This window comes from Papio anubis, chromosome 19 (assembly GCF_008728515.1).
Source record: "Papio anubis isolate 15944 chromosome 19, Panubis1.0, whole genome shotgun sequence".
Taxonomy (NCBI): Eukaryota; Metazoa; Chordata; class Mammalia; order Primates; family Cercopithecidae; genus Papio; species Papio anubis.
The window spans coordinates 54427982-54549877 of record NC_044994.1 but is presented as its reverse complement, the minus strand read 5'-3'; the positions used below and the strand labels follow the sequence as shown (position 1 = coordinate 54549877).

Genomic DNA, 121896 nt, shown 5'->3' with positions numbered 1-121896 from the left:
TTTTGGAAATTTGTATTTCTCAGACAATGTCCAGATTCTGGAATGTATTAGCATAGGGTTAAACATGGTACAAGAATTGCATTATACAAGCTTATACTAATCTGTTTAGACAAATTCCCTTCCTATGAATTGTTGCACACTCTACCATTTCTAAATCTGTATTATTACTATTATTTGTCTTCATTTAATTCTTCAGACATGATTTATTTTGCTTATTTTTTCTTAAGTATAAAGTTCTTGAATTTGTTGACCAATTCCTAATCTTATTATTTTGAGATTTCTACCTCTATTATTTTCTTTTTTCGCTTTATTTTAGGTATATGTGATGTTTTTATAGCTTCTAGATTTCAATAATTAGTTTTTCTTTTTTCAGCCTTTCTTGAATAACAGTGAAAGCTTTTAAAACTTTGAATTTGTTTCTGGGTACAATTTTGAGCAAATTCCTTAAGTTTTAATATACACAGTTCTAATTCCTGTTTCTTCTAAATAGTATGCATTTTTATAGTAGCACAGTAGTATGTATATTAAACATACATATACAAATACACATGTGTTTGTGTGTCTATATTATAAATCTCCAATAGACACTTATAAGCATAGGTATATTGTTAAAATTTTAGCTTCAGGGGGTGCATGTGTGGGTTTATTATATGCATGTATGGCATGATGCTGAGGTTTTGGTTTCAATTGAACCCATCACCCAAATAGTGAACATGGTACCCAATAGATAGTTTTTTCCTCCCCTGGTAAATATATATTCTTATTTATTTATTTATTTACTTAATTATTTCGAGATGGAGTTTCACTCTTGTTGCCCAGGCTGGAGTACAATGGCATGATCTTGGCTCAATGCAATCTCCACCTCCTGGTTCAAGCAATTATCCTGCCTCAGCCTCCTGAGTAGCCAGGATTACAGACACCCACCACCACACCTGGCTAACTTTTCGCATTTTTAGTAGAGACGGGTTTTTGCCATGTTGGCCAGGCTCGTGTCGAATTCCTGACCTCAGGTGATCCACCTGCCTTGGCCTCCCAAAGTGCTGGGATTACAGGCATGAGCCACCATGCCTGACCATAAATGTAAATTCTTAAATGAATACAGACAGGTATTAAATTAAATATATTGGTCAAATATTCCTGGGCTTCTTTTGTAACTTTACAGTATCTCCCTCCTTCTCAGTATGTAAACATATTTGACCTTAGAAATTCTTCTCTCAATGCTGGTACTTCTTTGAGGAAGTGCTGCCTCTCCCCTTACATGCACTGTATTTAGAAGTGTTGGCCACACTTTCACATACCAGGACTTCATTACTTGCTCCCCTGAAGCAAAAGGTTTGCATCCTTAAATTTCAAACCTTTTAGCATTCATTGAGAATCTACTCAAGGTAGGCAGTAAAGGTGTGATGAGATCTGTGATCTGAAAGAGCTTGCACTGGGTTTGAATTCCAAGGCTCACATCAAGGTCCTCTGACTTTGCTTGGTAGGAGACAGCCTTATTCCGAAGCTAGTTAGGAAGAATGGAGAACAAAGGCAGAACAGTGGCTTCTCTGAGCAGTGGCTTCATTACGCTTTCCTCTTCTTACCCTTTTCTAGCCCAGAGAGGTTAAGAGTGGTGAGAGGAAAGGGCAGGCTGACAGGTTTGAGCAACTCTGGCTTTGAGGTCACAAGCATGGACAGCAGGACCAGTCTGCATGAATCTGGAAGGTGAATGCCATGACCAAGCTGCCAAGAACTTTTGTCTCTTTAGCAAGGGGTCAGTGGGACCCAGAGGAGGATATCCAGAGGTTTGGCTGATAATTTGTAGCTGTCAGGTCTTCCACTCAGAGTGGGGGCCCTATTTCCTCTCCTTCTACTTATAGGAATGCGATACCCTTTTTAATGTACTCTGGGACCCCCACCTTAACAGATGATTCTTATCTAATGTTACAGATCATGTTTTTCTGGGCACCGTCTCATCCCTTGTGTGACCCCCAAATTTTTAAGCCACTGCACTACTCTGCTATATATAACCCAAAGTGCCTTCTAATTTAAAATCAGCAAACACAATTTATATATACAATATTTATTTATCTTGCCCTCCTGAAGCAGAGATTGATTATTATAGAATATTGTGGCTAGAAAAAGTGGCATCCCCTATTGGGGAAAACCCCACCTCCAATATTCAACATGGGTTCTTTACTATTTCCCTAAGCATCAGCTGGTCTGAGAAATAAAGGGAAAGAGTACAAAAGAGAGAAATTTTAAAGCTGGGTGTCCGGGGGAGACATCATATGTCAGCAAGTTTCTGATGCTCCTTGAGCCGTAAAACCAGCAAGTTTTTATTAGCAATTTTCAAAAGGGGAGGGAGTGTACGAATAGGGTATGGGTCACAGAGATCACATACTTCACAAGGTAATAAAATATCACAAAGCAAATAGAGGCAGGGTGAGATCACAGGACCACAGGACGGGGCAAAATTAAAATTGCTAATGAAGTTTCAGGCACGTATTGTCATTGATAACGTCTTATCAGGAGACAGGGTTTGAGAGCAGACAACTGGTCTGACCAAAATTTATTAGGCGGGAATTTCCTCATCCTAATAAGCCTGGTAGCGCTACAGGAGACTGGGGCTTATTTCATCCCTTTGTCTTCAACTGTAAAAGAGAGCCGCCCCTAAAGCGGCCATTTTAGAGGCCTCCCCTCAGGAATGCATTCTCTTTCTCAGGGATGTTCCTTGCTGAGAAAGAATTCAGCGATATTTCTCCTATTTGCTTTTGAAAGAAGAGAAATATGGCTCTGTTCTGCCCAGCTCACAGGTAGTCAGGGTTTAAGGTTATCTCCCTTGTTCCCTGAACATTGCTGTTATCCTGTTCTTTTTTCAAGGTTCCCAGATTTCATATTGTTCAAGCACACATGCTCCACAAACAATCTGTGCAGTTAACGCAATCATCACAGGGTCCTGAGGCGACATACATCCTCTTCAGTTTATGAAGATGACGGGATTAAGAGATTAAAGTAAAGACAGGCATAGGAAATCACAAGGGTATTGACTGGGGAAGTGATAAGTGTCCATGAAATCTTCACAATTTATGTTCAGAGATTGCAGTAAAGGAAGGCATAAGAAATTATAAACATATTAATTTGGGGAACTAATAAACGTCCATGAAATCTTCACAATTGATGTTCTTCTGCCATGGCTTCAGCCGGTCCCTCCGTTCGGGGTCCCTGACTTCCTGCAACAATCCCCTCTGACCCCGACTCAGACACCCGACCTTTTCAGTGTTTGGGGTTCAAGGCTCCTTTGCCATTCAGGTTCCTCTGCTCTTCCCTCTCACTGTCCAGCCAGGCAGCCCTGCAGGAGCCATGCAGGACTTCTCGTGGGCTCTAGATCACATGACTTTATGTATTTGCATCTTCTTTTCTTTCTGACATGCCTTTGAAGCCTGCTTTTACCTACATCTGACAAACTTCTGCTTGGTCTGCAAGACCCAGTTCCCTACAACCTCCTCTAGGAAGTCAAGCCTCTGTTGAATAACACTGACAGTCATTGATCTCAAAGTAGCTTTTAGCAAATAAAAACAACTAAATGCAGAGGTGCTGTGACTTCAGAGAATCCCAGAGTTGGTGAGGTCATCAGGACAGGCTTCTTCTCCATCTCTACTTCCCTCCATGTGGATGTCAGTCTCTCCAGGTCATGGTAAGGATGCTTGCTGGCAGCTCCACCAGGCTTGCATGTCCCTATCTCAGAAGAAGAGAGGAACTCTTCCATGAGTTCCAGCAGAAGTCTCTGAGGAATGATTTGCATTGGCCTAGCTTGTGTCATGTACCCATCCTTGAACCAGTGTCTATGGCAGAGAGACACTGTGTCCAGGGTGTAATTGGAAGGGCTCCTTCAAATGATATAAAAAGAGGCACTGGATTACCAGAAGACAGGGGAAAGGGTGCTGAGTATGCAGAAACAACAAAGGTGAAACATTCTACACAAAACCTTTCCTGACTCTCTTATATTTAGCTACTTCTATCTCTGTTCTCCCATTGTACTTTCTTATTTCCCTCTTAGAGCACTTACTGCATTGTACAGCAATATCTACTTACTCGTTTCACTTTGCTATTTGTAGAATTAAGTGAAGGTTCTCTCTGTTATTTTTATCTATCACAATGCAATGCACATGACAGGTGCTCCATAAAGGCTTACCAAATAAGCCTTGTTTTGAATTAAAAGACAAGAGTTTGAATGTGGGGAAGATTATGGCAAGTGAATGTGGTGGTTTTAAATACAGATGCTCCTCAACTTAAAGGGGGTTATGCCCCAATAAATCAACTTTATGTCAAAAATATCGTAAGTCAAAAATGCATTTAATACCCCATAAACTCATTGTGGGGTCAAAAAAATCATAAATAGAACAATAATAAATTGGAGATCATTTATATGTCCACAAATTCTTTAACACCCTTCCCTTCCAAAGCTGGAGCCAATTCCCTTTTTCTTGAATGTCGGCTGCACTTAGTGATACACTTATAACAAATAGAATAAAGAGGAAATATTGATGTGCAACTTTGGCAACTTTGGAGACTGTAAAAGACAAATGGCCTCCTGCTCTCTCTCTCTCTCTCTCTCTCTCTCTCTCTCTCTCTCTCTCTCTCTTTCTCTCTCTCTCTGTCTCTCTCTCTCTCTTTCTCTCGCTCTCTCTCTGTCTTTCTCTCTCTCTCTGTGTGTGTGTCTCTCTCTCTCTCTCTCTCATATCAGATGCTCAGGGGAAAGCCAGCTGCCGTGCTGTGAGGATACTCAGGCAACCCTGTGGAGGGGCTCATGTGGCAAAGAGCTGGAACCTTCTGCTCAGGCCAGTGAGAAGCAGTGGCATCCCGTCAGCAGCCATGTGAGTGAACCATCTTGAGAGCAGGTCACTCAGTCTCAATCAAGACTTCAGAAGAGGGCGGCCTCAACTGACACCTAAGCAACCTCATGAAAGGCCCTGAGCCAGAACCACCTAGCTAAGCCACTCCGTGCTTCCTAACCCCCAGGAACTGTGAGAGATGATAAATGTTTGACTCTTTTAAGTTGGTAAATTTGGGGTTAATTTGTTATACAGCAATAGACAACTGTTACAGTGCATAAAAGCTTCACAGAGAAGTGCAATGAGGGTTAGAAGGGAGAGGTGATATCCACACACGAGGATAGACAGCAGAAAACTCTCCAAAGGAGAGGGAGGCGTTGGAGATGGGTCTTTCAGAGGACTGACCCCACTTGTGCATATGGAGAAGAGAAGTAACATTTCAGGAAAAAGAACAAGGAGATGGAAAAGTGAAGATCATGCTCAGGGCCTAGGGACAGTCTCAGTGATTTACCTCAATGGTACAAGTAAGAAACCAGTGGGAGATGATCAGGAAAGGTGGTGGTACTCAAAAGTAAAGCACCCTGTGTGCATCCTCTTTCTCACTCAAACCCCTAAGGACAACCGTCTCTACTGTTTGGTCCTTGAACCTCTTCTCTTTCATTACTGAGTTGCTTGTTGATCTCCCCCACATCTGAGATGTTAGTCAATTTCTACTGAATTGTTTAAGATGCAACCCAGTGATTCAGTCTCACACCGCCAATGGTTTGCTTGTCTTCTGCACCTGCATATGCTACCAGCAACTCAAATACTTTGTCTCTTAAATCCATCTTCCCTTCCAGCCATCCTGCCTTCAATCTCAAGAACGGCCCTGCTGTGGTTGACATCTCCCAGGTTGTTACCCCATGGGCTATGAATCTGGGTATAGATGTGGAAATCCAAGAGGCAAACAATCTCATGGAATGTTTCCAAGGACAGAATTTAGCACCACTGGATAGAAGTCTGTGGGACATTTCAGGGGAAGCATTGTCCATATCACTACCTTTAGAGTTTGCCACCTCCAGCCCCAACTGAAGAACACACATTTGTCATCCACATACCTACGCTGTTTACCAACTATGGGATGGATGCCTGTTTTTGATCACATTGAAAGCAGCAACTTTCCTTTTATTCTAATCCCGAATGCAGCTGCTCCCAGGCATATGTGTATCCATCCTGGTCTGGTTAAACATGAGGTTAAAGAGGTAGTTAGTCCCTGAGGCTAAAAACCTCATTGCCTTGGCATCTCTCTGCAGTTCAATGTCAAGTCTCATCAATTCTGCCTTCCCATGGTCTCTGGCTTTCAGGCCCTGCCTTACAGCCAGGCTGTGCCACAACCCACAGGTTCTCCACCTGGCTGCAGTTGAGAGTCCCGGAATGTTTTGAAAAACTCCCTTGCCTGGATTTCACCCAAGACCAATTAAATCAGAATATCTGGGGGTGGCGTCTAGACATCTCATTGTTTGAAAGTTCATCCAGCAACTGGAATGTGCGGTCAGGGTGGAGGAGAAAGACTTGCCCATGCAGACCTGACCTGGCTGCGCTCGTTAATTACTCCCACCTGGGAAATCATTCGCACTTTCCGAGAATCAATTTGCAATTCTATAAAATGCAATAATACTTTCCAAGCAGGATTACCGAAGGAGCAAATGAAACAGCAGTGTGAAAAGATGTGAAAATGTAAAGAAGTAGGTACTACTATTGTGATGATCACACTGTTACTGCTACTCGGTCTAATTCTAGTCTAATCACCTCCATGGGAACTGGGGAAATGGCTTTCTAGCCGCGTGCTTTTCCTCCGGTAGCTGCTCTCCGACTCACCCTTTATACCAGGGCCAGGTCAGCTTTTCTAAATCATCCTTTTGCCCAAAAACAATCCTGCTTTTTCATTTCTACCAAACTAAGTCCACCACTCTACACCTCCTTAAGTTGAAACCCAAATAATTTTTCTAACTTTATTTTCTATTTCCTAAATACGGCCCATGTATGTCCAACCGTCACCACCCAGCTAGCCCGTCAGCCAACCAGGGTTTCAGTTCCTATTATATGACAGCATTGTGCTAGAACTGTGGGAAAATGCAAAGATGAACCAGAGGCACATGAACCAAGAAACTGACCATCAGAAGCTCATAGAAATGATCAATTTTAGATCAATACAATCCCTGAAGCCATTTTAATCTTCCCATCTCTCTGCCTCTGTATTTTCTAACACAAAGGTGTGCCCAATGCTCACTGACTCTTGAATAATTCTTGAAAAAGCTTTGAAAGATGAATAGACACAATGTTCAATTACCAAATGGAAAAATAACTTGTGTCTGTTCCCCAGATCACAATAGTTGGTAGACCTGGCTTCATGGGCATGTGACCTGTACAATCACACAAGGTCCCATACTCAGAAGGGTTCAACATGTGGTTTACTGCTCTGCTGTCATCATCTTGAAATTCTTAATAACTTTTGGGCAGACACCTTACATTTCCATTTTGTATTGGGGCCTACACAATGATAGTGAGTGATAATGTTTGATTATTCATCGATTTTCTTTTTTATTGTTTTAAAAAGGATTTAAGGCAGTATTAAAAATGGCTAAAATGAAGGAAGATAAAATTTAAAAGTAGTTCTTTAATGAGGCAAAGGAAAAACAAGATTAGGAAGTTAAGATGGAGTGGGGACTGAGTTCACTCCCTTGGAAAGCATGTCAGGATGGCCAATTCACCTGCTGGAAATTGCCCATGGCAATCCCAGCAGCCATGCTGAGAGGGAAGGAATGACCAGTTATAAGATGTGCCTTAAACATGATCAGTGGCTAACGAAGAAGCACAAATATCCTTGACAGGAGACCAGTGGGAAATTTCTCTCATTGGTCTTCATAATTGGGATACGCTAAAATACTCTTTAGGGACAACGTGACTGGCAACTTCCAAACCGTGAACCCAGCAACAAGTGGCACAAGGTCAGTTCTTTTGATGTTCCTCACACTGGAGGCAACACATAATTTAGTAAAATTGCTTAGCATAGCTTTGCCCATGGCAGGGGCTCAGCCCATATGTGCCCACTGAGTGAATGAAGGAATAAATGTGATGGGGTACACGAAGCAAAGTAGGTGTCTGTCTCTGGTGGTCTGACTTAATTCAGGGATAGATTTTAGAGTATTTGAAGAATGGATGGGGTCCATATTCTTTAGAGAATCCTCCAAAGAGAAATTCTGCTTCTCTTTTGTGTTTCAAAGGATACTGTGCACCCTGCAGAATGGGAGAAATGTTTGCAAATCACATATCTGATAAGGAATAGTAATCCAGAATGTATAAAGAATGTCTAAAACTCAACATCAACAAAAACAAACAATTCAAAAATGGGCAAAGGACTTGAGGAGACGTTTCTCCAAAAAAGATACAAATGGCCAGTCAACACATGAAAAAATGCTCAACGTCACGAATCATTAGAGAAATGCAAATCCAAACCACCGTGAAACACCATCCATTAGGATGGCCATTATTAAAAAATGAAATGAACAAGTGTTGTTAGGGTTGAGGAGAAATTAGGACCCTTGTGCACTGTTGGTGGGAAGTAAAACGGCATTTCTGCCATGGAAAACAATAGGAAGTTTGCTCGTAAATTTAAAAGTAAAACTACCATATGATCTGGTAATTCCACATATGGGTATACTTGGAAGAATTGAAAGCAGGGACTCAACCAGGTATTTGTACACCGATGTTCATAGCAGCATTATGCGCAGTAGCCGAAAGGTGGAAACAAGCCAGATGTCCATTGACAGATGAACAGGTAAACAAAATGCGATATACACATACCATGGACTATAAGCCTTAAAATGAAGGGAATTCTGATATGTGCTATGGCATGAATGAATCTTGAAAGCATTAGAGGAAAAAAATGAACCACATATAAAAGAAAAATATTGCTATGAGTCCACTTCTATGAGGTATCTAGAGAAGTCAAATTCATAGAGACAGAAGGGGAAATGGTGGTTGCCAGGGGTTGGAGGAGGCAAACAGGGAGTTACTGTTTAATGAATACAGAGTTTCAGTTTGGGATGATGAAAAAGTTCTGGAGGCTGGGCATGGTGGCTCACGCCTGTAATCCCAGTACTTTGGGAGGCCGAGGCAGGTGAATCACCTGAGGCCAGGAGTTCGAGATCAGCCTGGCCAACATGGCAAAACCCTGTCTCTACTAAAAATACAAAAATTAGCCAGGCATGGTGGCCCATGCCTGTAACCCCAGCTACTCAGGAGAATGAGACAGGGAAAATTGCTTGAACCCCGGAAGTGGAGGTTGCAGTGAGCCAAGATCGCACCATTGCACTCCAGCCTGGGCAACAAGAGTGAAACTCCGTCTCAAAAAGAAAAAGGAAAAAAAAAAAAAAAAAGTTCTGGAAACGAATAGTGGGGATGGATGCACGACAATGTAGATATACTTAATGCCACTGAACTGACACTTAAAGATGGTTAAAATGGCAAATTGTATATATTTTTTGACTAGCTTTAAAAAACACACAAAGTGTTGTTTCTCTCTGTTGGACCTTTGAAATTCTGTATAGCAGTGAATCTGAGGTTATTTATTTCTAATACTATGATACCTAAAAACTGCTCTTACTGTGGAAAATCAAAGCATATTGGTAGAAAAATCATATTGAGATGATTTCAGCAGCAAATAGCAGAAGGCAACACAAAATGGCTTGAATAATAAGGAATTTATTATCTCACAAAATGAAAAATGGGGGTGGCGGGGAGCACCTGTAAGATTGGTGAACTCAGGCAGAGTGGTATCATTCCGGTATCTATACAGGAAGAGGCTGTTCCCTCTTCTCCCTATATAATGTTCTTTGAGGAAACTCCACTCTTTGCTACGAGGTGGTTGCCGACATCCTACCATCATATGCGGATTCGGTAACTTCCAGCAGCAGACGAGAAGCTGCCGCTTTGCGCATCTCTTTTCGATAGTGAGGAGTGCTTTCTCTAGAAGCCTTCTGGTCGACTTCCTCTCATTTTTCATTGTTCAATACTGGTCACATCCCATCCTTAAACCAATCATAGCACAGGAAATGGTACCACCAGAGGTTACTGCATAACTAGTCAGGATCGTCTGAGGCACTCGGGTTGGGGAGGACACTGGAACAGAAAAAGGAATATGCCACAGGGGGGAAGGGCAAAATAGACAACCAACAGGACACAGCCAAGCCTTGAAGTTCACTGGAAGTATAATCCTGGGTGACTTGCATTAATATCTCTGAGCCTCAATTTCCACAACTGTGAACTGAGGCTAACAATACTCCCTGCCCCCAATTAGGTGGCTGGGAGGATTGAGAGAATGTTTGCAAAGCACCTAATATAGTGATTTCTACACATTACTGTACTGAATATCATCTCATTGCGGACATACACAATAATGCTTCATAATAACAGCTATCATTACGATTTTTCTTCTCCCAAAAGGGAGAACACACGATTTCTTGGTTATCTTCTTATGGAGGTAAACACTCAGAAAATAAATGGCATCTAGAGAAAGAACCGCTGCAGGTTGTGGAATCCAATTCTGTGTCAACCAGAGTCCTAGGACATATTCGCTTGCAGGGCTACCATGATAAAATGCCACAGACTGGGTAGTTTAAACAGCAGAAACTTATTGTCTCACAGTTCTGGAGGCCAGAAGCTTGGAATCAAGATGTCAAAAGGATTGGTTTCTTCTGAGGGCTGTGAGGGAAGGATCTGTTCCAGGCCTGTCTCCTTGGCTTACAGACTGCTGCCTGCTCTGTCTTCACATTGTCTCCCCTCTGTATTTGTCTATGCCCATAATTTCCTCTATTTATTTATTTACTTAGAGAGAGAGTCTCACTCTGTCACCCAGGCTGGAGTGCAGTGGCACGACCTCGGCTCACTGCAACCTCTGCCTCCCAGGTTCAAGTGAATCTCCTGCCTCAGCCTCCCAAGTAGCTGGGATTACAGGCACCTGCCACCATGCCCAGCCAATTTCCTCTACTTATATGAACATCAGTCCTACAGGATTAGAGCCCATCCTACTGACCTGATCGTAATTCGATGATCTCTGTAAAGACTCTAATCTCCAAACATGGTCACATTCTGAGGTACCGGTGGTTAGAACTTCAACATTTGAATTTTGGGGAACATAATTCAACCTGTCACATAAGGTGAAGATTGGCATTGGGAAGTCCATATTCCTTAAAACCAAGAGTGAGAACTCCCATGTCATGTCGTAACACTTTACCCTACCCACACCCATCCCCTTCTCTAATCTCTGTTTTAAATGAATTTGGAAAATAATCCTAACTCTCACACTGACAGAGCTGGATCAACTGGGTTGTGATAGATTTGTGAAGAGATAATTTAGGGATAATTTCCCTAGAGGGGCTATAGGAAACATGACTCTGAAAGAGAGAATAGAAAGTCCCAACTGGTCATTTAAAATAATTTTTTTCTTTTCTTTTTTCTTTTTTTTAGACAAAGTCTCACTCTGTCGCCCAGCCTAGGCTAGAGTGCCATGGGTCACTGCGACCTCCACCTCCCAGGCTCAAGTGATTCTCCCACCTTAGGTTCCCAAGTAGCTGGGATTACATGGAGCCTGGAGGAACTGAGTTGTAACAGATTTGTGAAGAGACAATTTAGGGATAATTCCCCTAGAGGGGCATAGGAAACATGACTCTGGAAGAGAAGATAGGAAGTCCTGATTGGTAATTTTTAATGAACTTCTTTTTTTTTTTTTGAGATGGAGTCTTACTCTGTTCCCTAGGCTAGAGTGTAATGACGTGATCTCGGCTCACTGCAACCTCTACCTCCTGGGCTCAAGTGCTCTTCCACCTCAACCTCCCAAGTAGCTGGGATTACAGGTGCTCATCGCCACACCCAGCTAATTTGCATATTTTAATATGTTGGCCAGGCTGATCTTGAACTCCTGACCTTAAGTGATCCACCTACCTCTGCCTCCTAAAATGCTGGGATTACAGGCATGAGCCACTGTGCCTGGCCCATTTTAAATGAACATTTATTAAACACTGAATGCGTGCAGGGCATGAACACTTTATTCTGCATGATGCTGTGGGGCGTGGGTGTGCATGGGTGGATGAGATGGGTAAATAACAGCTTAGGATTTACTGACCATTACAAATGTGTGAACAGCTAACTATGATATAAGGCAGAATGCAAGCGCAAAATAAAACAGCAAACAATGTGTTATAAGAGTGCAAAGAAGGTAAAAATGAATGTGGTTGGGGAAATTTGAGTGAGCCTTGAAGGGGAGAAGGTCAAGGTGAGAGGCAGAGATGTAAATGCCCTCAGAAACTTTGAAATTACCATATCTTTTGGGATTGACAAGTACAAATGTAGGTTGCACTGCTGCATAAGGAAAGGTACAGAGGAGCTGTGAGAGTGAGGATAAGGAGGAGCAGATCCACTTGAAATCATGGGGGAGATATGGGGTCCTAAAGTACTGTGAGCTGCAGTGTCAGGCACCCTGACCTAAAATAGGAATGGCTTGGAAGAGACTGAGATGTATTTTAAGGCAAATCAAGTGCAATTGCCTGGATTCTTTGGTCCATGGGAGGAATCAGTGCAGCAACTAGGGGAAAGTGCTTTGGGTTCAGCAGGCCTGAGTCAAGTCCATGTTCACCATTTACTGGTTACATCATATTGGGAAAGATGCTTAAATTCTCTAGGCATTTGTTTTCTCATCTGTAAAGTGAGGATAATCAAATTACTTCTAGTGATCTTGCAAGGACATGTATGGAAATACACAATCTGGTACATAGGCTCAATAAATGTTTGCCAATAAAAAAGAAGTTATAGTCATCTATTAATTTTGGACATGGTTGATATGCTGAAGTTCCCTTGTCCTGTAGCAGAATAATTTGTGTCCTTTAAAACCATCAAATCTGCTGTGAACATTTAAGGAGCTGTGAAGCGATAGAAGGAAAAGGTTTGAGAAATAAACAGGGGGTCTTTACTCCATGCCCTCTCCCAGCACACTTCACCCACTGGCAAGGCAGGGAAGGAACAGCAGAGGAGAAACACTGAAGTCAGAGTTAGAGGAGGTGGGTTTGTGTAGACGTCTTAAGTGGCATTTCCCTGTGCTGACCTCCTCAAGGTCTGACCTGGGTGATGTGCAGAGGCTGCCACTTCTCCTCTTGACCACTAGAGGGTGAACTGACTTGATCCCCTAGATACAGGTGCGATATAAACAGATGCTTGGATTCCTTGAGTTTGAATGATGACGGCAGGCAGTGGCTGAAAGCAGAGGCAGTGGGGAGGAAGAACTGCCTGAAGCTAGGTCTGGGCTTGGGGCAGGTACAGGGGTGACAGGTCCACTTGGATGAGGTGCAGGTGGATTACAGAAGAATAGATCCTGGAGAAACTGGAGCCAAATTCTGTGGACCACCAGAGGGCAAGACATTGGATTCAGACTTGGGGGTCTCAAAAAACAGTGGTGGGACCTCCTGGTTCCTTTGTTCCTTTTCTCCTTTCTCAAAGTGGCACCATTCCATGATCTGGCAGCTGGAGCAGCAGGTTTAGTTTCCAAATGAGGGGAGTGGCCAAGTGGATGCCAGGAATCTGACAGCCAATGGAAAGGAAAGGAGGACAGTTGGAACCACATGGGTGACAGAAGGTCAGCTGGAGGGAAGGTGAATAGGACAGATGGCGGAGGTGGCAGACAGTGGGGTGAGAGGGGAGCTCCACATTCCAACCCTTCCCTGGCTGATCACATGTGGTCACTCCAATCCATTAGGGAGGGTGAACACTGTCTTGTGTTGATTGTACAAGGAATGGAGCTCAGTGTATGATGATTCTCCTCTATCGTACTTATAGCAAAAACAGCAGCAATTTGCTAGTGGATGTGAGGATCTTACTCAACCCCGAACTGCACAAACATGATAAGAACACAGCAGATACCTGCTGTTTAGGAGGGTGTCCAGAGGACTTTGGCATCATAGTCTGAGCTGATATTTAGCCAGGACACACACCATAAAGGCCATACTGATTGTGTATGGCCATTGCCCAAAATGATAGGTGGAGGTCTATGCCTGCAGATTGTTAAACATGTTGCATGGTGACTGACCATCACCCTTGGCAATGGTCACATCATTCTAGCCAACTGTTTTGGAATGTGTGTTGTGCATATCGAAGATGAGGTTACAAAAAGATACAGAGGCGGGGTGTGGGGACTCACGTCTGTAATCCTAGCACTTTGGGAGGCCAAGGTGGTTGGATCACTTGAGGTCAGGAGTTCGAGACCAGCCTGGTCAACTGGTGAAACCATGTCTCTGTTAAAAATACAAAAATTAGCTGGGCATCGTGGCACATGCCTGTAATCCCAGCTACTTGGGAAACTGAGGCAGGAGAATTGCTTGAACCCAGAAGGCCAAGATTGCACCACTGCACTCCAGCCTGGACGACAGAGGGAGACTCCATCTCAAAAACCAAAATATATATATATATATATATATATATATAGAGAGAGAGAGAGAGAGAGAGAGATGGCTTTGTTTAATCCACCACCACTTTTAGAAAAGCAATCTGGGTTATTTCCTACTCAAATCTTTTGAGGTTTCCAAAATACTTCAGTATTTTGTTCTAGATGAAGTTTCATTGTCCTAAGTAGCACTGGGTTCTAAATAGGAAAAAGATTAGATAATATGTCAAATTAATACCTTTTACATTCAGAACACCTTACCAGAATAAGAAGTCTGTGGGATTGGTTTATATAGGGCCCCAAAATAAAAACAGTTTTGAAATGTGCACTATATTGAGCAATCATTACTAGTAAACTTTCTGAGGCTAAATAAACTTTAAGATTTGTTTTTTGGGTTTTTTTTTTTTTTTTTTTTGAGATGGAGTCTCGCTCTGTTGCCCAGGCTGGAGTTCAGTGGTGTGATCTCGGCTCACTGCAGCCTCAGCCTCCAGGGTTCCAGCCATTTTCCTGCCTCAGCCTGCCTGGCAGCTGGGATTACAGGCTCATGCCACCATGCCTGGCTAATTTTTGTATTTTTAGTAGAGATGGGGTTTTACCATGTTGGCCAGGCTGGTCTCGAACTCCTGGCCTTAGGTGATCCACCTGCCTCAGCCTCCCAATGTGATAGGATTACAGGTGTGAGGACCATGCCCAGACTAACTTTAAGACTTCTTAGACTTTTTAAGACTATATATACTTTAAGGTGGCTAATATCACATAAGGGAAAAGTAAATTTGCAGATCAATTTGGTTTAAACATCTATTAGGAAGGATGATAATGTGTTCGGTTAAAGACGACTCTAGCTTATCACTGACACCTTGTGAAAGTTGTCTAAACATGGGATCCCACTTCAATGCTTTTAAACAATTTTTTGAGGTATAATTTACACACCATAAAATCCACTCGTGTTAAGTGTAGAATTCAATGATTTTTAGTAGATTTACTGGGTTGTGCAACTACCACCCTAATTCAGTTTCAAGGTGCAATTTTAACATGTAAAATTCAAACATGTTGAGTAGAAAAGTCACTCTCAATATTGGGCTGGATTAGGATCTGCAGGGATATCAAGCACTGAACAGGGTTTGCTTGTTTCCTCATCCCAGTTCCTCTCTCTCTCTCTGCCTTCTTGCCCCACTGTCTGCCTTCTTCTTAGTGTGTTAGGTGCTGAGGATCCAAGTTGAAAGATGATTTCTGCCCTCCCAGATCAGGAAGACAGTAATGAAAAGTGACTGAAGAGATCATCACATTCTTTTGTGAAAGTGTCATCCCCGACAGAAGGGCTGCCCTGGATATTATGGGATCACATTAATCTCAGCTCCATGCCAGGTTCTCAGAGATTTAAGGGCTCAGCTCAATAAACATTTATTGGGCACCTGTGCTCCATGCTGCAGGTACAAAGATGAAGAGCTCATCCCTGCCCCAATGTAAGCAACTCTCATACAACCTCAGGTGACTCAGCATCAATCAGTGTTATAGATCTGACTGACCCTGTAACCCAGTTCCAGCATCTCGACCTTTGCCCGTGGGGAAGTGCAGGCACCCCCCACTTGTTCCCTCTGATGATGGGAACAGGCTTTCCCTATTTACTGGCATGACACTTTCCTTTTCTTCCTGCAGTTCTTAGCTCAGAAAACTCGTCTTCAGAAAGGCCCTCCCTGGCCACCGATCTAAAATTTCCCCCAACACACAGACTTCATAATGCCCCACCCCTGCTTTGTTTTCTCCCTTACCTTTTTCACTCTCCAACCTACAAATTATCTATTTATTATGGGACTAAATTCCAACTTTTTTATGTTACCCAAATTCCTATCTAAGGGGTCTGGGGGAGTCATGCCCTACAAATCATAAATTCTCATCAGATGGGTTTTATTTAACCCTATATATCATGATTTACTTTCCACCCTGACTCTGGCATAATATTATAAGGCAAAGAAGAAAATCAAAATAGTTTACCCCAAAACACGTTTCTTTGCCATATTTTGAAATGGCCCTGCAAAGCTGTTCTTTGTGGAGGAAAATTTGCATCTGTAAAGAATCCCTGTTAACATAGCAAGATACTTTTCTTCCAGACCCTCCCAATCCTAAAGAGATTAACTAAGATCTGAATAGGAAACATTTGTCACTTACTGTCTCTATGGGCAGCCGCTATAAGACTTCAAAAGAACTGTGGTCTCCACAATCTTGATCTTAACCTGAACATTCCCTTTCTATCTATCTCAGGTCTTTAGACAAACTCAGCCAATTGTCAACCAGAAAATGTTTAAATTCACCTATAGCCTGGAAGCCCCTGCTTTGAGTTGTTCCTCCTTTCTGGACCAATATTTCTTAAATGTATTTGATTGATGTCTCATGCCTCCCTAAAATGTATAAAACCAAGCTGCACCCCAACCACCTTGGACACATGTTCTCAGGACCTCCTGAGGGCTGTGTCATGGGCCATAGTCATTCATATCTGGCTCAGAATAAATCCCTTCAAATATTTTACAGAGTTCGACTCTTTTCGTCCACAGTTGTATTGTCTGATTCCTCCATTAGAATATAAGTTCTGTTAGGGCAGGAATTTGGGGGTGTTTTCTCTATCCTAACCCTAGGACTAGGTTCCCAGTACATAGTCCATACTCAGTGAATATTTGTTGTATGAATTCATGAATATTTGGATCTTTATCTCGGTACCCAGTGCTGGGGTCCCATCTTGATGGCCCATCCTTCAAGACCTGGGATGCAGCTTTGATTCCCTCTCCCTCTCCCACACATGGGCAGTGCCCAGTCTGCAGGCCGATGCCAGATTCTCCGACCATGCTGCCTGCTTGCTCACAGCTCTAAACACTGCCTGGTCCTAACGGCCTTGATCCTGGAATTTCTCACTGAAGACTCTGCTTGGACATGTTGTTGCCTGTTCCTCCTCTGACTCAAACTGTTCTTGCCCGCCCCAGTGTTGGCCTACAACCAGCCTTAAGAACTGGCCTATCCCAGTCTGCCCCAGTTAATTAACCTTCTCTGTGTGACAGCTTTACAAGACTGGACAGAAGGCAGAACACCCATGATGCTCTGTGAATTAAAATCCCAGCCAGTGGCAGCGAAAGACTAAGGATGGAGGTGGTTTTTCCACATCATGGTGAATGCTTGACTCCCCCAAATAATTGTTTCAAAAGCAGCTGAATAAAAGAGCTGAAAAATTTTGGAACAATTACTGATCCCTGAAATTAGCTTCTGAAGAGTAGTCTTTAAAGTCACTCTTGTATAATCATAACATTTCTAGGCTGAACTTTCCTAGTAAAATCTTAGGATGTTATAACTTACCTTCCTCATTCCAACTCCTTGCCAACGTCAGAGTTTTCAAGACCCTCATTAACTTCTCCTTAAAGTGAATTTCTGGAGCTGGGCATGGTGGCTCATGCCTGCAATTCCAGCACTTTGGGAGGATGAGGCAGGAAGGTAGCTTGAGGCCAGGATCAAGACCAAACCAGAGCAACAAAGAGAGACCCCTATCTCCACAAAAATAAAAAAAATACAAAAATTAGCTGGGTGTGGTGGTACTCCTGTAGTCTCCCAGTTACTTGGGAGGCTGAGGCAGGAGGAAGCTTAAGCCTAGGAGATCGAGGTTGTGGTGAACCAGGATTTTGGTCACCACACTCCAGCCTGGGCAACACAGTGAGACCCTGTCTCAAAAAAAAAAAAAAAAAAAAAAGAATTCTCCTTCCTGCCCTGAAGTTGAGGCTTAAAATAAAGACTCTTGAAGTCTTCTATTTTAAGATTACCTTAGGCTTCTAAAACGTGGATACAGCTTTCACTCTTTTCAGGTGTACGATAGAGGTTTTAGCTTGGGCAAACAAAGGGATAAGGATCAGTCAGAAGACCATAGAAGGCAACGTTTTAATTGGGATCCCAGGGACAACTGATACCCATGCAGCTTTATCTGTTTCTAGATGACCAGTTTTATGTATGTGCTTAAGGACAGCACTTTTGGAAACCCCATCAACAGATCGTAATTGTGGGACATGACAAGGGTGCTTTGAGTACATTGAGAGTTTTATGGTAGGTTACCTAGATTCTCCATTGGTTTATAGGGCTTCCTCTGAAAAAACAAAAAGCAAACAAACAAAAAAACCCGGGCGCGGTGGCTCATCCCTGTAATCCCAGCACTTTGGGAGGCCGAGGCGGGCAGACCACCTGAGGTCAGGAGTTCCAGACCAGCCTGGCCAACATGGCGAAACTCCATCTCTACCAAAAATACAAAAATTAGCCGGGCGAGGTGGTGCGGGCCTGTAATCCCAGCTACTCGGGAAGCTGAAGCAGGAGAATCGCTTGAACCCGGGAGTCGGAGGTTTCAGTGAACTGAGATCCCGCCACTGCACTCCAGCCTGGGTGACAGAACGAGAGAACGTCTCAAAAAAAGAAAAAAAATAAAAATAAAAATAAAAAAAAAAAAAAAAAGAAATCTTGGCAGAAGCTTTTCAGTAAGCTACTTGGGGAAGTGAAACTGGGAGCTCTTTCCTTGCGGATGCTACCGTAAGACAAAGACGGCTCCACTCCAGCAGTGGGGAAAGGCGGTAAGTACCGCCCGAATCCGTGCGGATCACACACAGCTGAGCCCTGCTGCTGGGGACCGGGAACGTCCGCAGGCTGAACTTCATCTGAGCTCTAGAAGCGAGTTTTAGGTTTTCATTCTGCAGGGAAATCCTTTAAAAAGGCACCAAAGGGCATGGAACCATCTTCTACTAAGGACCTTTCTCCTCCATTCTCCTACTTCGCAGTTAACTCAAGAGGCGGGAGATCTTCTCCGGGGAACAAGACATTCTAAGCACCTTCCTAGGTCGAAGTTAGGTTTTAAGGTGTGGAATAGGGTGGGCCCCGAGGTTCCGTGGGGTTCGCGCTTCCATATAACCCCTAGGACTTGCATCTCCTTACTCCCCTGCTTCTTGTCCCCCATTTGAGGGATTCAAATAGTGGGGTGTCCGTTCGGGCCTCTTTGGAAAGCGGGGCCCCACCCTGGCTGGACTACGTGAACTTTTAGGGGCAACCAAAAAGTATCTTCGGTGACGAGGATGCAGGGCAGCTTCTGGAAACCTGATGATCTCAGCTCCTCCCTCTCGCTGTTCGGGTCCTAGGCACAGGCTGGGCACCCCCCAACCCGCCCACCGCGGCCCTGGGCCCCCACCCCGACCCCGCCCCTCCTCCCAGCCGCCCCGGCCTGCTCTCACACCTGCCGCCAGCTCGGGTCCTGCTTTTGCACCGTAGAGAGACGGCGTCGAGATCCTGGCCTAGGGTGGGCACCAGGTGCAAAGCCGAGGGAGCGCGCAAGAGAGGGCCGGCAGCCCCTCACCCCGGGGGAGGTGGGCGATTCGGGACTGAAGTACAGACGTCCCTGGCCCGCCGGGCTGGGGGCGGGGAGGAGGGGGTGGAGCCGCCGGGGAGGGCGGTGCCGCGGGGAGCGGAGCCCAGCCTCTCCCCCCACCCGCTTTGGTGCCGGAGTCTCAGTGACAAAAAGCTCCCGCTTGGTGCCCAGCGCCTGGCGGCGGTGTCCGACCGCGAACGCAGAGGGCGGCCACGCAGGTGGGGGTGTAGCCCGAAGGGCCGGGCCGGGAGCTGGGGCTGCAGGCTCCGCCGCTGCGCTGTCAGCGCCTGCCCCGTGGCTCTCGGCTGGAGGAGCGGCGGCCGCCTGCCCGGGGCGCGCGTCTGGCTGAGCGGGGCTGGCGCGTCGGGACCACCTGGCGATGCTGTCGCCGCCGCCGCCGCCTCTGTAGCGAGCGCCCAAGCCCGCCGCGGAGAAAGGTCGGTGAGTTTCGGTTTGTTTCTTTGCCCGCTCCGGGTCGGGGGCGGACAGAGGGGCGCGCGGGGATGTCTGCGCCCCTACGGCGGCCGCGCCGGAGCCGGGAAAGCGGGAAAGGGCAGCTGCCGCCTGCTGTAACTGGGGGGATCTTCTGGACGGCTGATGGGGTGGCGGGGCCGCAGGGGTCCCGGGGAGAGGAGCGCGGGGTCTGGCGGGGCGCGCGGGAGGTGGTCCCGGGAGTTGCGTGTCTCCCGAGCGCTGGCGGAGTTGAGCGGGCGGCCGCGGCGGAGAGCGGCGCTGTCGGCGGCTCAGCGGAGTCCTCGGATGCCCCCTGGAGCTCCGGTCCGAGGGAGCTCGCCTCGTGCCCGCGCCGCGCGCGCCCCTGGGTGTGCACGTGCGCGCGCGCTCGTCCCAGCTTCGCACCCGGCCCGCGCACACCCCGGCTCGTTGCCTCTCGGTCCCCTTGTCTCGCGCCTTCTCCACCCCTAGAAGTTGCCCCGGGGCCCCTCCCGGAAGGAGAGGACGCTGTGACGGGCAGATGTTGGGGGTCTTTTGTGCAGACACATTCGCCGGGGGCGCTTGCTCCTGGAAGGACAGCGGCAGGACAAAGCCAGCTGGACTCGTGGGGCGCTGCTCGGAAGCGGCGGTCTCCAATCCCGCCTGGGGTGGGGGCATGGCTTGGGGAGCGCTGCACGGGTCTGGAGAGAGTAGAGAAATCGCCAAAACAGAGTGACGGTGACTTGATGAGGTAGCGGACAGGGGCAAACGAAAGAAAGATGCTCCGGATTGCCGCGCTGTGTGTCTGTCTGCGCGAATAACTAGGCGCCCCGCATTCCCACATGACCGGGTTACCTAGTAGATTTTGCTAGTGTGTCTTTGCCCTAAGATGTTATTCTCCACCCGCTCCGATTTCTTTTTCCTAGGGCTTACTGTTGCTAGTAGACGCTCTGCCACCAGAGGGGAACTCGTGGGCGGGGGATACTGCGGAGGAGAGGGGAGGTGGTTATTTATCCTATAGAGACAATTAGGAGCCGTGACGCCCCCTTCTCGGCCGCCAGCCCTCCACACATCAACCGCCTTGCTCCACCTCCCCAGTGTACCCGCTCCAGCCCCGCCGGCCCGGCCCGGGAGGGCGCTTGGATTTCCTTCTCTAAGGCGCGTATCTAACCCTTCCTGCATGTATTTCACTGCAGGCTGAAGAAAGCTCAGTCTCAATTGTGTTTCCTGCCTGTCAGCCTCTTGCCTCCTAAACGCGTACCATTTCCACTTGATGTCATCATGCAGAAGGGGGTGAAAGAGACTCGGTGACAGATTCAGGTAACCCCCCACGATCTGGGTAGCCGCCTGGGTGTCTCTGGGTCATTTGGGCCGACAGTGCTGGCACAGGGCTGTTTGGGTGGTTTCTGCATCAGCATCGTTCCTATCTGTGAGAAGGTGTGGGGGCTGCTAAAACTCCAGGTTCAGAGAAAGAAATTGCAAATGACTTTATACCTTCCCTTTGAAGAAGCCATTGGAGGGAGGTGCAGGGTGAATTTGGGATTGTAGAAATCCCACCTGGTTTCCTTTGATGGGAATTTTGATATAATTAATACACAGGCGGTTGTATCTGAATGTGAGGTTTCCATAGATGCCTGCTTTCTTATCTGTAGTAATATATTTAGGCTTCAGTCTAGAGGTGGGGTATCCTTTGTTGAAAAGGTGTCATTGGAAGGCTGATTGTACTTTTGCCCAGTGCTCTAATTGAGCACTGGTCAAATGAGGTGACCTTCTTATGAAATACTTTCTCCTGTTCCTTCATTGTAATAGTGTTTGTAATATTAAGAGAGACACCCCAGCAGTGAGTACTGGGAGGTGGAAGGAAGGGCCGTTGGGGGCAGCAGAAAGAGAACAGAGAAAACAGCTTGAGTGAAGTTTCCATTTAGATAGCCATGAACCTCTCATCTGTATTTTATCTTTAGGTTATTGGGGCTTTTCCAAAAACTCTGGCCTGTTCTTTTCTTTCCAAGGATAGTTCTGTTTTGATGTCAGCCTAACCGGATCTGGGGTTATCTTGGTAAGAGTGCAATGAAAAAACATAACCTTCAGACTTAGCAGGACACTCTGGCATTAGCATTTTCTCCTAGAGGGCAGAGTCCTGCGCATCCTACACTAGTAGCAGGGAATAAGGATGGTTATGGAAATGGGCTTTCGATTTTTCTTGTAGGAAGACAGATTGCTGAGGGCCAAAGGCTCCTGGTATACTCTCTTTTACACTGCAGTAGCACCTTGGTATCTGTGACAGATTCTCTCTTCACCATTTTCCTCCAAATCCCTTGCAAAATGAAGTTAGAAACTTGAAAGATTTATTATTCACCTCTAATGTAGTTTTGTTTTGGAAGGTGACTTTAAAACCATAGGTGACACTAGCATTTATCCTTCTACTACAAGCATTCAGGAGTCACTAGTAAAAGTAGTTGGGTTATCTAGTCCCAGGTGAAACAAAGGCCAGTGCTTTGCAAAGATCAGATGAGTAATATGGTGCTAAGCTAGAGGTATTTTTGACAAGTAATTTTTATGTCAGCAATAGTACAGGGTGTGTACTGTGTTGCTGCAAGAAGAAAACACATGTGATGGCATAATAAGGAATGTAATAATGCAATAGAAACAAGGGTGTGGTTTTCTTTTTTAATAGAATAAACACTTCACACACAAAATTCCATACGGCAAAACAGTAGCCTGCGCATGTAAATGCACGTCCAAGAACAAAGATAGCCACAGTGCAGTGTTAGGTTTCATTGTGGTTTTAAATTGTGTACAGTGATAAATCATAATAAAGTGTCCATTGATGCTTATTTTTTTTTTTTTATAAGAAGGAGGCTCCCCACCCTCAGATGTGTTTAGCTTTAGGCTGGAGGATCCCTAGACACTATTAGACTGATCTTTGCCTCCAATGCCTGCTTCCTTTCTACAATGCTCATTTATTCATTTAGCAGATGTTTATTGGCACCTGATAGATAATGCTCTGTGATAGGTAATGGACTCAAGGGGTTGGGATTTGGGTGTAGGGGGAGACACAAAATTCAACTCCCTATAGGAAGACCTGATTCTAATGAACTTCAATGGAACCTCAAGAATGGTAGGATTGGACTTCTGGGGAGATAAAATATGGTCATCCACCCTTGACTTCAATGCCTTTTTCACTGAGGAGCTCACTGCTTCATAAATGGCTGTTCCTGTTGTCAGAAGGTGGCCTTTTCATTGTAGTCTTTTTAGCTGAATTCCACACAGTTCAATCCTTACATTGTTGAGGGTCATTCTGGTTTCATTTCTGATTTCCTTAGAGCTGTTTGAACCCACCTATACTGTCAGCAACCTCTGCTTTTCAAGGTAGTGTTCCGTTCCTGATGAAGCTGAATTTTGAAACAAATGCTGTTTTCCCGTAGTCTCTGATTTAGAAAACAGATTGATGGGATGCTTTTGCAGATTTTTCTCTTTTTTAAACAGTGACGTACCAGCAAGATAGGTGGGGTTATGCTGCAGTAACAAATACCTCCAAGTCTCCATGGTTAAATAGTTTCTTTCCTTCCCGTGCTGCATCCAGTGTGGTTGGCAGGCGGACCCTGCTCATCGTGGTCACTCAAGGAGTCAGACTGATGGAGTCTTGGTCTTGATGTGAGCTTGCAAGATCATTGCAGCATTGGGAAGAAAATGCTGCAGGGTCTTGCTCTAGCAATTATGTGATCTCACCCAGAGGTGAGTTCCATCACTTTGGCCAGAACTCGGCATATGACCCTATTTAATCCCAATTCAATATTTCTTGTGCTGAAAAAGGGAGAAGTGGATATGGGTGAGTAGCACTAGTGACTTCCACAGTGATCTGGTCTAGGTGAGGTTAGAAAGTGTGTCCTACGGGACCTAGCTCAGTGCTTGGTAGGTATTGGATGTCACAAGAGTATTGACTGAATCAACAACCTGTAATTTACAACCTGTATATTTACTATTCCAACCTGTAATTTACTAATATATGGTCCGACCCCAACCTGTAATGTACTACTAATATGTTGATATATTATTTACTAACATGGTTGTACACCGGTCATCAAATAAAATAATTATAATCCTCTCTTTGCCTATTTCAAGTGCATGTTTACTCTGAAGTGAAAGGCCATTAGGTATTTTCAAGGCTGATTCACAAGGAGGTTGTGAGCTTAGCATTATGTAATAGAGAGGCGTTACTTACACACTTTCTCTGCCTCACCATCTGCCTCTTGTTTAAGGCTTCCTGAGTTTGTTTGGAACAGCCCAGGGTAGAAAGAGAGTGGCAATGGGCCTAGGACCACCCAGGAGGTGGCCTCCTGCCGCAGAGACCACAGGGCAACAGATAAGATCTAAAGGGGGCAGGAATGTGTTTAGGGTAAGCTTGGGTCACCCTTTTGTTACTTTGATGTTTACAAAAAGAAATTTGGACAAGAGGCTTTTTCTGGTCACAGGACTAGCAGAACACCCAGAGAGTTCAGGGACATTTGTGCTTCCATCAGCAACTGTATTGACTAGGAGGGTGGTGAGTTTTAAAGCCTTCCTTACCTCACTCTCCCTAAAAAGAGTTGTATGCTATGGAATAGGCATTGCAAGGTGCTCTGGATTCAGCAGTTGGTGGCTTGCAGAGATTTTGCTTGGGGAAGAGCTTTTCACTTATACATCTTTGTTCACATTGTGATAACTGCATGCACGGATGAGCATTTTTAAGATTTGATAAATACCTTAAGCATAAGCATAGAATTTAACAAAATGATATTGCTTTTGGTTCAGTACTCACCTTGGCAAAGTCATTTTTATAAAGATAGCTCTCCAAGTAAGAAAGTGGTATGGTAAACTATGTTAGTCTCCAAGTCACAGTGACTGAGGGACTGAGGGGATATCAGTATCAACCTAGGGAGGTTGAGACCACCCGGCTTCATTCAAGTGATAAGATGTAGCACCCAAAGGGTTTCTGAACTGGGAGATGAGCAGCTGGGAGACCAGCAGGAAAAACCAGATATAGACCATCCAAAAACCCATTCAGGGTACCTGGGGTTGGGCTGAGGGCCAGGCACAGACTGAGGGAGAAGGAAAATGAAGTCCTAGGAATAGTCTTGAACTATATTTGGGAAGCCCCAAAAGGCATTTCTATATTTTCTCTGGCCTCTGCATCCCTACCACTTTAATTTCATACCCAAGTCAGCTGGTCAGGTAGAGGACACTTGTGGCGTGAAAGTGGTTTCTGGCACTGCCCATTGTGACGTCATGGAAACCGGAAAGGAAGAAGGCGTTGGTTTTCCTGCTCCTTTCCCCATGGCTTCGAGAGTTCCACTGTGTGATCCTGCAGTCTGACTCCATGATTGAAATCACAACTGGGATAAAGTTGGTAGAGATGCTTCTTAATTTACAGTGGGGCTACATCCTCATAAGTTAAAATAAGTTAAAAATATTGTAAATGGAAAATGCATTTAATACACCTAACCTACTGACATCACAGCTCAGCCTAGCCTACCTTAACCATGCCCAGAACATGCACATTAGCCTACAATGGGGGCAAAATCATGTAACAAAAAGCCTATTTTGTGTTAAAGCATCAAATATCTCATGTAGTTTATTGAAAGTGAAAAACAGATTGGTTGTATAGGCACTCAAAGTACGGTTTCTACTGAAAGTGTATTGTTTTCACACCATTGTAAAGTCAAAAAATCAAAAGTCATAGGTGAAACAGTCGTAAGTAGAGAACCATCTGTGTTTGTTAAATGCTTAAGGATTTTCTATTTCTAATTGACTCACTGTCATTGTAGGATTTAAAGAGGGAGGCCTCAAATAGTGTATCTGTGACCTGCATCTCCTTTGGGTGGTTCTTGACATCCATGATTTCTTGGCCTAGATCATGTTTGGCTGCTGAGGCCTGGACTATGTTCTTTGTCGAGTTGTGAGGGGGCGGCTTGTGATCTCCTGGGAGTGGAGAGGATGCCTTTCTTATCCCTTGATGTATTAATGCCTGCATAAATAAAACTCGTTGCAAACATCCTGCATGATGAAACTTCCTCAAACATCACATAGACTTCCTGGGTACCTGCCTTCCATGCAAAGGAGGGGTTGAGCAGATGAAGATGTGCTGCTGGTGGGAGCAAAGTTATGAGGAAGTGGAATCTCCAAATGCTGTGTTCTGTGCTTGCATTTTCTCTTTCTACAACCTCCTTTCTCCTGCCACTGTCACATTCCCACCTACCAAGGAAGTGTAACCTTCCCAGCTCAGTTCTGATGTAGACATCCAGATAATCACACTTAGTGCACTCCTCACTGAGGTTTGACAAGAATTGATGAGATTTTGGTGAAAGCTTTGACAGGTACTATGGAAATAGGGAATACTCTTCTTCTTCTTCTTCTTTTTTTTTTTTTTTTTTTTTTTTTTTTGAGATGGAGTCTTGCTCTGTCACCCAGGCTAGAGTGCAGTGGGGCATGATCTCAGTTCACTGTAACCTCTGCCTCTGGGTTCAAACAATTCTCCTGCCTCAGCCTCCCAAGTAGCTGGGATTACTGGGATTATTGTTTTCTATTTTTAGTAGAGACAGGGTTTCACCATGTTGGCCAGGCTGGTCTTGAACTCCTGACCTTGTGATCCACCCGCCTTGGCCTCCCAAAATGCTGGGATTACAGGTGTGAGCCACTGCGCCTAGCCAGGAGCATTCTTCTTAATATTGCTGTTCTGCTCCTTAGTAGATTTACTGTTCCCCTTAGTGACAGTTCCCACTGCCGCATCTTAGTCAAGAACCTTGTTTCTCTCTGGGCTATGACAGTGGTCTTGCTCACTTTCTGGCTTTCCCACCCTCACTCCAGTTTGGAAAATGCTGCCACTCTTAGACCACTAGGCTGATTAATCCTTCATCCCCTCACTTAATAACTTTTCGTTGCTCTTGTGGGAGGAAGCTCATATTGTTCAGTCTTGCTTTTCAAGTTTCTGCAGGTTGACCCCAAACTTCCTTTCCAACCTTGACTTTTGCTCTGCCTGACTTTAAAACTGAACATTAGCTGGGATGGTTAATCCACTGTTGCCCAGAATGTTTTTCATCGCCTCTTTCTTATTCTAGCACATTCTGTGGCCTAAAATGTCCTCTTCCTTCCTCTGCCTCTATCCTATCGTTAAAGCCTCAGTTCAGCTCTGAACTCTTCTGAAAAATTTAACTTGATCACGTTAGCCTTTAGCAATTCTTTATAATCCAAAGTTCCCTGGCAAAATTGCCTCCATGTCTCATTTCATTCAACATTCATTCATTCATTCTACAAAGGGCACTTGTCATGGATTGTCTTATATTATCACCTAAGATTGAAGTGTCTTTTTCTTTCTGTTTAATTGCAAAGAATAGAAATTCACTCAAGCTAGTTTGCATAAAGGGAGGTAAATTGAAAAGATGTCCCCGGATGTCTTGTCATCAAGCCACATTTCCTAAGAGTTCCGGTGAATGGGACCCTTCTAGTTATCGCTCACCCTGGACCTGCTTATCTGCAGGAGAGGGTTGGGGCACAGTTCCTTCCAAGAAGACCTGTGGCTGGCTGATGTAGCAATTGTGACCTGCAGTTAGCCTACAATGGGGGCAAAATCATGTAACAAAAAGCCTATTTTGTATTAAAGCATCAAATATCTCTTGTAGTTTATTAACACTGTGTTGAAGGTGAAAAACAGATCGGTGGTATAGGCACTCAAGGAGATCTCAGTTCTCTTGCAAGCTCCTTAAAGATGACTGGATGAGGCGTTACACTATTGTGTATTTAACAATGTTTGTACACAGGAAGGGCTCAATAAACAAATCATTGGTAACTCTTTGACAACACAGAAAATGATTTTGACGTACAGTGATTTAAAGGAATTTTAGACCCTTTAGCTTGAAGTCTCAAAGGAAGTTAAGAGAGAAACTTATTTTTAAGAGCTTCCCCTACTTGCATTCATAATGATTAAATGTTGAATCAAATTAGAATGACCAGGCTGCAGTGAGTATACCAGTGCTTGGGAGGTGAATGAGGGTCTTCAGTCTAACAAAATTAGTTGTTATTCCAAGTCTGTTTTTCAACTTCCATTTGCCTCCTACTTTGCCCACAAAAAAAAAAAAAAAAGAAAAAGAAAAAGAAAAAACCTCTCATTGGTGACATATAACAGCAGCTTCAGGACTTTACAGCCCACCAGGCCACCCCACAATCTAAAGGAGCAGGCATTGATGTCTGGATTTGCAATGACTGGGTGTAATTGCCCACGACTGACCACCCCATCTCCCTTTATAATTAAGGCTTCAATGCCTTTGTGATATACATCTGTTTTTCCTCTCTTCTTTTGATTGTGGAATACTCATTGACATGATAGAAACTCTTCTTTGATACTCAAAATGCTTGATCATTATGAGAGTGTTGTTATGAAAGAGGGAAATAAGTTCAGCTGCTTGAAGAAAATGACCAAAAATACATTAATATTAAAAATAATACTCTCAGCTGGGCGTGGTGGCTCATGCCTGTAATCCCAGCACTTTGGGAGGCCGAGGCAGGTGGATCACTTGAGGTCAGGAGTTTGAGACCAGCCTGGCCAACATGGTGAAACCCCATCTCTACTGAAAATACAAAAATTATCCAGGCATGGTGGTGTGCACCTGTAATCCCAGCTACTTGGGAGGCTGAGCCAGGATAATTGCTTAAACCTGGGAGGCAGAAGTTGCAGTGAGTTGAGATCATGCCACTGCACTCCAGCGTGGGGGACAGAGCGAGACTTCATCTCCAAAAAACAAAACAAAACAAAACGAACAAACAAACAAAAAACACTCTCAGTTTGAAGGGTAGTGAATGGGGTTGAGATAAATGTCTCAGGAACCAAGTATTTGTTGTGATATTCTTTTGTACTTGTGTTGCTCTGGGGTAGGTTTGCAAATTGCTTCCTCAAAGATTAATAATATGAGATTAGAAGTGGTTGGTGAGCACGTGGACAAATTTGTGTACTTTGGAGAATTTACTACTTTGTTGCATGAGACATAGGATTACTGCTGTTTTAAGTGAGTAATAGTTAATTCAACCATGCAGTTAAAGAGGCATCCTTAACTGGGATAAATACTTCTCCATCCGCTCCCACTCCTTCTTACTGGTACTTCAGAAACTGAAGGTACAGATCCATCTATTCACCTGTGGTGGTGTGTAAAGTGTCATTTGAAACCCCGAGCATCAGGGATTTAAACCACTTATTGGGCAAACAATTGCATTCATTAAATGTATTTGAATGGCTGGGCGTGGTGGCTCACACCTGTAATCTCCGCACTTTGGGAGGCAAAGGCGGGCGGATCACCTGAAGTCAGGAGTTCAAGACTAACCTGGCCAACATGGTGAAAACCTATCTCTATTAAAAAATACAAATTAGCCAGGCATGGTGGCGGGCACCTGTAATCCTAACTACTCTGGAGGCTGAGGCAGGGAGAATTGCTTGAACCTGGGAGGTGGAGGTTGCAGTGAGCTGAGATCGTAGCAATGCACTCTAGCCGGGGCGACAGAATGAGACTCTGTATCAAAAAAAAAGAAAAAAAATAATGTTGAATGCCTATGTTTTTCCATGCATAATTCTAACAAAAATCCCTGCCTTCTAGCGTCCTGTATGTATTTAATTCATAATTAAGTTGGTTTTCTGCTTTTTTTTTGTAATGGCAAAGCTAAAAGGGTAGAGAATAAAAGAAATGTATCTGATATTCTCTCAATTCTTGATACCTTAGCATATGTGCCTGCCTTACATGGCTCTAATTCAGGTAAGTAATTATGAACTGGAATTTTAAAAAGTAAGATGGGTTTGGGTTTAAATTTCACGTCTGCCGTGTGACCTGAGTGCACAAGGTCTGACTGAGCTTTGTTCTTCAGCTGCAAAATGGGGGAGAAGCAACCTCATTAAGTTCGTGTGAGAAAAGGAGAGACTTACATATAAATGCTTAATGTGTTGTCCTCCACAATGTAAAACTAAATAAATGGCAGCTGTTGCTAACGTCATTACACCCAGCATCTACCATCCACCAATCATTGGGCTCCCTTCTGGCAATATCGGGATGAATAGGCATGGTCTCACCTGAAGAAGCTCTTAAGCTAGCCAAGGAGGTAAGGACATCCAAATAACTACAGCCTCCAGCGTTTACATGGGAGTTTCTTTTGCATGTCATTATTATCAGAGTCTTTCGGTTGGAAAGTCTTTGTAAAGCTTTAAGTGGCTCTGAGTTTAAAATGATAGGCCTTCTCAGGAGGAAGCGGGAAAAAGCTGGAAGCAACTGGAGGAGAGGAGTCTGAGAAAGGGTTCTGAGCTAGCCCATAGGCAACCTGGGCCTTCCTTAAGGGAGACGAGTCGCCTTTCTCCTGTGGCTTCACTCTTCCCAAGTGAAATGAAGGACATCTTCTTTCCCAGGGTCTGCTTTCTTGGAAACAGAGTGACTCCCAGATTTGCCCATGACTAAGAGCATACCTGGGTCATGGAACTTTCCATTTTAAAACAGTCCCAGAAAAATTGGGACGAGCTGGTCACCCTCCAGTCTTGTTCTGTGATGGTTGTTTGGCATCCTGAAGCAGGCTTTGTAGAGATCTAACATGGTTAGTAGAGATACAGCCATCCTACAAGAGAGGAGCAAATGGGGCAGAAAAAGATGGGAAAAAAACATCATGGCTTTGGCAACCCCTTTATTAGGAATCTGCTTTTTGGAATGGGATATTTATTATGATTATTAAAAAGAAGAGAACTGTTTAATAAAGGCAAGGAAACTAGGCTATACAATATAAAGTGAATGAGACCTTTTAGAAATTCCTCTTAAAAAGGGGTAGCTGCTTGGGGCCCGGTACACACTAGACACTCAGTAAAGACTTATTGAAATGGTGGCATCAATTTTTTCTTCAGAAATATTTTTGAAAGCTGCATAGAGAAGTGCAAGGGGCCTCTGAGACCTGCATTCCAGGACAGGTTGAGTGGCTGAACGCTGTGGGCTTTGAACCACTCTGTGCCTCACTCTTCTGGGCCCTTCCATCACTCATTTGAAAATGCATGCGTCTAGATATGCTCTGGGCTTCCTGTGCTGATATCTGAGTGTGTTTATGTATGAGCTGATGCTCTTCATGACTGTGTTTTTTTCTTTCTGGTGGAACCGCATGATGCTAGCAGACGAGTTGCTTTGTCTTTTGTTTGAAGCTAGGGTGCCTCTGGAACGTTCCTGTGTTGTAAACATGATGGCAGTGTGGGCTGGGTGGAGTGGGGCATTGTGTACTCAGCACCCTGTGTTTTCTTTCCAAAGATTCCAGAGGGTTTTTGTGATGAGTCTGTAATACTAAGTGGTGGTTGGGAAGGGAACCAGGCCTGGTTCCACCCTATGGCAGAGATCTTAGAGATCTCAGGAGCTGGACTCCAATTTGCCAGCATTTCCTCTCTCTCTCTCTCTGAGTCTCCATTACTAACATGTGGGATTGATGGAGACTGTTAAGGCCCTTAGCCAAGCCACCGATTCTTCTAGTATTTCGCTGATACCGCAGATGATAACGCTTTGTGCTCTCTTTCTCCTTGGAACCTTAGCAAATTGCCAGCAACAGTGATTAGTTTGTTGGTTGCCAGTTCTGTAAACCTCATGCACAGAGCACCTGAAGGCAATTGCCAGACACTTGCGTGTCTCTTTCCCATGTAATCATGATGCACACCAAGATACTGTATTCACTGTGTTCCTGGCACGCCAGATTTCTTCATAGTCTATTACTTCACCGAATAAAAAGGCAAATGACTTGTTTTTGGAAGGGGAATCTTATAGGCAAACAGAATGCATTTAATAAATTGCCTTTATTTTTGCACACAAAGTGCTAAATATTAGTACAAAGAGTTCATTTCTCTGCAGATTAAGTACAGGCTAATCTATGTTTTGGATTTTGGATTTTTTTTTGATTTTGTAATATTTGCATTACACTTAACATTCAAACATTATATTTACTGGTTGAGCATTCCACGTCTGAAAATCCAAAATCCAAAGTGCTCCAATGAGAATTTCCTTTGAATGTCATGTTTGCACTCAAAAATTTCTGATTTGGGAACATTTCGGATTTCGGATATATGAATTTGAATGCCCAACTGTAGTTTACTTTTCTTTTTTCCAACAGGGACGTCAGATCTATTAAAAATTAATTGTGCATACACCCTATGTCTTATAACAAAATAATAAATTATTTAAGAATTGCATCTCAAGGCAGTCCGCGCTGCCCTATAAGAAGTCTGTTAATTAACAAGGAAAAATGTCTTCACCGGGAAGGAAATAAGAATATGTCAGATTTCACCCCAAATTTATTCCATCTTATTTGTAGAACTTGTGCGTGGAGATGCTAAACCCTCTCTTTGTGCTCCTTAAAATAACATTCTCTTGGGGTCAAATCTAGTTTGCAATGAAGATTGAAAAATGGATGCCATCTAGACAATTTAGAATTCCTCATAAATTAGGAGGACAGTGACAATCAATTTTGGATTCTCAACCTGATTCAGCCTTCTTATAGTTGCCTCGGCATTCATTTGATTTCATGTCTTTGACTGTTGCAAAGGACAACAGTATTAGCTTCTGTTACTGCTTTTAGGAAAGGTGAATGTGATTTTACTGAGACAAAAACCCTAGAAATAGGTTGTTTGCCTGCAATCTGCAATTCTCCTCTCCCCGTCAGGGGAAGCAGTTCTGAACAGGCTCTTTGTCCTCTGGGTTCTGGAGTCTGTTTCCCTCATTTTTATTTCTCCCTCAAGATTCTGACTTGTAAAGAAACAAATTTCTTCCTTTTATGAGGCTTTTTAGTACCAGGTGACTGGTGTCGTTCGATATAATCTGTAGTACTTAACAGCTAAGTACACTTTGTTTTCCCCAAGCTGATTACAGTGAAAATAAAATGAGAGGGAGAAGGCTGGGCGTGGTGGATCACGCCTAATCTCAGCACTTTGGGAGGCCGAGGTGTGTGGATCACCTGAGGTCAGATGTTTGAGACCAGCCTGACCAATCTGATGAAACCCCATCTCTACGAAAAATACAAAAATTAGTTGGGCATGGTGGCGTGTACCTGTAATCCCAGCTACTTGGGAGGCTGAGACAGGAGAATCGCTTGATGCACTCCAGCCTGGGCAACGAGAGCGAAACTGTCTCAAAAAAGAAAAAAGAAAAGAAAAGAAAACTAGAGAGAGAAAGACAACAGTTTGAGGGAGGAGGAGTGAGTAAAGAGAAGAATAAGGGTAAAGAACTGTGTAGGTGTACAGTATTTTTAAAATTCAGTTTTAGTCAAAATGAAGAACAACTGTTGTTTACATAATGGTGTTGGCTTCATAATTAAAAACATTTTTCCCGATGTTTTAGAAAATGACATGGAAATTTATCAGATACTTTTCCTTCCCTAACTATTTTGGATTCCACAATGTATTTCATGACAACCAAAAGACAATTTGGGAGAGTGGGGGAGATAACTGTAGTACAAATATAGCAGTAGATAGTGTTTATTAGACGCTAGCATGCTTTCCGTTTAAAGTGCTTTAATCACATTACCTGGGAGGCAGTGGAACTTGGAAAAGTCAGGTCACTTGTCCAAGGTTACGTGGTGAGTTTGTACTGGAGCTGGAACTGGGATGTGTGACCCTGAGCAGTCTGGCTTGAGTCCTTCCTCTTCACTGCCTGTGAGCCACACTCACAACTGGGATTAGGGTTCGAAAGCATTTTGAAAACTGGTTCAGTGTAACGTAATTTAGGAAGAGATCCGACTTCTTTGCCGATCTGTCTTTGGGAACAAAGATGGACAATTTCGGCCACCCATCTGTTGAATGTGTTTGATGTTAACTTAGAGAACGGGTTGTTTGAAAACATGGATGTCAAGTTTTGTAGGGAAATTTGCAGCGAGATTTCTGGCTATTACCTGAGCTTTGTCCTGTGCTAATTCAGGTTTCTGTGAAGTCAGGTGGTGTGAATTGTTTCTAGAAGGGCCACTTAACTGAACACCAGTGTATATAGTTATGTGAGAGATTCTGTCAGATGCTAGGAGCTAAGGACTTTTGGGAATACACTACTAAAAAGTGTGAACAACAATTTTTTTTTTTTTTTTCTGAGACAGAGTTTCACTCTTGTTGCCCAGGCTGGAGTGCAATGGCATGATCTCGGCTTACTGCAACCTCTGCCTCCTGGGTTCAAGCGATTCTCCAGCCTCAGCCTCCTGAGTAGCTGAGGTTACAGGCGTGAGCCACCACACCTGGCTAATTTTGTGTTTTTTTAGTAGAGACAAGTTTCTCCGTGTTGGTCAGGCTGGTCTCGAACTCCTGACCTCAGGTGATTCTCCCGCTTCGGCCTCCTAAAGTGCTGGGATTACAGGCGTGAGCCACCGTGCCTGGCCTCAAAAAACTGTTTTTACAATCCTCCCTCCCTGGTTACTGTTTCCCCCTGACCCCATACCAGAAAGTGGAATAAATCATACCCTTTTTTATTCCCATTCCTTTGTGTAGTTCCCTTTCCCTGGAACACCCTTTCTCCCTATGTTCCTCTCCGCCCTCCTGCAAAACACAGCATAGTGATGGAAAGCTGTAAGTACCACATATACAGCGATATCTATGGGGCACTGAATCCAGGAACCCCCTTAGAAACCAAGATTCATGCATGCTCAAGTACCTGATATAAAATGTCATAGTTTTTGCATATAACCTATGCACTTCCTCCTGTACACTTTAAATCATCACTAGATTTCCTCTAAAGCCTAATATAATGTAAATGCTATGCAAATATAATGTAAACATGATGTAAATATAAATGTAAGTTGTTTTACCATATTGTTGAGCAAGTAATGACAAAATGAAGAAGTCTGTGCACATTCAGTGCGGAGGTAACCATTTGGTATTATTTTTCCTGAATACTTTTGATCCATGGTTGGTTGAATCCACAGATGTGCGAACCAGATATGGAGGGCAGACTGTACTTTCTTCAATACTTCATTCCCATTTCACTTGTCCTATCGATCCTCCTCCAGCTCCCTCAGGCGGACTTACTTTTCTTTCCATTTGTTCTTTCTAATCCCACTTACCCTGTCCGTGATAATTCTGCATATGGTTGCCTCTGCAGCTCTATTGTAAGTTCTTTAGCTGTAGGAACTGCTATCATTTGAATGTACATGTCCCTCCAAAATTCATGTTGGAACTTAAACCCCAAGATGATGGTATTAAGAGCTGGGCCTTTAGGAGTTGATTAGGCCATGAAGGCTCTGCCCTTTTGAATGGGATTAATGCCCAAAGAGGCTTCAGAGAATGCCACGCCCTTCCATTTCTTCTGCCACATGAGGACACAACAATAGAGTGTCGTCTTAGAAACAGAGGCCTCTCACTAGACACTGAATCCACAGGTGCCATGATCTTGGATTTCTCAGCTTCCAGAACTGTGAGAAATAAATATTTATTATTTACAAATCACCCAATCACAAGTATTTTGTTATAGCAGCACAAACAGACTAAGACAGAAATCTTGTCTTGTTCAGGAGTTTGGATGAATGAATGGAGGCTCGAACAAGCAAAGGAACAGACAAATGATTAACACGTGAGTTTGTTGGGATTGCTTAGGGTGTGTGTTAGTGGACGATGATGTTAGACCTGAGGATGGACCTGTGACTGTGGCAGAGGCTGGCTAGATGCTCACCAGAATCTCAGCATTTTGACCTCTGGGGCTGGATAATTCTTTATTGTGGGAAGACCGTCCTGTGCAGTGTGGGATGTTTAGTAGCATCCCTGGATTCTACTCACTAGGTGTCAGTTGTCCCAGTTCAATCAAAGATGTCTCCAGACATTGCCAGATGTCCCCTAGGGGACAAAATTGCCCCTAGTTGACAATCACTGTACTATACCACTTTCTATACCTAGGTGGGGCCATGTGACTGGTTCTCACCAATGGGATGTGTATGGAAATGAGAGACAGTTCAGAGTGGGAAACCTTTTCTACCCTCATTTCTTTCTAATCTGCTGGTCAGTTTCCAGGGTCCAGGGGAGAAGTCTGAAGTCCTAGGATATGACAGAAGGAACCTGGGTTCCTCAGAGACCTTGTGGAGCAGATCCTCCGTTGCCAAGTGTCATTGGAATACACTGTGAAGAAGAGACTAAACCATTACTGCATTTGGCCACTCAGATTTGGGGGTGTTCATTTCGGCAGTCTACTGTCTGACCTTCCCTGACATTTGGGATGAAGGGACCTTGCTGAAGCAGCCATGCCAGTGAATAAAAATAAAGATTCCAAACTAAAAAGTGGGACAGATTTTGTTTTTTCCTTGTGCAGCATCAGCCTTATTGCTATAATGATTATAATTTCTATATTTTATCAGAAAATGAGATGATGATAAAATTCGTTATTCCTACCACTCTAATAATGTTGATGTGTGATTAACAAGCAGCTTTGAGCTGTAAATACTTTTAGTAGAAAGTAATAAAACCTCAAGTGTACTGGCAGTTTTCATTTCACTGTGTATGTATATGTATCTGCAACACAAGTTCAAGTTGAGATATTTGCGGCAATTTATGTATAATGCATTTTAACTTTTTTTTTGGGAACAGTGACAGATGTGGTTACCCTGCAGTCACAGCTGTTTCCCACACCATTAATAAATACATCACTGTATGATATGACAGTCTTTGGAATGGACTCTTATATGCTTAGTCCAGCTGAATGCCATGGATTAGTGTCCTGTAAAATGCTGAACCCAAGAACTTGCTTATCAGACTAAATTCAGTGCACCATTCTAAATTTATTCTGCCGCAATCAATTGTATTTGTCATTGTGTCTACGCAGAACCCCTGACCAAAATACGTAAGTCAAATGGTTTCATTTGGTGCCCATCTGGATGACAACAGCCGAGTTGTTTGTGGGAGACAATGGCTATTTGTGGATGAGTCTTTCGGTGGCTGGAAGCTCTGTGTTTGGTTCAGTGGTCTGTGTGCCTGCTCTATTTGCACAGGATTCAATCCTTTGTACAAAGAGCAACCCCAACTGAGTTTCACCATACCTGTCAGTCAAAATCCCTGTCTCTAGGAAATATAGCAGATCTGGCTTGAGGATACAATGGTCAGGTCCCTTTTTCTAGTAAATATCCTGCTAGGCGTCTTAACTTCCAGATGTCTGAGTCTAGTGTTTTGTTCCGCCATATAAAGCGTTTGCACAATAATTAGCATAAGACTGACACTTATGCCATGAATCATGTGCTAGGCTCTAAGGGTTTTGCTACAGTACGTGCATACTCCTCACAGCAATCCTAAGGGGGAGAGTAGACAGTACTATTAATATCTCTATCATATGGGTGAGGAAATTGAAGCACAGAGAGCTTAAATGACTTGCCTGAGGTCACAAAGCAAGTAAAAGCCAGAGCTGGGATTAGAACCCATGCAGGATGTCTCCAGCATTGATGCTGTAAGCCACTGCAGTGTGCTGCCTCAGCCTTGTCTTTTCTGTTAAGGAGATGTGCTTTCTCTGAGATCTCTTGTATTTGCATGACTTCAGCTAACATCTGTATATGATGCTTAAAAAGAGTTGTTCATATTATTGCTTAATTTTTGTGTGGGCTGAGTGTACTTTCTCAACTTCATTGTCAGCTGATGCCCTTGTATCTTTCCTAACTCTTGGCATACTGCTTCCATGTCAGAAAGTAGTTCATTAGCATGTTGATTTGGTTATTTTTATACCAAGATGCTCCTTTAGGAGGTTACCCAGCAGGAGTAAGAACATGTGTACAAAGGTATGCAAATGTCAGGTGGTATGGGAATGAAATGGTAGTGGAATTCGGAGGATTCAGAATGCTTTCACAAAAGATGTAGTATTTGACAATGCCTGTGAAGGGTAGATAGTAATTGTCTGGACACATGGCAGTGAGGAATGGCATTGGTGACAGCATGGGGATAGGTGACTCCTGTCTTCCAGACAGTGAGTCATGCTTTATGACTGGGGCTGGGAGTATGGGAGTATGAGAGTAGGAATAGTATGAAAAAGGATTGGAAAGGTTGGTGGGAGGGGGACTTAGGGATTTATTTGCCAGGAAGCCATTGATGGTTTGGGGACTGGAGGAGGATGTGGTCATAAAGCTGTGTTTTTAGAAGCTTAATCAGGCAGTCATCAATATGGATTGGAGCAGGAAGGGACAAAGGTGGGGAGACCATGGAGGTGGGTGGGGGAGGTCCAGAGATGTAGTGAAGACCTGAACCCCTGGAGAGGGTGGCAAGAATGGGAGTGTGAGTGAATGCAAGAGACGTTTCAGAGACAGAACTAATAGTTGTTTGGAGATTAACTGAATGAGTGGTGAGACATACACAGGTTTTCAAATCTGAGGTATTGGGTGAATAATGGTAACAAATATAAAATTGCAGGGAAAAAAACAGATTTGGGAAAAATTAAGAGTTTGCTTTAGAAACAGCATTGAGCGGACAGGTCAGAGCTGTACCTTTGTGGGTAATCCACGCCCAAATGGTCATTATGAATGAGGCTTAAACACCTTGCCATCAGGGAGAGAAGCCCTCTAAACAGCTGACCATGTAAAGGCATAGGTCTGAAGGATTGAAGGAACGAAGAAGAAAAATGTGTTTTCTGGAACAGAGGACACTTGCATGCACTGACAATTAAATTATATGTCTTATTTAAAGTTAAGATGTAGCTTAACTTATATTTATTATTCCCAAATTGGTTATGATTTCAACTGGATTTAAAATACTGAAAATATTTTACAGACTGTGCTTAAGGACTGTTCCATATAGGACCCTGTCTGGAATATTGGGAATCTGGTTGGCAGATCTCTTCTCATACAAATTGGTTAACTCATTAGTCTCCAAATGTTACCCAAGTTGTTGCCTCATTTAGAATGCCTGCCTTCCCTTTCTTCCTCTATCCTTCTATTCAAACCCTAACTCTTCCTTCAATACCCTGTTCAGATCCCATCTCTGAATCCCTGATTCCGACTGGAAATGGCCTTTGCTGCCTCCAACATCTTGCAGACCATGGCATGTCACTGGGGATGGCCAGGTGCTGGCCAGTGATGCAGGTGGGTCTTTGAGGGCTGGACTTATCTTAGTCATCTTTGCATCTCAAGAATCTTACTTATTTTTTTCACCAGGTCAGCATAAAGAGTGTTTAAGGTCTGTACCCAATAAAGCTAAACTTCATCTAAGTTGTAAAAAAGCCCAGCTGAAATAAAATATACTGTGGAAGTGACTTTTTATCCTGAAAACACAAGAGCTAAGAACCAGACTGGGATTAGATACCCCACTATGCTTAGCCCTAAACCCAAGTAGTTAAATTAACAAAACTATTCACCAGAGAACTACAAGCAACAGCTTACACCTACTTGGCGGTGCTTTATATCCTTCTAGAGGCGCCTGTTCTATAATCGATAAACCCCGATATACCTCACCATCTCTTGCCACTCAGCCTATATACCACCAGCTTCAGCAAACCCTAAAAAGGCCTTAAAGTAACCATGAGAACTGTTATGTCTCTCACTAGTTCTGCCTTCTTAAGGACTGTGGTGATCTAATGCTTTTTAAAATAGTCCCACACTTTTTTGAATATGATTTCTTCGGTGGTCCTGGTTGGTTGATTGAGGACTCTTTCATCAAGAAACGTTCTTTCCACTCTGTGCATGCTAACTACACTTTGGTAGCTAAATCCTGTGTCTGTAATCAGAAATACAATATGTTGGCTATCACCAATGTCTAGGTTTATATTTGTCTGCTCTTCGAAAGACACTGACTACCTTGATGGATTCTTCTCTTTGGTCTGTTCATGCACTGTTAAACTGCCGCAGCAAGGAAGTAATATTAGGGGAAATTATTATGTCATTTTGCCTTTGGTTTTACCTAAGATGTCAGAGTAGCTTTTCAGGAACTGAAGTACACTCAAGCCCAAACAAGTAAAACAGTAGTAAAGTATAAAATTAGTTTTTATATTTCTAAAATTAAATTAATTAGACAAAGTACACTTATTATGGTATGAAGAATGATCATGAATAAGCAGAATGAAACTATGCTTATTAAGATAGATTAGGAAAATACTTTAGAGGATGCAAGGGGTTTACTGTTCCTTTTATGAGATTTGTTTACTAATAAAATTTCATCTCCATCAGCCTCAACAAACTCGCAGTAATTAGTTCCGATTAGCTGAGATCTGTTACCCTGGGCTTGGACCGTTCCATTTTCTCGGAAAACAAGTCCACTTCCCTTGGGTCGTGGGGAAAGAAGTTTTATTTCCTCAGAAAATATGTCAGGTAAACGGATGTTCATAACAGACTTTTCAATAATTAGAGTTTACTATGTCAGCAGCAGAAGAAACAAATGGTGGTGGTAACCCCACTGCTGTAAGATGTGAGGCCTGCCCGTGTTTAAGAATGGAGACTGAGGCTGGGCGTGGTGGCTCACACCTGTAATCCCAGCACTTTGGGCGGCCGAGTGGGTGGATCACCTGAGGTCAGAAGTTCAAGACCAGCCTGACCAATGTGGTGAAACCCTGTCTCTACTAGAAATACAAAAATTAGCCAGGCGTGGTGACATGCCTGTAATCCCAGCTACTTGGGAGGCTGAGGCAGGAGAATCGCTTGAACCCAGGAGGCGGAGGTTGCGGTGAGTCGAGACGCCATTGCACCCCAGCCTGGGCAACAAGAGCGAAACTCCATCTCAAAAAACAAGCAAGAAAAAGAAAGGAGACTGCAAAATTTTAAGTACAATTTTAAATATTAAATATTTCTGATATTTGTACTTGTGTAAGTTAAAAAATTACTAATATACTTGGCAATAACTAAGTTTTAAGCATTTTGTGAAACTTTGCAGAAGTTACCCAATTTCATTCTCATAATAATTTAGGAGTAGGTTCTGTCTTTGCCCTGTATTTTTTGATGGGCAGACAGAAAGCACAGTGAACTTCAGTAGCTTGCTCAAGATTGTGTTAGCAAGTGGCAGAACCAGAACAGAACCCCAAATCTGGTAAGTAGAAGCATTGATATGTTGTAGTCCATTAAAATATGTTAATCTTTCAAAACTTTGCTGTAAGTTATTGAAAAGTACCAACAAAAGGAAGCTATTATCAGAAACAAAATAAACTAATAATAAACATCTTTAGAGTAATTATTTGCTCACTACAAAAATGAGCATGGTATTAAAAATGAAATGTTACAAATTTTAAGAGTTTTAATTTCAGTCATGGTGTGCTATAGTAATAATAGAGTTGTAATATCTTATTGTGGCTATTTTGTTTCTATACCAGAAATTCATCAGGAAATTATAGCACAACAAATAGCTGTGAAAATCATGATAGTAGTAATTATATCAATGACATAGTTGTGGAAGAAGAGAATAATGAGGTTATTTTGAGGGAAGTCCACTACAGTAGAATAGCAAATGCTTTTCAAATGTAGGGCAAGCCAGAAGGGAAAGAGACCTAACTTTGGGTTTATAATGTATCATGAAAATGGGGGATTGGGAGCAGGGGGTGGTTTCAGGAATACTTTGGTGATTAAAAATTGGACTGCGAGGAGTTAATTTGGAATTTTTAACCAGACATTTTCAAGGTTGTTAGCAATAGTTTTGGCTCTGATAGTAAAATTTTTAAACAAGCATTGTTAGTCTCTAGCTTGTTGCTCTATGAAGTTTGTTAGTCTCTAGCTTGTTGCTCTATGAAGTGTTGGAGATGGGGCCTGGTGAAAGGTGATTGGATCATGGGGGTGGAACCTTCATGATGGTTTAGCATTATCCTTTTGGTGCTGTTCTCCTGATAGAGTTCTCACGAGACCTGGTTGTTTAAAAGTTATAGCACCTCCCCCGCCCTTGGTCCTGCCATGTAAGATGCCTATTCCCACTTTGCCTTCCACCGTGTTTGTAAGTTTCCTGAGGCCTACCCAGAGCCGAGCAGATGCCAGCATCATGCTTCCTGGACAGCCTGCGGAACCGTGAGCCAATTAAGCCTCTTTTCTTTATAAATTACCCAGTCTGAAGTATTTCTTTATAGCAATGTGAGAACTGACCCATATGCTGCCTTTAATATAGGATCCTTTCTTGGAGGCTCCCTCACAAGAGGTTTTAGTTGTTGCCATGAAGATATGTAGCTGTCAGAGGCTTACTACCTCCCAAGTAAATTGCTCTTATTTTATAGTTGGAAAACCTGAGACTAAAAGAGGTAATTCGATAGACCAAGGGCTCTGCAGCTCCGAGGTGGACCATGAATTGTCCCTGCCAGAACAAGCCAGGCTGTTCATGCTCCGAAGCCCAGTCTTACCTTCTGAAGGTTTGGCATCGGGATACAATCCCACAACCTGCAGAGTAGCCTGGTTTTACCGTTAGAGATTCATTTCTCAATGATGTGGTGAAAACAGCATGAATTTTGTTCATTTGGTCAGCTGAGGGCAATAACCCTTCTGTTTATTTTCAGCCCTGTGATCCTAAGTAAATTACTCAGCCTTGCTGAGCCTCTGTGTTCTGGTTTAAGGTGAGACCAGCAGTACCTATCTCTAGAGGTCATGGAGATGATGAATCCTGGTTATTGATGTGGTGGAGCACTTGCAAGGTATCTGGTGCTGTTTTCAGTATTGTATATGTGTTACCTAATTCTCAGAACAGTAGTCTAAGGTGGGAATCCAGAGGCAGGCCCAGAGGAATGAAATGATGTGTCTGAGTCCAGAAGCTGATAGGTGGACAATTCAGTGTGAATCAATTCCCTTCTGTTTTTTTTTTTTTTGAGGGTGGGATGGGGGGCGGTTCACTGTCTGTGAGTCCTATCCTAAACTGACAGTGTCCTTGTGGAGGTAACACGCACACACTTCCGAGAGGTTGTAGTAGCCAATGATTTCAATCGAAGCCTAAGGTAATAGCCTCTAACAGAAAATACAAATGCTTCTAGTAAATTCTAATAGCCTCTCTGGGAAGCAGGTGCAGGGCCTTGGGATGCCATTATCAGGATGGGGTTGGGGATGTCTGATCGAGGGAATGTGGAAAAGACTAAAGTGGCCCATTATCTAGACAGCTGGGCTGAACCGATTTGGGGCTGGAATCATGGGTGTGATGTGTGCGATGGGTTAGGAGTCAGGTGGGCATCGGAGGTCGAGAAGGAGGTAGGGGGACAGAGAGAAACAGGGATGCTCAGTTTCCCCTGGACTCTTTTGCCTGAACTGGACCTGGCTCCTTGTGTGGGTTTAGCTTCCTTTCTTGTTGGGCCCAAAGAAGGGAGGTCCATAAACCATAGTAGGAAAATAGGACCTTGATCGTTTTTCTTTCTTGGTTAACCTTGAAAGAACTCCCCTTCTTCCTGCATCCTAAAAAAGGAGAGGAAGAATGCCCTGATGGAAAACCTACAGGGGGCAGCTTTCAGAGTTCATGCTTGGCCAAGAGGGAAACGGCATAGCAGGCTTTGGAACCACAGAGTCGGCAGGGATTTGAAGTCTTCTCTGGAGGGACAGCAAGCTAGCGGGTAATGTGACAGGCATGGTCTCCCCTTTCTTCCTGGGGTGGAAGAAAACCAGAGCAGGGGAGAGTCCAGAAGTAAGAAAATACCATGTGGGAGATGAGGACAGGAAATGCATCAGACATGAAGATTTCCAAGCCTGTGCGTATTTACAGTAATCAATCCCACCCTCATAGGCTGGGATCAGGAGAGCCTGTTTCTCTTTGGAGTGCGGAGGCCACGTCACAGCTGCAATGGGATTTGACCACCAAAAGCTCCCTGCTGTGTTTTCCACACCCCCACCCCAACACAGCTTCTTTGTAATCCTAAAAGCAGGGTATTCATGATACCTGATGTGGGTGCAGGAACGTAATATTTCCAAGTTTTCAAATTATTTCTTTCCAAGAGAGTGTGAGGTGTAGAAGAAATGGAAATACTTTTTTTATGGTATAACAAGTTATATGGTGACTTGCCTGTCTTTTCCTTCATGGATAGAAATCAGAGTCAACAAGCCCAAGGTAAAAGCCTCTATCAAGAAATACAAATGCTTCTAGCAAATCCTAGTGACACTGTTTCTCTCATGGTTTCCTGTTCAAGGTACATTTGCTTATAAACTTTGATTTTCCTTTACATCATTGTTGTGCCAAGTTCATGGACGCATGAAAGCTGAGGAAGTTGGTGGGTAAGTGGCTTGTCTGAGTTTATGAAGATAAGCTTCCAGGTGTGTGGATATGTGTGCATGTGTGTGTGTGAATGTGTGTGTGTCCACTCAATTATATGAGTTTTCCTTTTCATTCATTTACTGGACATTCATTTATTTTGAAGTTCCTTCTAAAACCTGTACTTATTCTAATGATCTGTGGTGTCTTCCCGGCACCCTGCAGGATCAGCTAAGTTCTTGATGCCAAACTTTGCTGCATCCTTTATTGAAGGTGTGAGTGTAAAGTAAACCCAAACAAATGGAAATAACACAAAAGTTTGTGTTCCTTTGTCAAGTGGGTCTCTGGGTGTTCACCTTTAGTGCCGTCTGTGGTGAGGTGACAGGGCATTCCACATTTAGTTCTTTTTCAGTAACAGAATCTCTTTTCAGGTGCAGGAGACAATACCTCCAGGGCCCACATTTATTTGGAAGTAGGGGTTGTTTTTATGTATCCTAAAAGATGAATCTTGGAGACCAGTTTTTTTGAACACTTGAGTTGCTTGGAAATATGACTGGAAGAAGGCCTCTGACAACTTTTGACCCCACCGGTGATTTTGTGGAGTTAGCAGTTGAAATTTGAGGATAGACATTCCCTATTTCTTTGGATTTTACTAATTAGGGTTTTGTGGTCAGTGAAATGATTAAGACTGGGCTTTCCTTATAGCTCATCCTACTTAAAGAGACACGGTGAACTTAGGAAATTTTATATAACAAATGAGATTACCTCTGAGATGTTAGAATGTTCTCAGAATCTTTTCTGATAACCTCAAATGCTTATGAAAAATGTGTGTTCTTACAAATGGTGAATGCTTTTTAGTTACTCTAACCATGAAACTGGGAACCCTAAGCACCTCAAGTATGGGCAATTTATTGTCCATTCGGTTTTAAGTCATCTATGAAGATGTGTGGATGCCGCTGGTCTTTTCGCACTGTTGCTTTGTAATGCCTGCTCCTGACTTGACTACACGCTCCACTGCTCTGTCTTTCCGCCACATAACTACAAGGCACACTACTGATTTATGCTTTTCATTCATTTCCTGGACATTCATTTACTTTGAAGTTCCTTCTAAAACCTGTACTGTTTTTTTTTTGAGACGGAGTCTTGCTTTTGTTGCCCAGGCTGGAGTGCAATGACGCGATCTCGACTCACTGCAACCTCCGCCTCCCGGGTTCATGCGATTCTCCTGCCTCAGCCTCCTGAGTAGCTGGGATTACAGGCGCCTGCCACAACGCCCGGCTATTTTTTTTTATTTTTAGTAGAGATGGGGTTTCACCACGTTGGCCAGGTTGGTCTCAAACTTTTGGGTAATCTACCCGTCTTGGCCTCCCAAAGTGCTGGGATTACGTGCGTGAGCCACTGCACCCGGCCTAAAGCCTGTACTTATTCTAATGACCTTGGTGGCTTCCCAGTGCCCTGCAGGATCAGCTGAGGGGTGGCTGGGCTGCGTTTATCTCTGTCCTGTGGTCTCTGAACTGATACTGAGCAGTGTAGCGGCTCTTGAGACTTGGAATAAGCTGGGAGGAAAAGAGAAATATTGGGACAAATTTTTAACATGCTTTTAAACATCCCTGAAACATAACACAGATATGTGCTGTAGGTTTACAGCAACCCCTAAAGGCCAACCTCTACAGTGGGCAGCATGTTCTGAATGCCTGTGCTGGCTGCGAGGAAAATGGGGAGAGGAGCCAGGAAAAGCCCAGCTGCCCACATTACCGTGAATCTCCTCGGACAGCTTTGTAAGTGAGGAGCTGGGGTATCTGAATTGCCCCTAGGAGGCTCGTTAAGTTCTAAGAAGGTGAGCAAAATTGATTTAATATATTTTTTGTGTTAGCTAGCATATTCATTTAAGGTTAAATTTACATAATAGTAAAGTTGTATTTTTATGTGTGTTTTGTGTATTTTTATAGTACAGTGGGGGTTCCTTATAGAATTAGTGTGCTCTGGACGTTCGTGGCCATTTTATAGGATTTAGGAGCAGTATTTTACATTTTAAATGATTACTGTGAATCCAGTTGTTATTTTTATTTTTCCTGCTGCATTGCTGGTAATATCTAGGTTTATCTGATGCTGAGTTTATAGTCAGAAATGGATCCCAGGATGGTGAGGCCAGCGATGTGGAGAGTTCAGCCTGGTTTACATATGGTTCACCCTGGGTTGGGGGTTGCCATACAGTTTCATCAATAGTGGGTGCTCTCCCTCCTTAAAATTAAAAAAATAAAAAGCAGAACAACCAAACTCCTTTCAAATATCTCTTTGACCCTGCTCCCCCTCCTCCCAGGAAACAGCTATGAAAACCAGGCCGAGCTAACAATTCAGTTTGTCATCTTTTTTTTTTTTTTTTTTTTGAGAGGGCGTCTCGCTCTGTCACTCAGGCTGGAGTGCAATGGCGCAATCTGCGCTCACTGCAACCTCTGCCTCCCGGGTTCAAGTGATTCTCCTGCCTCAGCCTCCTGAGTAGCTGGGACTGCAGGAGGATGCCACCATACCAACTACTTTTTTGTATTTTTAGTAGAGATTGGGTCTCGCCATGTTGGCCAGGTTAGTCTTGAACTCCTGATCTCAAGTAATCCACCCACCTCCCAAAGTGTTGGGATTACAGGTGTGAGTCACAGCGCCCAGTCCCCAATCTCTTTATATTTGTCATGCATGGGTAACTCTGAGTTCCCACCTCTTGCTCTGCCACAGGCTTTCTTCCTACTTCAGCTGGTGAGATTCTAGGTGTTCTCCCCTCTGTTGATTGCAATGTTTGATGTTTGGTGAGAAAAAATATTCCTGATGTGCAGTGTTAATAAGGCCACATAAGCCCCTTCCCATCCCTCCACCCCTGCTTATAAGGGATCTGACAGTCATTTTGGGACAAGCCCCTAAGTCTGTTTTTTTGTGTTGTTTTGCTTTTTAAAGTTTCACTGATGATTTGCCTTAATGCATTCCTTGGTGCCAAAGGTATGGGCCGTCTTGTCACATGCTGCTCAGTGGTGGGGACAGCGGGCAACTAGGGGAAAGCCAGAGCCGCTGCTTTGAGGTCATACCCCCAGTGTCACCGCCAATGTTGGGAGGAAGTAGTGAACGGTTGATGAAGGGATGAACGTGGCACTGTAGGAGCACATAGCAGGGAGAGGAGACACGGAGGAGCACAGGGAACACCATGTGCAAGTAACTGATGGAGATAGAGGGCAGATGGAGGGCAGGGGTCAGATGAGGCTGGTAACATAGCCAAGTCACCAAAGGATGCGGAGACCCTGCTGGGGTGTGTGGCCTCCCTCTTGGTACTAAGGAGCCATGGGATGGCATGATCAGGTGGCTCAAAGCACAGAAATGCAGGCCGAGAGTATGGGTGTGAATCTTGGCCTCGCAGATCCTCACTCTATAGCTTGGGGGACTATTTGAACATCTTTGCTGCCAGCTCCTGGTCTATAATAAGAAGACAATGAAGGTGACTTCCTCAAGTTGTCCTGAGGATAAAGGAATCCCCATGTATAAGGCACCTGGTGGAGAGTAGCCGTCCATGGGGCTGCCTGGGCCCAACTTGCTCTCTAGAAGCAGTAGGTTGGATGGTTGGCATTGGGGAGAGATGGGAGGCAGGGAGAACCTAGTTTGCAGGGCTTTGTGATGATCTGGGCAGTGGTTACCAGAGGGGGTGGGGCCCTGTGCCACCACCAGATTCCCTTGGAGGTGGGAGTATGTGGCCAGGAATATTCCTGCCTGTTCCTCCACTCAGCCATAAGAGTGAACCCAGGCAGTGCGAGGAACAGACCTGAGAGAAATTTTAGGAGGCAGAATAACCAGGGCTTGGTAACATTTAGGAAGCCTTATATCATCTGTTGGACAACAGGGTAACTCTAGTGCCTGATTGTTCTAACAGGGAGATATGTAATCGACACTCAGCTGACTAGCCTTCCTTGCAGACTAAAAGAAAATAGGCATTTTAAAAAACGGTTTTAAGCAGATTTTTTTTGTAGGTTTCTTTGGGGATTGGGACAGCTTTCATGGGAATATTGGCCTTCAACTTAAAGTGAGTTTCCTTGGAAGTCCATTAGGCTCCATGTCTAAACTCTAATGTTCAGAAAATTCTTTTCTGAGGTACAAAGTATTAGTCTATTGTGAAACTCTTTGTGGCAACAGAGACTCTAAGAACTAAATTCCATAACGGAATGGAAGCTGCTAGCAGGGGATTATCTAGTACTCCGGTTTAGGCAATTTGCAAAAACAATTCAGCAAAGTCTATAAAGGCAATGGGGGACAAATAGTATTGCTTTTTTTTTGTGCTGCCAACCAGGTTTGTCATGTGGATTAGTAATTTAGATAGGAACAGCCATGAATCACTGCTTAGAGTTTTGCATTTAATTTTATCCTGGAAGCAATTTCCTCTCAAATTCTTGAGCTGTAGTTATTAATGAATTAAACATTATGAAACCCAGAGAACTATTAATTCATTTCGAAATAAGTAGACATTTAAATCTGAAGAAGAAATCTTACATTTTTTCAGTAGTGTTTAATATTTTCAAGCTGACAAAATGTGGCATGGCATTTTGTAGATGTGGTTTCCCCAGAATGATTATTGGTAGGTATCAGAGTATATGTGCCAGACAATTTGGCTGCAGGTTCTATGGGTGTGATATTGTGATATAATAAGAAACATATATATTTGGTTTTCATCCTCCATTTCCTGGTACTGAGCTCCTAAACCCTTGTAATTTCCTGCGTGATAGAGGTTATAGGAATATCTTTTGTTTTTCATCATAAACTCCTTTTTTTTTTTTTTGAGATGGAGTTTTGCTCTTGTTGCCCAAGCTGGAGTGCAGTGGTGCAAGCTTGGCTCACTGCAACCTCCGCCTCCTGGGTTCAAGTGATTCTCCTGTCTCAGCCTCCTGAGTAGCTGGGATTACAGGCACGCACCACCACGCTCGGCTACTTTTTTTGTATTTTTAGTAGAAACAGGGTTTCACCACATTAGCTGGGCTGGTCTCAGACCTCAGGTGATCCACTCAATTTGGCAAGCATGAGCCACCGTGCCCAACCATAAACTCCTTTCATCCGTACCTTAGCTTATGCTAATATGGTGACTCTTGGTGGGCTCTTAGCTGGCCTCAGAGTGCCAGCTGGTTGCCAGAGGAACCAACCCTGTGATTAGAGGGTTATGACTTTCAGCCTCATCCCAGACCTCCTGGTAGGGAAGAAGGGCTGAAGATGGAGTTAATCCAGAGCGGCCAATAATTTAATCGACCATGTCTACACGATGGAGCCTCCATCAAACCCCTAAGTGATAGGGTTCTGGTAGGTGAACACTTGGAGGAGCTGGGGGAGGGTGACGCCTTCTACAAGGTCATGGAAACTCTGTGCACCCAACCTGGCCCTGTGTATTTCTTCCATTTGGCTGATCTGAGTTATATCCATTATCATAAACTGTTCCTGAGTTCTGCCAGCCATTCTCACAGAGTTCTGCTAGCCATTCTCACAAGTTATTAAACCGGAGAGGGGGTAGTGAGAAACCCCACTGATAGCCAGTCAGTCAGAAGCACAGGAGGCCTGAGACTTATGCTTGGTGTCTGAAATGGCGGCAGACGTGTGGGGCTGAGCCCCTGACCTGTGGGGTCTGTGCTGACTCCGGGTAGTTAGGGTCACAATGGAATTGAATTACGGGACACCCGATTGGTGTTGGAGAGTTGGAGACTTGGTTGTTGAGGTGGAAGACACCCATGTGTTTGATGTCAGAGATGTTCTATGGGTAGAAACAGATTGTGGCTGTAAGGGGCAGGAAAGATGAAGTCAGGTTCTCTTGATAACCAATGACTGGGTGTTTTTCAGAAAGAGAAAGATTAAAATATATGGAAAAGGCAGCTGATTAGAGTGGGAGCTCCCCACCTAAGTTCCTTATCAGCAGTGCTGCTCAGCTCAACCCTTTCAGTCCTATTCTTACCTTGGACACCTGCCACTCCGCCCTGGCTCTGCCCTCCTTACTCTTGTCAGGTGTTGCTTTGGGGAAAAGATTTGTCCAGTCATCAGATGTCCTTGGACATCAGTGTGTAATGCACCCACCACTCAAGCACTCTTCGAAGGCCAGCATCAGGAAAACATTCTTTGTACAGCATGCTAGTTGAGGACAGGCCATACGGTTAGACAGGATTGCTTGAAGATTTGGAAGCACAAAATGAGACAGGATGCAAAAGCTGAAGACTTGGCTTTTCCAGCCTGGAAAATGTGCTTATTTTTTTTCCCCAAAGATATTAAATACTTCATGTAAAAAGTCAGTAGGAGAATCTACAGACTGTGTCTGCAGTGATGTTACCTGAACAACTGAAAAAAGTCAGGGGACTACTTTTTTTTTGTTTGAGATGGAGTCTCAGTCTGTCACTAGGATGGAGTGTGGTGGCACCATCTCTGCTCACTGCAACCTCCGCCTCCCAGGTTCAAGTGATTCTCCTGAGTCAGCCTCCTGAGTAGCTGGAACTACAGGTGCCCACCACCACACCCGGCTAATTTTTTGTATTTTTAGTAGCGACAGGATTTCACTGTGTTAGCCAGGAGAGTCTTGATCTCCTGACTTACTGATCTGCCTGCCTTGGCCTCCCAAATGCTGAGATTACAGGTGTGAGCCACCGCACCTGGCCAAGGGACTACTTTTCAGGAGCAGATGTTTTACGGGCAACACATTTGGTTTGTTTTGGACATGGATGGCCTCCAGAACCTTTGGTTAACCTGTCTCCAAAATTTTTTAAAGATAGTATTTTGGGCTGTGTGTAGGGAAAACTCTGTGTTTTTTTCTTTGTTCTCACACGACAACAATCATCAGCACACAAATAGAGATACCAGCTGAGTATCCTCTAATTCAGTTCCAACACTGTCTACCCAGAGATAGTGTCAAATCCCACTGGTTAAGGGCTCAGTCCCCAAGACCGCCCCTACCCGCACACCAGTGATAAGTCTGGGCCTCTCTGGAATTTCTGACCCACAAGCTTCAAGTTGGGGTCCCCAGAACCCCTGCTTTGGCTTTGATGAATTTGCTGGAGCAGCTCACAGAACTTGGTGAAACCCTTACTTATGTTTACTGGTTTATTCTAAAAGATACTACAAAGGATACCAGTGAAGAGAACGTGGGATGAGGGATGCGGGGCAGGGTGTGGAGCTTCTATGCCCTCCCTGGGTGCACCCTCCAGGAACCTCAGCGTGTTCAGCTGTTTGGAGACTCCTTGAACCCTGTCCACTGGTTTTTTAAGGAAGTTTCATGATATCAGCATTCCTTCCCGCAGGGCACAGGGTGGGACCGCTCATTGGAGGGTCTTAAGACCCTCCATCAGAAATACAGTAGTGTTCTGCCCTGGGACAGGTGAAAGGGAGGCAGAAGAAGATCAGAGGCCCGCCCCTGAGACCCAACATACCCAGCATTATAACAAAAGACCGTAACAAGGGCTATGGAAGTCATGAGCTGGGAACCACAGAGGAAAGCCAGTACATATCATAACACCACAGACGGTTTCTTACCCTTTCCTGCCACCTTTTGAAAAGACTCTTGCTCTTACTTCACCTCTTGCTCTTGCTTTGTCAGCTGAAGTTCTTCTCAGGACGGTCATCTCCTCTCTGGGCAGTCCCTGATCCCATCTGAGCCTTAGTTTCCTCGTGTGTGAAATGGGAATGAGAATTTTTGCCTCCTTCTCTGCCACGCACATTGTCGTGAAGATTAAATGAGATGATAGACATGAAAGTACTGCGTCTAGTGCCTTTCTGGAAGCATATGAAGCAGAGAGGAAATGGGGGTCAGGATGGAGGAGGCAGGGCTTTGTATTAACATGTAAATAGGGAGAAAGAAGCCTCAACTCCTACCTTTTCCCACTCATGGTCCTTTCCCAGCTTAGGACCTGAATTAGAGAGAAGGTCCAGCTTCTTCTGGGAAGGAAGGTTCTTCTGAGGGCCTCAGGGAGTTGTCTCCGTTTTTCCAATTTAACCAGGTCACTGCTGTGAAAGGTGTTCCTTAGTCGTGTAGTTTGGATGTCTGAGTCCTCCAAATCTCATGTTGAAAATTAATGCCCAGTGTTAGAGGTGGGGGCCTAACAGGAGGTGTTTAGGTCACAGGAGCAGATCCCTCGTGAACAGATGAATGCTCTGTGGGTTGGGGAGTGGGTTCTCACTCTGTTAGTTTCCATGAGGGCTGGTTGTTACAAAGAGCCTGCCTCCTCACCCTTGCTTCCTCTCCGGCCATGCGATCTCTGCACATGCCAGCTTCCCTTCGCCCGCTGCTGTAAGTGGAAGCAGCCTGAGGCCCTCTTGAACCTTCTGGCCAATGGAACTGTGAGCTACATAAACCTGTTTTCTTTATAAATTACCCAGCCTCATGTATTCCTATCTAGCAACACTAAAAGGACTAAGACACTGAGCATAACATGTACAGTCATGCCTCACTTGATGACAGGGATATATTTTCAGAAACGCGTCTTTGGGTGATTTTGTTGTGTGAACATTATGGAGTGAGTACACTTACACAGGCCTAGGTGGTGTAGCCTAGTACACATGTAGGCTATACAGTACAGCCATTGCTCCAAGACCGCAAACCTGTGCGGCATATTATTATACCGAATACTGCAAGCAGTTGTAACACACACAGTATTTGTTTATGCAAGCATGGAAGAGATACAATAAAAATATGGTATAAAAGATAAAAAAGGTACATCTGTGTAGGACACTTAGCATGAATGGAGCTTGCAGGACTGGAAGTTGCTCTGAGTGAGTCAGGATGTGAGTGGTGAGTGGATGTGAAGGCCTAGGACATTACTGTGCACTCCTGTAGACTTTACAAACAGTACACTTAGACTACACTCAATTTATAAAAAATAGTTTTCTTCCATAATAATCTTAGCTTACTGTAACTTTGTAACTTTATAAACATCTAAATTTTGTTTAGCTTTTTGACTCTTTGATCATAACACTTAGTTTAAATCACAAATATTATACAACTGTACCAAAATGTTTTTCTTTATATCCTTCTTCTATAAGCTTTTTTTATTTGTAAAATTAGTTTTTTTCTTTTACTTTTTAGACATTTTTTGTTAAAAACTAAAATACAAATGCACACATTAGCCTAGGGTTACACAGGGTCAGGATTGTCAATATTACTGCCTTCCACCTCCATATCTTGTCCCACTGGAAGGTCTTCAGGGCAATACCATACATGGAGCTGTTATTTCCTAAGACAGCAGTGCCTTCTTCTGGATACCTTCTGAACCACTTGCCTGGGGCATTTTACAGTTAACTTAAAAAAAAAATAGGAGTACACTCTAAAATAATGATAAAAGTATAGTACAATAAATGCAGAAACCAGTAGCATAGTTGTTAATTATCATTATCAAGTATTATGTACTGTACATGATTGTGTGTGCTAGACTTTTATGCAACCGGCAGCACGGTAAGTTTCTTTACACCAGCCTCACCCTCAACATGTGAGTAATGCATTGCAATGCAACGATGCTCTGATGGCTGTATCACCAGGCAACAGAAAATTTCCAGCTCCATTATAATCTTACGGGACCAGCATCTTCGATGTGGTCTGTTATTGACCAAAACGTTATGTGGTACATGACTGCACTTTCTTTTTGCTATTTGGTGCTGCTTCTAAATTGGGAAGGTTTTATGATTCCTCAGTTGCTTGCTTCCCCCTTATATGAGTTTTCTAGGGCTGCCTTAACAAAGTAGGTGGCTTCAGACAACAGAAACTCTGTCACAGTTTTGGAGGCTGGAAGTCCACAGGCATGGTGTCAGCAGGCCCATGCACTTCTGGCACCCATGGGGAGAACCCTTCCTCCCTTCCCCAGCTTCTCATGCTATTGGCAGTCCTTGGCATTCCTGGCTTTTGGCTCCTGTCATCACATGGCTGTCTCTCCTTGTGAGTCTTTTCTGTATTGAAGGACACTAGTCATGTTGGATTAAGGGCTAACCCTACTCCAGTATGACCTCATCTTAACTAATGACATCTGCAGTGACCCAATTTCCAAATAAGACTACATTCTGAGATATTGGGGGTCAGGATTTCTTTTCTTTCTTTTTTTCTTTGAGACAGAGTCTCTGTTGTTTAGGCTGGAGTGCAGTAGTGTAATCTTGGCTCACTGCAACCTCCACCTCCTGGATTCACGCCATTCTTTTGCCTCAGCCTCCTGAGTAGCTGGGATTACAGGCGCCTGCCACCACACCTGGCTAATTTTTATATTTTTAGTAGAGATGGGATTTCACCATGTTGGCCAGTCTGGTGCTAATTCCTGACCTCAAGTGATCTGCCCGCCTCGGCCTCCCAAACTGCTAGGGTTGCAGGCATGAGCCACCGTGCCCGGCTTAGGTGTCAGGATTTCAACATCTCTTTTTGGGAGACACAACTCAGCCCATTCCCCTGCCCCACACAGGGGGGCGATGCTCCTTTGCTCCGCAGCCTCCAGGCCCTTCTTTGAAGGCAGCATCTCCTGCTCTGCATGGGAATGAAGCTCCCTGACTCTCCAGAACCCTTAGCCTTGCAATTATGTCTCTGACGCATGTGTTGGGAGCCCCGGGAACACTGTGTGAAAGAGACGTGACGTTTCTGAAGCACGTCAGGTTTGAATTTGCACTGCAACAGAGCATGCTCTCTCATGCTCTGTTGCCTATTTCACTGCAGTCAACTAAGCCTGAAACTGAGGACCTTTGATGGTACCGGTGGGAAGGACAAAAGTCCTTCCAGTTTTATTTGAAACAATTGGTTTGGTTGGAAGTACCGAGGTGGGAATTTGAGCAAGTGCATACTCGTCCCAGTCTGTGGGGTGGAACAAGTGCACAGTGGCATCTGAATGGTGGTGATGACTTGTAGGCAGCCACCAGCCCTCATCTGTAATAGGGGGTCATGGCTGAGGGACATCAGACGGACCCATGTGGGTTAGAAAGGGCTTCCTTCACCCTCCTGTAATTAGATATTGACATCACCCAGTGCATGAGAAACATGGAGTTTCCCCAAATATGATTTATACAATAAGAACAAAGCCAGGGGACCCCAAATTTAGTTTTTGTTTTGTCACAGGCTTGCTGACCGAACTTAAGCACATTTCCTATTAAAACGGGATCTCCATTTTTGTGAAAATAGTGAAATTTGCTGCATCATGATGTCTGCAAGGCAATTAATAGGTTGCTGAATGCAAACTTCTGGCAGACCTCAAGTAAACAGCCAGGGGTGATGATGAGGATGGCCACTCTCCAGCTTCGTCTCCACGGAATACAGAAGTTTTAGGCTGGGACACAGGATTTCAGTAAGAGCAAGGCTAGACTTAGGAATGGGTACTGTGGACTGGCTTGGTGGGAGCCCTGAGTGGAAGTTGAAAACTGGGGGAAGTGGAGGGGCTGCAGTAGAGTTGGGGGCCCGGGGCATCTTTCAGGGTGTTGGGTTGGGATGTGAAATCTAGGGAGAAGGTATTGGGGAAATATTTCTAGAGGTGTCTGGATCTCAGGGGCAGATTCCTCATCTAGGGTTTATGGTTGCAGGGGAGATAGGTCCAGAGAGCTTGGGGGAGGGAAGGGCTGAGAGGAATCTAACAAGTGGCTGGATCTCAGGGCAGATTCCTTATCCTAGGGTATACAGTTGCAGGGGAGATAGGTCCAGAGGGCTTGGGGGAGGGAGGGGCTGGCAGGAATCTAACAAGTGTCAGGTTCAAAGAGCTTAGGAATCAAGAAAGCACTCAATGTCACAGAGCTCTGGGCAGGAGGTCACAGCCAAGCCCACAGTCAGCGGGACCTGGGTGGAGTCCCAGAGAGTTATACCAAACTACCTAAATGTCTTTACTAAGTTTAGGGCTGGTCCTGGAAATTGGGGTAGAGGGTTTGCGTGTGACTGCAGAGGAAGATTTCAGAAAGACAGACAATTGTCTTTTTCAGCCTCTGCTGGGGTGGCTCTGCTTCATTTATTTAGTAGATTATAGCAGAGGAGACCCAAACATAAAGCTAAACCCATCCCCACTACCTCAGATTGACTAGAGTTGTTTTTTGCTCCTGCTGTTATTGTTTTAGTTGTCTGATTATTTATATAATCACAAGGCAAATGTGTTATTTTGGAAAATGCTCTTGAATGTAGATGTTTATACACTTCCATGACAAATTTAAATGACTATTGATGAACAGGACTGAGGCTGAAAGGTGTTTTGTGATAGGCTATTATCTGAAACTAGAATGAACAAGCCCGTAGTTTTTTTTTTTTTAATTATTATTTATTTATTTATTTTTATTTATTACTGGCGAGTCCCCGGAGGATATGGAACTTGTGGGGTCATTTGCTACTTTTGTGCCCCTGTATTGTCAGAACACGGCCATGAGATGGAAGCTGTGGTCATTTAAAGGAAGTAACGGTAGGTTTGAAGAAAAATTATAGCAATAACGACAGACTGTGGGGGAACATTCTCTTGCCTATTGCTGTTTGAAGAGAAAAAGCCATTTTTATGGCTTTTGAAAATTTGCTTCATTCTGCCAGGATTCAAACTAGACTATTCTGAGGCCCTAAAGGTTCTAAAGCAATTCTCAGGCAAAATAGTTGGCAGCTTTTAGTATAAAAATTATTTCAGTTTCACCATGAAAATAAAATCATGTGGACACAGTGTGTGGTTCCCGGAGCAGACATTGAAGATCTAGGCTTTTGACATGAATTGACTTTGGACAAATCATTTAATTGCCTTAAGTCTCAGTTTTCTCATCTGCAAGATAGAAAAGTATCTGCACTTTCTCCCTGTTACAGTGTTGGGGGTAATGGAGACAGAGCTTGAACCCTGACGTGTAATGCAAGTCAGGGTAGGAATTATCAGCACAAAGTAAAAAGTGAGATTCCTCTCTTTTATGCCTGTTCCCCTGCCTGTATTTTAATTATATTCACTCTAGAGTTTTGATTGAATAATGCTGGTTTCTCCTTGTTTTACTACTTAATTAATTTAAAATGTTGCCCTGGGTAATAGCTCTGTATCTAAATGAGGGCTGTTAGAAGAGGAGGCATTGTGTGTACAGATGCTTGTAAATAATGCTTAGATGACACTATTGTGATAATTATAGCTTTTTGAAGATGAGCTTTATAGCTAGTCCTCAATTTTCCCGTCGCTTCTTTCCTGGGCTCTTCCACTTCAGGGAGCACATTTGTTACGTGGAGCTAGCTGTTCGGGGAACTGAATCCCAAGAGATGTCAGCAGCTCTGTGAATCCACTTTTCATTTTCCGTGCCTAACTTTGCAAATCCTCAGAAGTACAGAAGATTGCTCAACCACCCCTCCCCAAACTCCTCACCGCTAGTAAGGATGTGGAATGAGTACGCACAGCAGAAAGAAGGGGCATCACATCTCCTAACCACTCCAGTTTTCAACTCCCAGGAATAGCCATCCCTGGATCCAAGAGACCCGGAAGTGATGCTGGGTCCTTGGTGGCTAGAAATGTCCTAGCGATGACCCTTTATGTGGGATTTGCATCTCACGACTGTCTTCCCACCCCTTTCTGTGCCTGTGCTCAGGGGGCCCTGAGTGCTAGAGCTGGCATGAAAGAAATGGTGCTGTGGCAGATGAGTCTCCAACAGGCATCTTCGAAATTAACTCTTGGGACCCCCAGCCTTGTAGTGTTCCCAAGGGAGGAACCCATTGTGTATTTCCTGGTGTCGTTTTCCAGCTTATGTGTGTTCTCCAGCATTTAGTTTTCAAGAGTCTTCGACATTGGCTTCATTGTCATTGCTTTACTCACCAACTCAATTAGAATCTCATTTCAGATAGAAATCAGCCAGTGAATTTTGTTAATGGATCTTTTGGAAGCTTTTAGAGTCAGAACTGGAAAAGACCTTGGAAGGTCATCTCATCCAGCCCTCTCCCCTTGCAGATGAGAACCTTGACACTCAAAGAAATCATGTGACTAGGCTAGTGAGTTAGTGTCAGAGTGGGGACTAGAACCCAGGGTTCTTTAAGTACCTCGTTGTAGGGCAACATGGCGTGGTCATATTAAAGTATGTGGAGTAGTGAATACTTAGCAGGTGTACTCTCTTTCAGTTTACTCAGTTTATTTTTGATGCTATTGTCACGGGATCCTTGGGGAGTCACTTCGCCAGCCGGAAACCTCTGTGGCCAACGGCACCTTCTGCCTGAGTATTGCTCGTGCCTGCTGGGCTCGTTCTGCCCACTTGGCCTGGCAAGCTGCGCTCAGTTCATGCTACCGGCCCAGATCCCACACCTGCCAAGGATGAGCCAGGCATGGAGTGATGAGACTGTATGGTGAGCGAGTGTGGGGTGCAGCCACTGTGCGCAGCCAGGCACACCCGGGGCTGCGGTGGGGCAGGCAGCTCCAGGCGCTGGCACAGGTGCTGGCTCCATGCGAGGCTGCAGCTGCATCATATGTACTGCATGTGGCTTCCACTGCAGGCACTCACATCTGGACGAGAACGCAGTGGCACCCAGAAGGTTGGAGATGCCAGGAACCGCAAAGCCCCAAAGAGGGTGTCACAGCCCTGGCTCGGGGAGCCCCTAAGTCTGGGCTGTGAAGTGCTCCAGACAGGCCACTTCTCCCATCACTATGATATCATCAAAATAATGAATTACATGAACCAGAACTTCCTAATTTTATTCAACTTTTAAGGTTGACTCCTGGTAAACCAGAATTCTCTTACAATGACATCCTTATTGAAAGGCTTTACAAAATGCATTTGTTTTAGTTTTCTGAATTAGTGACCACAGTTGACTCTTTCCTAGATATTGGGGAATCTTGCTGTCCTTCAAATCATTCCTCCCGCTGGTTATAATTGTGTAAGATGATAGCTTCAGAACATGGCTTTGGCGTGAACACAAGCCAGCAGCTCCCTCTCCCCACCACCATTAGCTTATTTAAAATATCTTATTTAGGTTGTTTGAATTCTTCCACATGACCTTTAAAAGCCCTATTGCTGGTATTTTATAGTATTTGAGACAGTCTATGAGTTATCTGTAGTTCAGGAAAGTCATGTAACTTGCTGCTATTATACCAGTTGCATTTTGATGTGACATTGATTTTTTTCCACCCGCTATTTTCACATCAGGTTGAACACAGACATAGGCGAAATATAAGCCTGGCAGCGAGCTTTGCTTGGCTTGTTTACTTCTCTCGTTGGTAAAGTGGCCATGATTCAGCACTGGGTTCTTTTCTCCCTGATGTGCTAGTGGAAGGAGAGAGAGAGGAAATTCCAGGTTACCAATAGCAGTATGACCATCATAGTAGACAACTGCAAATTGTAGTCACTACCTTCTGATTACCCCAGCTAAAATAATACCTCATTCAAAAAACGACTAAATGAGGCTCCAGATACCACCTTCCAGCCCTCTTTAATTCCCTCAGTTGAGAAAGAAGAAGAGGGGAAGAAACTATGGAAAATCATTGAGAGGATGGTTTCCTGTGTAATTTTGAATAGATTGTGTTGAACATGGAAAACACTGGTGTTACCTATTGTGCATTTCCTTCAAGGCTGTTGCTGTGTGTATGTCTTAGCAAGTTCAGATTATTTTGCACTCTCAAAACTGAAAGTTTGCTTTTTACCCCCATATACTTTCTTGCATGACCAGTCTCTTAGATTATTGTGACATTGTAGTCTGTATAATGAATTCCTGCCTTGGTGGGCTTTCTGGTTCCTTTGAACCTTAGGGAAAGGCTTGGTTAGTTTTCATTTGGTATGCATTGGCTGAGAAGCAGAGATAACTGAGGGAAAGTAAAAACACTTCTTGTTAACTGTATAGTGGAAGCTTGGAAAAGCAAAAAATATTGCAAACATCACCTTATCACGGGGAGTCAATAAGCAGTGGCAGAAAGAAAGTGGGGCTTGGAGTTGTAAGATTAGGTATCAGCTTGGACCATTTCCCTGTGTGGACCTGGGCAAGTCATGCAACCCTCAGCCTGAGTTTTCTCAGTTGAAAAATGGGCAGGTGCGCAGGGAGGATGGGCACAACAGGGGTGGCGATATTTGCCTTACTCTGTGGTGAATAACGGACCCCAGAGAAGTCCTTGTCCTCATCCTTGGAACCTCATCTTGGAACTTGTGAATATGTTACCTTACATGGCAAAAGGGACTTCAAGGAAGTGATTAGGTTAAGGATCTTGAAACGGTGAGTTTATCTTGAAATATCTGGTTGAGCCCAATCTAATCACAGGGATTTTTATGAAAAAGAGGTAGAAGAGTCAGAGTTAGTAGTAGGAGATACAGTGACAGAACAAGAGTAATGCAGGGAAAGGGCTTGTGAGCTGGGGAATGCAGGCAGCCACTGGCAGCTAAAAAAGGCAAGGAATTGGCTGGGTGCAGTGGCTCAGCTTGTAATCCCAGCACTTTAGGAGGCTAAGGCGGGTGGATCTTCTGAGGTCAGGAGTTCAAGACCAGCCTGGCCAACATAGTGAAACCCTGTCTCTACTAAAAATGTAAAATATTAGCTGAGTGTGGTGGCATGTGCCTGTAGTCCCAGCTACTCGGGAGGCTGAGGAAGGAGAATTGCTTGACCCTGGGAGGCAGAGGTTGTGATGAGCTGTGATTGTGCCATTACACTCCAGCCTGGGCAACAAGAGCAAAACTCTGTCTCCAAAAAAAAAAAAAAGACAAGGAACCAGATTCTTCCTTTAGAGCCCCCAAGAAAGAACCAGCTCTGCCAACACCTTCACTTTAGCAAGGAGACCAATTCAGACATCTGGGCTCCAGACCTGTAAGATAATCAATTCATGTTGCTTTAAGCTGCTAAGTTTGTGGTAATTTGTTACAGTGGCAATAGGAAACTAATAAACTAGCCTATGCCAGTTCTTGTAGTGGTTATATGTGACATTGTATCTTATATATTTATACATTTCAAAGTGCTACATAGATGTTACCACTTTTTAAATGGATCTTTTTATATTCATCTAGATTTCCAGGTTGTGATTAGAATGAGTCAGGAAGACCAGGAGAACAATAAAAAGGGCTTCTTAATTAGGCAGTGAACAGATTGTCTCTGAAAATGTTAAACCCATGTTATTGAATGCTTCTTCATTGTGAAATTATTCATGGCCATTAGTACCTGTGAGGCACTTTTTAGGGGAGCAGGCAGGTGTGTGCCTCACTTTCTGTAGCTGTGGGTCTCAACCTTGTAAACTCAGTGGAGTCATCGGGAGAGCTTTTAAAAGTCCTGATGTCCAGGCAGCACCCCCAAGACAATTGAATCAGAACCTCAGGAAGTCAAACCACAACAATGGAATTTTTTAAATCTCTCTAGGTGATGGAAGTGTGCAGCTAAGTTTGGGACTCACTGCAGAGGTATTGTGTTTGCTGAATAAGATTATAAATCAGTTTCTCTTTGAAGACTGACAATCTAGATGTTCTTTTGAGTTTTGGGGAAAGTGGGTGGTCTGTTGAGGACTCTGTCTTATCTCTTTCAATGATGTATACAGTGAGCGATGATGTAATTGTGGCAGGAAATACAAAAGTATTTGTTACCTAACACTCTTGAGTGTTCAGCACACAGGTTGGTATGTCCTGGTGGCAAACACATTTTCAATCAGCCAACATTTTTCTCCTCTTGTTGCCCAGAGGTTTTTTAAAAAGCAGTAGTGAGGGGAAAAAAAGGAAGATGTCTAGGCCTTTTCCTCAAATGGGTGAGTCCCTTGAGACTTGAGGAATATTGTTTTTACTTCTGTCTTATGTCCTTATGTTTCCAGTCTGGAGGAGAAATAATCATATTGGAATGTTTTCCTTTGGAACCACTGTTTCTAGAAGCCACGGTTTTTGAAAATTACCATTGCTGCTGCCCTCGTCATATTCCTGGGTGTTTTGAGAGCAGATGTGCCCCCTGGCTGGCTCTGGGCTGCCTGTCACTGAGAGCGCCCTGGCCTTTGACAGTAGGTGATGTCATTTGCCTTATATATGTCACAGGGAGGATATTATAGATAAAATTGTTTTAATAAGCCACAAGGTGCTCTGCAGATGTCGTTGTTATATTTTCAATGAGACTTCTAGGTTGAGGTTGGAAAGATGATAGAAAGCCTGTAGAATAAGTTTATTATATTCATGTACTGCTGTATAAGAACAGATGGGGGTTGTTATTTTCTAGTATCCTATGGTATTGACCAAGTAGAGGCTCTAGTGCCACGTAACTTCTTACTGGTTATTTAAGCAATTGAGTTTAATTTTCTCAACTATAAATGGAAACATTAATGCTTGGCTTTTTTAAGGTTGCCCTGGGTGAACTTGGGTGTCCAGACAGTCTGGATTATGTTGTCTCAGTTTAACCCTTGGCTCTGAAACTTACTGTCTGGGGGATTCTCAGGTAGTTACTTCACTTATGTGTACCTCCATTTCCTCATCTGTAGAAAATGGGTAAATAAGATCCCCTTCCACAGGGCTGTTGTAAGGATGAGATAAGGCACGGGGAAAACTGGGCACCGTTCCTGAGCGTCTCACTGTAGCCTCACCCCTGAAGCTGGGGCAGCCCAGGCACTTGGGTAAGCGTTTTCTCCTCTTTTCCTTCTCCTCTCTTCAATAAGCATTTATTGGACACCTACTACTGGTAGAAATATAGTATAGATGCAGTGTTTATGCAAAGTGGACACCCTTGTGAAGGACTTCAGCGATTTAAAGTTTGATTTAAAAAATGAAAATAAAAAAATAAAGTTTGATTTAAAATATTGACACAAAGTAGTGAAGGGAGGGAGGGATGGGGTGAGTACAGCCTGTCTCTTTCTAATGGGTCAGAAAGATAAGACCTCAGAAGGTTTATTTGCTCCGACCAGTGTCAGATCATAAGATTTTTTGGTTTTGTTTTGCTTTTAATCATTGTGTATATCAGCAGATGGTCTCGAGGACCAAGCAGAGAGAGGTTGCTGGCTGATGCACCGGGTGGTAGGTACCCTGGGGAGTGGCCGTGATTCTCTGATTTGATTGGCTACACAGTCAATCATGTATCAAAGCAAACATGGTAATTGGGCATTTCCATGTGCCCAGAGCTTCACTAGCCATTCAGGGGTGCAAGTTGTCTGCTGGATGGAGCTTCCTGAGTACCTGCACACCTCAGAGCCTAAGGGTGAGGTGCTCAGGGGGAGGATGCAAGGTAGGAGGTGAGTAAGCTCTCATCAGTTCCATGAGCTCAAAGAAGTGGTTTGGATAAACCATAAAGCTGTCTATATTTTAACCTCTCTGTTTTTAGAGTAACATTCACATACAGGTTTACTTTGTTGTCCTGAATTTTTATCTTTTTCATAGCAAACGGTCCAAACTGAAATCCTCCTTTTTCCAAGATTCCCTTAGTAAATATTTGTTGTGCTCTAATCAAGTATATGGAGGTTGAGTCTGCCTCTCAGTAACTTGAAATTTATTAGTGATTAGAACTGTTAACCAAGTTTGATGGTGATCATAATTGCACTGTTATTTTTAACTCTGCTTTTCAAGAGTGGAAAAGAATTATTTCAAGGGTATAGAATAATTCTAGCAAATGCTCAAAGAAATTTTGTTCTGTCACCAATTTCACTTAAAAACCACATATGAAAAATGAGAGGATTGTAATAATGATAATGATAGCATTCTGCATTCAAGGAGTTATTCTGTGCCAGGCGATACGTCAAGGGCTTTGCACACATTTCTCATTTTATCAGCCAGAAGCGGTATGACGTCGTGCTTTCTTAGTGTTCACATTTTACTGACAAGGGGCATTGAGGAATAACAAGGTTAGATAACGTGCCCACGTTCAAAGAGCTTCTCAGTGGAAGGCCTTCCATTTGATTCCATACTTATGTGTGCTTTCAACACTACTGTATTATTGCCTTGGGTAGAATCCACAGTTAGGTGGTTGAGAGAGAAGAAGCTCTAAAAGAGAGAGGAAGAAAATATTGGCTAATTCACCCCAATATGTCCCTGCCAGGTTTGGATGAAGAGAAACCATATTTAGACATCTTAGAGATAGTAAGCACTGAAAGAGAGAATTGCCTCAGGTCACACAGTACTTGATAGAACTTAACCCAGAAGCCAGGTGCTCCTCAAACTCATTTGATGATGTCAGGGCATGGTGGCTCAAACCTGTAGTCCCAGCAGTTTGGGAGGCTAAGGCAGAGGATTGTTTGAGGCTAAGAGTTCAAGACCAGCCTGGGCAACATAGTGAGAACCCTTCTCTTAAAAAAACCCAAGCCAAACCAAAACAACAACCACAACAACACTCATTCAATGAGGATTCAGTCCATACAATTGCGTGCTTTCAAACTAATTGATAGAGGAGAGATCCATTTTGTTTTGGATAATCTAAAACCATAGTTTTAAGAACTTTCCATTTGAGTTAAATTTTGAAATTTCTTTCTGCATATTTTGGAACACTGCACAGGGTTTGGCATCAGCTCAGTGGCACTTTGGGTGGGTTACTTCAACCCCCTTCATATGGCTATTGGGAGGAAGAGGCGCTAATGACACCTAAAGCTTTGTAGGCATTTGTTGTAATTGCTCAGGGATTGGCCACTTGTGATACTTTTGACATAATTTTAGAAAAGGGAGCCAAGTTCTCAAAAGTAATTATGGGTCCAGGGAAATTCCTCAGGGTTAACTTCAAGGTAGCAAAAATGTAGATTTTCTAAAAAGGAAAATTTCTGGCCATGCCACATAGTGATTGGGTCTTGGTTTTTATGTGTTGTGTACTGGAGACCATTTGCCCCAGACAAAGGATTTAGTACTCAGATTATGAGCTGGTAAAGCCCCGTAGGGCAGTACTCCCCCGATTCTCCACCCATCTCCCCTCAGTGGAGTGAGAGAGAGGAGGCAGGAAGTCATAGCACGGGTTGACACAGACTTGGCTCCCAAATCCCGGGGGATTCACAGTTGACAATGACGGGAAGGTAAGGAATGCTCGAAGGCCCTCTCCAGGCTCCCCTTCCCTGTCTTCCCTGGGCTGGTGCAGAGTCCAGGATCTCCATGGGCTATTGGTTTGTGCTGGAGATTCTGCATCCCTGTGGATCATTCTGCAGTCTTTTGAGACCTCTGTGGGCTGTGTCCTCGCTCTCCTGTCCCCTGGCTTCAGGTTGGGTTAGGCCACTGGCAGGAGACTGAAAGACAAGATGGAGAATTCTGAGTACTTTCCTCCTCCCTGCCTGAACCTCTTAACCCATCTGTACATCAGCTCCTGCCGGGCACGCCTCTTCCATGGCTCCAAACTTTCACTGCTTCTGGTGACAGCTGCTGTCTTGCCCCCTCCTCTCTGAGGTCAGTAGGGGCTTTCCACAGGTGCTGGTCTCTGGGGGCCTTGTAGGACCATTAACCCTGCATAGACCTACACACAGTTCCTTCCAAAGCCTCTCCACAAATACTACTTAGGAAGGTAACTGTGTTAGGCTTAGCCCACATACAGTCTGGGGGGCTGTGTGTAGAAAGCATACGGATGTTGCTTGCTATTCTCTTACTGACTTGTGGTTTTATCTGGGGGAAGGTGATGGTAGCAGGGTGGCGTTGATTTTTTTTTTCTTTGACTATATTTGACATATAAACTTAGAGCTTCTCTTTTAGGCTATGAAATCATTAAAAAATGTGGCATAATTACTAATGGTTAGAAAAATTGTGGAAGCACTGATATCTTGCAAAAATATTGAGAAAGCTAGAAAACTTTAGCTGTTGTGGTGGGTCAGAGAGAGAGGGAGAGGGAGAGACAGGGCAGAGTTAGTTGGAGCCTGCTCTTCATGCTACCTCATAGGGTTTTAGTTAGCTGATGTGAGAAGAGCCCAGAGGCACTTTTAAAATCAGGTGTCTACTGTGCGCCAGGCACAGTTCTAGATGCTGGGAACACAGCCCCGAATGAAACACACAGGGGGCTTATGTTCTGGGGAGATAGCGGGCGACACCAAGTAAAATCAGATGGGTAGATTACATAAGGTGTTAGAAGATGATCTGTATCTGGAGAAAAATAATCACAGAAAGGGAAGCGTGAGTGTTGTGAGAGTTTGCAATGTGTGAAAAGGCAGTCAAGGAAGACCTTCTGAAGAAAGTGGTATTTGAGCTCAGACTTGAAGGAGGTGAAAAGGAAAAATACATCAGCATCTGAGAGAAGAGATTCCAAGCAGAGGGAAGAATAGGTAGGAAGGCCAGGCCATTGACTGAAGGGGAGGACTGTGGCTAGAGCAGGTTTGGGAAGTGGATGGGAGGGAGACTGGGAATTCCATTTTGGAAATACTAGCTTTGAGACGCCTGTGAGAAACCCAAGGAGTGATCTCAAACGCATGACTATTGTTGATGATTAGTAGTTTTAAGTTTCAAATTGTATCACTGTTGATGGCTTGCTTTCTCTGAGGTGTGTTTTAAGAAACATAAATGTTTACACCATGGTTTCGGTAGTGATTTTGAGAGTAAGCCTAGGGGCAGAATATGCAATGCCTGTATCCTCCCTTGATAGGAAAACCACCTCTGCATAGTTAACAGATTTGAGGACACTTGCGGGAATTTTTTCCGAGCTGAGAGATTTTTGCCACTGTTTGACCAGCTCTGACTGTAACAATACCAAACCCTTTTTTAGAGCAGAGCTGTGTTTTATGGCATTATGCAATGAAAGTTTCAAGTCGCCCACAAAAGCAGACCCCATGCAAATAGAAATAGCACATTTCTCAAAGCCCCAATTTGCTTGTGTGTTAAAGCTTTGCTGCCCTTTTAGATGTATTTTTGCTTTTAAATGTTACTCTGGTACTTCTTTTTTTGTATGTTTTTCTCTCCACTTCTCTCTTTTTATTTATTTCTGAAAGTTCTGTTTTCTTGGTGGCAATGTTGCAGTTGCTCCGAATAGTGAGGTGAGGCTAAGTATGGGGGAGGAGTACCAGTGTTTGCTGAACAGCTACTATGTGCACTTCTGGGCTGGATACCTTGCTACTTACCCCCATTTAATCCTCATAACAGTATTTTGATGGAGGTGTGATTGTCCCTGAGTTACAGATGAAGAAGCAGATACTCAGTAAAGTTAACTTGCAGAAGGCTGCATTACTAATTGGTGACAAGAGTTGAGACTCAAATCCAGACTAGTGGATTTCCAAGCTCCAGAGTCTCCACAGCTCAGGCAAAGCTTTCTCTGCAGGCAGTTTAGTGCTTCTAGATATCAGTGCATTGCATTGTTTGGCTTTCGTACTAATGAAGGTGAGGAGAGCAGTATTAATATTTCTATGTCTGGTGCTTCTTTCATAAATGTTTCTATGAGTTTCCCAGACTGTACAGAACACCTGTCCGGTGCCAGGTGTTTGCTCAGTGTTGAGTTGGTGGCAGCAAGGACTTCTGGAGCTTCCACCCTAGCAAACATTTAGGAAGGAATCACTCAGGAGAAAAGTGTTGCGGGGAAAGGAAGGAGTAGGTGCTCAACGAGTGTGCATCTGTGAGTTGGGGACCACTTTTCCCCTTACCTCAACCTGTAAGACAATGAATTGTCCAGATCAGGGAGGTAGAGAAGAAACTCTTGGCAGCAGAAGCAACATGAACAGAGGCGCAAGGTAGCAATGAGATGAGATTGAATGAGATGAGATTGAATGAGATGAGATTGCACAGGCACAGTGGGTAGAGGGAGGTGAGAAGGGGGCTTACTATTTGGTAGTAAGTGACTGTGTGACTGTTGTACCTTTGACTTTTTATTACGTGACACCATGGAAACTCCCCAAAGGTAGTTTTTTGGGATTGTTTTTTATTAAAAAAGAAAAAATTGAGGAAAAGGCAAGAACAAGAGAGAGTGATTGGGTTGAGAATTATGAAGTGTACATCTTTGTCCTTTGAGGCTGCTATGAGAAAATACCATAGACTGGGTGGCTTATAACAACAGAAATTTCTTGCTCACAGTTCTGGAGGCTGGGAAGTCCAAGATCAAGGCAGATTTGGTGTCTTGTGAGAGCCCATTTTTTGGTTCATAAAGGGCATCTTCTGTGTCCTCACATGGTGGAACGAGATAAGTGAGCTCCGTTGGACTTATTTTATAAGGGCACTAACCCCATTCAGGAGGGCTGAGTCCTCATGACCTAGTCACCCCCCCACCCCCCACCCCAGACACACAAAGTCCCACCTCTTAATACCTTCACATTGGTGATTAGGTTTCAACATATGCATTTTGGAGAGACACAAACATTGAGACTGTAGCAGTGTGCATTGACTAAATTTTTGAACAGGCCTATGGTCAGGTTCATCAAACAAAAGTGATTCCTGAGAGGAGGGTTGCAATGAGGAGTACTATTATTCGGACTGCCTCTGCTATGGGAGGTCAGTTCCTTGAAGAATGAAGATGGCGAGTGCATTATAGGGCAGTAATCTATAGCCTTGTTTTGGTGAAAAATTGACTTCACATAAACCCTTCAATGTCTTAAAGTACAAATGTATCTACCATTTTAAAATGAAACATTATAAAAACTTTCCAAACCTGCTTTAGGGGAAGCAGCCGTTTTGACTATAAACTTCAAACTTCACCTAAATAGAAGAGAGATTGATGTTTTCCTAGCACAGAAGCTCCCAGGTGGCTGAGTAAGTTTGAGCGGCGGCAGCCTGAGTGGTCTGCTCGGCGTGCCCAGCTGGCTGGGGCTGGTGTGTGGGCTTGGCAAGAGGTCTGGCACTCTGAGCAGACTTCATTGTTTAATGAGGTTTTATTTGAGATCCCTAGCATTGCTCTTCTTACATAGCACAGCCAAAACTGTCACCTCTACAAGGGAATAAGAAAATCATCTTGGGTGGGTGCAGTGGCTCACGCCCATTATCCCATTGCTTTGGAAGGCTGACGGGGGAGGATAGCTTGAGCCCAGGAGTTTAAGGCTGCAATGAGCTATGATCAGGCCACTGCACTCCAGCCTGGGCAACAGAGTGAGATCCTGTCTGTAAAAGCAAACAAAAAACCCACCACCCATCAACAAAATAAAATCATCTTAACTCAGCCTTTGCACTTGTATAACAATCCTCCAGTGGCACCAACGTTTTCAGCCCTCATGTCCACTTATGGCCCTCAGGAGGAACGGAAGGAATAAAATGAATGAAATAGGCTCTTTGTTAGTTGCCCTTCATAAATTGTTAATCACTGGGGCTAGTAGGTGAATAAATGCCTTTTTTTTTTTTTTTTTTTTTTTTAACAAGTGCCGTAAAATGTGAATATCATAAAATCGAGTCATTTCAGAGCCATTTTTAAGTATACAATTCAGTGGTGGTAAAATGCATTTTGCACCTTCCCTTGATAAATCAAGTTTCATCACATCTTACTGCCCTCATTAGACATACAGGTTTTAAGCACGTATGACCTACCGACCCATGCTGTGGTTACGCTTATTCTGTCGTAAACCCCAGTCATTGGGTAGACACAAGATGAACAATTTGTTGGCCTGTTTGTGCTAGTGATTTCAAAAAGGAAGCTTAGCTTTTAGATAAAAAATGCTACTGTAAATATTCTGCAGTCCTGAACATGTTTCTTACACACCAACAATAATGTACTCAACAATGCATCCATGTTGAAACTGCACCAGAATTTCCTGCTGTTTTAAGGCTGAATAATATTCAATTGTATGGACATACCATGTTTTCTTTTGCCATTCATCTGTCTATGGGCATTTGGGTATTTTCCCATGTTTTAACTGTTGTAAATAATGTTGCTACAAACATGGGTGTAGAAATACTCATCGAGACCCTGCTTTCAATTTTTGGGGTAAATACTCAGAGGTGGAATTGCTGGATGATAGGTTGATTTTATTTTTAATTTTTGAGGAACTGCCATACTGTTTTAAAACAACAGTTATTGCTATAGATTTTTAAACAATAGCCAACAATCCTGAAGAATGTTAATATCTAATTTAGTGATGCTTAAGTTGAGAAACCAGTGAAACTGACTAGAAACACACCACTGACCGTAGTCATTTCTAGTGAGAGATGGCTTTTCTGTAGGGTGTGCAGGAGCTGAAAAGAAAATCGTTTTCTCAGTCATTCAGCAACAGTTGTTCAGGTGCTCTTGGCACATACCTGGCATTCTAAAATCCTTCCCACAAAGCAGGTTATCAGATACCTGGCTAGCTCTGAACTTTAAAATGCAAGACACTTGGAAGGAAAACACATTTAAACCACTTCCATTCTGTAGAGTCAGGTTGCTGTGAATGGAGAGGTTACCAGAACGAGTCATGAAACAGGATGATATGGTTTGGCTCTGTGCCCCCACCCAAATCTTGTCTTGTAGCTCCCATAATTTCTCCATGTTGTGGGAGGGACCTGATAGGAGATGATGGAATTATGGGGCTGTGTCTTTCCCGTGCTGTTCTTGTGATAGTGAATGGGTCTCCTGAGATCTGATGGTTTTAAAAATGGGAGTTTCTCTGTACCAGCATTCCCTTTGCCTGCTGCTATCCACATAAGATGTGACTTGCTCCTTCTTGCCTTCCACCATGATTGTGAGGCCTCCCCAGCCATGTGGAACTGTAAGTCCAATAAACCTCTTTCTTTTGTAAATTGCCCAGTCTCAGGTATGTCTTTATCAGCAGCACGAAAATAGACTAATACATGGGAAGAACAGAAACTCACTCATGAAGGTGCTCAATAGTCCAGCATTTGACTTTTTGCCATGAAGGAAGAGAGAGGCCAGAGAAGAGTCTCTTGTGGGTCCTAATTTTTGTGAAAACAAGTCTCCAGGGAAACAAAGCCCTTGTGACTACCGGCTTGGGTGTGACAGCTGCCAGCCTTGTTCCAGCAATGACAGCAGCCTCCAGAAGAGAAATGGGCCACTGGGGAACGCGAAAGAATGTGTTTTGCTTTTATGTCTGGTATGTGGTCAGCTGTCAATTAATAGAACTGTGCTGTGAGTTAGAAAACTAGGCCACAAAGGGGCTTTCAGGAAATGTTTATAATGTGGAATTATTCTGACACTCACTGTGATGGCTAGAAAATGGAACAATGGCTTGTTCATGACAAATTGTTCAGTAGGAAAAAATGTCATAAGCAGAATTTCTGGTTAAGAAAATAACAAAGTGAATATGATAAACTTGTGGTAAAAATACATGTGATCCCTTAATAAAACTCAGAGCTGGATTTAGTTTTGTGATTTGCTGTTAGATTCCTTGTGCTAGCTTTAAAGTGATACCTTTTAGTATAGCCCAGGGGTCAAATGCAACCCACCTCATGTTTTTGTAAATAAAGTTTTATTGGAACACAGTCATGTCCATTTGTTACATATTGTTAATGTCTGCTTTCTGTTAACAGTGGTAGAGTTGAGAAGTTGTAACAGATGCTGTGTGGCACACAAAGCCTAAAATATTACCATCTGTCCCTGTACAAAGAGTGTATTGACCCATGTTCTACAACTTTGCCACTGAAAGCAGGATTAGTGATTCACTGGCATGTTGAAGTTTGAGACCAGTTCTTCACTTGTGGTTTCATGGAGAGGCTTAAGTGATTGCACTCCATGAAATTATACACACAATTCTGTTTTTGTACAAATGTGTATTTTTCTGCATCTCTACCCACTCAGAGGTAGAGGGGTCTGTAAGCCTTATCACTTTCTCAGAGTGACTTCTAACCCCCAAAAGTTAAGAATCCCTAGATTAGAAAGGGTGACCTTGACTCAGTACAGGTTCATGTCTGAAATGATGGTTGGAAAGATCTTACTCTTCTACACCAAAAATAGATCCAGCTCAAGTTCATTTATTCGTTAGTCTTAAATAGTATAAATTTGCAGCACAGCACAGAGGTGGGCTATGTCATTTTGTAGCTATTATTAATGGAGAAGGGACTATTTCATGAATATTGGCTCCTTGTGCCTTAATAACCAGTGTCATGTTATGTTGCAAGTCTGCAGATATTTATTACATGCCTCTCCCACCTTGATAAAGTGAAAACTCTCTCATGTCCAGAATTTTAGGACTTTGTAGTGACTTTTAATGGGAAACTAGAAATCACAGCTAGTTAGCTTGACAGTCTTATTAAACTTCCATCATGTATGGAACCCTGCAGGAATTTCTAAAAAGCAGAAGATGAAATCTGAAAGGGACCGAGCCTGACTTCTGATCAGCTTCCCTGTGAACTGCTGCTTCATGTGCCCCATGGGTCTTTCTCACCCCATGCCAGCCTCCTGCAGTAGGTAGTAGGAACCAGATAATTTATGTGTGGTTTTGTGTTACCCAGATGGACAGGTGCTTCTGGAGATGGAAGCTGGGAAGAGCAGTTAAGGGAGGAATAACAGTGGTGCTTTTAGAAAGCTGTGGTTTCACAGGTAGGGAAGGAAAAAGACTCCGAAATGCAAAACTAGCCGAAGAGAACAGACCTTGTCACTTCCATGAACCTAGAAAGGTACATGCTACACTGTCTCTCCATTAGAGATTAATGTAGGGAAGGATGGACTATTGCTATTAAAAATATACATCCTTTTTGGATTTTTCAGTGGGAGAATTCTCTAGAACAAATAGGTCCCTGGGTGCTAGGCCCCCTTCTAGGAGCTGGGTTCTGGGAGCTGGAATGGAATTGTGCAAGGTTCAGGACTAGTTCTCAGGCTCCCTGGGACCCAGGGACTCCAAAAAATCCATCTGTGAAGCCACAGGCTAGAAGCATATGCACAGAGTATGGCAAGGATGATGCAGTCAGATAGAACTAGGAGTTTCCAGACTAAAATGTGAAGAGAAGAAGGACCACTTAGAGACAGAATACCCACCCCACCCCCATCCTCTGCCCTGTACCCACAGCCCCTTGGGGTTCTGGGTTATGAAGAAGAGACAGACCAGGATCCTAGGAGATTTTACAGATGTTGAGGCTTGCCTGCTTTGTGGGAGCAAGACTTTGGACACTGTGGTCCATTCAGGCTGTTATAGCAAAATACCATAGACTGGGTGGCTTATAAACAACAAAACCTTATTTCTCACAATTCTGGAGGCTGGGAAATCCAAGATCAAGATACTGGCACATTCAGTGTCTGGTAAGAACCCATTTCCTGGTCACACACAATATTTTCTTGCTGTGTTCTTACATGAGGGAAAGAGCAAATAAGCTCCCCTGGGCATTTAGGTTACATTTATTTCCTAGCCGTGCCCATGGGCATGCATGGGAGCAGTGATACCCAGTGGCAGTGAGCACACCTGTTACCCAGGCCTTGGTTTCTAAGTGACATTTTTCACTAAAAGGAGCCAGGGCTCCCTGGAGAAATGGCTGAATCTGGGCCTGGGGATGGGGAAATACAAATTGAGCCTGAAATATTTTTTCATGTCACAAAGTAAGACAGTGCTCAGAGAATGATGGGGACATATCAAAAGCGCACAGGAGCCAGCTTGGAGGTGGTTGCCCTGGCCAAGCACCTTGGCCTGAAACCTGAAACCTGGGACAGTTTCAGCATCAGAATAAAGATAGTGTAATAGATCATAAATCACTGAATAATATGAAATCTATGAGTCCATATCACTATAAATATATAGGAAATAAGTGAGAATGTTCTAACTTCACTAGAATGCCAACTAATAAATGTGGAAGAAAAGATGGGATTTAAAAAATCATTTGGCAATTATTACAGTTGTAATTAATTTAGGCGAGACATTTTTAAGAGTGATAGATCAGTGGGCAAAAGTTTGATAAAGAATAGGATATTTACATAGTCAGGGTATTGCTCCACAAAATACTTCTTAAATGTAAAAAGAGGAGGAGAATCCAAGGAGGGACAGGTGAGCAAAGTTACTACAACACCACTACCTGCTAGGATGGAGTGGGAACATTATGGCATTGCTTCTGTAATAGCTCCTCCTCTCCAAAATAAAAACAAAAACCAAGGTAAACCTGAATCCATTCATGAGAAAACATCACACAAACCCAAACTGAGGGATATTCTATGAAATATTAATAACTTCTGGAAATCTTTACAACTGTCAACGTTATGAAAGTCAAAGAAAGACTAGGAACTGTTGCAGATTGAGTAAGACTAAAGGATTATGACAAGTAAATGCAACCTGTGATCTTAGGCTCTATCCCTTTGCATTCTTGGAGGAACACTGGGTGAAATGTGGATGAGATCGGTGGTAGTGTACCAAAGTAGATTTCCTGATTTTAATGACCGTACTGCAGTTATGTAGAAAGTACTTGGAGCATATGGGCATAACGGGACCTCAGGCCTGCAGCTTACTGTCAAATCATTCAAGGAGGGAAAGTTATTAGTACTTTTTTTTTTTTATTTTGCCACAAAGTGGGATCTGATGGGTGAACATTATGTTTATTGAAGTTGTAGAAGATGACGGCCAAGTTCAGCTTGGATTGGAGAAGTGTAAGGAAGGTGAGAGTGAATGAGCAGTTTCTAATATTATCAGCAGAGAAGCAGGTTCTCACAGGGACAAGGAGGATGAGAGGGCAGGTGGGATGTGCTGTAGCCAATTTAGGGTCAAGAAGCATCAGCTGACAAAAGGAGGGAGTCAAGGAGTCAAGTCATGAGAAAAGGCTGGATGAAGACTGATAGATCTGAACGTGGAGGTGAACAGCGGAGGGAGGTGCATCAATCTTTGTTGGCCCTCTAGTGCCATCCTGATAAACCGCAGCTCTTCCTTCTCTTCCCGGCCGTGAATGTTAGTGCTGTCTGGGGACTGTCTGTGGCTATCTATAGATGTTTTGGGACCAAGTTGGGGGGTTGCCAGGGACTTCAGAGGAATGATGACTGTTCGTTCTAGAAAAGGAGGTTGGTTTAAGCTCACACTGAGGTCCATTTCATTGAATCTTGGTTCTTTGAGATTCATTTCTGCTAATGTTAATGAAAATTTGGCTGGCTGGAAGTGCAGATCCAAAATGGGAGGATGTAAGTACGACTCCTCTGTCTCTGGTTACAGGGCTGATCTCTGGAGTCTTTTATGATTGCTACTTTGGTCCCTTGAACATGCCAAAGCAAATGAAGAGCCAAAAGAGGAGTCTGAAATTGAATTAGGATTGTTTGTGTTTCATATTAATTCAATTCACCAAAGGATATGAATGCCTAGTATGTGCTTTGGATGCGGCAGTTTACAAAGATAATGAACATGTGTTTCTTGCTCTACAGGAAACAAAGTCTGATGGGGGTGAGAATGGTGAATGAACAAGTAATTATCATGCAGCACAGGAATTGTTTAATAGGGACTGATAAAGGCTGAGGGTTTGGGAGGGAAGGAACCTCTACTTTTGTATGTGGGGGCGGGAAGCCTTCAAGTCAGAGGAACCATGTGTGTGTTTCTTCAAAGACTGGCACAGAGGCAAGACATCAGAGGTTGAAGAGCGTGTGGAGCCTTGGTGAAGACAGGAGGGCAGGAGATGAGGCCTAGGTTTTGTTGGATCCAGATCCCCAGGACCTTGTGGGCCATCCTTGCAAAGTCTGAAGGGAAGAGTGCATTTGGGTGCTGTGAGCCAGGAACTCTGCTAGACACTTTGTCTGCGCAAAATAGAAATTATATCAAGAACAGCACCAAGTTAGGAAGCGTTATTTTTGTGGATCCTCACACAAGTTGTTTAAAGGGCTATTGGCAGCTTTTCTAGAAGCACAAGAGGCTTGCTATCCCTGTTTTGAGGCTTTCTCCTATCAAGAATCTTAGAAATAAAAGGAACAGGTGGAATGGAGATCTGTGCGAGGGATTTTGTTATATGGGGATGCAGATAAGTCCATAGTAATTAAAAAATACTTTGAAAAATGTAAAATATGCAGAAATGTGGAGAGATTGATACAAAGTCAGCAGTCTTAACATTTCATCTCATTTGCAGACATCATGACCCTTTTCCCTGGAATACTTCCAGTAAATATCTCCTGATAATAAGGACATTCTCTGACATAATTGCACCATTATGACACCTAAGAAATTCACATTAATTAAATAATGTCATCTAATATGCAGTTCATATTTTAAAATGCCTTGTATCACTGTGGGCATTTTCCCCACTCAATCCTGGATCTCATTGTGGTTCATGAATAAAATTTGGTTTCCTCATCTTCTTAGTGAAATCTAGAACAATCTCTTTGCTTTTTGTTTTCCTTTCCATGACATTGACAGTTTTGAGGACCCAGGACTAGTCCTACATGTCTCATCATCCCTGTCATGACTGGATGCAAGACGAACATTTAGGCCTGATACCTCATAAGGGATGTTACCTTCTTCCCATTGCATCACCTTGGGAAGCATGATGTCAGCTCTTCCATTATTGAGGGTGCTAAAGTTGATCTTCGGTTAAGGTGATATCTGTAAAGATAACTCTCTTTATCATTTAATAAGCAATCTGTGAGCTGATACTTTGAGACATGTAAATATCCTGTCTTTCAAAAGCTTTAATCTAATGATTTTAGCATCTATTGATGATTTATGCCTAAATTGGTGATTACATTGGAGATGGTAAAATGGTGGCTTTCAAAAAGTTTAGTCAATCGTAATCCCCCCTCTATCCCTGCCTTTCTTTCCCCTTCTTTTTCTGTATGTTTCCCTCTTTGAGTGTTACTATGGAGTCAAGGATTTTTTTTTAATTCAGTGTCTTATAAAACATCACCATCTGTCTTAGCTAGCTTGGGCTGCCCTAACAAAACAACATTGACTGGGTGGGTTAAACAAGCATTTATTTCTCATAGTTCTGCAAGCTGGAAAGTCTAAGATCAAGGTGCTGACCATGGTTAGGTTCGGGTGGGAATCTTCTTTCTGGTTTGCAGACAGCCGCTTTCTTGCTGTATCCTCACTTGGCAGGAGAGAGAGAGGGTGCTGATCTTTTCTTCTTCTTTTAAGGGCACTAATCCCATCTTGGGGCCTTACCCTCATGACCTCATCTAAACCTAATTACCTCCCGAAGGCCCTACCTCCAAATGTCATCATATTGGGGGTTAGGGTTTCAACATATGAATTTTGTGGGGACACAGACATTCCGTCTATAGCACCCTTTTTTTTTTTTAAATATTCAGATGTTTCCAAATTTGGCCACTCCACTGTGAGCTGGCTCCTGGGGCCTTTTGACATGTACCCATGTCCCCACTTGATAGCACAAAAGGACATTCCAGGCTCACTTTGTATTTTCCCTCCCCTAGACCTGGAATCAACCATTTCTCCAAGGATGTCAGCTTCTTTTTAGTGAGAAATGCTATTTAGACACCAAGATCTAGGAACTAAGTGTGCTCATTGTTACTGGACTGTCACTGTTTCTAGGCCTTTCAGTTGACAAGGCTTAGAAATTTACGTATTATTTTAAATCATGGGCATAATCTGATGGTTCCAATTTAAATTCAGTACAACTATGTTCCTTCTCACCTTCTCCCATTCTAAAATTTTTGTCTCTCCTTCCACAGTGAGAAAGTCTTGGCCTTGTTTTCTGACAATATCAATCTAGTTGCTTATTTGTTTTAGCATATGGTCTATACAAAATAGTTTCAGAATTACTACTATACTAGTATCAATACCAATACCAACAACTAACCAACTAGGTAAAGTTCATGACTGCTTTACAGTTATTATTGTTACAGAATGTACCCCACTAAAGGCATATGGAGTGCTTGTATTCAAAAGAGATTTGAATGTGGTTCTATTGTTGAGTTGAATCCAGTTTACTTGTTTCTGTTTGTATTTAATTTTAGGGTTTGATTTTGTTCATCCTTTTTAATTTATTATGTTTGATATGTAATATATTTACATGGATCAAAAGTCAAAAATTCAAAAACGGCATATTGAAAGAGGTCTCCCATGCCTTTACTGTCTGTTCCCACCTCCCTCCTTATTCATGACCCTTTCCTTTAATTGATTTGTCCTTTCTGTGTTTATTTTTGTAAAAATAAACAAATATATATTCTTACTCTTTCACCTTGAAATAAGGTGAACTCTTTCACGTAACAATATAACCTGGCTCCTATTCCAAAGCCATTCATAAACATCTTTCTTATTCTTGTTTTACAAACACATACTACTCCATCAGGTGGAGAGATACAGTTTAGTCAGATTCCTATGGATAGGAATTTAGAATTTTTTCCTATTGCAAATAATGATGAAATGAATTACCTTGTAAATATGGTGTTTTGTACTATGGAGCTGTATTTTCAGAGTGAATACTTACAAATGCAATTGCGGGGTCAAAAGTTAAATCATATGTAGCTTTATTGGATAATGCCACATTCCCCTGCTACCATTTTGTCTTCCCATTTAGCAATGTTTGAGAGTGTCTATTTTGGGGCAAATTGTTAGAGCCCTTTTTAGTTAGAGTGAGGAATTATCAGTGACTCTCAACCCTCAATTGGCATCAGAATCACCCAGGGAACCTTGCCTTTTTGCAGATCTTTGCAGTGGGACCTTACCCCCAGACACTGATTTATCAGGTTTTCTGTGGACATTATGAAGCATAGATTCAGATTATTTTGTAGATGTACTAGTTTAACATCTGAGTTTAGTTACCTACCTAGTAACTTTCTTTTAACTAACCATTCTGCGAGGAGATATAATAAAAGCATACTCAATCATGTATGAATCTTACTATACTCATGATTTCTGAATTGCCTGCAAATACTGGTAGCCAGATATGCCTAATTTTTTTTAAATGCCTAATTTCAGTTAGTTTTCACCCCTTCTACAAGCATTTATTGAGCACTTACTGAGTGCCAGTCATTGCCTAGGTACTGCAGAAAGAATACAAGCCAGACCAGATCCCTGTCCTTGGGGTCTTCTTTGTAGCCAAGGGAGATGAAGGTAAATAAAAGTCAACAGAGTCCATCAGTTGGCTAGATGCTGGGTGTGTTCCTGCCCTTTAAGGAACTCACTTTTCAGTGTGGGAGACACAAGGACACAGAATATGATCATTCTAGAAAGGGGTCCTAGGAGAACATAGAAGTGGTGTCTAAGCCAGCTGGTGGGGAATGGGAAGGCTTCTTGGAGGAGGTGATAGACATTTGAGCTGAAAGCAATGTGCCTCTCTCATCTGTAAGCCATTCTTTCTCTTGGCTTGGGATGCTGTCCTCCTCTTTTTTGGTTCCAGGCCAAAAGGACAGCATCCCAAGCTAAGAGAAAGAATGGCTTAGAGATGAGAAACGCACGTTGCTTTTTGAGATGTGCAAGTGACTCAGAGTTGCTGGAGTGTGGGATTCAAGCCAGGACATAACAAAAATAAGATTGGACAACTAACCAGGGGTCACATCTTTTGCTCCAGTGTCTGGTGCATAGTAGGTGCTTAATAAAGCACTGGATGGTTGATTGAGTGAATGAAGACTTGCTGATTTATGGAAAAGAGCAGTTTTGCATTAGATTTTTGCTAACCACACATAATTAAAGGAGTTGGTGTTCTTAGCGTATCTAATATTTTATTGTGTGGATAAAACTTTTTTTTTTTCTAAAAAGCCCAAGTGGCAACCAGATTATGAAAGTAGCTATAATTGAGAGAGGTCACCTGAGGTGATATATCACCCCATTCTAGATCTATGGACAGAAAGAAAAATCTCTTCAAATTGTTGTCACAATGCTTTTGTCTCTTTATCTGCTTATTATAATCCAGCTTCAGGGATGGATGACATTTTTAAAATGCATAGTCCCTTTGGCCCTGAGAGCTCTTGTAATGTTTCCCATCAGCTAAAGAAAAACAAACAGATGAGACTAACAGACGGCCCTCGCGTTCAGTTATGTTAGCCCTAGAATCACTTCCTCAGGAAATCGTGTTTGTGTGTGTCTGTGGTTCTGTGGTTTCATTGATATTCCATTAGGGGGAAACGCAGAGGAGTTTCGACAATTAAAACGATCATTTGAAGGACAGGAGTTCTTGGTGGAAGCTGGAATTGGATTTGCAGCTGTGGCAGTGGGGCATTGTGAATCACCTTAAACTTGGATTTCTTTGAGGCTTTGCTACCTCTGCCTTCTTTCTAATGTAGGTTAAATTTCACCTTGTTTTATTTTAAGTGACTCAATAACTTGAGAGTATTAGTTAGAGAATTATTTTCTGAAATAGACTGGCTGTCTCAATAAGCCAATTTAATCTGATTCTTGAGAGCTACATCAGCTAATGGTTGGTGAGAAATCTATCTTCATTTAAATCTGTATTTGTTGTTTTACTCCTAGTATGGCTGCATCCCCAGGAAAGGCGTCAGAATATGCATAAAGCAAGGAAATAATAGTTTTCTCTGTTGGTAGAAGTCAGTGCATTTTAGTAGAGACACAGGCTGAGGAGTGGAAGAAAGCACGCTGCCATCCCTTAACTGGCACAGTGACTGAATTAATATATGCCTTACAATTTCTTCTGCTTTGATAAATATCTTGAATTAAGCAGATACAGATTTTCCATGTTATAGGTACTCATAGAATGGGAACAGACTGATAAAAGCCATAGCAATATATCCCTGTGTGGAGTGAAGGTCATGATATGCCGAGTGGCAAGATGTATTATCATCTAATTACTATTTGGTGATTGAAACCATGTTCTTTGTATCTGGCGAGACCTAGTAATACAGGTGGGCTCTAAACACAGGGTGACCTTTAAAACCCTGTCAGTTTTATTTGCTGGCCCAGAAGATTCTTGTAAGGATTTTCTGCCTGTAAAATGCATGCCTGTTAAATCAGGCTGTTTTTTTAATTCATAGGTAGAATTAAATATTCTACCTGTGGGTAATTAAAATATTTTGGGTAATTAAAAAATATTAACTTATTGATTTTAGATACTTTTCATGACTATTCTGAGAAAGATAAGTTATTGAGAATATTTTCACAAAGGAAATGAAAGCTGAAACTCAAGATGTTATTTGTGGATTAAACAGGCTTAATTCTACAGGGTATGCATAGCTATTTGGGAAATATTTTTGTCTTACTGAATTAGAATAGCAGTTTTTACCAAATGAAACTTAATTACTTTAACTAAAATGACTAGCTTAGGACAAATAAATATTTTATATTGTAAAAATAGACATTTTTATTTTTAAAGTAGTTTTAGTTAAGTAGTACATATATACATGTGCACTTAAAACAAAAACGAAAATCCATATACTGTGAATAACACTAGTACAGACTTTCCTACTTGTGCACATCTGAAATGCTTTAGAATGCATTCACCCCAATCAAAAATATATCCTTTTGCATTGGTAGAAATTACTATTAAGTGTTGATCATTATCGATTAATTCAGATGTTTAATGGCTCTCAACAGTTTACAAATATGACTTGAATATTTTACTTCCCCTAAAATTGAATACATTTGATGTTATGAAGGACAATTGCAACGACTGTAACAAAACCAGTTCAAGGCTTAGGAACTGTGTCTCGTAGTTTCAAGAAAATGAATTGGATTTTATTTGGCCTGTATGTGTGAGTATGATTATAGATCATGACATACTCCCCTACACACACCCACACCCCCCCCACACACATACTACTATATTTATAATAATATTTACATTTTAAATAGGTTACATAATTTTTAAAAATGTTCCGGAAGTAAATCGTTTCTTTTTTTCTTTTTTTTTTTTTTTTTTGAGACGGAGCCTCGCTCTCACCCAGCGGGAGTGCAGTGGCCCGGTCTTGGCTCACTGCAAGCTCTGCCTCCCAGGTTCAGGCCTCCCGATTAGCTGGGACTACTGGTGCCCGCTACCATGCCCAGCTAATTTATTTGTATTTTTAGTAGAGACGGGGTTTCACGATGTTATCCAGGATGGTCTGGATCTCCTGACCTGATGATCCGCCCGCCTCAGCCTCAGACAGTTCTGGGATTACAGGTGTGAGCCACCGCGCCCAGCCAAATTGTTTCTTATTGATGACAGGACTCAAAGTTTTTACCATTTAACAGGACACTTTTTAAAACAGAAGTCATTAACATGTAACATTTTTAATTAAATGAATTATTGTTTTCTATCTGACATAGAAAATGTATTTACAGTGGTTTTTGTTTGTTTTGCTTTGCGGGTAGTTAGTGACAGTAGGAGGTGAGCATTGTGTTCTCAATTGCTTATTTTTTTTCTTACATCTTAAATACTTTGTGTATAGTCTTGGATATAAAAGTGTGAATAATCCATAACCTCACATTTCAGTTCCTGGATCCTTAGAAAGTTGAATATTCCTATTACGGAGATAATGAGGGAGACAATAAGAGCAGGGTGCATTTTCATCCTGGTGTTATTGAGTAAATTAGTGCCCAGTGTGTGCCATCTACTGTGCTGGGCAAGCTTTCGTTAGTCTCTAAAATGTGTCCACTCAGAGAGGAGGAAGGAGCTCAAGCTGAATAAGCAGCAAAGGGAAAGATGAATCTGAGCTTTTCCCCTGGCTGATTCTGTAATCACAGCCCAGGGTTTAGAGCGGGAGGGATTTACAAGACGAGAAGTGGCTGTAGACTAGAGACAGTGGTGATCTGAGGACCTAAAGACCAGCCCCAGCCTGGCGCACAGAACCCCTTCCAAGTACTTAGCTGCAGCTTTTCAGAGATGAGGAGAATTTGAGTGCTGTTAAGGCTTAATCTCTATAAACATAAATATTTGTGATTCATAGTCTCTTCCATATCCTTTGTTTCTTTCTAGAAGGCCTATTAATGGAAATACCTATTTCTTTATTGTCTAATAATAGACCTGGTGAAATATAACTTCATATAAATAAAATTATAGGGTAAAGCTAGTTTCCCAATAGTTGTCTAAATTACACATACAAGTCAGGACTTTGCTAGTTACAAAATCTCAAGGGGCAGGAGAATATTGGCCATTTCTGTAACCTTCAGATACCACTCTCTTTGCTGAACTTTGTCACAGCTGTGCCCCTCAGAAATGCTTCCTCCATCCAGTTGCCTCACTGGGAAATCAGGGATCTTTTCTATACTCCTCCCTTACTCTCAGCTCTCTGTACTTCAAGCCAATCTCCAAGCCTTCTTCCTCCTCCTTCATCCCTACCTTCATTCCAGCCTTGCCCCTCTCTCCTTTAGTTCAGGCTCTGCCAATTCATGTCTCACTCTACTGCCAGAGTGGCTTAAAAAGAAAAAATAATACACAGTCAAATATTACTCAGCCATAAAAAGGAAATTCCGATACATGTTATAACGTGGATGGACCTTGAAAACATGCTTAATGAAATAAGCCAGACAAATAGTAGGACACTGGTCGAAGGACGAATAGTGTACAGTCCCACTCTTAAGAGGTACCTGGAACAGGCAAATTCATAGAGCCAGAACAGTGACAGGTTAGTAGGGGCTGGGGGCGGGAGAAATGGGGAACGGTTGTTGAATGAGTATGGAGTTCTGTCTGGGATGATAAAAAAAGCTCTGGAAAGGGCCGGGCACTGTGACTCGTGCCTGTAATCCCAGCACTTTGGGAGGACAAGGTGGATGGATCACTTGAGGTCAGGAGTTTGAGACCAGCCTGGCCAAATAGCGAGACCCCCCCCATCTCAATATACAAAAAATAGCCAGGCATGGTGGTGCATGCCTGTAGTCCCAGCTACCCGGGAGTCTGAGGCAGGAGAATCACTGGAACCCGGGAAGCAGCGGTTGTAGTGAGCCAAGATCACATCACTGCACTCCGGCCTGGGCGACAGAGTGAGACTCTGTCTCAAAAAAAAAAAAAAAAAAAAAAAGGCACTCTGGAAATAGATGGGGATGGCTACACATGATGGTGACTTAAAGCCATTAAATTATACACTTTCAAATGGCTAAAAGAGTAAGAATATTAATAGCAATAATAACGCAGTTATAACAGTTACACTTGCCCTTCTGAAGTCTTCACAAGCCCCACAGCCTACAGGACAAAACCCAGATTACAGAATAGGAGGGGACCGACCTTTCTCTTCCATTCCTCAGATTCTCGCTTCTTCTCACAACATAAGAACTCTCCGCTTCCCCAATATCTCTCTCCCTGGGCCTTGTTTTGCTCTCTGCTTCTGCTGCCCCCTAGTGACTTTGGCCCATTGGAAGCAGGAGGGGAAAGCTGCTCTGGTCCTTGGGACCACTCCTGCCCCTTACTCCCCTGGGGCCTTCAGACTGCACCTTCAACTGCCCTACGATGTCTCTCTCTCTTTCTCTCTCTCTGGCCGAGCTGATTAGTCATCCTGAGAACTGCCACACCGCACACCGCTGGGCAGGCCAGTCCTCCAGGCTGTGCCCTGCGTCTCCTTCCCGCCTCCCCTTATGGTGATATTTGCTGTGAGAAGAGCTAAACCACCTGCCGTGTGCCGCCCTACATGCTCAACATGTATGAATGCATGTTAATCTTAACAACTCTATTGCAGGGGGATTTGACTTACTGGAGGTCCCAAGCTTTGGTCCCTGCCCGTAACCACCCCAGGCACTGCCTCCCCTCGTCTTGGTCTCTGTGCCTTTCTGTCTGCTGAGTCCTCACCCTTGAAATTGAAATGGTATTTTTTCTTGAAAAATCCTTACTGGCTGCCCCAGACAGACATAAGTTCTCCTTCTTCCAGTTCAACCTGATACTTCCACGTGAAGCCCAGATCAATCACATGACTGCAGTTTCTTCATGTTGAGCATGGCTGTCTGTATTCCCCACCAGCCTTAGCAGGAGAGGACCCTATCTTTTTCTCTTTAGATTCCACAAACCTAGAGTAGTGCCTTATACTCAATATGTATTTGAATATGCCTGTGTTAATAGTTGTATTTGTTACTCTATGGCTTTCTCTGGGAAATACGAATATGAAGTTGGATGAAAACTTTGTTTCTAAAAGCACACTAAAGTACCCTGAGAATATCACCACTTTTTTTTTTTTTCCTAAACCAATACCTATGGATTGGGTTTTAAATACACAAATTTGCCAGTGAAATGGTGTACACCTGTAGTCCCAGCTACTCCGGAGGCTGGGGTGGAAGGATCACTTGAGGCCAGGAATTGGTGGCTGCAGTGAGCTATGAATGTGTCCCTGCACTCCACCCTAGGCAGCATGGCAAGATCCCATCTCTACAAAAAAATGTTTTTTGGAAAAGTAGCTGGGCATGGTGGTGTGCATCTGTAGTCTCAGCTACTCGGGAGGGTAAGGCAGGAAGATTGCTGGAGGCCAGGAGTTCAAGGATGCAATGAGCTATGATCATGCTTGTGAATAGTCACTGTACTGGCTTGGGCAACATGGCAAGACCCCGTCTCTTAAAAAAGAAAGGAAGGAAGAAAAAAACACAAATTCAAATTCTCTGGAAAGCAGAGCAGTGGCCATTCGTGGCAGAGATAGGGGTAGATGGATGAACTGCACGAGGCACAAGGGAACCTTTTGGGGTGGAGGAAATATCTTGATTGGCATAGTGGTTACACAGGTGAGTACATTTGTCAAAACTGGTTGAACTGTACACTGAAAATATGTGCATTTTATTGCTGATACACTTTGCCTTAAAATAAATTTAAGAAAGCAAGAGGAGAAATCTGGTTTTTTTTGTTAGGTTAGAAAAGGTGGATTAATGATGGATGGTGTTGGGTTGCACTGCTGTTCCATATCTAGTTTCAAGGTTTGTACTTTTTTCTTTCCTTGTTACCTTGCCTAAATGGAAAATCAACCCTTATTGAGTTACTGCAGCTGGAAGTAAGAAAAAGCAGAAGTAATGAGCAGACTGACAGCTGACTCCCTGTAGTGCTTAATTTTAGTACCAATGCCTTTAGGAATTCTTTGCAACTTCAGTGTAAGGCTTAACTCGTGCGATGAATCATCAATATTGAGGGTAGGTAGAGAAATTGCAGCAATAAACACTCTGTGCTCAAAGAAAATGAGGTTATGAATGGCTTTTGAATAGACTTATTTAAAGAGATATCTATAAAACCCACTGGGCTTTTACTTTACCATTCTTTCCAAATGTTACTATAGAATGTTCTCTGGGTAATTTGAGGAAATTTAAAGAAATACATATTTTTTAATGTGTGAAAGTAAATGAGTCTTAACAATTAGGTAGGTTTTTGTTGTTGTTGTTGTTTGTTTTTTCACTGAGCCAAGATTTTCCCTCTATGCATCTCCTTCCAGTCTTAGGGTACCTCAAATTAATGAAGCTCTACTCATCATAAATCGTACGTGTTCTTTAGTATTTTGAAGGAATACTGAATGTGTTTGGGCAATTTATTCAATGTCCCTTCTTGATTGTCAAGGTGAACCACCATACGATACTGCTGTGTAGAGTGAGATTAACCTGGCCAAATCGAAATTTATTCAGCTACTTTGTAGCCTGCTATAGCTATGCAAGGGAACACGGGAATTATGGCCAAAGTTCAGACTGTAAGGAGGAATTTATTATCATGTCTTTGTGAGTTTCATCAGATAAGGAATTAGCTTTAATCTGGAGCTATCATTATGACTTTTGGTATCATTGCACATATTGTTGAAATAATAGATCCCTATTTCAAAGGATGAAGAAAGCTTGGACCCCTTCCTATATGTTCTCAATAATGACAAATAATGGCCATTGTTTATGTTCTTTGCTCAGCTCTTTCTGGTTGTCTGGAAACAGTTACTTAAAAACAAAATTGCATCTGTAAGCCTTATTGTCTCCAAAATAGAATGCACAATAATTTTGAAAATATTTTGCATTCTGGATCTTGACAGAAAACTCAGGTAAGGTAACCACTGTTAGAGCAACAAGCTGATTTCCAGGTAGGTGTCTCCAGAGTAATATACTAAATTTAGGAGAATCAGGAAAGGGCTAATGGAAAATGGTATAGATCTGAGGTCAACAAATAATAGCCTGTTTTAATAAATGCAGTTTCATTAGAACTGTTGGGGAGGAAAAGTTCTTGTCCTAGGTTCAGTGTCACGGACATGCAAATGAAAGTAAACAAAAACATGTAAAGAGGAGAAAAAGTTTATAGATGCATACATTATGTGCCCAGATGAATGTAAGGATTACATACCTAACTTAGTAGGGGAAGGGAGGGGGGTGAGAAAGGCCTCTATGGGAAGAACAAATAGGTATCTTTAGGAAAGACAAATGGGTTTTTAGGAGTTCAAACAGGAGATAAGAATGTTTGTGATTTGTGATAAGATGTGTGTTTGCATGTGTGAGTGGTTTTTCTGTCTTCTTTGTGGCCATGAAACTACCTTGGAGAGGGGATTTATGGTGGATTTCTCTTGGTTTCTCTCCTGGAAATAGACCTGCCCTGAAGAGGGAATTTATGGCAGTTCTCATTTCTCAGAAGTTTCTGCTTTTGGTTAGATAAGGGATGTTCCACAAGTCTTCTTTCTGCATCTATTGAGTCTCAAATGCCTCCAGCTTTAAATAGCCTTTATACCAACTCTGAGGTTTCCATTGGGTCCCCACAGAACACAGGCTTGCTCATTCCTTGAGATACTGTCTATGACTGCGTTCACACTTTGATGGCAGAGTTCAGTATCTGTGAAAGGCACTGTAGGGTCTGCAAAGCCTAGAAGCTGCATATACTACCTGCCCATTTCCAGGAAAAGGTTGTGGGTCCCTGACATAGATAAAATATAATGGGAAAATATTTTTGAAAGCCAACAAATTGACTTAAGGTTTCAATTTGTTCTGGAATTTGTGGTTGGTAAAAAAATTAAGAATAGGGAACATGTGTAGTTCATTTTATTAAAATGTAAATTTGTACATGGTAACTTTGGGCCTTTGGGGGCCCTGTATATCTTGGACATGAAGAGCAGGGGCACTGGAGGGCTGTAGCAGAGAGAGGCCTTTGCTCTCCAAGGGAGCCTAGCTACTTGGAGGCCCTTGCAGCCCCTAAGGCACAACTCTCAGCCCTCAAACTCTTCACTTCCAGTGATGACTCTGTGTGCTTCCCTGGTCTGTGGCTGCCTCCAGACCTTAAGTTACCATCTTAATATCTTGCATCTCTTGAGGTTTGTGGTTGGAGTCTACCTGTATGATGCTGACAGGGTCAGTTGTGATGTTTAATCAAATAGAGGAAATGCCACTGTCCTTCCCCTGAGTTTTCTTCTCTCTCCAGTATCTCCGGAGTGGAAAGAACAATGGGCCAGCTTATAGGCTCCTTAAATTCCAAATGTGCTTTCTGGCTCTGACAGGCGATGATAGTTCTGTTTAATGTTTCTGCTTAATCCCTATGTATGATCAATTGGACGTACAGGCCCAGTTGAAGAAGAGTCTCCTTCCAGTTCTGTCTACTCTTCTCTCTTTCCTGTGGTTCTCTTTGTATGGTTCTTTCCTTCTGGTTGTACATGCAGGCTCCTTGAGGGTAGGACTCTTGTTTGCCATGACAACCCTAGTGCCTTGAATAGTACACAAGGTGAGTTCACAATAAACATCTGCTTACTCACCACTATGTGCTTTGCAGCCGTTCAGCTGCTGGTAAGACTTAGTAGGATTTTTGTTTTTCCATCTCTTTGGCTTTCGCTGTGTGCTTGATTTGTCAGTTATTTCAACTCTATTCAGAATTCTAGCAGTCAGGGTAATTGATCATCTTTATTTGCTCTACCTGTCTGTCTGTCTGTCTGTCGGCATCTTTTATCACTCCCTCTTTCCAGGGAGCCTGGGGATCTCCTGACAGTCTTTTGTAGCTCTTTCCTTCTTTAATGACCATGAGCAACTTTTTCTTGACTGTCATTGAGTGATCAGAGCAAATGAAGATAAAGCCATGTGTTTGATAAATGCCAGTGCTAACCTTGGCTTCCTGCACAAGCCAGAAAACTGTGCAGCTTCTTTTCAAGGTAGAGTTGGGAACCCCTTCATCCGGTAACAAGTTTGGGTAATAGGAATATCTTTCTTCATCTGGGAAGGATACTAATTGATTAGACTTGAAGGAGTTTTTCTTTTGACAGTTGCTAAAAAATTGAAGTTGTAGCATTTTCTGTTAGGGTATGGGCTCTAGCTAGATGCGTTCATTAAGTTGAAGGCATAAAGGGAGAACTTTCTAAGTAGTTTACATGCCCAGTCCCCCATCTCACATAAATGTGCATTCTTGCCAGATCACTAACAGATAATATTTGTAAATCATCTGTCAGGGATGAGAAGCATAGAATAAGTGGCCTGGTAGGACTGCCATGCAGTTGGAAACCCAGCAGTGCTTTCAGCAATTATTTAGGTCAGAATATTTTTACTAGAAGGTGCTTTAGGGGACCATCTAGTTCAGAGTCCTCATTTGTCAGGGGAGGAAACAGGAGGTTCATCTGGAGGTTATTTGCTTAAGGTAACCTATCTACGTGAGGACAGAATAAGAGCTAGAATCCTTATCTCCTGATTCCTAATAGTAATGATTGGCAGATGTCCAAACAAAAACCAGTAGTTATCATCACTCATTGCAATAATGACATGTGGCTTTAATTCCTAAATATGTCTAGATCCAATATACTTTGATTTCTAAATATGCATCACCAAACCGTGGAGGGGTCAAATTCATTCATTGTTTGTTAACTTGACGTAAATGAAATGCACCGGGGCTGGGTAAATACCTCTCTGGTGACCGTGGAGCTTGATGAGTTGAGTTTTGTAGTGACAGAATTGGCACATGCCCTAGCAGAGTCCCCTGGCACAGGATGCCTGTGGCTCCATGGCACATGCAGACAGGGACAGCACCTAGGCTGCAGCCAGGCCAGTTGGGCCTACACTTTTCCTAGTGGGCTGTGCTGGCAGGGCCAGGCCTTCAGTTGTGTGGTGAGTTCCTGGGGTGACCTTGGCCTTCTAGATGGTGTGCTGCTTTTGTCTGGGTCAGCCACTGTTATTCTCTCCGTCCCATCCTGCCTGCCTCCGCCACCTCGGTCAGGTGGCCTCCAGCACTGTCAGCATCCCCTGCCCTATTCCCTGTTTAAATATTTAAACATCTTAAATAACCAAAAGGCCGGGCGTGGTGACTCATGCCTGTAATCCCAGCACTTTGGGAGGCTAAGGCAGGCAGATCACTTGAAGTCAGGAGTTCGAGACCAGCCTGGCCAATATGGCGAAACCCCATTTCTACTAAAAATAAAAAAAAAAAATAGCTGGGCATGGTGGTGCACACCTGTAATCCCAGCTACTCAGGAGGCTGATGCAGGAGAATAGCTTGAACCCAGGAAGCGGAGGTTACGGTGAGCCGAGATTTCACCACTGCATTCCAGCCTGGGTGAGTGAGAGTCCGTCTCAAAAAAACAAAAAACATGTTTAAATGACAATTTTCACTTTCTGGATTCTTTGCTTCATCAAATACAGCAAAACCAGGATGCTCATAGGAGGAAACTGTGCAAATATTAGAGCTCGAGCCAATGGAATTCTCAGTTGAGATTTGTCAGAGTCCTGCTCCATTAAAACAATGACTGTAGTTACATCAGTTGGACGATGCGTGTATGCAGCAGTTGTGTCCTGGAAGGATTGCTTTTTGCTACCAGAGGACAAAAAGTCAATGACACATCTGTCACCAGGCATTCCCATTCTTGCCACTAATTGGAGTGTTTGCTAAGATCCAATATAACTAAGTGGCTGGCAAGCCAGCTGAAATATCAGATGAAATGGAATTGTGATTATTTTGTTTAATCCCATTTCAAATATTTATATTTTATTGAAGATTTGAGTAGATGGCCTGTATCAGAAAGATGTGCTATTTTAATAGGAAAAGAAAAGCAACATAGTGCCTAGTTTAATCTCTGCATCTGAGTTTTTTCCCAACACAACCATTGAATTTCGGGTCCTCATAGAGACTATCAACTGGAATGCTTCAAGGGCAGCCAGATGTAATCAATATCAGATAAGGCCACAATTCTACAGAGAGGCTTCATAATTAACCCCACTGTCGCAGAATGTATGAAGGTTCTTAAGAGTGTAAGCAGAGTAAAACGATCTGGATTATCTACTTCACTGGCTTTTTTTATCCTTGGGCTCATATCCCTGGACTTCTAAAAGCAACTGGGATTATAAAAATTCAATGTTGGAGAGCTTTGCTATTTTACCACCTACCAAATGAATGGGCGCACTTTGTCACACCCGTACCTTTTCAAAAGATGAATAAAATTATGTATAGTTTTTAAAAAGAAATTTTATTTTGTGAAAGTAAATTGTTATTGTAAAGGACTTTCAAAAGTACCCAATATCTATGGCCTCAAAATAACAACAGCAACAACAACACAAAGACCCCTTTTGTTTATCTGTGTGTTGTTCAATTAATATTATTTATGTAATTAGGTGCTGTTTTATGAGGTTATGTTTGAAATAAGTTCTATCTTGGGAGCCATCCGTTTTTTGAGAATGCCCTCCCTGAGCTACTGTTCTTCTCTTTGTGGTCTGTTTTTCTCTTTGATCTTGACTTTAAGTTATTTTCAAATAAATTGTGGTGACATTTAAAAATTGTTCTCACATATTTTCTTATATACTTGTTCTTATGCATTCTACTGAAGTACTCTTGCTCTTTAAATCTTAATGAGTATTTTATTGGAGTATCACATCTTGCTCTTCCTGTAAGGTAAACAAGGCCAAACACAGGTCTCCGAAGCCCCCAGCCTTTTTGGCACCAGGGATGGGTTTTGTGGAAGAAAATTTTTCCACAGGACGGATGGGTAGGGAGCAATGATTTCAGGATGAAACTGTTCCACCTCAGATCATCAGACATTAGTTAGATCCTCATAAGGAGTGTGCAACCTAGATATCTCACGTATGAAGTTCACAATACGGTTCATGCTCCTATGAGAATCTAATGCCATCGCTGATCTGACGGGAGGTGGAGCTCAGGCGGGGATTATCTCTCACCAGCTGCCCACCTTCTGCTGCGTAGCCCAGTTCCTTACAGGTTGTAGACTGGTACCGCTTGGTGGCCTGGGGGTTGCAGACCCCTGCCCTAAAGTAATCACTGATATGTGTTTATTATAACACACTTGATAGGGAACTCTGAATTTCTTCTCTGGTCTACGTGGACTTTGTTTCCATTCTTTCTTCTATAGTTGACGCACATCTTTAGACTTTATGATGAAAGGGTTTGGAAAGAATGATTCATCATTAGCTTCACTCCATAGCCTCATAAATTTCCTTCTCTTGACCTAACGAATCATCATCATTACTAATTATGCCCCAGAAAATAAACTGGAATGCAGTACAGGCTGGCTTCATGTAGAACACATCAGTGCATAAATCAGAGAGGCTGCTGTCAAAATGGCTTAAGTGGCTGAGCGTGGAAAATAGGAACTTTTTCCCATTCTGTTTTTACGTTCAGCTTGAATTGTAAGGCCTAGAACTTACTTGGATAGAGTTGGAAATTGAATAGGATAATCTAATTTTAAGGAAGCTTAACACAAATCAAGAGAACATTACTTGGAACATAAATTTACGAGTAAAATTGCCTAGTGGTTTTGTTGACAAATGATGGTGCGTAGGTCTCGGGGCAGGGCCAGGAAGAACACTTGCGTGCCTCCTCCTAGGCTGTTCGAAGTGGTAGCTCTTTGATAGCCAGGAAATGCCTCTGGGCAGATCTGTGCCTCAGTGCAGAGCACTAGACTGAGTGGAGAGGAAGTGGAGAACAAGCACTGTCCTCTCTGAACCTTTCACTGTGTGGAAGTATGTGGATCCCCTGAGCTCGCTTGACCTTCAACCACAGCTCCATCATCCTTGCTTGGCCAGGGAGAAAGCAGCCTCAGAGAAGGTAAATGACTTTGGTCTAGTGTCACAGCTGGTTAGTGACAGAGCTAGGCTTAGAGCCCAAGGTTCTTTGAGACCGAAATGTCGGTTCTTCCCACCCTGCTGAGCTGCTTCCCACGTTGTTATGTAGAAGTTAAGGCAAGTAGTATGGAAGGAAAGAAGGTTAATAAGTAAATCGGTGGTCACTGTTTTGATAGAATGTCATGAAACATTTTTGTCCTCAACCTCATTTACAATTGAGGGTGGTTGTCCTGGGTGCAATTTTTAAGGAAAAGTCTCTCCAAATTCATAAAACTGCAGGAGTCTGTCAAATTTTATACCCTGCCTCATTTTATTGTTTCTACCCACCCGTAGCTCAGCGTGATCAATCCTTCCCCGCAGGCACAGCCACATCTCCGTAGGGTCAATCATAGTCTCACCTGATCTCTGTCTGTGCACTTTAACCTGGAGAGAGATAGAAAAGGATTCACCAACGAACCCTGTATTTTGTTTTAAGAAAAAAAAAAAATGTATTACCTTGGGTATAAAATTATAGAAGAATTTTATCCTACTCTCTTTGACTCTTTTTGGCATCTCACTCTGTCATTCAGGCTGGAGGGCAGTGGTGCGATGTTGCCTCACTGTGGTCTCCACCTCCCAGGTTTAAGCGATTCTCCTGCCTCAGCCTCCTGAGTAGCTGGGATTACAGATGTACACCACCACACCCAGCTAATTTTTTTTTATTTTTAGTAAAGACAGCATCTCACTATGTTGGCCAGGCTGGTCTTGAACTCCTGGCCTCAAGTGATCTGCCTGCCTTGGCCCCCCCAAAGTGCTGGGATTACAGGTGTGAGCTACTGTGCCTGACCTTCTCTTTGACTCTTTAATATCTTCCTGATTAACTTAAATACATTCCCCAGCACCTCCAATGGAATATGGCCCGAACAGAACTCACTGTATTTCTCTTCGTGATCCCTATTTCTCATAATGACACTACCTTCCTCTAAAGGCTTCATTTTTGGCTTCTTTCCCTGTACAACCTCATTGTAATACCCTGCAAGATCCTGCTGGAATTCTGTGAACCTCTTCACACATCTCATCATTCCATGCTAATCATCACTATTCACTTCAGCTACACATTAACTCTGGCCTAATGTTGTGATAGCCTCCCAATAGGTCTTTCCAGTCTTCCCTTGAATGAATTGTTCTGCTACTCTTAACCTTTCTGGTGTCTTCCCATTGCTCACTCCTGAATCCTTGGCCTGAACTGGGGGCTGCCCATGGTCCTCAGTCTGTGGCCTCTGCCTGACTAAGCTCATTTCTCCCCTCCCTGTGTGATCTGCTATCCCTGGTTCTGGGGAGAGTGCTTGCAGGTTCTCTGAGAGTTTTATTTCTTTAAAAGGCATCTGTATCAGAGACTGTTAAGAGCTAAACCGATCAAACTCTTAGAGGAGACTTCTGTAAGTTACTCTAGTATTAGAAACAATCCTCTAGCCAGTGTCCCACGTAGAGTAGGAAATAATTCTATAATCACTCAACCTTCTTTCCTTTGCTCATGCTGATTCCATAACACCAAATCCCCTGATTTTATGTGTCTAATTCCATAATCCAGAGTTTTCACTAAACTCTCCCTGATTCGTTCGGCTCCCTTAGGGTACCTTGTATTTACGTTACAATTGTCTAAGTACTTAGCACTCCCATCTCTAGGCCAGGACTTTCTTATGGGCAATGACAAGATCTTAGTTACAAGGGACAAAAAGAAACATCATGCTTGACACATAGCAGATATTCAATGAAAATTTGAATGAGTAAATGAATGAAAGAAGAAAATACATTCATGTGTTCCTTCTTACCTAAGTTTAAGTTGTTTTCAGGTAGAATCTGGGTCTGATTTATATCCTACAGTATTTAGCATTGTGCTTTGTGCATAATAGATATTCCATAAATATTTTTTGAATTAGTGGATAGCTATGTAGTTGATCCTGATATGAACTCTCTGAATGCTACATTACTGTATTTCACTTTCGGTAACTTAAGTGCTTTTAATGTAGCTAATATATTTTATTTTAAAGTATGTTGATCTTTTGATTGTTACTAGTTTTTAACAGTGGTTATTTTTGTCTTTGAACTGGTTTTTTTTTTTTTTTCATTGTTGTTTTGTTTTGTTTGAGACAGGGTCTCACTCTGTCATCCAGGCTGGAGTACAGTGGTGCAAACATGGCTCATTGCAGCCTCAACCTTCCAGGCTCTGGTGGTCCTCCCACCTCAGCCTACTGGGTAGCTGGGACTAGAGACGCGTGCCACCATGGTTGCCTAGTTTTTGTATTTTTTGTAGAGATAGGGTTTCACCATGTTGCCCAGGCTGGTCTGGAACTCCTGAGCTCAAATGATTCCCCTTCCTCAGCCTTCCAAAATGCTGGGATTGCAGGTGTGAGCCCCCACATTGGCCAGGTTGGCTTTTGCTGCATTCTTAATTTCGATTGTTAACACGTTATGTGTCATGGGTGGAGGTGCTTTCTTAATTTCACAAAGGAAATTAGAAAGAAAAAAGAAGAGTTAATTTTAAGAAAAATGTGAAGGAGCTTATCTATTTGTTATAGTTCCCATCTCTAGGTGTTGGTGGGGTTCTAGGACTAGCAATTTTTTCTGCAATAGTGATTGAGTAGTTCTTTCTAGAGTCATCATGACTCCATCCAGGGACACATAATTTGGATGCTTTCAATGGGAAACTGAGTCAGGCAGCCTTTATTGAAATGCCAGTGGAACATTAGAGGGCATTCCCAAACTTCAGTGAAGCTGAACTGAGTTTCTCTGCCTCCCCTCCATACCAGGATGCTAACAGTTTTGTTTGTTTGTTTTTGTTTTTGTTTGTTTGTTGTTTTTTTTTTTTACAATGAGGAGTGCTTGCCAGTCTCCCCTGACAACCTTTAACTATAGAATATTTTATTTCAATTAGTGAATTAATGTTTCAGTCATCTCTCTATCTGAGGGCTTTGGTTCCAGGACCCCCATGTATACCAAAGCCTGCAAATACTCAAGGCCCACAGTTGGTACTATAAAACCCAAGAATATGAAAAGATGGCCCTTGGTATACAGGGACTTTGCATCCTGAGAATGCTGTATTTTAGATGTCATTTGGTCGCAGATGCAGAACCCACTCATAGAAAGGGCTGACTGTGTCTATTCAAAAAATTCGTACTTAAGTGGATCCATGTGGTTCAAACCTGTGTTGTTCAAGGGTCAATTATACTTGCTTTTAGTCATACTACTTGGTACACGCCTAAGTAGTAATGAAACAAAAAGAACTGACTGGAAAATGTCAGTGATGTCTTTGTGATGAGCGTGCCTTTGTGATCCACACTGCCTTAAGGTTCACTGCTGCTTTTGGTTTTGTTGCTGTTTGGGGTTTTTTGTTTGGTTCTCTTCAAATGGTTTGGTGGGAAAGATGAAAGATGCCTTCACGTGCTTCTTCTGTAGTGTCACTTTAATTCTCTGTGAAGGGGAACATTCCTAACCCATATATGTGAACTGAGCAAGCTAGTTATACCTAGGTTTGTGAAGTTGCCTAAATCTTGCAATTAAGACTTACAAGTGGGTAAATAGAGTCAGGAAAAAAGGTCAGAGGATCTAAGGAGAGGAATTTACTTCTAGGAAATGCTATGAACTTATTGGAAGCAGGAGAGTTTCTCCAGTATATTTTAGAAGGATGACCCAGAGTTTGCTGAAATGTACAAAACAGAAACAAAATACTCTCTCTTTATGAAATGCGGAGGCATCATCTACACCTGTTGGAGGTGTTCATTTTTTTAGAAATGAACGAAGTGTTTGCCATGACATGCTCTCGGAGATAACTTTCATTTACCTTTCACTGGGCATTATGGGAATCCTGTAGTCTCAAGAGTGGTACATTTTTAGACTTTTGGCCCAGTGTCAAGTCTTTTGAGCAATGGTATAAATCCATTAGATAGGTTGACATCTCAACTTCTTTGAAATGATTAAGATTGTTTGCATTGTTTGTCTCTCTCAGAAATGAACACACCTGGATGCCTGTGAGCTCGCCATCACCCGCACTGCAAAGACACAGGGCGGCAGCCTCTGAGAAGCGGCTCCTTCCCCTTCACCTTGGCCTTGCCCTTCCTGCTCACAGTCCACCATGGAGACGCTGTCCCAGGACTCTCTGCTGGAATGTCAGATCTGTTTCAATTACTACAGCCCCCGGCGCAGGCCCAAGTTGCTGGACTGCAAGCACACCTGCTGTTCAGTGTGCCTCCAGCAGATGAGGACCAGCCAGAAGGACGTGCGGTGCCCCTGGTGCCGCGGTGTCACCAAGCTGCCCCCCGGCTTCTCCGTGTCGCAGCTCCCCGATGACCCGGAGGTCCTGGCTGTCATCGCCATTCCACATACTTCCGAACACACCCCGGTCTTCATCAAACTTCCCAGCAATGGGTGCTACATGCTGCCCCTGCCCATCTCCAAGGAGCGTGCACTGCTGCCCGGAGACATGGGCTGCCGCCTGCTGCCCGGGAGCCAGCAGAAGTCCGTCACCGTGGTGACCATCCCTGCTGAACAGCAGCCTCTGCAAGGTGGGGCTCCCCAGGAGGCAGCGGAGGAGGAGCAGGACAGGCGGGGCGTGGTGAAAAGCTCCACCTGGTCGGGGGTGTGCACTGTCATCTTGGTGGCTTGCGTCCTGGTCTTCCTCCTCGGCATCGTGCTCCACAACATGTCTTGCATTTCCAAGCGCTTCACTGTGATATCCTGTGGCTGAACAGGGCTACAGGGAAGTCTCTTGTGGGTGCCAACTTAGGGGTTGAGCAGGTTGATGATGAGATCCCGGTGAGAAGATGGGGGGCGACACTGACCATTTGGTGCTGAGCGCTGGCCTCTGCATTGCCTCTTGATTACCCCAAAACAGACACAAAGGGCAGAAGGTGAGGTCTCAACAAGATACCAAGCGAATTGTTCTGAGTGTTGATGGCAACAGCTTGGAAGATGATTGCATGCATCCTCATAATCATGTATTCAATGGACTGTAATTTATGATTTTTCAAAATCATGTTACGAGATAGACATATTCTACTTAGACGTGAAACTGTACAAGTGCATACAATGTGACCTTCTCTAAATGTGGTAGATTCAAACAAAGATGCTATGTAGACAAGTAGAATTAAACCTGCGAATCCGTGTAAAAATTCAGTGAAGACATGCACTGCTGGCTTCTTTACTTTTTTTTTTCTTTTTATTGAAACCCAGTCTTCATTTAGTTGCTAAGGCTTTTATACGTTTTGAATGGCACCAAAACAAAATAAGTCAAAATGGACAGTCCTTTTTTTTTGGGAGAAAATATTTGAACAAGTGTCTCCAATGTGTTGTGTTTTGTCATGAACCTTCATTTTCTTCACTTGTAATTAGAACTTGCTACGTGTTTATGAAACTGAAAGCTCAACAGGGGAGCAATAAACCGAGAAATCATGAGAAATGTCTGATCCCACAGGAAACCTGTATGCCGATTTTTCTCAAGCCATCTCACAAACAAGAATTTCAAATGTAAATACTGTGTATTTGTGTGTGTATGTATGTGTGTCTAATTTGATTTACCTCAGGTGTTTGAGTCTTTGCTGAAGAATCCTGGATTAAGACTTAATTGGGCATGAGTGAGTCCAGCCTCTGAAGCGGTGGCCACTTCATGGACATCTTGACCCAGCAGGGAGCCTCCTGCCCGTCACCTGCAACACTCACCCCTCATCTGTGTATTGAAGTCCTGCCTTTTGTAAGAGGCAAATGGAGAGTAACAGAAGAGTGTCTTTTCTTCTGGTTTTGGAGTCTCGTGCTGGCCATGAGTGTTGTGATTGACGGCCAACCCGGGAGGGCATTTTAATAGACGGTCTGTGATTCTTTTTTGAAAGATGCTCTTCCACAAGAGTTAAGCCAGTTAGAATTCCAGTTTCCTCTTGTTGATATGAGAGAGAAGATCTTCTGCATTTTAACAGTTTTTACTGAGAAAAGTGGCAAGGTAAACTAACAGCTGAAATCCCAATATAAGTGGACCAGTTCCTCATAAACTGTCAAATATTCTTAAATGTGTAATGATCTATAGATGCTCATGAAGAAAGATCTGCCAGAAGTGAGTGATAAATTCCTCTCCCTGGGTGCATGTGCATTCAGAAATAGCTGTGAGCTTTACAGTTCTCATCTAACTTCTTTTAAGGAATTCATGAAGCAAGTGGTATGTGACAAGGACTCCACTTATAAATATAACTGTTTTTATGTTCCACTGAATCCCTGAAAATGGTGAGGAGGGTGGGGGGAAGTGAAGGAAAGACAAGCAGGGCTAATTCCAAAAAGCAAGGCTAGAAAATAGCCCTGTGAGGTCAAGACAATTTAATTTATTTACATGCTACCTGTTATTTTCAAGCAGCACAAAATATGCATATAAAAGTGATGGAATTAATGTGAAATAAAACAAAAATATAGTGACTACAATACAAAGCTAATACCGCTAATTGGCATGAGAATTTCAACATAAAATTATGAGCTATGATTTTTCAAATTTGTCATAAAACCTTTAGGAAATGTATTTGAAAGCTCAAAATAGAAATTAGGTTAAAATGCCATTTTATTGTGTAAGCTCTTGGGCATTATACAACAAATAATCTAGGATTTATTTGGTATTAATAATTTAGGTATCATATTAGCTGAATACTATCCTCTATTACATAACATAATATACTGTTGGGTTAGTGTCAATTTCTCAAACTCTCCCAGGCTGCTGTAATGCATGTCTGACCTAATTTCTATTTCTCTTGGAGGAAAATACACACACACACACACACACACACACACACAAACACACACCACAGAAATGTTGCATTGAGAATGCTACATTTCAAATAGACTTTACCCTTGCAATTTTAAGCTATGCCATATTCAGATTAATTTTGTGAGTGATATCTGCATATGTTTCTGTACAGTATGAAATGACTGATTCTGTAGTGTAGTATGTGATAGAGTTCTACTTGTTAAAGTAGGTTAGATATAGACACTAATGTGTGTAATGATAGTGTCCTGTGTTTCTTAGTGCAAATCTGTAAAAATGTCCATAGAACTTTTACTTAAAAACAATCCTGTGCTAGAGCTGCCATTAAGCGTGCAAAATTAATCCACTGTATGGTAGATTCTTGACCTTAAATTTAACAATAACAACCCAAATCAGATTATTAATTTTTTTTTTGCGAGTCTTACTGACCTAAGAAACATTGTTTAAATTGTTTAAATGGATTCTACCTGCAGTTATTTGTGTACCTGTTTGTTGGGGTGTGCATTCTTGTGTGTGTGCGTGTGTGTGTGTGTGAGAGAGAGAGAAAGAGAGAGAGAGAGAGAGAGAGAATCTCAGTCTGCCAGATAGAATTTTATAGGCTTAGTGATGTTTTAATGTTGCTTGGCATCCCATTGCTCTGGCCTCTTCTGGAATTTACCAATGACCCTTACCAAACACATCTACCCATGTGACCAAAGTCCACTGACACAAGAGGCCAGAATTCATACTTGCACATTAATGAAAAGTCACAACTGGAAAGCACAGAAAGTTAGAGCTGAAAGCAGCCTCCGGTGGCTTCATTTTGTAGATTAGTCCATTTTGTAATTCTGCAGACAAGGGGGGATATGAACTTTGCACTGCAGTGTCTTCTTGTTCCATCCTAGGTCTGTCCACATCTCTATCTGGCTATGATCCTTTCTAGGGTTGATGAATACCCTTTATTGAGTCAACTACTACTTTAAAGGATTTTTTTTGTAGGTTTATGTACTCATTTTAGTTAGCATCTACCTCTCTGGGAAAATGAAAGGAGGGTTGACTTAGGGATGAGTATAGATGTTGAAAGACAACTATCAAACCATGTGGTTTGAGTTTTTAAAATTGTAAAACATTGGTGTCCAAACCTCCCACCCCACTTGTATGTAAAGGACAGTGAGTGTTGTGTAAATAGTAAACTATAAGAAGCATGAGTTTTCATCTTTATTAATGATCTTGAAATAAGTAAGAGAATGCTTAATATGTTAAGTAGAGCCAAGAATGCTACTAAGAAGCATTGTCTTTGGAAAAATTTTGTATAATGACTTGGGGCATAAGTTGTGATGAAAAGGCAACTCGGTTTTCGGTTCTAGTCATACTTAGTGATCAGAAAGCTCTAAGATATTTTCTTTAAAAATAGAATTAAGTTTAATTTTTTGCATGGCTTACAGATTGGGTCCCTTGAAGGTTAAACCATGTGATGGTATAACCCGTGAGATCTTCTAGATGGGCTCTGCTCAATAGGGCTTTCTGTGATGATGGAAATGCTCGAAAACCTGTGCCATCTGGTATAGTAGCCACCAGACTTTTAGGCAGTTAAATGGGGTTACTACAAGGTAAGAACTGGATTTCAAATTTTATTTAATTTTAATTAGCTGAAATATAAATAGCCGTATGTGTCTAGTGGTTGCCATATTGAACAATGCAGTTCTGGGTGATTGTGCTTGGAGATCTAGCATCAAGGTATTAATGGCGTAACGGTGAGGCTAAGAAAAGAGTTTGTGGGCTAGGAACATGCAGGTAGAAAAGGGCAAAAAATTCCTTTCTGGGCTTAAAAAGTGTATGATCTCAAGTATGACAGTAAAAATTCATTGTTGCCCTTTGGAACTGTTGCTTATAGACTTTAGACCAAGGAATGATCAGTGAAGCTTAAAGAGCGCTTTATTAAGCCGCTTTTCTGGGATCATTAGTTGCATGTGAACCTGTTGTCCAAAAATAGTAGTTAGACAGTAGCTGTAAAACGTTTGACTTGCAAGCTATGCATGACCCGTACTGTGAAATTGGGTCTTGTGGCCAAAAAATAAATGTTACAGGGGAAAGAAAAAAAAAAAAAAGGCCTAATGAAATCCCTGTTCACTTCCAATATCTTATCCAAACTTCATTGCTGTATTAGTAAGGTGCAAATGTAAGAGCAAGCATGCTTTGCAGTGTTCAGACTGGTTTTGTTTGCCCTTGAAGGCCAGCTTGTCATTGTATTTGGTGTGGGCATATGTGGGCGTCATTTTTCAGATGCCAGACTAAAATGTAGGTACTATTTTTAGAATGAGATTTGACATTGTTTTAGTCACTTTCTTTTTTAAGCAAAAATTTCAGTTATCACTGAGAGTTGAAGATTTGAAGCTTTGCACAAAAGCACTTCTTTTTACAGTAAAAAGTATTGTCCATGAAATTTAAAGACTTGAAGGTTACTAAAGCTACAAGAATTACTTTTTAGCTAAATAAAAGGAAGCAGAAAATTCAGTTTCAGATATATTTTCCCATAAAGACCCGATTCTTACTGATAATCTGGTATTTATTCCAGTCTAGATTTTGATTTGAAGAGTTCCCATCCCTTTATTTGAAAACTTACGTTGTTTCAAAATTGGTTAGTCTACTTTTCATTGTTTTCCAAATGGAATATATACAAAATGCATTTATTTCATTTTAGCAGAAATGGGTTGTTTTGTTTTTTGGGGTTTTCTTCTAGAACTCATCAATGGGCAAGACTTTCCTTCTTAGCTTGCCTTTAAAAGTCATTTATTTTATTTTATTTTTTGCCAAGATAGTAATCTTTCTTTAGCCTTAAGAGGAAGATAGAAGTTCAAAAGTTATCAGTGCAAGAGGAGTGATACACAAAAGACTTCAATTTCTATCTTTTCTCAGAAAAATGATGCTGCCCACCAGTCAGCATTTTGTTTCCACATAAGAAGTGTCAGGTAGTCAGTCTGTCATCCCTGACCTAGATAGAGAAGCTGTTGCTTGACATTTCCATCATTCTCAGTAAATTGTCACCCACAAGGTAATTCTTACCAAAACAGAAACTACTGAGAAGAATAAGGTAGTCAAGATAATTCAGTAGCTGTTTTGAAAGTAGTAGTCTATTTCAAAAGCAATGATGTTCAGTTGCCGAATTTTGTTCAACATGAGACACTTATTTATATATTTATTTATTTATTTATGAGATGGAGTTTCACTCTTGTTGCCCAGGCCAGAGTGCAATGGCATGATCTCAGCTCACTGTAACCTCCACCTCCCAGGTTCAAGCTATTCTCCTGCCTCAGCCTCCCGAGTAGCTGGGATTACAGGCATGCGCCACCATGCCCGGCTAATTTTGTATTATTTTAAGTAGAGACGGGGTTTCTCCATGTTGGTCAGGCTGGTCTCCAACTTCTGACCTCTGGTAATCTGCCCGCCTCGGCCTCCCAAAGTTCTGGGATTATAGGCGTGAGCCACCGCACCCAGCCGACATGAAACACTTCTAAAAGATAAGTGGAAATTCAAGCCATTGATTTTTCTGACACAACTGACTTACTACACACACACACACACACACACACACACACACACACACCATGATTTAGCTGTAATTGGAGTTAAAAATCAAGTAAAATCTGTTATTAGTCATGTTTTGCAATTTGTGAGTTATACAATATTGGATTAGATGTTAATTTCTTAACTATTGCTATGGGCTGCATACATTACGTCAAACTAACTACCTTTGGGAGTGTCCATATAAACACTTGAAACTTTTCAAATATATGAAGAGGTAGGTTCTACTGTATACATTTTATTGGAAAGCCGTTGATCATTAAAGAACATAAGCAGGTGGGGCATTTAATTTCTTCCAAATACCTTATTTTTGGATCTGCTCAAGTGGTTAGGGCAAGTGCGCCATTATTCCTGAACCCCTGCAATTTGGGTTCCCATTTTTCTGCACAAATTTTCTTGCTCAGTCGAGCCAATGACTTTTTTTTTTTTTTTTTCAGAATTCACTGCCTGGGGTATCCCACTATATATATATCTCACCTATGATGTAGTGGTGCTTGAAACACTCATCTCATAAGCTAGCTTTTATTATTCTAATCTAAGGTTTTTTATATTATTCATACTATGATATTTTTAGGGACAATCAGTAATATTTGGGGCAGAGTACTGAGGGACCTCTTGAAGTCTGCAACAGCATGCATTTTCTTTGTTTTTCTGGGAGTGCTTCCCTGTAGTTGTCTTTGTTCTAGAACACTGCTCTAAATTTATTGCCATGGGATGTAGGGCTAGTAGCCCATGTGAAAGTCTTCTGTAATATCCTTGGGATGTGAGTTATTGGGTTATTCTAACAGGAGTTTTCCAAAGGGATGGTCCATTTTTAATTCAACATTTGCTTTTTGAAGATCCAGAAGTAGACAGTTGGATATAATAGTGGTGGAAGAGCATGGGTTGTAAACAGAAGGAAACAGAGATGACAAATGCCTCTTAAAGGGGATCTAGTTGATACCTCTGTTAAATAGTGGCAGAACACAGTAGCTGGTACCTTACACTGTGCTTTAGGAAAATTCTATGAAGATTTCATTTACAAATCCTCATAGGATTTTCTGGGTTGAGGGACAACCCAACTATTAAGTAGAGGGAGAGGGAGAGGGAAAAGGAGAGGGAGAGGGAGTGGGAGAGAGAGAGGAGAGGTGAAGCATTGGATCTATGTCAAGGGACAGGCAGATATACCCAGAGAGGGAAAAAATACTTAATAAAGGAAGAGTATAGCTGCAAAACAAGACATACAGGAGCTGAAGCAGACATGGCAGAAACCAGCTGGAGAAAGCACAGGACAACTAGGACAATTTAGTTAAGCACAATCTGTCATTCCAGTATGGACTACCAAGTTCAATTCAGGATGCTTCAGTTGAAGACACGTGGGGTAATGTGCTCAGCTGGCGAGGGTCCAAGGAGGCCCCATTTTCCCTGTCACCCTATCCTATGCTCGTGCTTTGGATCGTTAGCACACTAGGCAATTTCAGGGCCCGCTCTAGAGTTGGTTGCCACATCAGTACAGACAGACTCTAGAATCGTCTTAACCATGGAATGCAAGGCCTATTCCTGTGGATCTATCCTGACTTGATTATGTCAGTACTGTTGGGAAAATGAGTTCAAGAATATTTCAGTTTATATATCCTGGTCGCTGTCATATGTTTTTTCATTTCACCACTTGTTTGTGTTTGCCTCACTCAACAGTCATAGGTGTGGAAGCTGGTTTCAGCTTGGGACTGTTACAAACTCCCAACACAAGCCATGTAGCTGCAGCCCAGGGTTTCTCCCACCCTACAGCTTCAGCAGTGGGTTCCCTGGCCCTCTTGATAACAAATATTCCAGTCTAATGGCTAGATTAATGCTGCTCAGAGGCTATTAACTCAAATCCTTGATGTGTTTCATTTACAATTATGTGGATTATTTATTTTAGGAGCTTTTTTTTTAAGGGCCAAATAGCCCGACCGATAAATGAGCTGCTGGGCTGTGTAGAAAATACTGTCCAAATGTTGCCAAATATTGACTTCGTAAAGGGGATATCAAGCTGCTGTTTATAAATCTGAATGTCTTAAAAGCATTCTTGCTTGCTCTCTCTGTTATAGATGGTGTCTTAGCCAGTCCTGAGTTTTCCAATGAACCCAATTTTAATATATGGTATTTTTGTATGCCAAACTGGTGTCTTGTCCTTTGTATATGTGGTAATGTTGATTTTATGACTACTGTAAAAACACATTTGCTATGATTAAAATTCATAAAATGATTTCAAATAGACTCGCGTATTGCTTTTTTCCCCCCTCCTAACCCCAGGAAAAGAAAAAAAATTGGTGAGATTTTCATCATCAGTTATTCTAAGGATTTTAGTAGACTTAGGTAATAAAGCAGTAAGAAGATCCTGAGCCAAGGATTTCAAATGGAGGTGACTTTCAAGTAGATCGTTTGAGAGGCCAGAGAACACATCTTTAATGAGTAAGCCCAGGCTTGTCTTTGCAACTTGGGTTTTCATGGCTTCTGGTGGCCCTTCCTTTATCCTCCACTGTTTAGAAATTGTGCTGCATGCCCCAGGCCCCAGAACCCTCTTGTTGCACCGTATACAGAACAACTTCATGCAGCCCCTGTGTAGTCAGGTAGAGTGACTTGGCCTCTTGGCCCTGAGTCTGGAAAGGTGTTCTTCAATTAATGTTCTCATCAGTAGGGTATTTTGGAGAGCCTTTTTTGACAAAAAGCATCCTGTCTTTCAATAACTGGATCATATCAATGAATTTCAATTTAGTTTAACAGGTAGCCTACTCCTAATTAAGGGCTATCAATGACCTGGTATGCTTGGGTGCAGGTGTAAGCATGCTCTGGCTTTCTGGGAAATTATAAAGTAATCCCCATAGTTTTAAAAGTGAGATGTGGCCAGGCACAGTGTCTCATGCCTGTAATCCCAGCTTTTTGGGAGGCCAAGGCTGGAGGATAACTTGAGGCCAAGAGTTTGAGACCAGCCTGGGCAGCATACTGGGACCTCTGTCTCTACAAAAATTAATGAGGAAATTAGCCAGCCATGGTGGTGCATACCTGTAGTCCTAGTTTACTCATGAGGCTGAGCCTAGAAGTCATTTGAGCCTAGGAGTTTGAGGCTACAGTGAGCCTGATTGTGCCACTGTACTCCAGCCTGGGTGACAGAGTGAGACCTTCTCTCCTAAATAAATAAATAAATAAATAAATAAATAAATAAGAGACATTACTGTGATTCAATACCCACTTCTTATACCAAAAATGCAAGGAGTATTGTATTGTCTGTATTCTTAAATGTGCAAAATTTATTTCTGATCTGTGGATTTCCCTGGTTTCAAGTAGCATGGGGCAGAGGTGGATGGGTGGGTAGGAATTTCTTTGCTAGAGTTGGTTACTCATTCTCGAAGCTCTGTATCAGCTACAGAAGAACTTGATTAGAGGAAGGCAGAGAGGCATTTAAGGAAGGCATTTAGATGCCCTGGCTTCTCCAGGTCTTAGCTCCTTCATGCCGGGAGCCAATGGTATCTACACTCTTATGTTATCAAGACTCACCTGTAGACTTGATGGGGACAGAGCAAAGGAGAGGGGGTCTTGGGAAAGCTCTATAGGTGCATCTTGCCTGGGAATAGACACATTGGCAACCTCTTCAGATGACACTATTGGTGGTGGCACAGGTTTTCTGCCTCTGGATGTGGGCCTGGAAGGAGAGGATGAGGCCATGCTAGCTCCAGGATCCCTGCAGAGGAAGAATGCGTGTGAGTAGCTGAAGATTAGGCAGAGGGATATGAAGGTGCAGAGAGAAAGGGTAACCAGGTCTGGCATTCACTGCATGCCATCCTCACCCTCAGGCCTCCCACACACACAACCCTCCAACACTCCACCTAATTTCCTGAAATGAAAGCCCATCTACCTGCCAATACACTATTTTTCTTAATGCTTTTGTTTTCAGAGATAATTCTTGGAAGAGAAACCCATTTTCAGTGTACACAATATAGCACTAGGCTGTGTAAATGGCAGGGGAGGAGTGGAAGGGTTTCTAGAATCAAGACTGAATCTCTGCTTTGCTTTTTATAGATTTGAAAACTTTTGCACAATTTTACTTGACCCATATAATGACACAGCTATAATTCGATTCAGTCTCTCTCACTCCCCAAAACTGCTCCTTGAATCCCCTCTTTATTGTGTTGGCACATGCGTATTTGTTTTTATTATTTGCAAGAGTAAGTGAATGTATAGACATGTACGTGTGCATGTGTGTGTATATGCATGCATATGTGAACATTTCATGGACTCTTGGCATAGATTTTTTTCAAGGTTAAGAGGGTGAAGATCTTTAAAGAGGGATCAGAAAAACACTCTGATTTGGGATTACTTCTTTTATTTTTTTAGATCGAGTTTCACTCTTGTTGTCCAGGCTTGAGTGCAATGGTGCGATCTCAGCTGACTGCAAGCTCCGCCTCCTGGGTTCAAGTGATTCTCCTGACTCAGCCTCCCAGTAGCTGGGATTACAGGCATGTGCCGCCACACCTGGCTAATTTTGTATTTTTTAGTAGTGACAGGGTTTCTCCATGTTGGTCAGGCTGATCTCAAACTCCCGACGTCAGATGATTCACCTGCCTGGGCCTCTCAAAGTGCTGGGATTGCAGGCATGAGCCACTGCACCAGGCCAGGAAAGGATTATTTCTATGGAATAATGAGGAAAATTAGGGAGAAGGAAAGCCCCTTCAACCTTTTGTTACTTCACGCAGAGTTTCCATGATGGGCGGGGACGATGGCTGCTGAGATGAGCAAGGTGGGAACAGCCCCTGACCACGTAGGGGAGAAAGAGAAACTTCTTTTCTCACCCATCACAAGGTTTACGGCTGACACCCATCAATAAGATAAATGCATAACACATTTATTTAATATAAACTTTATGTGACATGGGAGCCTTCAGAAAAAGGACCCAAAGACTCAGAAGAAATTATTTTTATGGACGCTCATGCAGAAGTATAATTGGAGGACAAAAGGGTCTAAACTACTGGTGATAAACTGGGGTTGGGGGAACTTAGTAGGACCCGTTTGTTCAGATTCCTCCTGGAATCCCTGCATGCCATTTCTTTTCTCTGGTTATAGGGTGACGTATCTGTCATATGGGGATCTTCAGGAGAGAAAGGAGGAAGAAGATCAGAGAGTGAGCTTCCTAGATTTTAAGGTCTGCTTCAGAGAAGAAGGGGCAGGTGGCATTCTAGTTTCTATGGCCCAGTTCAAGAGAAAGAGGGTGGAGAAGGTCAGAGAGACCTTCCTGCTTTCGAAGTTTTCTCAATTTCCTTCGGCTTAAAATATTCAGTATGCCAAGGTGCCATACATTGGGGTATCATGTTCTGAACCCTGACTTCATGTGAACCTTAAAGTCTTGTAGGAAAGACAGGCAATGATAATAAACAATGTCCAGGTCCAGTGCCGAGGTGTAGGGGATTTGAATGCATGTAAGAAGGAAGACAGATGGAAGCCTTGCCTGATGGGCTTGCCTGATGGGTTTGGGGTAGGAGCAGAGTCAGAAAAGGCGTTCTGGAAAAAGTGGCTTCTAGGATAAGAGCTAAGGGATGAATTGGGATCAGTGAGGAACATTTCTGGAAACACACTCAAGAAGGGATCACAAGAGAAAAAGGAGGCATAGGGCATGGAGACTTCTCTCTGGGGTAAGTTGGCTTCTCTTGTCAGCCTCCCTGCAATTTGTACATTGTCTTGTGCCAATTATACTGCAATTGATGATGTTTCAGTATGACATCCCAGTCCCCAACAATATCCACTGCAATGGTCTGTATGTTATGTCCCCCTCCAAATTCATTTGTTGAAATGCTAAACCCCAAGATAATGTTGCTAGAAGGTGAGGCCTTTGGTGAGGTGATCAGGTCATGAGGGTGAGGTTGTCATGAATGGGACTGATGACCTTATAAAAGGGACTCAAGGGAGCTGCTTTGCCCCTTCCACCATGCGAGGCTGGAAGTCACCATCTATGAACCAGGAAACGGGCCCTCACCAGACACCACATCTCTCAGCACCTTGATCTTGGACTTCTTAGCTGCCAGAACTGTGAGAAATAAGTTTTTGCTTATAAGTCACCCAGTTTGTAGTATTTTGTTATAGCAGCGCAAACAGACTAAGATACCCATAGAAGAGCATTTTACAAAAGCACAACTATAGGGTTGATTTTATAGGTAGATACTTTTTCATAAGACATAATTACATGTGAAACTGGCTCTGCAATGGACATTTGCTTCATCATGTTCATATAACATGTAATTATTTTCTTCTGCTTATGCTCTGTGCAGAAGAAAAGAATGCACAGAATCTTTTATTCCAATAGTTGTGCCACTAGTTTCTGAATCAAACAGATTCAGACTCCAATATTGCTGACACGGGCTGCAAATAAACCTCTGTCTAAGGTACAGTCTTGAAAAGGGCATTTTCCAAGCTGTGTTTTGAGATATTATTAATAGTAGGTATTTTATGAAAAATATTTTGTGATTAAATAAGCTGGGAAAACACTGGGTTAAACAGTTTTTAGTTTTTTAATTGCATAACTTTTCAGAGCCTTTAATATGTACATTAGTCAGGGTTCTCTAGAGAAACAGAACCAACTGTGTGTGTGTTGGGGGTGGGGGTGGGGAAGGGGAGAGAGAAAAAATTTTTAAGGAATTGGCTCACATGATTGTGGATTGTGGCAAGTCTAAAATCTGCAGGGTAGGTCATCAGGCTGGAGACCCAGGGGAAAAATGATGCTGCAGCTTGAGCCCAAAGGCGGCCTGTTGGAAGAATTCCCCTTTCCTTTGTGGGTGTCAGTCTTTTTTCTCTTAAGGTCTTCAGTTGATTGCATGAGGCCCACCCACATAATGGAGGGCAGTCTGCTTTACTCAGAGTTTATAGATTTAAATGTTAATCGTATCTAAAAAATGTCTTCACAGCAACATTCAGAAAGGTGTTTAACCAAATATTTTAGTATTATGGTCTAACCAAATTGACACATAAAATTAACCATCACAATATGCTAAGGGGCCCTGGACATCTCTAAAATGGGAATATAATATGTATCACTTTCTCCCAATTTATATGAGTAAAGAATCCATCATCTGCACAATGTCTATTGATGTCTAGTAGAACATGGTTGGGGGAATACTGGCCTTGAATGATAATTCACTATTTTGACTTACTCCATTCATTTCTGCGTTGAAGTGATACTCAAAGGCTGGCCCAAAGCAAACCAACCACCAACCTATAAATTAAGTGCCCATATTTACATAAGAAGATTGAACCATTAGCTCGCATTTTGTAAAATAACCCGATACTTATATTAGATTTACCTTGATGACATATTGTAAGTAATTTGCAAGCTAATATGTACTGCAGACATTACCAATGAAATTTTCTCATATGAGTAAATTATGGGGGAAATATGTATACATCTGCTTTAGCAATAAGAGTATGGATGAATCATACTTAAATGCAGTGCAAACATATCAGAGTCTAGTTTTAGAAAATTATAGCCTGAAAATTTATAAATATTCATTACTACATATTGTGGGGTTAGAAATAACCCACAACAAACTAAACTGATAATGATGAGCAAAACCAACAATAATTTGCTATTAAGCAAGAAGAATAGCAATTTAAAAACATGATCAATTCAAGACAGCACTGATGATAAGTATCCTTCCCACAAATTGTAGGAATTTCAACTATTTGCACATGCAGTAGGAGCCCAGCAATGTTGGGAAAATATCGAATTAACAAAATACAGAATTGGAGCCATTGCTAAACACTCTAAGCTCTGAAAAGCACTCATTTTGGTTCAAAAATGCAAAATTTAGCAAATCATCTGTAGGCAGTTATTAATGAGTTGATCTCATTCAGGCATTTAACAAGTTTTGGGGTTGCTAAGCAACCTGTTAATAAAACCTATTGGCCTTCCCAAGTGGGCAGAGGGCCATGCATTGAGAACCGCTCCCTAGAAGATTAGGCAAACAAAAAAAAGAAATTTATGAACGTCGGCAATACATATAAATGAGAAATGGAGCAATTTTCCATTTCATAAAACATCACTTTAATAGAAATAAAATTTCATGGAATAAAATCCATAGTTGTAATATTTACTTTCAAATATGCTCAGGATATACTCAAGACAAGAACTATCCATGTTCTAAACATTTCTATCAGTGTTTATGTACTTTAAACACATAAGATCCCACTATGCATTGGCTAAGTTCCCTATGAAATTATACCCCCCACCCCAACCACTTAGGACAAATCACACCTTCTTTCTAGCTTTATGTCAGACAACCAAGAAATTGTCTACTTTTTAAAAATCCCATATTGTTGCCTCATCACCCACATTTGGAAAGGTAAAATTCATTCCTATGTAAAATGTTTGTACCTCCTTAAGTTTCAGTCCAGCTTCTCCAGCCCTTCACAAAGAAGATATTGATACTTTCGTATATTTATATGGAAACGGTTATTAATTTTACAATGACTTCTGTTTATGTAAGTGATGTTTTGCTTACAAAATATAGGATAGACTAAATAGTAAATTTTGCAGAGAAGCAGAATTAGTGAATGTGGTGTGAAATGGGGAAGACTTCCTATGAGAGATTTTGAAGTAAGCACCACTGGCAGCGGAGAGCCTGTTGCTCCTGCCTGGAATGTCACTGATAGACTGCATCTATCCATTCTTGCCACTCACCACTGCATCCCGTGGCACCTAAGAGAATAATTGCTACTCAGTAAATATTTGCTGGATGAATGAGTGTCTAAGTCATACTGTCTGCTGAGACAATTGAGTAACATTAGGCTTCGGATGCACCAACAGTTTTGGAATATTCGGGGTGGCTGGGTCTCTTTTCTTGGCAGATCTCATCATTTTCTGCACTTAAGAGTCTTGCAATTGCTGTGGGGAATAGTTTGCTCTCTCTTTCCCGCCCATCAAACCCATTTTAATGAGCTGTTTCTGTTCTACTGTCTTCCTGAAATAAAATCATTTCCTCTTCCTCAGAATGTTCATGCTCAAGGCTGACTGGCTTGGCAACTGGGTTGTTAATCAGAATTAACTAATGTCAAGTCTCTATCTGCCCTATTACTTTGACCATTTACAGATGCTGTGCATTTTCCCCATAGTCCATTAATTTGAATACATGATCACACTCCATTCTGTTGTATTCAATTACGGTGCTTGCTTGGTATGGGTTTAGGAGGGAGGGGGCAGGGCTGCACTAGGGTGAGGCAGGCAAGGTGCGTAGGGTGGAACATTTTAGGGGGCGCTCACTCTTTCGGGGGTCTCCCTTGCCTCACCCCATCCTGGCACTGGGAGGGGAAAGATTTGAGTGTGTGTGAGCATGTGTTAGTCTTGACTGTAACTAGATCAAAAGTAAGATCAGATACACATCCCTGGTTTTCCCAATAGTTGCCAAAGCAATCTTCTCAACATAGTGCTCGGTAAATATGGCATATGCCAAAGTGTAAAATAATCCAAATTACAAGGTGATACCTTATCTTTTCAGTGAGAAGACCTAACAAACAAAGCACAATATGATTTAGGCCAACTTGAAGATGTCAACTTTTGTAGATGTAGATGTGAAACGTTCACTTTACGTATGATTCACCTTCATTGTACAGCAGGTTTTAAATCTTATGTTTTTCTATTTGCCTTTTTAAAAAGCCAATTATATCAGGTGACCTGTATAAGAATCTAAAACTAGCAGTTTCTGGCCTGGTGCAGTGGCTCACACTTGTAATCCTAGTACTTTGGGAGGCCAAGGCAGGCCGATCACATGAGGTCAGGAGTTCAAGACCAGCCTGGCCAACATGGCGAAACTCCATCTCCACTAAAAATACAAAAATCAGCTGGGCATGGTGGTGGGTGTTTGTAATCTCAGCTATTCAGGAGGCTGATGTAGGAGAAACACTTGAACCTGGGAGGCGGAGGTTGTAGTGAGCTGAAATGGCGCCACTGCATGCCAGCCTGGGTGACAGAATGAGACTCTGTCTCAAAAAATAAAAATATAAAAATAAATAAAGTAAAATAAAACGAACAGTTTCCTCATATTACAATTGGGGTAGTAATAGCAGCTGATTTAGAGGGTTGCTGTGAGGATTAAAACAATTAAGGCAAATAAAAGACTTAGGACAGTTCCTGGCATATTGGGAGATCTCAGCAAAGCATTGCTACATGTGTGCATGTATGCTCACACGTGTAGGTGTTTCTAGCCCATGTGTCTAACCCAGGTAGAACTTTGTTGTTCAAAGCATCTGGACCTCATACTAGAAAAGACAATGACGATGTAAATGAGGGCTACCTCTTCCTTTCTAAGGGCAAGATCTTGAGGGGAAACAACCTTCCCTTTTCTCTGGGAATATACAGTATTTATCAAGTAACCAACTGACTCCACTTGAGAAGACCTGCATTCAAATCTCAATGGGAGGTTCTAGAGAGATAAGCTGAATTGAGATTGAGGAAAAGGCAGTTGGGAGACAAAGCCCCCAAAATAACAATGACCGATTCTCTGTGCACATAGCACTTCCTTGAATTTTCCATGCCTTTGGAGAGCTTTTTCCCCCTTTTCTTACTTTTCCCTCAAATAAAGAACCTGTTTCTCATCTCGTTACCATCTCCACTTTACTCTTCAAGACTGAGTGACTGGATACATCTAATTCAACTGGATTTATTTGAGAAGCTTAGGAACTAATTTATTTCATTGATTCTTACAGCTTGCCCACTACCCAGGGATTCTGGGCACAAACAAATGATCTGCTTGAGATTGGCAAACAAGAACTGGTGATAGATGAAGAGTAAGCAAACAGTCTAAAAACATTAGTCAAAAGGACTCTTCCCTTCTAGAAATGCTTGGTTAAGCAAGTTGGTCTTATAATTTTCTTGGATCTGGGCATTTAGGCTCACACTGCTTGTCTTTTTACTGACATGCACAAGAGAAGTGTTGCTAAGCCCCAGGGTAAGAGTGGAGTAATCGGAGAGGAGCCTCGTGGGGCAGTGTGAGGGCAACAGGAGGCCAGGGGCACCTGCCACTCGCCCTGCAAAGGTCTGGGCTCTTCCCCTGGAGGGCTATTTGTTTTGTGATTCAATAAGGGAAAGGCTCTGGGGCAGATGACTGTGTGTCCTCCAAAGGTCTCTAGTAGTTTCAACCTGGATTCAAGGAGAAAAAGGGAAAGATGCTAGTCCACACTAAAGAGAGGCCAGGAAGGAACAAAACTCTTCCCTTGTTGAAGGGAACCAGAGTTGAAGATTGTCTGAAGATTCCCATTTGGGAGAAAAGCACTAATACTGAAACAATAGAAATAAAACCAGAATGCTGTTTTTGGTCCTCCTTTTAAGTCCTTCCTGGGCTGAGGAGACCTTGGGGATACCACACTGTTCCTGTCACTTGCTGTCAGTCTTTGAGCAGGCCACCTAGCTCTCTGGGCCTCTATTTTCTTATGTGAAAGATGATGAGGTCGCCCTGCAGTAGAAGTTTTCAAAGGATGTTCCCAGAGAGCCCTAGGACACACCAGGGAACGACTAGGGAAGGCTGTGGCCACTCCAACCAATCCAGCATACATTTTGTCTGGGAAAAGGAGTTCTACTGGAAAAAGGTGATTTCTTGGTGATTTCTAAGGTGCTTTCCAGTTCTACTATACTTTTTCTCTAGCCAGTCTTTTCCCACGAATTTGTTTAACTAGTTTGGGCAGCTTCTCTCAAAGGGATTCCCGAAACAAACTGCTAACATACCCTTCTTTAAGGTCGTTCCCTCTACCAGGTGGGTCAGAGGCCTTTTGTTTTCTTCATAGTCAAAGTTCGATGGGATAAAATGGCTGATTTTTTAAAAGGCAGCCTCAGAACAATGAGGCTTTGAATGGGCCTCTCAGCCCAAAGTGCTCTCTAAATGGAAAATATTATTACAGCAGGACTAATCCCTTTTTATAGCAATAAACGCAGACCCAGTCATGTAAATACACTGGCAGAATCAGCCAGATTTAACTCTCTGAATAGAAAATGTTTTTCAACAAGTAGGTCCAGGAGCAACAAATAAATGATGTGCTTAGCAAGAGGGGAAGATGTGACCTTGGCCTTTTGAATGCACTCATATATGGGATGCAGGAGAATGGAGACACCAAACAAAATTAGTGTATATTAATGTGCCAAACAACAGCACACTTTTCATGATGTCAGAGAAGCCTAAAAGCAAATTAAGCCTAAATAGGGCACCAGATGCTTTTTGGTTTTCTTAGTGATGGAGACAGATCTTCACAGCCCTATTGGCCTTTCCATTTAAAGCAGAAATTTTACCCAAGCAGCAGAGAGGAGGTGAAGGCCTCCTGTCAAGCACCTCATAAATTCTCATTCACTGTGCCAGAGCCATGTGTCTGTGCAAGTGGATTCACTGTTTATTTAAAAAGCAAACCAGAGGCACTCCTGCATTTCTTCCCATTTGCCAGGCCATTTGTGTCTAGATCAATAACTCTGAGACTCCTACAGTCTGTTAAAGTTTCAACTTTCTTTAAAATTTTTCATTCCCATGACTGATAGCATATTGTTGAGCAAACTTTTATTTTCTGGGGATGCATAAGTAGGAAAATTGTGGGGAGGGGAGGTTTGTTTGTTTGTTTTTTTTTTTTTACAGGGTCTTGCTCTGTCACCCAGGCTGGAGTGCAGTGGTCCAAACACAGCTCATCAATCCATGGGCTCCAGTAATCTTCCCACTTCAGCCTCCCATGTAGCTGGGACTACAGGTGTATGCCACCACACCTGGCTAATTTTTTTATTTTTTGTAGAGACGAAGTCTCACTGTGTGTGTTGCCCAGATTGGTCTCAAACTCCTGAGTGCAAATGACCCTCCTGCCTTGGCCTTCCAGAGTGCTGGGATTACAGGTGTGAGCCCCACCACACCTGGCCAGGAGATTGTTTTGAGCTGATTATTCTATGGAGTGATGGTGGAAGGAAACCTGGACCACAGTAAGCAGATTTGGGTCTAACTCGTACTTTTCAGTTTGCTATCTGTATTGACCTTGGGAAAAATGAGTTCATCCCTCTGAACCTCAGTTTCTTCATCTGCCAAATGGGGACAATAAAACCTATTCTTCTTGCCTGTCATAATTACTCTGGGCATCAAGAAATATAATGAAGCTTGCAAAAATGCTTCAAAAAGCTGAAAAGTATAACATAGGTTAATGAAATGCTTCCCTTAATAGCGAATGCTCATTAAATGCCTGTTAAATGAATGACTACAAAGACCAATAAAAGAAGCACTGTCTTTGTTTATTTTTCTTTTATTTCTTTATGGCCACTGCCCTGATTTAGATGTTCATCAGGAATTTCCAATCTCCTCCTGACTAATGGCCTTGTCTTCTGCTCTGTCTCTACCACTGGCTCTTTACTAAAGCTTGTACATTCCTTCAAAGACCACAGATTTCTGAGGATGCCCCTCTCCTCATTAAACCCTTTTCTGGCTCCCTGTCGTCAATAAGACCAGGGTCCAGGTAGCTTAGCATAACAACACCCAGGTTCCTTATGAAACTCCTCCTACCTATATACCCCTCCAGTCTATTTCTAAGCTCCCACAGCGTTAAACTATTTTAAATGTTCCCTGGATGCATTCGTTCATCTGCTGTTTCTCCCTGCCTGTCAGTCTGATCTGACTGGGAAACTCTTTCAATTTTCAAAATCTAGCACAGATGTCATATGCACCAGGAAGCTTTCCTGACCCTACAAGAGAGACCTCAGCTGTCTCTCCTCTGTGGTTCCCTGGTAAGTTAAGGATTTGTATTCTCATGCTTATCATCTTAGCATTCATTGGCTTATGTGTCTCTGTCCACTACTAGATTGTGATCTGCCTGTGAAGAGGGATAGGATCTTAGTTACATTTTTTCCTTCTGTCCACACCACCTTGTGCAGTCCTTGGCTATCAGAAAAGCTGATGCTCTCAGGGGCCATTGAAAGGCAAGTCAGGATTTCTGCACCTACATTGAATGGCTGCAGCTTGTTCTACTTGGATTCCTTTTTATTTATTTGCTTGTTTTTGTTTTTTCGAGACAAGGTCTGACTGTTGCCCAGGCTGGAGTGCAGTGGTGCAAACACAGCTTATCACAGCCTCGACCCCCTGGGCTCAAGTGATCCTCCTGCCTCAGCTTCATGAGTAGCTGGGATCATAGGCCCCCACCACCATGCCCAGATAATTTTTAGATTTTTTTTGTAGAGACAGAGTCTCACTATGTAGCCCAGGCTGGTCTTGAACTCAGGGGTTCAAGTGATCCTCCCACCTCGGCCTCCCAAAGTGCTGGGATTACAGGTGTGAGCCACCACACCAGGCTGGATTCTCCCTCCCCCACCTTCCTTCTTCTGTTCCTCCCTGCCTCTTTTTCTTCTTTCTTTTCCAAATAGTTTTGTCAACTTCCCTACTGAGAGTTGTCCCTGTGAGCCTGCTGTGTAGTGTCCTCTGTTTCCAACTTTCAGTGTGAAGGCTGAAGATGAGGCCACTGTATGTCTTATGGGAAATGTGCATGGGCCTGGGTAGCTCTTATCCTTACCATTAACAATCCTTTATCAATCATTAGTCTCTGCAAATGGTCTGGATTAACTAAAAAGGACTAATTTAAATAAATTGTCTAGAGTACTTAAATATATTTACATATTTATAAAGATCAGTAGTTCTGTATCCTGTAACCAGTCCCTGAAATGGAATGAAATTACTAAAAGTTTTCTGAGTAAATAGATACTACCATGTACATGTATATGCAAGTTATATATGACATTGGCTATTAGAAATATTATTATCCTAGTTTTTCAGATGAGGGTGCTAAGGCACAGAAAGGTTAAATAACTTTCCTAGGGCCTTATAGGTAGCTAATGGTGGCAAGGTTAAAATCCAAGCTGTCTGAAAATCATAGATTTCAATAAATCAATATCCTTTTCTTTTCAGAGAATTAAAGCTTTGAATGATGTATAATTAGTCAGTTTTAATGCCAAAAGCATTATTCCTTTTGTATGTATTTACAACTAAAATAGAAAAAAAGGTGAAGGAAATATGGGGGAAAAGAACAATATTTTTAAAAAGTGGGATACATGCTACAACATGGATGACCTTGAAAACATGCTGAGTGAAATAGGCCAGGCACAGAAGGACAAATATTGAATGATTACACTTCTATGATGTTCCTAGTATAGGCAAATTCGTAGAGCTAGAAAGTAAAATAGAGGTTACCAGGGACTAGGGGAGGGGAAATAGGAAGTTACTGTGTAGTGGTTACCAAGTTTCTGTTTGGAATGATGAAAATGTTCTGGAAATTGATGGCAGTGATGGTTGCATAGCACTGTGAATATACTTAATGCCACTGACTTGGCACTAACACTCAAAAATGGTGAAAATGCAAAATATTATTTCTATTTTTCCACAATAAAAAAAATTAAAATAGGCTGGGCGCGGTGGCTCACGCCTGTAATCCCAGCACTTTCGGAAGTCGAGGCGGGTGGATCACCTGAGGTCAGGAGTTCAAGACCGGCCTGGCCAAAATGGTGAAACTCCATTTCTACTGAAAATACAAAAATTAGCTGAGTGTGGTGGCGTATGCCTGTAATCCCAGCTATTCCAGAGGCTGAGGTGGGAGAATGGCTGGAACCTGGGAGGCAGAGGTTGCAATGAGCTGAGATTGTGCCACTGCACTCCAGGCTGGGCGACAGAGCGAGACTCCATCTCAAAAAAAAAAAAAAAAAAAAAAAAAAAAGATAAAAAGCAAATGAGGAGGAATGCTAGCAGTTTTGTAAGACTAAAGCTTCCTCCTGAGGCAGCCAAAGAGGTGGGAAGTGTAATAGAGACTCTGACACTTGCTGTCAGCAAACAGAGTTCTGACACTTGCTCTCAGCAAACAGAGTTTAATTAATCAGGGCAAGGCCTTTTTCACCAGCTCTTACCAGTGCACCAAAGGCTCAGAACAATTACTGTTGACAGAGCAAAATCATGTGGCAGGGAGAAAAATATCTTAAGTTTCCTCTTTAAAATTTGGGAATTATCCAGAGTAAATGCACTGTGTCTATATCAGGGTAAGCGGGGTTAAATATATTCTGCGCACACTAAAACTGAAGTCATTTGAAATGCAAAGTGTTGGATGAGAGAAAAAGCTGCTCATTTAGCTGACCTGGGTCAGAGCTGCAAAGCAGTCGTCCCACCCAGCCAGAAACTGTGTTTCATTTGACGTACAAACGTGTTTCTCTTAGTTGCCAATACTTTAAAATCTGGCTATTTCTTACAAATATTTGGATTTCTAACTTTTCTTGAAAAATCAGAAGATGCGTGTTACCAGTATCATAGAGTGGGTATTGGTTCTTCCCCATCTCCCTGGATGTGCAGAATTAATATTTCTATCCTATTCTTAGTCTCATTCATTTATGTTCTCTGGTTGGCCTCTGTGGCCATTTGAGTTCCCTATATCAGATTTAAGTCTTACTTTTTCCTTTTTGTTTTAATACATTTTTTTGTAGAGATGGAGTTCTCGCTTTGCTGCCCAGGCTGGTCTCGAACTCCTGGCCTCAAGCAGTCCTTCTGCCTTGGCCTCCCAAAGTGTTAGCATTATAGGCATGAGCCCCTGCGCCTGGCCTTACCTTTCCTTTATCTCACCTCCTCAGTAAAACTTTTCCGTCTTTTGACTTTCTTCCTTGGTGTCTCTTCATTCCTATAGTAGTTATTATGTCTATACCATTCTTGGTTCTTATCACATATTATTTTTTATAATGTAATGTAGGCATGCCAGAAAGTTCCATATTTTCTAAAAAAGAAAATTTAATTATTTTGCCTCACTCTCTATTTCTGTTTCTGAAGACAGTCAATGAATATATCTGTCTCATGACCCCAGCTGGATTGTAAGACCCTCAAGTGCATAGACCATACCTTAAGACATGTTTGTTTGGTTTTTTTTTTTCACCAAGCATAGGTTGAGTTGTTGTCAATAATAAATTAATAGGTTTGGGAATGTCTTGAAGAACAAACATGACTCATGTGTGCAGACAGGCTAGATTATCCATGGCTAGAACATAGATGAAGAAATGGACTTCATCTCTTGGGAAGTCAAGGCATTTTCCATATCCGATGGAATTAAATTATCATGTCTCATCCTTTTGCCAATACCTGTCCTTGTTTAAAGGGCAGAAAGTATGATGGACTCATGCAAATTCATCCTTCAGTCCTGGGGGAGGAATTCATGGCTTCTGGATTGGCTTGATTATTTTTGCACAAGGAGGCTCTCCCTAAGATGATAAAGGCATTTTTACCAAAAGAAGATAGCAGCTGTGTAAGTTCATGCTATAGCATTTTCAGTGAATCAATGTTTAATTATGATTATAACTCTGTAACTGATATGACTTATGTGTTAGGAAGAATGGTGGTTTGGAGATGAAGAAGGGAGGCTATGACAAACAGAAATTTTAAGAGAGGGTAAATGAAGTTCATTGTTATTGAGAAGTCACAGTAATTTATATTAATAGGAAAAACAGTCTTGAAATTTAAAGAAAAAATGTGAAACTAAATAAAACGTTGCAAAAATTGAGTTCCAACATGTTGACCCTGTGTGGTTTAATACTCTCTAGTAAAGTCAAATACAGGAAATCCTTGCTTTGCATGGCCCCAGTTAGTGTGATTTTGAATAAATTTTTTTTCACTTAAAATATTTTTTAGTCCTCATGTGTGGAAGGCACTATGGGGAGTGAGATAAGATGGGGTTATGGTATAAATTTTGCCCCTAAAGGAAGGAATTTTAGAATGAAGAAAGGAGATGGGGAATATACAAAGGGATTATAATGTAAGTTAAATATTATTTTCTTTAACGATAAGAATTAATATTTACTATCAGCTACGTGCCAGGCTCTGGGCTAAATACTTTCCACGATTTAACTTATCTAACTTTCACAACCACTGGGTACCTCCTTTTTCAAAACAAACAAACATAAGATGTGACTTAAAGATAGTAAATGATTTGTCCAAGGTAACACAGCTAGAAAGCTATGCTCTTAACCATTGTGCCCTGTTGACTTGTCTAAATGTGATAAATATCAAGACGAAGGTGTAACTGGAAGGCAAGAGTCTGCTTCTACTTAGGAGAAGGGAAATTAAGGGAGGCTTCTTGGAGGAAGTGACCTCACTAGTGGCATTTGACTCTACTATATGCAGAATTACTTGGATTCAGGGAGAGGACACTCAAAGAGGTTTTAGTATAAACAGAGGCAGGGTGTTAAAAAAACTTAAGAGTGCATTTAGGGAGGACAAGAAGTTTGTGCTTGGCTGAAATTGGAGGATAAAAAAATGTACAAATAAGCTTAGAAGGAAAATTTGAGGTAAGATCACACAGGAAGGCTTAAATGCCAGGCAAAATAGTTTGAACTTTGTTGAAATCAATCAATAGTACCTATTGAAACTTTTGAGCAGAGAGGTGGAATGAGGAAAGGCTGTGTCTTGCAATGAATACGCTGGCCAACTATGCAAAGGGTGGATTTGATCAGGACAGTCTGGTCAGAGAGACCAATTAGGAGTCCTGAAAAGGGCATTGGCAGTGAAATGGAAAGGCATGAAATGAGAGGCAGAATGGATGGCATTTGTGATGACTGTGGCAGGGGAGGGTCCAAGAAAAGGGAGGGTGGAATAAAAGATAACTCAACCTGGTGAGAAGTCTAGATAATTCTGTATTTTCTTCCAATTTACACTTTGTTTACGCTTTAACATTTATCTTTGATCCCCAGACAGAAGTCAAATCGGAATTTTATTGCAGAATTCTTTTGTGAGATTCAGTGAATGCCAATGGAACAAAACTACTTAAATTATGAACTGTAAAGCTTCACGTCTCTTTTCCCAGTGAAAATCTCATTAGCCTACCATTTGAAAAGTAGCACATGCAAATCTGACTTTGTTTGGCTTGTACGATTTGATCCCCTTAAAGTGATAGTTTTTTTAGGAGTGTGGCAGGTAGCCTGAAATTTCAATTAGATAAGCTAGAGGTTTACCTGTTGGAAGAGAGAGATATTATCTTCCTGTTGCTAGGTGATGGGTCTCTG

At 42.5% G+C, this 121896-nt stretch overlaps 1 protein-coding gene and 2 long non-coding RNA genes across 15 annotated transcripts; 1 reads left to right on the top strand and 2 right to left on the bottom strand.

Annotated features, from left to right (window-relative positions):
• Nucleotides 1-9541: 9541 nt before the first annotated feature.
• On the bottom strand, nucleotides 9542-19673 carry LOC108583122. Its single transcript, XR_001897429.1, has 2 exons — nucleotides 19526-19673; nucleotides 9542-9974 (listed from the first exon to the last, which is right to left on the bottom strand). It is a non-coding gene; the product is annotated as an uncharacterized LOC108583122 (long non-coding RNA).
• A 144-nt stretch (nucleotides 19674-19817) lies between these two features.
• RNF152 (ring finger protein 152) lies at nucleotides 19818-105111 on the top strand. Of its 11 annotated transcripts, XR_001897422.2 has the most exons (4): nucleotides 20110-20840; nucleotides 21286-21409; nucleotides 35597-35655; nucleotides 36083-36353. XR_001897422.2 is itself a non-coding variant. In XM_021930186.2 (3 exons), the coding sequence occupies exon 3, from the start codon at nucleotides 96654-96656 to the stop codon at nucleotides 97263-97265; it is 612 nt and encodes a 203-aa protein (XP_021785878.1). In that variant the 5' UTR covers nucleotides 19818-20094; nucleotides 21286-21409; nucleotides 96528-96653; the 3' UTR covers nucleotides 97266-105111. The 11 variants fall into 11 exon arrangements, 9 of the variants coding, with proteins under 9 accessions (XP_021785878.1, XP_021785879.1, XP_017807301.1 ...); XM_021930186.2 differs by lacking the exons at nucleotides 20110-20840; nucleotides 35597-35655; nucleotides 36083-36353 and adding exons at nucleotides 19818-20094; nucleotides 96528-105111; XM_021930187.2 differs by lacking the exons at nucleotides 20110-20840; nucleotides 35597-35655; nucleotides 36083-36353 and adding exons at nucleotides 19818-20098; nucleotides 96528-105111.
• LOC103879779 lies at nucleotides 25185-35236 on the bottom strand. 3 transcript variants are annotated; one of them, XR_004180099.1, is made up of 4 exons: nucleotides 35150-35236; nucleotides 33634-33858; nucleotides 30561-30706; nucleotides 25185-25461 (listed from the first exon to the last, which is right to left on the bottom strand). It is a non-coding gene; the product is annotated as an uncharacterized LOC103879779 (long non-coding RNA). The 3 variants fall into 3 exon arrangements; XR_004180098.1 differs by having other exon boundaries at nucleotides 33634-33862; nucleotides 35150-35227; XR_001897426.2 differs by lacking the exon at nucleotides 25185-25461 and adding an exon at nucleotides 29584-29622 and having other exon boundaries at nucleotides 33634-33862; nucleotides 35150-35227.
• Nucleotides 105112-121896: the final 16785 nt, after the last annotated feature.

What these genes read in the sequence shown, in the direction of transcription:
- RNF152 (XM_021930185.2), top strand. Translation starts at nt 20,161, where the DNA reads ATGTCTGCGCCCCTACGGCGGCCGCGCCGGAGCCGGGAAAGCGGGAAA. An exon ending in AGTGACGGTGACTTGATGAG is followed by an intron (nt 20,841 to 21,285) that starts GTAGCGGACAGG and finishes ATTTCACTGCAG; the next exon opens with GCTGAAGAAAGCTCAGTCTC.